Genomic DNA, 144,179 nt, shown 5'->3' with positions numbered 1-144,179 from the left:
CGTGTTCTGCACCTTGTGGTTGTAGAAGTGCCCGTTGATGGAGAACCTATGGCGTTTGATACGCCTCTGCTCTCCTGGGGTGCGCAGGTTCCCCCGCCGCCTTACGCCAACATCACTCCGGGTGCGCATCAGCTGAGGGGTATCATCCTGCGATGGCTTCACATCTTCTTCTTCTTCTTCTACAGGGAGACAATTGGATGAAGACGTCAGATAGGGGAGAGCATTGGAAGTGGTAAAAGTGGACTCTTGTGCGGCAGCTAATGCTCGCTTGCCAAGTTTATTATCACTTCCAAAATAAATAAATATTTGACTGGATGCCCAAAATCCCTTATTTCCCTTTAGTATGGCCCAAACCTTCAAACACCGTTCATCACCAAGCACTCTGTGCAGAAGGAAAATAAGTGAGAATTCCATCATTATCTTTCTTTCTAAGGCTTGCGTCAGCCCCCTGGCTGCATACAGCTCCCCGGGACATAATTCAGCCTCAATCACTATATTCTCAATGGCTGTTGACCTTGCTTGTCCTTGGGACGTTTGTTGTGTAACAGAAATTGGATGCATTTTGCAGCAAGAATTGCTTGTATGTTCTATAACGACACGTATGTTGGACAATATATCCTGGTCTGAGACATGAAGAAACCTGAGGGTCCTTAATTATTAAGGTGCTTGGGCTGTGACCAGCTGCTGTCATGTATAATTCATGGGAAAGGACCAGCAGTCATTATGCCGGTAGAAACAGCAGAAAATGGGTTAGCAAACTGTGTAAATAAAATACCTATTTAATGTAATTATTATTAATACTATTACTAATTATTATTATTATTCTAAATTCTTCTCTGTCAATAGCTAAAAGGACACAAAGTTGCAAAGCCCTTTCCCTTAGACATGATTCTAACCACATCCCCTAAAATATGTGTCACCTCTGGCTGTTGGGCAGTAAGTGACGGGAAAAAAATCCACCAGAGGAACTGAAATAACAACCATCAGAAAAGAAGCGCAAATTTGCAATTTGAAACCAAATTTGTTTAAAAGAAAAAATCTAGAATTTGGAAAAAAAGTAATTTTAGTATATTCCTAAAGTTGGTCCCATCACGGGTCTCATACATTTCCCTGCGTAGGGGAAAATCTATGGAATTACAAGAAAAACGCTGCTGAGTCTCTAATCATTTCTGTGCATAAAAGTGAAATCAGATGGGACGCAGTTATTCTGATCTCTATTAGTGTGTCAATTTTAGTTTTTTCAAACGCTTTGAATGTATGTACGGTAAAGAAGAGTCGGCCCTATCTAAATAAATGATAATGTATATATAAAACATAAAATGAGGGTAATGTGGTTTTTCCCACTAGCTGCATTCACTTCCAGCCGTGCACACAGGTCTTCTAGGACCACCGATCACAAGCAAACACGAACATTCACCAGGGGAGCAGCGGTGATCTTTATGGACATGGATTTGGATGTAAGGGGTAAAGATACAGAACAGGACTTCTTGGAGGAGGAAGCTCCATTAACAAAAACTGCCATCCTTCATGGAGACAAGTCGGACGAGTGAGAAGAGCATAGAGGAGCTTAGAGCATCTTGGCCCAGTGAAGACAGGTGTGCAGCCGCAGCAGCCACTCTTCTCTTATAAAGTCCTACATCTTATGAGCACTTCCATCGTCTTCACCCTCATCAGCCCAGCATTCTTGCTAGGACTTCTGTATGAAATCATTAAGTCTAGATTGTGAGCTCTTGCACAACATCCCCAACTCCTGTTGTATCTGTATGTGTCTCCTTCGCTACCTACTCGTTAACCTCCCCATATTTAAATTGTGCGCCCTTCAAATTGTACATTATTGTTAACATTGAACAAAAAAGTCAGACTGCAATGTTTTCAGGGCTTTTCTTTTTTCCGGAGAATTAATAGAAAACAAAATAATTATAATGATGTATAATCATTTTCAGTGGATTGATCGCCTTTGTGTTGTACGCTGCGCCGTGGTAGAGCACTCCTAAATGTACGTGTGGGCATTGGCAGCCTCTTACCTGCGCATGGAGGCTCCTCGGAATCAGTATCTGTTATCTGTATGTCAGGGACAGTGGCTGGCTTGGCAACTTGGCTATAAGTGGAAGACAGATACAAACATTTTTACTGAATGAATACCAATATAGAGAGAGAGAGAGAGAGAGAGAGATAGAAAGAGAGAGAGAAGAGAGAGGGGAGAAGAGGGAGAAGAGAGAATCTCAACCACTTCTCGCCATCTGAAGAAGAGACCTCTGAGATTCCAAAAGCTTATGGAACGTTACATCTTTTTCTGTTGGCCCAATAAAAGGTATACATGCAAATACTCTATTTTCGCTTGGGCTAATACTGATATACACATTTTTCTTATGACAGTGGGACACAAAATTAAAGGTGGTCCTGTATGTCAGCTTTTGGTGAGTTGGGACATGAAAAGGAAAAAAAGAGTCTAGAAAACAAGGAAAAGAAAAGCACAGGGAGAATGGAACAGGGATTACTGAGGGTTAAACAAAAAGAGTGATAATAGAGGTAATGTAAGAGGAGGAATTATGCATGGAGAGCTGTGAAACATATAATTGTTGGTAGTTAGGAAGTAGTTTGATGAATAGGAAAACTATATGGAAAACGGTATGTAGATTATAACCCGTCTTATTGTTTTGGAAAGAATAGCTGCACCTGGTTAATAAATGCTCTCTAGATATGGTTACTGTTCTCAAGTGGCAGATTAGTTTCAGGTTTCCAAAACAAAGTAAAAGGAATGAAAAATGAAAGATGATCCGCAATATATCCCTCATTCAATAACCTGCAGGTTGAACCGAAATCCTGAGGAGACGCAGCCCAGTGCATATCAGGTCTTCCTCGTTAAATACTACTTGATCCGATTACGCTGCAGCTTCACAACCAGACCTCTTCCCTAACTTTTTACAGCTAGCAAATCAGCTAAAATGACCCAGAATTAAATGAATATTCCAGCGATCATGTGTCATACCTGCCAACAGTCCCATTTTTTAGGTCCTGTCCCAAAAGATTGCATTGCACACTGTGCACAGGCAGTATTGCGTTTTAAATGTGTATGTCTACGACACAAACAGCCAAAACGCTTGTAGACGAGATACAAACTACCCAGTATCAGATACCGCAGCATTGAGCTCTAGGCTACCCAGTATCTGTACTGGGTAGCCTAGAGCTCAATGCTGCGGTATCTGTACTGGGTAGCCTAGAGCTCAATGCTGCGGTATCTGTACTGGGTAGCCTAGAGCTCAATGCTGCGGTATCTGTACTGGGTAGCCTAGAGCTCAATGCTGCGGTATCTCTAATGGATAGCCTAGAGCTCAATGCTGCGGTATCTGTACTGGGTAGCCTAGAGCTCAATGCTGCGGTATCTGTACTGGGTAGCCTAGAGCTCAATGCTGCGGTATCTGTACTGGGTAGCCTAGAGCTCAATGCTGTGGTAGGTGTACTGGGTAGCCTAGAGCTCAATGCTGCGGTATCTGTACTGGGTAGCCTAGAGCTCAATGCTGCGGTATCTGTACTGGGTAGCCTAGAGCTCAATGCTGCGGTATCTGTACTGGGTAGCCTAGAGCTCAATGCTGCGGTATCTGTACTGGGTAGCCTAGAGCTCAATGCTGCGGTATCTGTACTGGGTAGCCTAGAGCTCAATGCTGCGGTATCTGTACTGGGTAGCCTAGAGCTCAATGCTGCGGTATCTGTACTGGGTAGCCTAGAGCTCAATGCTGCGGTATCTCTAATGGATAGCCTAGAGCTCAATGCTGCGGTATCTGTACTGGGTAGCCTAGAGCTCAATGCTGCGGTATCTGTACTGGGTAGCCTAGAGCTCAATGCTGCGGTAGGTGTACTGGGTAGCCTAGAGCTCAATGCTGCGGTATCTGTACTGGGTAGCCTAGAGCTCAATGCTGCGGTATCTGTACTGGGTAGCCTAGAGCTCAATGCTGCGGTATCTGTACTGGGTAGCCTAGAGCTCAATGCTGCGGTATCTGTACTGGGTAGCCTAGAGCTCAATGCTGCGGTATCTGTACTGGGTAGCCTAGAGCTCAATGCTGCGGTAGCTGTACTGGGTAGCCTAGAGCTCAATGCTGCGGTAGCTGTACTGGGTAGCCTAGAGCTCAATGCTGCAGGGTCTGGAAGAGTGTGTGGCCCCTTTATCCCGGGATCTAGGAAGGAAAGGTTGGTGAGTATGATATGCACTTTAAAGCATATGCCAGCTGAGCAGTCCCTTTGAATTTTCATCCTTGCGAATGGGAAGAATAGATGGACTGAATTGTTCTTAATTGCCTTGAAATTCTGTTCCTATAGTATGACTGAAGAGCAGGTTACATCAGGTTTTGTGCTGTTTCTTCTTGTATTCTCTAGTAATTGAACAGTTAAATAATTCTCGCTGTCCAGATGACTTTCACATGCTCTGAAGCTGAGTATTTCCCTTTGTCAGGCTTGGAAGAGGCGCCTGGAATCCAAAAGTCATGGGACTCAGCCAACATTTCAGAAAGCTGCTCAGGGCTGGAGAGTCCAAACCTCTCGTTAGACAAGAAGCACAATATTCCACTAGAGGGCTCACTTTTTTCCTGTTTGGCACTGGTTTAAACAATGCAGCAGACATTGGGTTAAATGGGATCCTGTCAGGGGTATGAAGCATATGCAAGACCCCCAATTTCTTTGCCTAGAACACTAGTACTTACCACTGGGAAAGCAGATTGCATCCAGAGTGCCACGATGTGGACGAGGGAGGTGGTCGAATCCTCTCATTATCATCTTGCATCTGAAGGCGAATGGGGCGTCTGAGACCCCAGAAAATGTTAAGCAGCCCCTCCACAATCAGCTCCTCTTCTTCCTGAAAAGAAGTGACCCGCATCAGCCAGATTTCCAGCCATGATATAAACCGCAGCTCCAAAGGGGTAACATTAAAAGAAAAATGTATTCTGTTTAACATAATGATTGTGGGTGCATGGAACAGCCACCAAGCAGAGGTCACCTTGACAAATAATTCAACTAGTTCTCTATTTATTAAATACCAGAAACACGTCATCGGCAGTATTTATTATAAATGTCAAGTCCTTGCGTAGGGCTTTTTATTACCTCTCTGTGCCTCAGCTGTAGGTTCTGTCCTTCATAATACAAATTGTAAGTCTTCAAATGAGACAGCAAGTCGCTCCTGCATGAGATGAGATCAGACAGTTTTTTATTCACACATGAGTGGCTTTTGGTTTTTCTGCATTCAGAAGTTCTACACGTTGTCAGCCGCACTTCATATAACGCCAACCGCTATCATCAACATATCCACTCAACCAAGCGAGATGCGAGTACAAGCCTAAAAACTACACAAGACCCTTCATAACGTGAACTATTCTCTTTTTTCTGGGAGAAACATGCTATTTTCTGTTATTTTTCAGGTATGGACAAACTCATTCTTCTACAACTAATTCTAAATAATAGTTAAACTTTATGGTTTCAGATTATTTGGAGGTAGCCAGACTCATTTGCTCAAACAGATGTCTAAGAAGCAGAGGCACCTAGCGGCTGGCACAGCTGGGTCTGGGCTAGGAGCCAGAAGGATGCCCAGCGGCCCCGTATTCCGTACTCCTCAACTAGAGGGAGAAACCAAGAGACGCACAGGAGTTATCTCTCTTCCCTGTTCCCCTCTCGGACTACAGTCCCGGACAACACATTATGGCGTCATTATCTACCGATTAGGGGATCTCATATACAGAAGAGCCAAGAAGAACTTTATATACAATGTGCCCAGCGAGGTAGTAGCCGGCAATCTCTTCCACGCCAGATGGGCATTCAATCCCCTGTGGCACTTAAAGGATTAATAAGAATGGGCCTTGGTGGCCGTGGCTGGTCTGTGTAATAATATCGGTTCTTTTGTTCTTTGTCTGGTATGATGGATACATTTAGCAGCTGCAGCTCCCACATCCAAGGTTGCTTCCTCTCAACAATATGGTAACAGATTCAAAATGAACACAAAGAACAATGAAGAACAACAAGGATTTATTTATTTTGTTGTAATATGGAAACTCTAAATCAAAAGCATCTGGAATTTAGGAACAGGGTAGAGCAAGAGAAGGTTGGGAACGGGGAATGACTTCTTGGACAGGAGAAAAGCCAGAATAATAAGGGATGGGTGGGAACAAGTGGGAAAGCTCTACATGATGTTGGGAAAGGGTCCAATATAATAGCCAGGAGCACCATGCCAAATATGTTGGATATGGTGGTAGATGAGGAGGATATGTGATATAAGTAAGGACCAAGTACTTCTGGAATGAACACCAGGAATTTAACCGTTTGTTTTTATGGTCATATTGTTCTTCTCTGCTTTATGCTGGGAGGTCTAGTGGTCCACGTCCCACTCATCCCGGATATAAGGTCAGGAGGAGGGGAATGGATGTATAGAAGGAGCAGGATGTATATAAGTTACCTTAGGAAGCACGAAGACTCCAATAGGAAGTACTCACTTGGAAATATACTTGTCTTTTCCGCAGGGGACTAATGAGGTCTCCACTGAACGCTCCATGTCCTCATCCCTAAGTCTGTACTATGGACAACCTGAAATAAGAAACAGCATCAGATAAGAGCCTGTGAGCTAATTAAAAATGGATTCCGCTAAATTAGCAAGGCTGATTAGAACACAACTCTTCATTTAACACTGGTCAAAAAGCATAAAGATAGCAAGGCTGGCTTAAGGTGATATGAGTGATACTGGAAGGCCATCACTTGCCCAAACTATGCTGCGAATCAGTTTGAGGAGCACATTAGACGACTCCATAGTAACATTTTAGCAGACGTCCTATACGTCTAGTTTGTCAGGAGACACCAGAGCGGATCAGAACGTGCCCACAGGTATACATCCAGTCCATTTCTTTAATAAAACTCATAATTTATAAAATAGAGGAACCGATTATTAATCCGGCTCCGTATATTTGAGTTTGTTGTTGCTCCAAATAAAGCCCACCGCATACATTTCAGTGCCTTTATTGTCTACCATCTCTGCTGAAAGGCGGTTCCGGTAAATCAGTATATGCTTGTATGCTTTTGAAGCTGTTCCGCTTCCTGTTTGCTGTCATGCTGCCATACATCTGGCCTGTCACCAAGGCGTGTGACATGAGACTCACTTCCTTCCTAAAGTCAGAGTATTTCCTCTCCTGCTTAACAAAGTAAAGGCATGGAGGGGACATCTTGTAATCGCAGACTGATAGAGGCCAAAACCTACCAATCACACGTATCAAACAAGTGACCTAGGAATGCCGTAAAACTTGACTCAAAGTGGTCTTCAATACGTGACTGCTGCTTCTATTATTAACTCGCGGACAGAAAAACCTCCTTTCAGCCAGTCTGAGACTAGATGAGCATGATGGGAGTTGTAGTCTGCAAAGGCTACACTTCTAGTAGACTTATAGTCGTTTTAGGTTTGTTTGTTGCTGCTGGTAGAAAATGTCATTTCTTTCTTCTTTTACGGCTCTAGAAAATCATCTTGCATTATAAACATTCAAACTTTCTTCATCTGTGACTCCAAGTAGGTTATTCTCCCGGCAGACTACCAGGGATTATCCATCCCGAAATATGCCGCTATGTGCTAAGGAGTGGGCCTGAATTATTTAGTTTGTGTTATCTAACTCCACGTGTGCTAGAACAGCTCGGTCAACTCAAGAATTCCAGGTTTCATTCTCGAAACATCAAACACAGCTTTGAAGTTAGGAATGTGTTGGTCACGTGGACCCTCAACAGCTGTCCGCTGAGTCAATAGGGTGCTGATGGAACCTGCAACTCCATAACATCCAGGGACCTGAACAATGATTCTGGGCCCTATATTAAAACAATTTAAGATGAAATTGTACAATTAAGAGTGATGATGGTGAAATGTATTACAATTGTTTTCTCCGTGACATATGCCCGACTTGGAGGAGATAAGAGAGATGGGATGTGATAGAAACATTTAAATACATAAAGGGATTTAACAAAGTACAGGAGGGAAGTTTATTTCAAAAGAGGAGAAATGTTAGAAAAAGAGGTCATAGTCTAGAACTAGAGAGTCAGAGGTTTAGATGTATGGAAGTTTTACTTAATGAGAGGGTGGTAGATACGTGGAACAGCCTCCCGACAGAAGTGGTAGATGGTCATACAGTGAGGGGGTTTAAACAGAAATAGGATATACATATCTTGTATTAAAGTTGACACCAGAGTAGGTCGGCTGAATGGTTCCTCTCTGCCATCAAGTTGTGTTCCTATGACATGGGGCGAGGGCTAAGCTCACCAGGCTCCCGAGCATTGCACCTGCTACAAATTGACTCCCGTCCCAGCTGTCCTGCTTTTTATTGATCCCAACGCAACAGCACAGCAAGGTGCAACTTCATTTCTGGAACAGCAAGTGGTCTCTAGAGAGCCTCCTCGGACCACAGCCCATTGTGCCTTGTGACATTCGGATGCTAAGCATCTGTGCTTTAATGAACCATTTTTTTAAAAAAGGATAGTTTTTTTGGGGCACTAGTCTAAAAATGATAAAACGGATCATAGATCCTACAGCGTCACCTACCTTTACCTTTTAGATGTACAGAGTCAGACTTCTACAGGTACCTCGACATACCTTCAGGAACAACATTATTGGTGGGAAAAGAAAAAACGACCAACATGCTTTATAACCAATGTTATGCCTTAACTGAGTAGAACCTCATAGAAATTCCAAGCATTAAATTAAATTGCCAAATGCCTCCACTGGAAAGCCTTTCCATGTGCACACTGCCCTTTCTACAATTAAACATCTTATTTTAGTTTAACGTTCAAGTATGACTTCTTGTTTTAACCCTTTTTCTTCTCCTCCGGCTAATATTATCTAGCACTTTATTACTTTGTTTTCTCCCTTCATTCAAGTTCTAGATCTGGAGACGGAGAAGGTCTTCTAGATTCTCACAGGTGATCCGTAACACGGTATGAAGAACATATTTTTTCTAGAGGTTTTAAAGCCAAACAATTTGTTCTGCCAGGGGGAAAAAATTCTTAGAAGTTAGGATTTTTTCCGATGTGACAAAATATGCTAGTAACGGGGCCAAAGAATTTCATTTAACCCCATGGTATCCATGAAGACCAGACCAGGCAACACTATTAAGAACTATTAGACCATCCAACTTTCCCCATCTGCATGCTAATCATCGAGACCCCAGCCATGAAGCGGAGACGTACAAAGATGATAAACAAATAGAAATACAACAGGAAGCAATATGGTCCAAAAAAATGCAAGTGTGATCTTGTCTGAACGCAGAATATGCTCACCCTGTCCTCCTGCCAATGGCTTCGGTGGGGAATCTCTTTGTATCTCAATGGTTTCTAGTTGGATTCAGACTCTCCCTCTTCTTCTCATCAATAAAGGGGAAGTCTATGCACAGAGGAGATGTGGTTGCGCTCACACTGTGATAGATGGCTCAATATCCTTTCTTTCCGTCCAATAAACAGCTGTCAGGGCTGTCTGGCCCTGGACGGGATTGGATAAGAGAGGCCCGGCTGGGCGTACACCCCTTGCAGCCGATGCTGGGGCAGGGAGGGCTGTGCTGCCTAAAATACGCTTTCACATACTGGAGCATGGCAGGAGGAGGAGGGGGGAGAGCCTTTGTCACACTCGGAGGGATGTGGGAAAGTTGCTAAGTGACCTACACAACAGCTCTGATATGCTGCATGCTCCTGAAGAAGGCAATCTAGGAACCCGATAGATAGATAGATAGATGATAGATAGATAAATAGATAGATGATAGATAGATAGATAGATAGATAGACAGATAGATAGATTAAGGGTCGCTGTCGTAGGTGTTCAGGCGCCCTGTGCGGATTACTCCTCTAGCGCGCCACAAAAAAGAAAGGAAAAAAATATTGTAACTAACAACTAGAGATTAGAGATTATTTTGTGCAAGTGCAACAAAGCGATAATATATAACTGGAAACACTGGTAACAATAATGTACGCTAAATACATTAAATATAGGAAATAAACAGCTAACAATGTAATCTTTGTAATAAAAACATTTTTTTAATTTTGAAAAAATGGACCTTAGGCAAGAATTTCCTTGGGCCCTGCTCCATGCTCCCTAGCATGCAATCACCCCCTCCGCTCCCACACCAAAAAAATATTTTAGGGGAAGACTGTGAGAGTCAGTGCAGTCTTCCCGCCTTCTGACCCTACCGTGACATTGAGAGGTCCTCTCCCCCGTAATCAATTGGAAATCACATACAAACTCAGCATTAAAGCATAATGCCCCTGAATTACAGGCATAGATCACAGGTTGCACACCCCAAAGCCAGCCCTGGCGTCCACACTGCCCACATAGACCCTGACCAGCACGCAGATAACACACATAGGACCTGCCATCTTTGTCCCCAAACAGCCCAGCATAAGATATCTTTGTTCCCTAACAGCTGCCCCTTTTGCCCAGCGTTAAAGACGGCCTTGGTGATGGGATTGCCTCCTGGCGCCCCTGTTGCCATGGTGCCCTGTGGGGCCTCACAGCTCGCGCACCCCAAAGACCGGTCCGGGGTGTATATAGAGCACTTTCTGTACAGAGTTGTAAAGGGGAGCAATTAGCAGAAATATTTCTTTCATTGCTGTGGTGATCGCTCCGTGTCTTTTACCGTTTCAGTTTAAGCAATGTGTGCCTGACATATATCTATGGTGTGAGTCTTTAATCTACTAGATATGTGAAGCAGTCTCCCCGCATACGTGGTAGAGGGTAATACAGTGAGGGAATTTAAGCTTGTGTAGGATAGGTGTAAAGTTATCCTGAACCTAAGACCGATTAATGCTTGTGTGCATGATTGGCGGAGGCTGAGCGCTGGGGGAAGTGAGGTTTAATTTAATGACATCACTTCCCCAGCGCTCTGGAGTCTGGCAGCATCCGCAGACCGTCCGGCCTGTCCGAGCTCACTGTCTGTGGACTCGGAGGAAAAAGCCTTATGTCCCTACACCTGGCTGCACTGATAAAAGTAAACTAAGGTAGGTGACAGGAAATATTTTTTTTGGGGGGGGGTAGGTGCACATTATGTTTCTGTGACAGGAAATATTGGGGGGGGTAGGTGCACATTATTTTTCTGTGACAGGAAATATTGGGGGGGTAGGTGCACATTATGTTTCTGTGACAGGAAATATTGGGGGGAGGTAGGTGCACATTATGTTTCTGTGACAGGAAATATTGGGGGGAGGTAGGTGCACATTATGTTTCTGTGACAGGAAATATTGGGGAGGGTAGGTGCACATTATGTTTCTGTGACAGGAAATATTGGGGGAGGGAAGGTAGGTGCACGTTATGTTCCTGTGATGTCACGCTTATATAATTAATGATACAAATTAGCATGGCCGGTATTTTTTTGCAAGAAAGCCCTTACGAACAGTGGCGTCGCTACAGGGGGGCAATTCCTTGCCCCCCCTGTTGCCCCCCCGCCGAATTTGGAGTCACCCAGGACAGTCCCACAATGGGACTTTAACCCCTTGACTGCTAACGACGGCACGGTGCCGTCGCTAGCAGTCCCAGTCAGGTGCTAACGACGGCACCTTGCCGTCACTAGCACTATCCTACCTTGATGGAGGTCTGTGGACCTCCATCACCACCTACCCCGGCGATCCGCCCCTCAAACTGAAGGGCATCACCGGGGCCACCCGATCCGCCCGGTGACGTCTCGCGCAATGATGCGATGACGTCACCGCGCAACTTTATTAACAACTGACAATTGTCAGTTAAAGAGGTATGGGGGCATGCTGCTTAGATGCCTGTATCTCAGGCATCTAAGCAGCTACAGACCCCCAACATATACCGTTGGAAAGGTAATTACCGGTATATAGCTTGTAAAAAGAATGAAAAATGTTAAGTTAAAAAAATAAAATTTTAAAAAAAAGTTTAAAAAATTATTTAAACAAAGTAGTTTAACTTAAAAAAAAAAAAAAGTTTAAGTATTCTAGCTAAATGATCCACTGTGGTAGCCAATGTTACCACAGTGATCATATAGCTATAAAAAGTCACATTCCCTTTTTAAAAATGGCCGATACTAATTTTTAATCCCATGATCCCTTTGATCATGGGGTTAAATTTAGCCAACGGTAGAGGGAGGCAATTTTTTAAATCCTGATGAACTGCAAATATTAATAAAATCAGCCATTTAGCCTGTGTGGTACGTGAGTAACCATCTTATCCCTGGAGCACCTTGCATTTTTACTGCAAAACTTATTTTTGCTGTAAAAGTGTTTTTTTTTCTCCCTTTACCATCATTTCTTTGGGATTGTAAGGGGAAAGAATGGTGTGTGCTTCTGTGAGTGAATGTATGGAAAGTATGGTGTGTGCTTCTGCGAGTGAATGTATGGAAAGTATGGTGTGTGCTTCTGCGAGTGAATGGAGATATGAAAGGCGTGTGAATGATCAGTAATTAGGGTTGAAGCCTTGACGTGGGATTACTGCTCACGTAGGAAGTTAAATTATGGTACAAAAAGTACACATTTCCAAGAACTACACCCCTTGGCACATCAAATGAGGGGCTGTATGTGTTTCTAGTACAAACCTGGAGTGCGCAAAGCGACATATTCCATCATTATTTGTGCAGTCAACTTTTGTCCTAGAAATACATGTAGCCCCTCATTGTAAGCTCCAAGGGGCATAGTTTCTTAAAATGGATGAATTGTCCGAATGAGGGAGAGCATGAGTTAATATGTGGATGAATTGTCTGAATGAGGGAGAGCATGAGTTAATGTGTGGATGAATTGTCTGAATGAGGGAGAGCATGAGTTAATGTGTGGATTAGTTGTCTGAATGAGGGAGAGCATGAGTTAATATGTGGATGAACTGTCTGAATGAGGGAGAGCATGAGTTAATATGTGGATGAATTGTCCAAATGAGGGAGAGCATGAGTTAATGTCTTTGTGTGTATCATAGATGTATAATTGTGGAAGGGCAAAGATGGCACTAGCAGGATGTTTGAGCCTTGGGGACCAAGATGGCACAGGCAGGGTGTGTATGGGACAAAGATCGCAAATCTTATGTGTGTTATCTGGGTGCTGGCCAGGTTCTATGTGGGCAGTGTGGACGCCAGGGCTGACTTTGGGGTGTGCAACCTGTGATCTATGCAGTAGAGCAGCAGGTAATGCTAGCAGAATGCTTGTTTGTATTGCGAGAGGTATTAGCAGTAGAAAGAGGGAAGTGCTCATGCCGTTGTACAGATCACTGGTGAGACCTCACTTGGAGTATTGTGTACAGTACTGGAGACCATATCTCCAGAAGGATATAGAAATGTTGGAGAAAGTGCAGAGAAGGGCTACTAAAATGGTTTATGGATTACAAGATAAACCTTACCAGGACAGGTTAAAGGATCTTAACCTATATAGCCTGGAAAAAAGACGGGACAGGGGGGATATGATAGAAACATTTAAATACTTAAAGGAAATCAACAAGGTAAAGGAAGAGGACACAAGCATAAACTAGAGGGGCAAAGGTTTAATGGTAACATCAGAAAATATTACCGTATTTGCTCGATTATAAGACGACCCTGATTATAAGACGACCCCCCAAAATCTGAATATTAACTTAGGAAAAAAGAAAAAGCCTGAATATAAGACGACCCTAAAGGAAAAAAGTTTTACCAGTAAATGTTAATTCATGTAAACTATTTTTTTTAATAAAAGCTATGATTGAGAAAAATATTTTTTTTGTTTTTATTTCTTGTATTTTCCAGCCTGTCCCCCAGTTACGCACATCTGCCCCCAGGCTTGCCACACCAATATGGCACTGTGGCCCATGATATGCCTTTTAACCCTCTATATGCCACTGTGCCCCATGGTATGCCTTTTGACCCCCTATATGCCACTCTGCCTCCAGAAATGCCTTATACCCCTATATCCCATTCTGGCATTTAGGGGGTTAAAATGCATATTATGGGGCAGAGTGGCATATAGGGAGGTATAAGGCATTTCAGGAGGCAGAGTGCTCTATTAAATGCCCCCTTAATGCCACTCCAGAAATGCCCTATGCCCCCATTTAACTAACACACACACACACACTCTCTCCCCCCCCTCCCCTCTCTTACCGGTGCTTCCAGCCGGGGCAGCGGGTTGACGTCGCCTTCTGCTGCAGCCGGAAGGAGGTGTGGCTAGCAGCGGGGGTTTGTATGCGTCCGTCGCGTATACTTTCCCCGGCTGTCAGAGATGAGAGATCTCTGACAGTCGGGGAAGGTCTACGCGACGGACGCAGACAACCCCCGCTGCTAGCCACACCTCCTTCCGGCTGCAGCGGACGTTGTCTACGCGGATCGCGTAGACGTCAACCCGCTGCCCCGGCAATACAGCAGGAAGCACCGGTAAGTGTGTATGATATGGGGGGGGGGGGTGAGACAGGAGGATCCAGGTCCCCTGCAGCGGTGCGGGGGATCTGGATCTTAGTCTCCTAATCAGACTCTATTTGAGGTCTGATTAGAAGACGACCCCGATTAGAAGACGAGGGGTATTTTTCAGAGCATTTGCTCTGAAAAAAACCTCGTCTTATAATCGAGCAAATACGGTACTTTACGGAAAGGGTAGTGGACGCATGGAATAGCCTTCCAGCAGAAGTGGTAGATGTTAATACAATAAAGTCATTTAAGCAAGCATGGGATAGGCATAAGGCCAAGCTAGATATAGGATAAGGGCAGGTACAAAAGGAAAGTACTCAGAGGTTGGGCAGACTGGATGGGCCTACTGGTTCTTATCTGCCGTCACTTTCTATGTTTCTATGTAATTTAGGGGGTTTAAAATATACCTTTAATATTGTGTTTTTATGTGAATTCCAATTGACCTACACCTGCAAAGCTGGGTTTCTGTGTTATTCTGTAGATCCATATCTGCTATGCTATGTTTCCATACATTATTTATGTATACCTGCAAATACAGGGTTTGTATGTCTTGTTCAGTTGATTAATACCTGCAATGCTGTTTCCATGTATTTATTTGATCTATACCTGCAATGCTACATTTCCTATATTATTATTGTATACCTGCAAATACAGGATTTGTATGTCTGATTCTGTTTATTTGATATATACCTTCAGTGCTGAGATCACAAGTGAATTTCAATTGATCTATACATGCAAACCTGGGTTTGTGTGTTAATGTGTTGATCTATACCTCCTATCAGCAGCAGGATATAATATTTATATATATATATTTATATATATATCGGCAGCAGGGACTAATATTAATATATATGGGCAGCAGGGGGTAATATATATATGTCAGCAGCAGGATCTAATATTAGGCCCTGAAATCATTTAGTGCAAAAGTTAAGGTATTGTGTTGTTTAAAGGATTTCAAGGATTAGTCGTACTAAATTGTGGCTTCAGGCTTCCCATGTTGAATGATCAAGTATTGTATTGTCCAATAACAAAAGTATCATTCCATAGCACATTACTTTAGACAATATATATATATATATATATATATATATATATATATATATATATATATATATATATATACCGGTGTGTGTGTATGTGTATATATATATATATATATATGTTTTTTCAGTGTTATGATTTAATGGTGGAAATTATTAATGCCCCCCTAGTTTGACTGTGGCATCTTGTGTGCCGCCCCTATATATTGTTTCTAGAGTCGCCACTGCTTACGAAAAATTACTGCAGTTTTTTCTTAAGTAATACTGCAGTTTTTTGGACATGAAAAAACTGCAATACTGCACTTTTACTCCAGTATTACTGCACATTTACTGCAGTTTTACTGCATTTGTACTTCACTGTACTGCAGTTTTACTGCATTTTTTTTCTATATTGCAAACCTACAGTTGTGCTTCAATGAACCGCAGCTTTATTGCATTTGTACTTCCGTACAAAAATAACTGCAGTAAAACTGCAGTACAGTGAAGTACAAATGCAGTAAAACTGCAGTAAATGTGCAGTAATACTGCAGTAAAAGTGCAGTATTGCAGTTTTTTCATGTCCAAAAAACTGCAGTATTACTTCAGAAAAACTGCAGTAATTTTTTCATAAGGGAGGTGGCAACGCACGTGAACAGCACAGCATGAAAAAATCTCTCACACAACTATTTCCTGCCTAAGAAATCAGGTAGCAACTAAAATAAAATGTCTCCTTTTTACAGAGGAACAAAATTCTGACTTACCTTTTGGAGAAGCTTCAGCGCACTGCCCCTCAGTTGCCTGATTTTCACACCATTTTTGGCTGCTTAAAGGCAATCAATGGCAGGAAAGGGCTCCCATTGGAGTCAATGGATGCGGGGTATCATAAGATCCCCCGGAGCACTGACATGGCTGGCTGGCTGTCATTATAGCACTGGTTTGTGGGAGTAACTGTGGGGAGGTGAAAGAAAGCAAATGCATAGGATTGGATTCTGAGTGATAGGAGGGGGTGCTAATTGAAAGGGGCATGCAGACGTTATATACATTAAATGCGCATGATATCAGGCCTATTCCTTTTCAATGTTGTTAAGCTTAACCATCTGGCACAGCACCCAAATGCCAATAGCCTCTGCTCAACAGCGCTCCATACTCACCTGACCTGCCACTCCAGCGGCAGATCGGGGGCTGCCGGCCTTAAAGTGCCAGGGCTGCCTCATCGTCCCCATCTGGCTTTGCCAGGCGGATACATATAAGGGAAACTATCGCTATTTTTAGCATAACTTAGTTAATTTAGACTATCTTGTGACATTTGTTTGGCAGTCAGTGTAATTGCTGTAATTATAACCACAGGTATGTGACAGGAAAAGAAAAACAGTAGGGTTTGGAGCGAGCCAAGGCATCCTTGGCCTCTAGAGGGGGCTGTAGAGATCTGCCCAACTGGTGTAAAAGAAGCATATTTATTGGTGGAATATCATTCACTAAACCAGGGGTTCTCAAACTGCGGCCCTCCAGCTGCTGCAGGACTACATCTCCCATACTCCTCAGCCAGCCCCTTAGCTGAAGGAGCATTATGGGAGATGTAGTCCTGCAGCAGCTGGAGGGCCGCAGTTTGAGAACCCCTGCACTAAACCCATGATCGACCAGCTCTCAGAAGCAGAAACACAGCTCATGCTATAATGGCAGAGAAAAATCAATTTCACGCTCTAATGGGTGCACAGAGTTCTTCCATGGATGTATGTGTCATGGACATCAAAGTGGGGTGGTAGCTGGTAGCATGTCGGATAAGTACCAGCTACTAGACTGGGTTGGGGGGTCCAGTGACCTCTGATTCAGGGACAGGTTGTTTGTGGTTTACTGGGGCATCCATGGAGAATTTACAAGAAATTCATAAATGCATGAATTATTGGAGGGACGATAAAATGAAAATGAGTTATCGTGTCTGATATGTCTCCACAACACAAGGGGGAGGTCACTTATAGTTCCTATAGGTATACCTTCCCTCCGCTTATACCACCTCTGGGCCGGCTTGGAAACTCGAAATGAACTGGAAAGGGCATATCTTTAATGAGAGGTAATTGGTCAGTGTGCTTACTAGGGGCCAAGATCTAATTTTGAGTAAGTCGCCATCTTTCCTTGCCGGAGCCCTACGGACAGAAAAACTGTTACTTTACCGTTCAAGTGAGTAGTTAGGTTTTCTGTAATTTCTCCTTTTTATTCTTATCTGTTTGGTGTAAATAATCTGTTTATCACCTTTTTGTATGCACTTTGGCTATTTTTGTTCACAATAAATAATCCTTTATTAAGTTCTGCCTTTGTCTGGTAAAGACTCACGTTACCTGATTAGACCATTTTATTGGTAATTTGAAATCGCATAATTATTGTGTTAACGTATATTGTGTGGGTTTGTAGTCTAATTTGCTTGGGGGACCAAGGCACCCCCATTTATAAATTGTCTTGGTGGTGGCAGTGTTATATTAGTTATATAATTATAGTTAATTGTTGGTGGTATTAAGGGTAGATATTTTTTATCACTATTTCCAGTCTAGGGCAGACATATATAGTGAATTTTAACCCTTTTACCACCAGAACCAAGTCACGCGCACGCTTGGAGTAGTGTGCGTTCGTGACAATGTGGCAACACTGAAGCTAAAACAAAACAAAGGACTGATATTAAGGGTGGATTCCTGGGCTGAATGGTTCTTATTCTATGAGGTGTCGGTTAACTCTCTACTTATTTTTTATGTTATTCAGACTGGAACCTATCCTATGAAATTCTAATTCATATACCAAAACCTTCCTTTCTATGACATATTTTTAATTATTCTTAGAAATAAGAAACCAGGAAGACAAACTCTGCAGGTAAATTATTTTTATTATTTATATTTAACAGCTTTAAAAATACAGAATAAAATAGCTTTTGTTTTCTACTATTATTCACAACATCTGGTCCAATATTACATTATCTTAAATATAATTCAAGGATAAATGAAAGCCATGTTAGGAAAACACTAAATATGAAAAAGATCTTTAAAAAATTGTAACAAAATTACTCCCCCCCCCCCCATCCCAAAAACAGAAAAAAATAATTCCAGTCATTAACTCGTTAACTGCTGGAAGTAGTTTTTAATGTATCCAGCCGTCTAGGAGTTAAAGTTACCAATAACCTTCACTGAGCGAAGATACACTAGTTGTCAACATTAACATAAAAGGATATTTTTCTGTATGTCCTTTTGTTTAAAACTAGGTACATCAGCAGAATGCAAACATTAGTGAGTTTTCCCCAGAAATCGTAATGCTCTAATGAATGAAGCCAATAATAAATAAAAAAAAAAAGGGAATGCTCTGAAATGGTTATGAATGAGATTTGTTGGGACGCCTGCATTATGACCATTATTGCAATGGGGGGATAATAATGTATGGCAGATAACACTGAAAGGAGTATGGGTGAAGGCTTCTATTCTAGGTACCAGGGGAGCCCAGGACCTCTCAGCGATTTTTCATGACGTCACAAGGCTTGTGATCTAGAATCTGGACAGCTTGTCTGCTCAAAGTAGGAGAAAAATCTTCTAGTTACTAAACACAAATTCATTTTTTATATTTCTGGTTAATATGGCACTGAGTATTAATTTGGACCCTTAGGTACCATTATTATGGATGTTATTCATTAACAGAAGTCCTCGTGACGTAAAGGTCTGAGAACCACCAAGGTAGTCTTTTAGGAATCTGGAAAATGACGTCAAGCAATAAACCCTACGTGGACGTTGTGATACGATTAAGAAAACATTATAGCGTGTCATCTCTCGCTGCTGAATTTAAATGAAGGCAAGAGACAGATGTTGCGGAGATTTATATGCAGTGTTTCTTTTAACACTGTATTTGCTCTGTGGGTATAACACAGTAAGTAACAGCGGCCCTGGTGGGTGAGAGATTGTGAATACTAAGCCGTGCACTCTACACAGGAGACACCTCACTGACCCAATTGTGCGTATATTGCTGTAATGTAAGAGGTCAGGTGGCATCTTATTACAGAGCACAAAGAAGGACTTTAACTTTATTAAGTTTTATGCTGAAAGATATAAGCCAATTGCCCAAATGGAGAAAGTGATGAAGCAGTGCAAGTAAGACGGTGTGTAAGATATGAAATAGTTTGGGACTAGATCTAATACTGTACATTGACACGGATGAATAAAATTAAAAAAATTCGCTTATCACCATAGCAACCAATAGGTCCAGTCAACAAGGACATTGTCGTAGTTACCACTGTAATGACTACCGTTCAAACTTTGCATCAGAATCACTGACATACATAATCTACACTGAATGCAAACTAGGATTTGGCGAAAAGCAGCATATTAAAAATATTAACAGAAAGGTGAATATAAATTAAAGGGCCTGCGGGATAGATAGTGACAAAAGATGGGAATCAGAAAAATTTCAATTATTGATTTTAAAAATACATTTAGAAGAGTTTTGGCAAGTGGATGTGGACAGCAGACGTGTAGTAAAGTACTGGTGAATGAATGACTGGTGAATGAATGAGCGAACTCAAATATGGAATATGTACCCCATATGACATTACTGGGAATGACAAAATGATAAAAATGCATGTGCCCAACAGCTAGAATATACAATGTGTGGACCACCATAGTGCATGATATAATATTTCCTAGAAAATTAGTATTTGGCTCTATTATGGAGACAGGGATAACTAAAGGCAGCAGACTTCTGTGTAAACAAAATGATCTGCTGCTACTGCTCCGGGGGAAACATACCCTTAAATAAATTAAAATATCTACTAGGTACAAATAAGTGCCTTCATAACACAAAATGGACATCACTGGGAAGTTTGCCCAAAAGGGACAACAAAAAGGGAACATTCCAGGGTGGGTTAATGTACACATATGTATATTTTTATATTTATATACACGTACACAAGAGCATTACGGTCACACATGACACTGTCATGAAAATATCAGGTTTTTTTCCTGACCCCCCTGCTGTCTGGATTAGAGATCACAGGAGCCGAGAAATGCTACTTCAAATGTCTAAGAAAATACTGAGAAAAAGTGTAAACCCAAGTATCACGGTGACATATATATATATACATAAATATATATGTAAATAAAGCAGTTTTAAAACGTTCCCAGGTCGTTGGCAAGGCTCCAGCACCTTTATATCAGAGGGACCTGCACCCCTGAAGAGCATCCATCATGCAAATATACTGCCAATACTGTAATTCCACTCTCCATCCTGCTCACTAGTTAAGTCTATGTAAGAAACATTCAATGGAATGAAATTCACACGTCTAATTAAATATTTCTTAATGTAACATATTTAGCAGAAACCAAATCTTCAGTTTCCGGGGCTTTTTTTTTTTTTTTTTTTAATGATAATAATAATTAGCTCACTAAATAGGGAAATTACAGAATTAAACTGAAAATAGTAAATCATTTGTCTGTTTTTATATAGTTACTGATGAATGGGTGCAGAGGCAATCCGATAAGTTAACAATTCTATTGAAAACCGAACTTTCCGGAACTAGAACCTAGTGAGCAGCATACTAGAAACTGGTAGAAAATCATGTATCATATAATGTGCGAGGTTTTGCTTACTGGCCTTTAAACCTCTCAGATAGACAGAGTGCAGTTTCCATCTCTCCGAGAGAAGATGGAGAGATTCAGCAACAGGGGTAATGGATATTTTACACAATGATAGCCCCGCACTGCTGGAGCTCCATCTCTCAAAAGAATCAGAAGAAACGTGGGACCAAGAATAATTTAAACAATATTCCCAAGCTGAGACGTAGGGAAACAGCCAAAGGGCGCCCGTTATCAGCACCGATACCCGTTTAACCAACCAGTGTTGAGATAACTACTGAGATACCAGAGTAGGCTGCCATGCAATCTCAAAAGGCAGAGATAAGACAAACCTAAAAAAGCAGGAAATAAGGAGTGCGGATGGGTTCAGACAGCCAAAAAATGAGATCAGTTAGGCAGGGGAGACAAAAAAAACAAGTTGATTAAATTACTGCATTTGCGGCACATTATAAAAAAGGAGGTGAGAGGGTTCATGAAGGCCATAAACGCACCCCTTGGTCTCAGCCTTGGAATTGTGATATTCAAATATACAGAAACAAAAATAAACAAAAAAAACCCCACATCGGGTTCAAGGCTTGGTAAACTCTTCAAAAGACTGCAACAACCGGTTACTTTACGACGAGATATGAACGGCAGTGGCGGGGGGCCAGGGTTATACAGTGGGCTCTGGTTCCTCTTCTGTTCTCCGGCTCTTGCTATTCCTCCCGAGAGCTTTCCACTGGTACCCAGCAAACGTGGGACTGATGGGAAGGTAGCTGAAACATTTGTATTTCCGGAGAAAGTTCATGCCAAACGGTAGGTCGTAGGACTCCATCCCCTCGATGCCAGAGCCCCCTTTGCTTAACCCGCGTTTCCATTTACGGATACCTCTTTCCTCTGGTGTTCCTGAGAAGGCAGATCACGTTTGTTAGGATAAATCAGTATTCTTTCCCGTAAATCAAATATTTGTTGGGAAAAAAATAATTTAACTACTTTATATGTGCTTGATTATAAAAGACAACCCCCCAAACTTTGGATCCTAATATAAGTAAAAAAAAGGGAAGACCTGTATATAAAATAACCCCCACTGTTTATATTCTGCCACTCACTCATATGGATGTGTAGTGATTTTTGCTCGATTATAAGATGATCCCACAAAGTTTGAATATTAATTTAGGAAAAAAAGAAAAAGCCTGAATATAAGACGACCCTATAAGAAAAAAAACTTTTACTAGTAAATATTAATTCCCATGTAAACTATTTTTTCATATTTAATAAAAACTGATTGAAAAAAATGCATTTTTTGTTTTTATTTCCTTTTTTTGCCAATCTGCCCCCAGTTATGCACATCTGCCCCCAGATATGTCTTATACCCCCCTATATGGCACTCTGCCCCAGAAATGCCTTACACCCCCTATATGCCACTCTGCCTCCCAGATATGCCTCTTGACCCCCTATATGCCACTCTGCCTCCAGAAATCCCTTATACTCCCCCATATGCCACTCTTTCCCTCCACGACTTGCCAGTGCATCACTAGACCCCGTGCTTCAGATTCCTTGGTGTCTAGCGAGGCAGCCGGTGAAGGTCTGTGCGATGCGCGCAGACAACCTCTGCTGCTGCAACAACTTCCGCCGGGGCTTCTATGAATGAGCCCCAGAAGGTCACACCGGCACTCCGTCATAGAAGCCCTGGCAGAAGTGCCGGCAGCAGCGGAGGTTGTCTGTGTGCATCGCACAGACGCCCACCAGCTGCCAGAGAGGAGGATCCGGTCCCCTGCAGCGCTGTGGGGGATCTGGATCTTCGTCTTATATTCGAGGTTGTCTTCTAATCAGACCTCAAATAGAGGTCTGACTATAAGACTAAGGGTATTTTTCAGAGCATTTTCTGACAAACCTTGTCCTATAATAGAGCAAATACGGTATTTAAAATGCAATAAAGGATGTGAAAACAAAGAAAACAATTGTTTTATTGCTTTCTGACACAAGATCATAGAGTATCAGTAGGAGAGGGAAGATTTTAACAATTCAGTGTTCACGTAATTTATGTCATTTATTGCATGTGATCACTGTGATTGATTTACACAGTGATCATTCGATTTGTGCATTCGGATTTGTACGAATTTTAACTTAAACAAAAATTGCCAATTTTGTTAATTTGTGCGAATGCCCAAAAACCAGTCCCCCCCCCAAATGAAAATGAAGCAGAGAGCTCAGAATTTTCATTTGCATTTCATTGCTCAAACTTTTACTCACTCTTACATTCTCATTCACTCTCACTCATGCACTCTGTCAATATTTCTCCGCCGACCGGTTTTGTGTCGCCGTCTCATTTTCTGCAGCTCCGCTTTTTCTCTTGCCTCTTCTGTTTTTCTGTCCTTCTTCGTCCGCTTCTCCAAAATATCAGCTCTGTTATCCAGATACTTCCGTAAAAGTGCGGAGCCTCCACAATCGGAGGAACAGGGGAGAGGCTGTCCCTGTGGTGCCTGCTGTGTCTATTTGCAGAAGTACTCCAAGAGGCAGATTCATAGAGAAGGACAAGAAACGCTTCTTTCTCTGTGAATCTTGGAAGTACTTCTGCAAAAAGGCAGAGCCACGGCACGCACCACAGGGACAGCCTCTCCCCGTTCCTCCAAAAGAGGGAGAGGGTGTGCGTGGAGGCTCCTCTGTTTTGTGGAAGTACCTGGATAACGAAGCTGAGAAGAACAAGAAGAGGCAAGAGAAGAAGAGGAGCTACAGAAAAAGAGACAGGGACACAGTGGTCGGTGGAGAACGTAGCGAGACATTGAGTGTGAGTGACAAGCCCATAGACTTAGTCAGCTTTGATGCATATCTGAGGTCTGAAAAAAGGTTGTTTTTTCGGATGATTTTTTATGAAAAAAACCTTGTCTTTTCTAGTTGAAGCTTAAACTGGTCATGAATTACTCACCAGGTATAGTGTTGTCCAAAATAAAAGCAACGCAGCCCCCCACAAACATGGCTGTTGTCAAAAGTACATTTAGCACTTGATCAATCTCTGCAATGCCTACAAAAGAAAAATAAAAGATCACAGAGATGGGATTGTGGGATTTGAGATTATAATAATAGTTTATAGGCAGAGATACGCAATTATGGAGTAGCTGATTAGATTTCAATTAGGCCAATGCATACAATACATTAAATAGAAAAAGTACATGGTGTATGGTGGCTACCCAGAAATCCTGACCTCTTTCCAGCCCTCAAGACCAGAAGATTAGCAGATCTGATCTGAGATGCGAAGATTTTATAGAAACATTAATTGAGCGAACTAGATTCCGCACGTGTGTATTGTCATATCCGGGCTGACACAAATATTTACTGGCCTTTAGAAAAAAGCCCACCATTCAGTAAGGAAAATGTTTGCACGTCATGTATAACTGCTACTACTTCTCTATATTTCCATCTGCTGCATGTGGTGACATATCTGGCCTGAAGTCTTCACACGGAATTCAGATACTTGACATTTTTTCCTTGGCTCAGTCAAAACTGCAACATCGTAGCAAGGCATGGTACATACCCGTAACAAGCGGGTTCTCCTTTAAATAACTTGGAAGCACAAGGCCAAAGAAAATGGAGAATCCCAAGACAAAAAGGTTTCGAGAAGAGTTCAGATCTACAAACTGAAGATTGGACAAACCCACTGCAGTGATCATACCTGAAAGAAACAAAAAAAATGAAACTCGGCAATTGGACAAAGAAAATAAACAATCCCCACTAATGAAAGTCAATACTAAAGATTCAGCTGCTAATCACATGATTAATGGAATAGACAACGTTGACAGCCTACAGTTTTGGGCCGTAAGGCTGTGTGTAAGACATAACTTAACAACACATTATTATATTCTAGAGCCCTGCGCAGGACTGTTTTCCTAATCCTGCCTGCTCCTGCAACGTGTGTGTTCCACTACCGCTACATATGTGTCCAATCCCGCAAACATTCTGTCACAAGTTTTAGAGATAGTGACGAATTTAATTCCCTCATTCACTGATACTCATTCATTCCCTCAATCACGCGTACTTACTCACACAAACTCCCCCATCCCCTTACCTGAACTGCAGATTCAGCACACTCCCGCAAGGATACCTTCACGTTGTCTCGCCCAGGGGAAGCAGGAACGGAGCAGAGTCATGTGACGTGACGTAAATTCACGTGACTCAGCTGGGTTCATGGGCGGAACAAGAGAAGAGATGCTGTGTGCGAGCAATGCGAAGGCAACCTTGTGGTAGTGCGCGGGATTACTGGGACCCGCAGGTACAGGGTCTGACCGCCCACAACACCTGAAAAACCGCTCGCACTTGCAAGTTTTTGATGGGTCCCGCATCCCGATGCTTTTCTCACATAGTGTATGTGAGTGTATACTGTAGTGTCAGAGTGTATGCGTGTATATGTACAGTGCTGAGTCAATGTGTATATGTCTACTATAGTGTCAGCCTCAATGTGTATGTGTGTATATGTACGCACATGTAGTGCAAGAGTCAGTGTGTGTGTAAATGTATATAGTGCCAGTCACTGTGTATGTGCATACTGTTAGTGTGTTTTTTATGTATGGTGTATAGCCAGAATGTTGTTGTTGGATAGTGTGTGCATGTTTATAAGAATGTGGTGCTAGCATGAATGGTGTTGTATGTTACAGTATGGCGTTAGCATGAGTGTGTATGTCAGCAAATAGTGTGTGTATTAATGTATGGTGTTAGCATTTGTGTACATGAGTGTAGAATGTTAGCATGTGTGTTACTATAAGGTGTTAGTGTGTGTAAGTATAATGGTTAAACATACAGGTGTATACCTTAAGGTGCATGCACAGAAGAAAGTGTGTTCTATTGCCCCAATAAACATCCCTTAAATGCAGATGAGGGGGTAATATAAGAAAATAAAAACATTATTGAGGAAGAAAAAAGGTTGGCTCCTAGATCCAAACCAAATTTGTCAACCCCTGATCTTCCCCAGAGGGAAACCCACCAGGTGCTGTGTTTTGTTCTGTGCTGCTTGTTGCTTACCAAAAAGAGTACAAAACAAGGCCCCAAGGACAGGATCAGGCAGGGAGGCAAACAGGGCACTGAATTTTCCAATCATGCCCAGGAGGATCATAAATGCAGCACCATACTGGATAACTCTACGACTGGCAACCTGCAAAGAAAAGATGGAAGGGCGATCAGCTGTGGAGCAGAGCAAGTGCACATATCCTACGAAAAATGTCTACAATTAACAAGTTTACACAAAAATGTCTCACTTTATTTAATCACACCTGTTGAAACCCGAGTATTACTCGTTTATTTAACCATTACCATAGCAATAAATAAATCCAGCAAACTTCTTTATTGGTTGCTAAGGTGATAAGATCACTTTTTATACATGACAGCAGTATCTTATCCTCAGAAAAAAAGATATATTGTGGGGGATACTTCACACGTTGAGTATAAATAAATCAGTGTGTAAATTATCTACTATAAGGAATACTCAACTCACATGAGTACTTGTGTTGGAAGAGTTAGTAGTTTCGCTCTGACAGTTAATTTATCCCAAGTGGATGTGAAAAAAGATAATTGATACTTCTCAGTCTTTGCAGAAACCCAAATAACACTCTTCCTTGGAATGTAGCGACATGAATGTACAGACAGTTGGGGCGCAAAAAAACGTATTTGCGCCCCAACTGTCTGTACAGTTAATTTACCCCATCGGGTGTTGTTGGAAGCATGCATAGAGGGGGGCTGTGAGCAGAGTCCCTGTGTGTTCAGGTATGCCTAAGAGATTCTGGGTGCATATAATTACACGCTATCAATGAAGGACGTGATTTTTCCTAATTAACTTAAAATTGTTTCAGAAGCCTAGTTTTATTCTTGCAATTGCATTTGCAAGAATATTTGCAGAGCCAGCAGAGCGCGCTGTAAGGCATCACTAGAGAAGATTAAATGGATTCAGAGACATAAGAACCGACAGTCAGCCCCTGAAAAGCAGTGTACAAAGGGTTAAAAACGCACTACTGCTTATGCAGATACCACCGAAGCATAAATACGCGAGTCAGGGGAGATTCAAGGCAGGTATCAAGAAATTAGGCTATGGTGGATAGGATATAGCAAGGCCTGATTATATATATATATATATATATATAATCTATCTATCAGGCCTTGCTATATATATATGGGGGGTACAGACACCAGAAATTATATACCGTATTGGCTCGAATATAGGCCGCACTTTCCCCCCCCCCTTTAAGTCTTTAAAGTGGGGGTGCGGCCTATATTCGGGGTCTAGCGCCCGACGCCCGGGACATGCAGTTCCGGGCGCTGGGCAGGCAGCAGGGTTAGGATACAGATCCCCCGCAGCGGTGCAGGGGACCTGCATCCTACTCTCTGATACGCCCAGACAGCCTCCCCTGCCAGCACTTCCCACGGGGGGGGGGCTGTGCCAGCATGGGAGGTTGTCTAAGCGCATCATGCAGACGTTCATTGGCAGCAGTGATGCGCGCGTAAACAACCTCTGCTGCGAGCACGTCTTTAACAATCTCCCTTGCCGGGAATTCCCACGGGGGGAGGTGCCGGCAAGGTAGATTGTTAAAGCACATCGTGCCGGCAGCGGAGGTTGTTTACGCGAATCGCTACAGCCGGTGAACGTCCGCACGATGCGTTTTACCTCTGCCCCCAAGACTTACCAGAGCAGACTGCCGGGTGTCTTGCGGGGCCGGCGGGGGACACCTACGCAATACGCGTATACAACTTCCGGTGCCGGCACTCAGCGGATGTGCCGGCACCGGAAGTTGTATACGCGTATTGCGTAGATGTCCCCCGCTGGCCCCGCAAGACACCCGGCAGTCTGCTCTGGTAAGTCGGGGGGGGGGGGGGGCAGAGTGGCAGCATATCTCGGGGGGGGGGGGAGGACAGTGGCAGCATATCTTGGGGGGGGCAGAGTGGCAGCATATCTCGGGGGGGGGAGACAGAGTGGCAGCATATCTCGGGGGGGGGGAGACAGAGTGGCAGCATTAAAAAAACTTTTTCTTTAAAAAAGCACCAAACTTTTAGGGTGCGGCCTATATACGGGGGCGGCCTATATCCGAGCCAATACGGTATATATATATATATACACACATACACACACATTATATGCGTTCTGTACAAATTTGCACAAACTGTAGGCAATGGACATGTGAAAAATACTTGTGTCAGCACGGTGAAAAACTAGAATCAGTGGGATTAAAAAACAGAAAAAACTTATTTGAGGGTAATTAAGAACTAGTCTGTTGCGGGCACGGGCGGTCAGGCACTGTACCTGCGGGTCCCGGTAATCCCGCGCAGTCCCGCAAGGCTGCCTTCTCACTGCTCCCTCACAGCGTCTCTTGCTCTGCCCAGGAACAAAACTGAGTCACGTGATGTGACGTCACTTCCTGCGACTCCGCCTTGTTCCTGGGCAGAGCAAGAGACGCTGTGAGGGAGCAGCGAGAAGGCAGTCTTGCGGGACTGCGCGGGAACTCTGCAGTTCAGGTAAGGAGGTGGGCGTGATTGGCTACAAATGTGGCTGGAGCGGGCGGGAGTGGAACACCCACATTGCGGGAGCGGGCAAAAAATCAGCGGGAGCGGGATTACAAAAAGCCGTCCCACGCAGGGCTCTACATCCAAGCCTCTAGCTTTAGACTAAAATTGATGTCAAATATCAGTGGTTGTTTTACTCACCGGCTAATATTTTTTATATGTTCTATGACATTACCTTGGTTATGCCCAGCACACCAATGTTGGGACTAGATGACGTGGAGCCGTTCCCGGTACCAAAAACTCCATCCAGCACACAAGAGAGGCCTTCAATGAAAATTCCCCTGTTAAACAGATAACACAACATTACCACCTTTGATAGCCATGGGGCTTGCATTTACCACGGGCTACACAACAGCCTTGGAATAAGGAACGCGAGGACAGGTTTGATAATACAAAGTAACTGCTATGGGAGCCACTCCAAAGGCTTTGTTCACCCATTCATCCAAGCAGTAATGCATATTATTCTCTCTCTCCACAGCAGCCACTTTAATTAGACTACCTCTGTCCTGGGAATGGCTAAGAAGAGCATGAATATCACTACTAGTGTAAAACCACTGACACAGGTCAGGAATATTGAGAGAAACTACGGGTTAAATATCAAAACTCATCTTTCTGCTTCAATACCAAAATATGCATTCTGTTTTAAGCTGGACTCACCTTTTTCCAACAGTTCACAATCATAAATACTTAATAAGCCTAAATAGAATATACTCAAAACATCTATATGTATTAAAAGCCAAAGTAATGTCTATACTGAGGGCAAAGGTATCCAATTTCCCTTTGTCTGGATCTGCATGATTATTCCTCCCCACTGAGTTATCACCCCATTAACTTGTGGATTGTTGATTGGTCAGTTCAAGCTTCCTTTGTAAGAGTGAGGAGGACAAGGTAGATCAGATCGTGATGGCCTTTGCCCCAGGTTGTTGCCAAGCTCTGCCTCCATGTAGTTAATTTCTATACTGTCTCTACAACAATGGCACTGATTGCACAATAACACATGATAACAAGCTATAGGTAAATGTAATTAATCTAGCAAACAGTCCCTCTTTCACTGCAAGCATTTTCCGCCACACTGTTGGCATTCTACTCTTAAATACATAAGAGTAGCGCGATCTCCCCCAAATAACCAGAACACCGCCGCTGCAGGTTTGGCTCGGGTCTGATGAATTAACGTGGAACGGATGTGGTGTTCGGATGGTGTCTTGAGCCGGCTTACCTGTTGATAGCGTGGATGGGAGGAGGAGGTGCACAAGACAGGCGCGCGCAGGCATAGTAATCTCCGATAGACTCAATGATACTGGCCACCACGGCGCTCAGCATCCCGATAACACCGGCCGCAGACACCGTGGGGAGACCCCACTGAACTGTGAATAGACGGAAAGCACAGACGGTCAGGCTTTAGTGTCAAAGAATCACCGTTTGGAAACAAGGCCAAAGGGAACGAGAAGACAGAACACAGTGTGGTTTGTACACTAAAGGGCTGGGGTTTCAGCTCCCTACTTTTCATTACGAAGGTTCGACACTGGCAGGTTTCTCCAGCAAGAATGGCGGAGCTCGCCCTGCATAATGTATAATTTTCAGGAGTTGAAACTCTCCATTTAGTGAACAGACCCCAAAAGGTATTACAATTTTCCATGGAATAATAGTTTTTTTTAAAAGAATATGGCTGGGGATAATACTGGGAGAGATAGACATATGCAGTTATATATTTAACTTTTTTAGTTTATATACTTAACGTTTATGATTATAGAACATGGGAAGTGAAGGGAGATGGTACAGAAAGCTTAACGGCCATGTGATCATGATCCACTTCAGAAGCGGATGACACACACTCCTAAGAAATTGTCTTCATAAATTAACGGCAGAAAATTTGGTCCGAAGAACATTTCAAATAAGACACTAAAGAAAACAATATAAGAACGGGAAAAATAATTCCAACCCCCAAGCTTTCGTGGAATATTCCAGTGTAGTTTGCAGAGTAATGGTTTAACGGTTCATACAGAACATACTGACATTTTTGGAATTAGAACTAGTTATAGGAACTGTGAGGTACGATGATTTGGATCGGAACCATTCTGACTATCCTCCAAGCGCAAGTGGTGAAGGTCGCATGTCCTTTAGACGGGCAAAACGCTTCCACAAGGCCAAGTACCAGTTACAATTTTCCAGCAACTAGAAACATTGGCAGACAGCATCGGTGGGTAGACTGGGTCCTAACGGCTGCCAGTATCTTTCCCCGCTGTGTTAATATGGCAGGGTTTTTGAGTTTTTGCGAATTGTCCATCAACTTGCCCACATAGATATTCTCATCAGAGTCATAACGCTGCAGGGGTCTCTGTAATGAGGGCAACAGACCAAGAGGCTAAGGCCCCAAACTTATTTTTCATCCAATGGATGACCTACAAGGATGGATCTACAAATTTGCCTTTGCGCTGAGGAACGATGGACTACATAAAGCATCAGGATCGACAGCATGACACAGAACATACTTACATGGGTAGGGCACTTTAAACCAAGGAGCAACGGTTAAGACCCCATGTCTGGCATCTGTGCGCGCATAAAACCCATACTTGGTACTGTCTGGCGGGAAAACATCCGTTACCGTGAAGATGAAGCAGAGGAGCCAGGAAACAAGGATGGCCATAATAATCTGCAAAGTGAGCATGATACTCGTTACAGAGCTACAATTACAAGGACTCGTTGGAGAAGATCAAGACACAATTTAATGGCACAGAGCAGCCTAGCATTTCTCTATAACAGGACGAGCTAAACATCTGGATCAAAACAGACAGGAGGAAGATGGGTTCACCTTTTGAACGGTCGGAAACGTAACTCACCGGAAACATTTTAAAAAGCTGGAACTTGTAGGCCGTCCACCCCTTTTTGGATTTATAGATCGGAAGGGGCAGCTTGACGTTCCTGGCGTACTGGGAGAACAACAGGACCAGGAAAATGGTGCTTTTGGAAGAGAGAGAGATCAGAAGGTTAATCCATAGCAGCAAAATCACAGGGAGCGCAGAAACATTGGATCTTACGTCAAGGCAGGAGTAACGCCTTAAACAGAAATAAGACGACGGATAGAGCTTCTAGCTTGGCAACCCCAGCAATCTCAACCACACCCCGATATATAATATTACGCTCTGTGAAGCCTCGCTGACAGCCAGAAAACAAAACAATACACCCTAACACTGCCAAACCGTCTAGGAATAAACCACACAACAGAGGCATATACTAATTAAACAAAAATAGCACGTGAATCACATGGACGCTAAACGATTCCCGTAACACATCAGTGTCCTACGTTTATTATCGCTGAACCATTACTATTTGGCCTGGTGAAGTATTTATCCAGGCTCAGGGATTTGGCTGCTCATTGCATATTAAATACCATCACAACCTCCTGATGATGGAATATGGAATGATATTTACACGAATATCCGGTGGATTTAAATAACGTACATAGGCAAGGTGCGTGTCCCCCAACCAGACAGGGTGTCCCTAATGAGTGGTATGTTACCAGACAGGGTGTCCCTTATTACCAAATGAGTGGTATGTTACTTTACTGAGAGGAAGGTAAACAAATGGAAAGGCCTCCCAGCAGAAGTGGTAAAGGCTAATACACTGAGGGAATTGAAACATGCACAGGATAGGCATATGGCTCCTGAATCAAGACCAAGGACTGAATAGGGTCCGACGATAGTTACAGTACGAAAAAATGGGCAGAGCAGGTAGGCTGAATGGTTCTTATCTGCCTGCGACTCTATGACTTCTATAGGGAGCATTGGATGTTTTTATTGTTCTGTCATCACACGTGGGAAGCACTGAATCTGAGGCAATGTGAACATCCAGCAGCAGATAAGGGCGTTTTAGTTCCACCATAGCAGATCTCGCCCCAGTACTTACAGCATAGCAATGCCCCAGTGCTTGCCGGCTCTCTCCCCCGCCGCCTGGAATCCGGACAGCCCGATGAGAGACACAGTAGGAGTGATGGTAAGTGGTCCGATATACCTCAGTAAGGCTCCGGGGAGCCCAAGGAAGCCAATGACCACTTCAATCAATGATGACATGATGATGGCACCTTGTATCTGGAGAGAGAATGGCAGAAGGGAGGTTAATGATGGAAGACCGTAAAACCATTATGCAAATACCGGTAGTTGTAGTACGGTTATAAGAAGATACAAGAACGCATACAAGGGGCAAATGCACTGGCAATATGGACCACATACCTATCATACGCATTAAATGCATATGATGGCTGGTGAGTCCCTTTAAGCCTCTTTGTGCGCACATAGCAACTGTTTATCTTTTTCTCTGTACAGTTACTTGCAATATACACAGTCATGGCGTTAGGCATAGCGTTCTATTCAAAAAAGAAACAAACCAGTCAAAGTCTACATCAGACTACCAGTTTATGCCAAACTTGTGACCCGCTTTTCATTATTAAAGAGACGTCACCAGGATTTCCCACAATGCACTGCATGCCAAGGGGGCTTTAAATGACAGTACCTCTCGTATTCTCGGGTACCAGATGTCTTCTGTGTGTAGCAGCTCAGTTCCATTGGACATAGATACATCTAGAAGAAATAAAACTTATGATGAGTACATGACGAGCCCTTATCATATAAAAGGTATGCAGGCATGATCTCAACGAAGCATAACTCAGCTATAACAAACTGCAAGAATGCTTTCCCCATCCAGATGAAAAAAGTGAGAACGCTTTATGGCCGCTGCAAAACTGACACTGGTCACAAGGGAAGTCCCGACAGCTCAGATACAAACTACCGACAGAATAATGGGGTTATCACTCTAATAAGGGCAGAGGCTCCTTTGGCAACAATGGGGATTTTAAACGTGTTACGCAATTAGAATAAAATGACTTGGGAGTCGGATGAATGCATTCGATTACTTGAATATTTGAAATACATCTGTCAGGTTTTCACAGACTCTCAGATATTGTGAATTAGAGACACCTTCACAGAGTATAGACAGAAAGCGACAGTAGATAAGATCTTACCCTGAAAGCTGCTCCGTATGTACCTGCTGTAATGTTTTATTCATACACAATAGCACTTCTAACTCCCAGCAGAAGGCATGCAGGTTAACACAGTCAGGGAACTCAAACACGTATGGGGGGGGGATAGGCATAAAGCTATCCTGAATCTAAGATAAGGACAGAGTAAACCCTACAAGCACGAAAAAGGGGACAGAAAAGTAGAGTCATAGAGCTTGTCTGCCATCAAACTCCGTTTCTACGGCGGTTACAAATGCGAGTCCTCTTACGGACCCGCCGGCTGCAGTTCTGGAACTTTATCTGTGTGATGCAACTACCATCATCCTCATCGGGCCTAGGGGAGAGCTCCAGAAAATAATTGCCCCGTGTGCGGGTATCTATTAGCCTTTTTCTCACATTCTACGCTTTTAACCCCGTTTGTGCACTTATGATGCAACACCTGTTACACGACGGGTTAAAACGGAGCTCATGTTTGTATTGTATTGCTTCTGTCAGTAACGAAGATTACGCACATTCTTTATACCAGTGTCCCTAGCCGGGGGCAGAGGGGATTAGCAGCCTGCCAAAGAAAAATAATCTCACGCCGCTTACTTTCCAAACTTTTGCTTTCCCAGCAAGAAACACACCCAACAGAACAAAGGAAGACAGGAGGATTCTGACATTTCTATAGGTGTTATATGGGGTATTTACCTGTAGCGTTACATTTCCACTTCTCAAGGGATAGAATGGCACGGGCTGGCGCTAAGAATGCAAACGCACTCGCCTGGAACAAGGGTAACCTGCAACACAAGGACACGGTTTGAGGTATTATTCTCCCACCATATAAATAATAACAATAATAATAACATCTCAAAACCCACCTCTTCAGAGAAGCATACCATTGATACAACCACCACACCACCGCTCACCCTTTCTCTGTGCCTTATTTTTGTCACCCCATTCCCTCAAGATTGTAAGCTTGCGAGCCGGGCTCTCTCCACCTAATGTATCGGTTTGTCTTAGTCTGTCAATTCTAGTCTGGTCAGACCCCTTTAATGTATGGATTGTATTAAGCGCTGCATAAACTGTTGGCGCTATATAAATAAAAGATAATAATAATATTATTATTATTATTAATAATACACATTACTGGGATAGAAGCTCACTGAGAGGGTGGTAAATAAGTGGAACATTCTCCCTCCAGAAGCGGTACAGGTTAATACCGTGAGGGAATTGAAACATGCATCGGACAGACAAAGCTATCCTGAATCCAATACAGAGTCTCCCCCATTCTTGATCAGATGGGATTTTGAACATTGTAAAAGTGTCCCCCAATGGTAGAGCACAATGGGGTACAGTCGGTGGTGATGAAAGCAGGACAGGGAAGTATTAAAGTATCACTTGCTGGATCGGTTGTTGCGGGCGGGTAGCAGGCAGGGCAGACATTGTACCTGCCGGTCCCAGTAATCCTGCGCACTCCCGCAAGGCACACACAGCGTCTCCTTCAGACTTCAGACTGAATTTATGTCACGTCACATGACTCTGCTCCGTTCCGTTCCGGCTTCCCCTCGGAGGCACAAGGAGACGCTGTGTGCAAGCAATGCGAAGGCAGCCTTGCAGGAGTGTGCGGAAAATCTGCAGTTCAGGTAAGGGGGTGGGGGAGTTTGTATGAACGAGTACGCGTGATTGAGGGAATGAATGAATATCAGTGAATGATTAGTATGCGTGATTGAGGGAATGAATGAGTATCTATGAATGAGAGAATTTAATTTTTCTCTAAAAGCTGTGACAGAATGTTTGCAGGAGCGGGCGGGATAGGACACATATATTGTGGGAGCGGGCGGTAATGGTCAGAAATTTAGCGGGATTAAGAAAACAGTCCCGCACAGGGCTCTAGACAGAGGCATGATGTGCATTGTAATCATGGTAGGAAAGCCTGTCATCGGTAAGACTGGATGAGCCAGGATGTCAGCCGTGCAGTGGGTATGATCAGGTACTCTTCTCCATGAGCAAAGCCTGGAGTCTGGCTCAGCTTGTGCCCTCTGCCAGTCACCACTCGTTTAACATGCATGAGGTAGACAACGATCAGTTTTCTCGTTCCCATCAACTGCTAGAAGATGACTCTCCTTAGCCAGTAGTATAGTGTGAACCATCCACACACTCCCAATGCAAGCTTTCCCCTAATGATTCATCACTGAACTCTGTCACAACTTGCCATTGCCACTGCTAGGCATATCTACTATCACAATAAAAGGGGCAAAACTTGGAGGAGGGTAGCTCCCAAAAGACCGGAGCCTAAAAGATCCCAAATATTTATATGCACACATAACCTTATTACTCACCTGCACCCAAAAGTTGTCTGAAGCAAAGTAGTGATTCCAACGCAGAAGAAAATGGTCCCAATAAGTTGACTGGTGGCCCACTGGTCAAAACCAACGCACATGGCTTCTGCTAGTAGGAATGGGACGGCCACTGTCCCACTGAAACATGTCAGGTAATGCTGTGGGAAGCAAGACAGAGGGGGCACAAATTAACAACATGCGCCAGGAAGGACACTAACTGTGCCTCTGATCTAAATTTAGACAATATTAGCAGTCTCAATCCCAAGGTATCTTCTCATTTTTGCTTTTGGTTGTAGAGTATGCATGCAAATACTGAAAGGTCCGAGTAATTGGGCAAATTAAATGAGGTTACTTTCTTCTAAAAGAACTGACTTTGTTAAAGAGTGTGCTGGGCCATAGGGTGAATTTATGAGACCTTTTTCCACGAGGTCAGCTTTTGTTTCAGGCCCTTTTTTGTGCGTTTCATTTAAAGGGTAAGTTAACATCACTTCCACACTCGTGAGCTCCAGTTTTCTGTCTAGTCGGCGCTCTGCGTCAGACTATGTTTAGGATTCGGTCAGCAAAATAGGAAGACGTGAGGAAAATTAGGGGAAAGGGTCAATGTATGTAGGACAGCATTTAACAGAGAATCAACTAGAGAAGTAAAAACAAGGAAGCTGAAAATGAAAAGCCTAGTTACAGGAGAGCAAAGTTTCAGGGCTGCCCTCGGGGCTTCATGGGCCCAGGGAAGAAGGGTTTTTGCTGGGGCTTTGTGCCATTAGGATGGGCACACACTCAGTCACATTGGTGGTCTTTGCAGGTCTGGGGTATGACATATCTCAACGCTTCACCTCAGTCCTGCAGAGACCTCACGCATCGGGGTCAGCACAGGACACAGCGGCAGCGCGATATCCCGGGTGGGACCCTTGTTGCCACTGCGCGATTCAGGCTAATACCGTTTCTTTCAGAAAGCCATTCTATGAATACAGTGGTTATTACATACCATGGCACAGTTTATTTTTATAATTTTATACGGCTGTCTCCAGAATGCATTATAAAAGGGTCCAATCTTATGAAATCATTATCAAAACACACATCGAGTTTCACCATTTATTTAATCTTGCTGCACATTGGACTTCCCGATTAATAATTAGTAAGATCACATTCTTCTTTTTGGGTTCAACCAATGTCATTTATTGTATCTGATAGGCATTCAATATTTTAGTGAAGGAAATCATTAAAGCCGCAGGAGGTGGAAAGTCACTGCAATCCTCTCTCACACCATGTGACTTAAGCTGTCAATCAATAGACCTGGGGGGTCCCTACTTACCTGTAACCCCAAAAAGATGCACAGATACCACGGGGGCACATCCTCCACTGTATAGATCATATCCATCATCTGCCGGTCAAAGCTTCCAATGCTATCCAAAGTCTCCGCCAAAGAGCTCTGCAATTAATAAGTGAGAGGGTTGCTTATTCTTGGGTTTAACGCACAATATCATCGCACGACTGCTTTCTACACACCCATCTCCGTCCACCTATTTATCTTAAACACAACGGAAGGTTTGTTGGGCATCTTTATTCCTAAAATGTGACTTTATTGCCTCGGTTCATTTGTCTGCTGATGCAGATTGGCGAAACACCGACAGTCCTTAAGTAACCTCGCCTGACGTAATCAAGAAACGCTATTCTGCTAGAGCATTCACAATCCGTATGTAATAAGAGATAAGATTGCACCGGCCCTGGCACCACGGATACTTAGCGGCAAGCTACAGGTATTAAAGAATTGTGTTTCAACATGGGGAACAAAATACAATTTCATTTGTGTCACGCACAGCGTAAGATAGAACCTGTAATCAGGTAGAACAGCGTGTGCAAGTCCAAATAGACAGATACCAGAGTCCAGTACAGAATAGCCAATGAGCAAGCCAAGGTCAGGAAGCCAGAAGTCAGGATCGTTGCAGGGTAAGCCGAGGTCAGGAAGCCAGAGGTCAGAATCGTCGTGAGGAAAGCCAGAGTCAAACACCAGGGAATCGGTAACAGGAACAAGCCGGGTCGGTAACGGGAAATCAACAGGAACGCGTACTGAGAAGACACTATGCAAGATAGGTACAACCATCAGAAGGCAAAGCTGGAAGGTTTCTGAGGCTCTTAAATAGGAAGAGGAAGTCTGGACCTCAATTAGTGTTTTCCCGCCATAATTTCAAAATCCCGTTATGTCACTTCCGGTCCGCGGCCATCTTGGGATTGGCGAGGTCTCAAATTCTTAAAAAGACCTGTAGTACCGGCTGGCGCCACTAGGTGGCATGAGGAACGAGTACACGCGGCAGGTCCGGACCGGTTTCCAATAGACGGCGGCCGCCGTGTGGAGCTGCGGGGTCTTCCCCGTCCTCGCGGCGGCAGAAGCTGGCTTGCGGAGGAGGGAGGTCTTCCTCTCCTCCGCAGCGGCTGAAGCTGCTGTGGCAGGGCGGGGGGTCTCCCCCTTCTCCGTGGAGGTCGCTGCGGCAAGGTGGGGGGTCTCCCCCTCCTCCGTGGCGGCTGATGCCGTTGCGGTGAAGCCGGCGGTCTCCCTCCTCTCCGCAGCGGCTGAAGATCCGCGGACCCAGAGGAACCGGCAGCCAGGTACGTAACAGTACCCCCCCTCGAAGGGGCGACCACCGGGCGACCCCTGGCAAGACCCACACGTCTCCTAGCGAGGAAGGCACGTACCAGACGGGGGGCGTTGAGACGAGCGGCGGGAACCCAGGAACGACTCTCTGGACCAAGTCCTCTCCAGTGAATCAAGTACTGTACACTCCCTTGTTGTCTGCGAGTAGCCAAAATCATTTGAGGACAACGTCGAGGGGAATCTGCGACAGAGGTGCCCGCCGGTGGTGGTCTAACGGTGGTAAAACGATTGCACACCAGAGGTTTCAGGAGGGAGACGTGGAAAACTCGAGGAATCCGGAGTGTTCGGGGTAACAGGAGTTCATAGGCTACCGGATTGATCCGGCGAATTATAGGGAAGGGACCAATGAAACGCGGAGCCAACTTCATAGATGGGACCCTTAGCTTGAGGTATCTGGTGGATAACCAAACCCTGTCTCCAGGCAAATAAGCAGGAGGGCGGGAACGTTTCTTATTAGCTTGAAGTTCCTGTCGCCTGCCCGCGAGTCGTAGTGTCTCTTGTACAGACGACCAAGTAGCCCGGATGGCAACCAGCCTTTCTTGTAGGGCCGGAACCGTAGAGACGGGAAATGCCCCAGGGAAAGGCTGAGGGTGAAAACCGTATAGGCAGTAGAAGGAGGATACCCCTGTAGACTCCTGCACGGAGTTGTTACGGGCAAATTCAGCAAAGGGTAGTAGATCAACCCAGTTGTCTTGGTGGTTGTTAATGAACAGGCGTAGATATTGCTCCAGATGCTGGTTAGCCCTTTCAGCTGCCCCATTAGATTGGGGATGGTATGCAGACGAGAAGGCCAGAGTAATGCCCAAGGCTTTGGTGAATTCACGCCAGAAGCGTGCTATGAACTGTGAGCCTCGGTCTGAAACAATCTCGGTAGGTAGTCCATGGAGCCGGACGATCTCGCGTATGAAGACATCAGCCAATGTAGCAGCAGAAGGTAATTTCTTCAATGGAATCATGTGAGCCATTTTGGAAAAACGATCCACCACCATGAGTATGACTGTATGCCCTCTGGAGTTAGGCAAGTCGACAATGAAATCCATAGCAATGTGTGTCCATGGTGCTGAGGGAAGTGGCAGAGGGCGGAGCAACCCGGCAGGCGCTCTCCTGGAGGACTTGTTAGCTGCACACTTAGTACAGGATCGGACAAACAACACCACGTCCTTGGCCCAACCTGGCCACCAAAAAGTTCTGGAAACGAGATCCCTCGTGCGTGTAACCCCCGGGTGTCCTGCCGTTCTGGAGCCATGGGACAAACGGAGAACACGAGACCTAAAACGAACCGGAACGAACAGCTTGCCCGTAGGTAGAGATCCCGGAGCTTGAGACTGTAACCTGGCAATACGATCCACGAGAGGAGTGAGACAGGTGAGGTGGGTAGCAGCCAAGACCTTTGTTGTGGGTACAATACTCTCGGGTTCGTGATTCTCCTCATCAGGAAAGGTATGCATCCGCGAGAGAGCGTCGGCCTTGGCATTCTTGGACCCCGGGCGGTAGGTCAATACGAAGGGAAACCGGGACAGGAACAGGGACCACCTGGCTTGTCGAGGGTTCAGACATTTCGCGGACTCTATATATTGTAAGTTCTTATGGTCTGTCAGGATCAAGGTAGGAACTTGTACACCCTCCAGAAGATGTCGCCACTCCTCTAAGGCCAAAATGACAGCCAAGAGTTCCTTGTTGCCGATATCGTAATTTCTCTCTGCCGGAGAAAATCTCCTAGAAAAGTAACCGCATGGGTGTAGTGGCCCACTGTAGGAGGCTCGTTGAGAGAGGATAGCCCCCACCCCAGTCTCCGATGCATCTACCTCCAGGACAAAAGGTAGTAGGGGATCCGGATGTCGGAGTACAGGAGCTGTGGTGAACCTCTCCCTTAACTGATTGAATGCAGAAACCGCGGCCGGCGGCCATACCATCGTGTCAGCCCCTCTCTTAGTGAGAGCCGTTAGGGGCGCCGCGATCTTAGAATAGTCTCTGATAAAACGCCTGTAGTAGTTGGCAAACCCCAAAAAGCGTTGTAGTGGTTTCAGACCCACAGGTTGCGGCCAGTCTCTGATAGCACGTACTTTAGCAGGGTCCATTTCAAACCCCTCCGGGGTAATGACGTACCCTAAGAATAGCACCTTGCAAACCTCGAACTCGCACTTCTCCAGCTTGGCGTAGAGCCCGTGTTGCCGTAACCGGTCTAGTACTTGAGCGACTTGCGTGCGATGGGTGGAAAGGTCTGAGGAGTAAATCAAGATGTCATCCAGATATACTACGACGAACTGTTGCAGAAAATCCCTGAGGCAATCGTTAATGAACTCCTGGAAGACAGCTGGGGCATTGCATAGCCCGAACGGCATAACCGTGTATTCATAATGTCCTGATCGTGTGTTAAATGCCGTCTTCCATTCATCGTCCTCGCGAATTCGAACAAGGTTGTAAGCACCCCGCAGATCCAGCTTAGTATAGATAGTAGCTCCACGCAGTCTGTCGAAGAGCTCGGAAATTAAAGGAATGGGGTACGTGTTGCGTCTGGTGATTCTGTTCAATCCTCTGTAATCGATGCAAGGGCGAAGTCCCCCATCCTTCTTTTTGACAAAAAAAAAACCCCGCTCCAGCGGGTGACGTGGAGCGGCGAATAAATCCCCGACGAAGATTCTCCTCAATATACTCTTCCATTGCTTTAGTCTCTGGGACCGAAAGTGGATAGGTCCGACCCCTGGGTGGCATGGTACCAGGGAGTAGATCAATGGGACAGTCATACGGTCGGTGTGGAGGTAATTTCTCCGCCTCCTTCTTGTTGAACACATCCGCGAAACAACGATACTGATCTGGCAGCACTGAGGTTCCAATGGAGCTTAGTGTCACAGGAACAGTCTTTACAGGTGAGAGGCAGTGGTCCATACAAGTGCTGCTCCAAGCCGTAATCTGGTTCGTAAACCAATCAATCGTAGGGTTGTGATTGCGCAACCATGGGAACCCCAAAATAATCGGAACAGAAGGAGAGCTGATGACCAATAACTGTACTGACTCGCTGTGAACCACTCCTACCAAGAGGGTAAGAGGCGATGTGTGAAGAGTGATGTGCTCCTGAAGGAGCGGTCTCCCGTCGATAGCCTCCACAGACAACGGGTTGGGTAAGGGAAGGGTGGGAACCAGGAACCGTTTACAAAAATCAGAGTCAATAAAGTTGCCGGCGGCGCCGGAATCCAGGAAGGCCACGGTGTCCACGGAGCCCCTAGCCCAGACTATACGAACCGGAACTGTCATACGGGTGATTTTGGTTTCAGGGGATGGTCGAATCACACCTATAGTAGGTCCCCTCAGCCTACCTAGGTGCGAGCGTTTCCCGGCCTCTTAGAACAGCTCCTCAGGAAATGCCCCGAAAGGCCGCAATACAGGCATAACCCCTCCCTTCTTCTCCTGCTCCTCTCCTGTTCCGTGAGTCTAGCCGCCCCTAGCTGCATGGGTTCCTCCACGGAGTCAGGCATAGTGGACGGGGACGGAGCTTGAGAAAACTGACGTACGGTGTCCCTCGTTCCTCTCTCCTGTCGTCTCAGTCTCTCCCGTTGAGTTTGTCTTTCACGAAGACGCAAATCCACCTGGGAGACGTACTGAATTACCGCATCCAGATCCGAAGGAAGATCTCTAGCCGCAATCTCATCCTTGAGGGATTCGGATAGTCCATTAAGAAATGCGGCGACTAGTGCCTCGTTGGTCCAGTTGACCTCAGCCATCAGGGTACGGCATTCAATAGAATACTCCTGGAGAGAACGGGAACCTTGGCGGATGGAGAACAGTGATGCGGATGCCGTACTCCTCCTTCCAGGAACGTCAAACACCGAGCGCAGGGTTGAGACAAACTCAGAGTAGGACCGAACCGGAGGAGCATTTCTTTCCCAAAGTGGAGAGGCCCAAGCCAGTGCCTTGTCAGTGAGCAAAGAAATTACATAGCCCACCTTGGCCCGTTCAGTAGGGAAGGCATAAGGCGAAAGTTCAAAATGGATCTCACACTGATTCAGGAACCCTCTGCATGCTGCAGGCTCGCCACCATAACGTTGAGGAGGAGGTAGATGAGCAGGTACAGAGTGGACCGGTGCCGGTGGGGGTGGATGAACCGCAATTGCCTGAGGACCTTGTAGTGCTGGGTCGGTGCGTTGCAATAACGTCTGGAGAGCTTGGGCAAACTGATCCAGACGGTGGTCCATCCCATCCAAACGATCCTCCGTGGAGCTCTGCTGTCCCACCGATGCAGGTCTCATGTTGGCCTTCTGATTCTGTCACGCACAGCGTAAGATAGAACCTGTAATCAGGTAGAACAGCGTGTGCAAGTCCAAATAGACAGATACCAGAGTCCAGTACAGAATAGCCAATGAGCAAGCCAAGGTCAGGAAGCCAGAAGTCAGGATCGTTGCAGGGTAAGCCGAGGTCAGGAAGCCAGAGGTCAGAATCGTCGTGAGGAAAGCCAGAGTCAAACACCAGGGAATCGGTAACAGGAACAAGCCGGGTCGGTAACGGGAAATCAACAGGAACGCGTACTGAGAAGACACTATGCAAGATAGGTACAACCATCAGAAGGCAAAGCTGGAAGGTTTCTGAGGCTCTTAAATAGGAAGAGGAAGTCTGGACCTCAATTAGTGTTTTCCCGCCATAATTTCAAAATCCCGTTATGTCACTTCCGGTCCGCGGCCATCTTGGGATTGGCGAGGTCTCAAATTCTTAAAAAGACCTGTAGTACCGGCTGGCGCCACTAGGTGGCATGAGGAACGAGTACACGCGGCAGGTCCGGACCGGTTTCCAATAGACGGCGGCCGCCGTGTGGAGCTGCGGGGTCTTCCCCGTCCTCGCGGCGGCAGAAGCTGGCTTGCGGAGGAGGGAGGTCTTCCTCTCCTCCGCAGCGGCTGAAGCTGCTGTGGCAGGGCGGGGGGTCTCCCCCTTCTCCGTGGAGGTCGCTGCGGCAAGGTGGGGGGTCTCCCCCTCCTCCGTGGCGGCTGATGCCGTTGCGGTGAAGCCGGCGGTCTCCCTCCTCTCCGCAGCGGCTGAAGATCCGCGGACCCAGAGGAACCGGCAGCCAGGTACGTAACAATTTGGATCTCTTCCATATATATTATTTCACACCCTGCCATAAAAATGTGATTTATTAATCACACCTGCTCGTGTTTCCAGACAAGAGGGAATTAAGGACTAAAATAATAATTTTACAGAACAAAAGAACCACAACTGGGGGGTCTGGAAGTGAAGTTTATCATTGCGTTTTGGTCGGGATTTAACACAGGAAATGATTTCGGGCAGCAAAGAGTTCTGGACCTGGACGTGTGCCCAGCGTAGACATTGACCTTAAACTTTTGCAATCTGGGCAAAGATTGAATACCTTGAAAAAAAAAATATATTTACTTTTGCCACATCAGAAAAGCACATAGTATGCCGAGCTATACAATACAGCTAGCTGCAGAGGGATTAATAATAAAAACAATAATAATAATAGTAAATACCAGACAAACGAACCTGAGCTGGTATTAGCAATAAAAAAATAAAATAAAAATAATACGGCGTGGATGTTACTAAATGCTGTTATCCAACCATACCCAGCCTTGTTTTAATCCAACTCGTTCTAAGAACAGAAACAGTCAACGTATTGTTCCATGAAAACCACAATTATAAAAAATAAAATGGAAAAAAATTAAAAACAAATAAAAAAAAAAAAAAAAACTTTTGAAATTAGTAGTTGTTAGCGAAGGGAAATGAATCGCTGCAGAGGGGTTAAGGCATTTTTCTTCATTGAAGGGGGGACCGGTTTTGCCTTATAAAAGGCTTATACTTTGTATATACCGTATAACAACTTAAACAAGTCATATATACAGAGTTTAAGGCAAACCGCGCATCACAACACATGATGCAGTGAAAATAAATACATTTAACCCCTTCGTGACAAAGGCTGATTTTACTTTTTGTACCCTTCGTGACAATGGCCTTTTTAACATTTCTGCGCTGCTCGTGTTTAGCTATAATTTTCTTCTTTCCCGTTTACTGAACCCACACACATTAGATATTGTTTTTTTCAGGGCAAGAAGGGCTTTCTTTAGACTTTTTGATTGTATCATATCATTTACTATTAAAAAAAGTATAAAATATGGTGAAAAATTTAGAAAAAAATTACTGTTTCTAACTTTTAGTTTAAAAATCTTTTACTCATCTATAAAAGGTAATGAAAAAACCTGCTAAACAGAGTCTACTATTTGTCCTGAGTTTAGAAATACCCAATGTTTTTATGTTTTTTTGCTTTTTTCTACACATTATGGGGCAATAAGTACAGGTAGCGTTTTGCTATTTCAAAGCCATTTTTTCCAAATCTGGTAATTCTTCCCCCCATGTGCCATTTCGGGTATATTTGAAGCCAGCCAATGCAATTTACCCCATCAAGTCATATATTTTTGAAAACTAGACAGCCCAGGGTATTCCAAATGCTAGTATTTTAACCCTTTCAAAGCACTAATTCTACCATCAGCCTTTGTCAAACTTTATGGTAGTAATTTTTTTTGCATTTGTTTTTTCACACACATTTTACTTCAGGTATGAATTAAAAGGTTCTGGTATATGTCACTATCACAAAACACCCCAATATGTGTTCAGCAACATCTCCTGAGTACAGCGATACCTCACATGAATGATTTTGCCTGGCTGTTTGGGGGCAAAAGGGCCACATTTGGGGCATGCGCATTTTTCAATGTTGAACTTTGGCATTTGGGGATCCACTGCCCATGCCCTATTTGGTACATCTTGGAGCCGGGCCATTTCAGTGTGCCCAATAAAGCCATATATTTTTGAAAACTAGACACCCCAGGGTATTTTAAATGCTGTTATTTTAACTCTTTGCATGCACACATTTTACCACCAGAATTTTTTCAAAGTTTGCAGTAGTATTTTTTTGTGTGTATTTTTCCCCCCACACACCTACTTTATGTATGAATTTACAGCTCCTGGTTTATGCCGCTGTCACACGACACCCCAATATGTGTTCAGCAACATCTCCTGAGCGCAGTGATACCCCATATGCATGGGTTTGTCATTTTTTGGGGGGAACTAAAAGGCCACATTTGGTACGTGTGCATTTTTCTAATTGGAAATTAGATGTGTGGCCATCCTTCCCCCCGTGTTATTTGGGACATTGTTGAACCCGGCCAATTCAATTTACCCCATCAAATCATACATTTTTTTTTAAAGTAGACACCCCATGGGCATTTAATATGCCAGTATTTTAACTCTTTCCATGCGAGAATTGCTTTAAGCTAATATGCCAATTTTAGGACTTGCTCACAAAAATATATTTTTTATATATATATTTTATTTTATTTTTGCCTTTTTAAAAAAAATTATTTTTACTAATCACACTGTGATTAGAAAGCTGGGCTCCATTGACTTGCATGGTGAATGCAGTACCTGTATTCAACCTGCAAGTGGAGCCAGAGTTCTCTAGATGGTCTGGAGACCATCTAGTGAACTTTTTCACCTTTATTGTTTTTTTTCCCGGGACGGCAGATGGCGAAGATCACCGGCAGCTGCGGCTTTGACCGCTCTCCGGAGCGGTCACAGTCCATCCCCAGGTAAGTGTTTGGTGTCGCTGGATGCCTCCTGATCGTTGATCGCCTCCTAAACGCTTTTAAAACGGGCGTCCGCCGCCATACAAAGTATGTCGGATGTTGACGCCCCGGGGAGGGGCCAGAGATGGCCCCTTTGTGCCGATCATGGCGTTGCTGAATGCCTTGAGGAATAGATCGCTTTCTGCACCCGTTTAAAGACGTGCCGGTCCTGGCACGTCATTTGTTGTTAAGGCCTTGATTTTCCGCGAGGTGCCTCGACCGGCAATTGTCATCAAGGGGTTAAAAAAAAGGAATTTTCACCGTCATTTTCCCATAAATGTCAAATCAAATAGCTTTTACCCCAAACATATCTCCCTCCAGCGCTGGCCCAATGAACACTGTGGATGGGGGTCTGAGATCCCCCACGCACATGCGCAGTGAGTGTTCCTATTGATTTTAATGGAAATACTTTCCTAGCTTCGAGCAACAAGTCAGTGGCAACAAATGTCAGACCACGGAGGCGGAAAAAACAAGCTGCTGCAGCTTCTAGACCTGATGAGTATGTGAACTCACATAGTACGTTACTTTGCATTTGTCATCACAGGATGCTCTAGTATAAAGGCACCCAAGTGGGTGACGCTCATTGCAATGGAAAATTTATTTGAGGTTCATATGAATCCCTTGCAAGGAAAATGTTCCCCAATAGACAGAGAAGAACACGAGAAGACTTGTCACTATTTGAGGAGCCGCAGTTCCAGCAGAAACAATTTTACTCAAAAATTCACTGTTCACTCTCTTGCTTTTTAAAGTGCGAGGAGAGCTAAATGATCCTTGGGTTGACACAGATCATCTGAGTGTAACGAGACAGAAAAGGGAGATTTATAAAATCAAACCGCATTTACGCTGCAGAGCGTTGTATGATCCTACTGCATTGCCTATACGAGGTGAGCAGCTTCTCCTGCTGAGCTGGACCTGAACACTGTAACGCTAATATTAATATCATTTATTTATTATTATATTATTATTTTCTTTAAATAAATGGACTAAAGATGGTGCTTTTTTTCTTATCATTCTAGAGACAGCTAGGTTAAAAAGCGACAGATGAAGCCAAAATCTATATAAAAATTTCTTAAAAGTACAGAACTTCCCTCCTTCCATCTCCTTAAACTGCCAGAGCTAGACTCAACAAAAGACGAGAAATAACGGTCATGTAAAAGAAAAAGAAAAGGTTTTTAAGAGACTTTCCATGAATCGTTTGGTTGAGCGCAGAAACCTTTTCACCCCACAGAATCCAGTGGAAGCTCAGAAGAACAAGACGCTTCGCTGAACCAAAATAAATAGAATTCCGGCGTTATCACTAACCTTTTCCGCAATGCCACTTTCCGTGGTATAGATGGCCATGAGTTCAGTGTCTTCATTATCTTGATCCGCGCTTGACGCAGCTCCTCCGTTTATCACCACCTACAATACACAAACAACGTTAGGACACGTCCGTGACCCGCAGCCCCCAAATCCTTACCACCAATGTGTAACCACCGGCCCCCAAATAGCTGCCAAAAGATCCCCCCCCCCCACTCCAGCCAGCCCTATACCGGGACGTGGCATATACTGGCATCCAAAATGTACTTTGTGTAAAAAAGGTTGTAATTAATGCATTATTGGTGGGGAGGGGGTTAATTATATGGACAGGAGACCATATAACACGTTATTGTTTTGTTTTATTACATTGTATATAGGATGGTGGTATAGAAGAAAAAAGAAAAAGAAAAAAAAAAAAGATACTTTTATGGTTACCTTGAGAACATAAGCATATATACACACAATACAGCCTTCACTGTAACGACCCAAACCCTCCAAAGTATTTCCATTGCTACAAATACCAGTCGCATTATATTCTTTCAGATATCAGTGATACAAATATACATAAACATGCGCAACAATCACACCCAACGTAGCAGGTATATCGTAGGTATTTCATATAATAAACAGCTTGTCTGCTACACCTGATGTCTGTAAAATATCCTTTAATCCTATATTTGAACAAATTCCTGATCAGGTCAGAAAAAAAAAAAAAGTGATAAGAACCGTGACTTGGAGCACGCGCGTAATCGCCACGGCCTTGGCACAGCGCCAACACTACACAGCGTTACAACTAAAACGTTAATGACATCATTGGAAACGCAGTTCTCAGTAAATGGCATTTTTTTCTAAATGCAGCTCGGCTTCAAAGAAAGTGGCCGATCTGGAAGCTTCCGGATACCGAAACCCATCAGCCTTTACATCCCACGGAAAGCGAGAACCCAAACCCAAGGCTCCTTCTGTGTAATTATTCATGAATCTCAGGATAGGTATTATATATATATATATATATCATTACATAAGTTATGGTGGGTAAAAGGTGATGGAAACCCTTCCACTTAAATTTAAGGGGTAGTAGAAGTATTATTAAGCACTCATCTACAGACACCAGACAAGCCAGAAGGCTTGCTTTTCCCTCATGTATGTAGGGATCCATGTATAAAGTGGATATAGAGGCAAAGGTGATAATTGTTAACCTTATTTGCATGCGCCTACCCAGAATCCCTTGTGGTTGTGAAAGCATCATGAGATTTCTGAGGGAAAAGCAAGCCTTCTGTAGATGAGTGCTTAATAATACTTCTACTACCCCTATCTATCTATCTATCTATCTATCTATATACACACATACACACACACACACACACACAGGGCTTTGCGATGGATGGGAATTCCATGCGATTACACAAACTATTTGATTCCCGAAGGATGATGAGATTATTACTCTCCTTAAATACTCTATACGGCTCATCAGGATAAAGAGCGATGCGAACGGCCGCACGGGATGTATTTTATTGCTACTACGCATGTTCTGGGAATAACAGATTGTCTCTACTAACAAAGGGCAGCAACGCCGGCCGAACCGCACAGGCTGAGCGTTCCCCGGGCAGGAGATTTATGCTCACACACCACACTCTCACCGCACAACAGCGGAACATACACGGCATGAACGCCTCTTATAACCTCCAACGGCTACCAACACACATTGTTCTAAAGCCACTGATTGGCAAAACCCTTTTTTTTTTTTTTTATTGCCTATGAATAAACATGACCTACCTCCCAAGGAAATTAATAATAATAGTAATAATCTGAGCAGTCCTTAAAAGGAGGACGCAGCTCTCAGCGGGCATTCTGTACGTTTGTTTCATACTTTACATTTTTCGGTATTTTTGGTTTGCATCCGGACAACAACAAAAAAAACAAAACAAACAAAAAAAGGGCTAGTCTCGTTCTGCATGTTTGCTTTTTCTCTGGGGGAAAGTTTTAAAGGGAAAAGATAAGCGACGTTTGCTTAATAATGGCTGTCACAAGACTTGAGTGTCACCAGCCTGGATTTATGATGACAAACGTGACTCAGCACCGCAGCCTCAGGATTTTTTTGTCTTCCTTAAAGAGATTGCAGCCGGCGCTCAGGAGGGAGAAGCGTTATCTAAGACGGCTGGCTCAGCCTTAATTTATTAAATCGCCATCGTATCCAGGTTTGAAGCCCTTTATACTACATATGATGCTCTGGGTTAATAATTAGCAATTGGATTTCCCAGATCTGACATTCACCTTAGGCTTCGGGGCACATCATTCAGTGGGCTCTGGACCAAGAGCCAGACTGTCCCAGGAAAAAACAGGACGGTTGGGAGGTATCCATACAGTACAACAGTATAACAGACGTAATATTTAATCTGTAACTTAAATGAAATACGGTAAACTGCTCATAGAAGTGAGATGAGGGATAATCTGGAATGTGACGGCTCCCTTTACGAGGTGAAATTGTATAATTGACATTGCGTGGCGGGGGAGGGGAGCAGCAAGGCCGATAAACACAAAAGTTTATAAATATGACGAATGCGATTAGCAGAAGATACAGCGAACATAACGTGGCTTCAGAACATTCTATTTAACAGAGTACAGGAGAGACGTTTCCCCAATTACACATGATAAAAAATGTAGAAGCCAGGCTGATATTTTTTTGGCCGTTCTATGACCAGGACAATACACTAACCCAAAAAGTTAAGCACAGACGAAAAATCACAGCTACCAAGCCCCGGAGCATGTAATAAACCTACAGACTGAGAACAGGGATGATTTTAACGCCGGCCCCAGCAGCTCCCTAAAATGTACGCTGAATTTGTTGAATGTTTATTAAGCGCGAGCAATACGTCATTTCCCGAACAAGATCGTTATTCCAATCCTCGGAACGTCACATAGCTAGAATTTAATATCAGGGAGGCACCGGGGGCGTAAGAGTCTCCCCAAACCAAGATTAAAGCAACAAAGCCGTTTCCATAGAAACCAGACACTTAAAGAAAAGAAATACACGGAGATAATTAAGAATACCACTAAAGAAACGCTGTGATTGCTTTGTGCTGCGGCACCACGCTGCGAACAGCCTGCAATAACCTTTTATCAGATGGATACAAGAGAGAGAAAGAAGCCCAGACTAATAATAGCTTCTGGAAAGAATGCATTTTTACATCCGAGATGAAACACTTTTTGTAAAAAACATAAGCAAGCTGCTCACGGGCAGCGATAACGCAGCGATCGGGAGGCCGGGCTCAGTCACGTGCGTCACCACGGACAGTCCCCGGACTATCATTAGACAGGTAGAAGGCAATGTATTTTTTTTTTTTTTATATAGTTAATGAATATAAATTATAAATGGATTTTTTTTCTTAAAATATGGGAAGGCACAATGTATAACATCTACCATTTTTTATTCTGTCCAGCAGTGTTGAGCCAGACCAAAAACACCAAAATCATAACCATCCACAAGCACTTCCATGGGTTTTAAAGAAGCTAATTTAAAAAGTACCCGATAGCCCTTACCCTAGCATTGCAATCGGCCTATAGTTCTTCGTTTATTTAATTATGCCTTTAATTCTATATACTATGGACCATTGGGTTACATTGCTATCAGGGGAAATAAACTAATCCAAGAGTCATATGCACTATAAAGCTGAGCGGACGCTTTAATGACTTCAATCGCCCGTTTCCTAAAATTGGGAGCGCGTAGGGGCAGGCGCGCCGCAGCTTCTCCTAAAGGTAAGCAAGTTGAATTACCTTAATATACATTCTTCATTGGGAGGGGGGCTGCAGAGAGTCCCTTTAAAGTTCAGCCCCAATGATCCTTGAGCAGAGTTGGATAGCTAAACACACAGAGGATCACAGGAGCTGCGGGAACAGCTATTTCTATTACTACGTTTTTATTCATAAAGTGCCAGCAAATTCCGTAGCACAATTCCAAGAGAATGCAGATCTAGCAAGAACATTAACAGATAACAGACATGAAGCTAAAGAGCTTCCCGACGGCTACAGCTTACTTTATCCATTAAATGGATAAATGATGCCCTTCTCTAAACTCCTAACTGGTGGCATGAATATCACAAGAGGTTTGTCACAAAATTAAGCAGCCGTTGTGCTGTTCCCAAACCGCTGATTCAGCTAAAAAGTCTTTTCCGCCACCGCAAGCTACCAAAGACAAGTCCTTGGTTCAGCAAAAAAAAAAAAAAGACGTCAAGCTGTGTGTTTATGCAGAGATCAGTTTATAGTATTTTAATTCAAAGATACATTTCCCAAAGCATGAATGACTTAACAGGACATGAATGACTTCTCTGCTATCTCAACCAAAAGATAAAGAAGAGCCGCAACACTATGCAATAACCAAGAGATAACGCGACTTCCTGCGCGGTGAGGGCTTTGTTCTGAGAAGGACACCTGCCTCGCATGGACTGGACTCGTATCAATAAGTGACATGAGCTGAAGAGAGTCCTTCATTTCATTGCACGTACCGTGTGTCGGGCAGGTGTCTTGCCTTGGAGGAGATTCATTCCATCAAACCATCATCTCCTCAACAACGCGCATCCACAGAATACTCCCAGCCAGCATCAGCACTAATCCGTGCAAGAGCTCCAGCAGGGTCCAACGAGACCCCTTCCTCATAGAAGAAAGTGATCGCGTGGATTTTAATAAGCGCTTACTTGCTGGTGAGTGGCCGCCTTAAACAGCCATAACTGGTGTGAAACATGGGACACCGGTGGGGCGGCAGCATTTGTTTTAATCTTCTTTTGAGTAAAATAATGCATATTGAAATAGAGATCTAAGTTGTCCGTTTAATTTATGTCCTTGTGACCTCATGGCTTACAGAGTAAATCTCATCATCTACTAGCCCAGAGAAAAAACTGAGCGACTCGATCAGGCCTTCTACTGGGCCATGTGTCTCCAGACCAGAAGCTGCGGACACTCCAGCTGCTGGAGCAGGCGAGGCTTATTTGCCATTAAAAAGAATAAAGTCACCTGAAATGGTTTGGGACAGGTGCGCAGGACATTAAAAATGGCCCGTCCCACGTAGGAATTCTCAGTTCTGTATGATAGGGAATTCCTAGCAATCTGCGAGCTACCAAACACTAGTTGGAGAGGACCACAGACACCCCAGATAGTTTAACAAACATCACCGACAAAACTGCCATTATGTTCCGTGTTTATTAGAAATATCCTAGACCTCTAGACTGATTTTATTCCTCAAGGACATCATTTGACATCCATGCTTTCCCCAGCACACTCGGGAAGGTCTTATCGACACCGACTCGGTGATAATAGAAGCCACCAGGAGTCAAGGGTCGGCCCTGAAAAATAAAACACCACCGTTCTTATCTCAAGAGTAACTTGCTTTCTCCCTCTTATCAGCTCTTTCCTCTAACAAACTTCATACTCGGATCTGATCCATGGGGGCCAAGCATTTAACTAGCAGTATCTTGGATTAGATCTCTCTACTCTGCACAAAGAGAGTGTTTGATAAAGAGACAGACAATCTAATATCCTATACAGCCCCACCGATAAAAAAAGAAAATATCTTAAAACGCATTCGGTGTATTTTTTTTTTTTTTAGGGGAAAGGTAAATCTGTAAAAGATATAAGAAGCATGTTTAATCGGCACCTACCTTCATTACCGGATATATAAAAGGCAAACCCGATGACTTGTTCATTTGTATGTGTTAAGGCTGCTATAAAAGTATAATCTAGGACCCTTTGATGTGAGCCAACTTGTAGTGGGAATGGTTTTATGACAGCTGTATAAAAGAGGTATTACGGCATGATAATCTTACACTCCTTTTACACAGTGAAATGACTGCAGTGACTCAGCCGTGGGTTTAAAGGGCCAGGCACACCCCGCTCGCTCGCTTCACTTTGTTCCTTTGTCCTGGATTCTCTGCAATGTGAAAAGTTGCTTGCCAGCTCTTACCAATTGGCAGCCTCATGATGTCATAACGCAGCCGGTACATTCATCAGAAGAAAGAAAAACCTGAATGATTGTTTCTTTAACATCTTTATACACAATGAAAATCCTGGGTGTGTGTGTGAATACCATATATATATAATATCAAGTAAAGGGCATTTCAGCCAATTGAATCCACTCATGGTTCCTAGCAGCTGTAAAAACCTTAACATTACTTGACCCTTATCCTCATCTTGTGCCTTTCCCATGCATGTTTCCACTCCTACGCTACATTTACTTGTGCTGCTGCTGATGGAAGCATATCTGCTTATCTACCAGCCTCGTTATTTACTATTTTAATCTTATTTATAAAAAATTATAAGTACATTTTTTGTAAATTTCCATAGACCCTGCCAATTGCTATCCATTGAAGCAATTAAGCACTTAGCATTTTAAACTTGCTCACAATGCAATATTTAAATGATGGGACCTTGGTGAATGGAGTTACTCTCATTGGGTGCCTACAGTGTTATGATTCTAAAGTCCTCCTTCCAGCGAGCAATGGGTTATTCTTGGTAGACAGTAATGTAGCCGAAGTAACCCATTACACGGAACAGATCGTAATTTAAATACTAATATAATGTGTTCATCCCCCAACATTGATCCACAAAAGCCAGAAGAAAAATAGGGATGATCAAGATTAACCTGAGAAGCTAGAAACACTCTAGAGGTATTGTCGTGCTAGTCTGCTAGTTTCAGAGTTACCACTGTATTTATATTTTGAATTGTCCATCACCATGCTTGATAAGGTGAATTAAAATAAAAGATTGAGGAGTGATCTCTGCATTGTATTGGCTTCCACATCCAAAACCTTGTTTGTAAATAGGTGCTTCCTTACCGGCAGGGCGAAGAAGGCCGGGTGTTTGGATTCCTCCTCATACTTCCCATCTGTAGAGTTTGTGGATTCCATTGCTTTAGATGACGGGTTCCTACCAATGCCCATCTCTAGAACGGTGCCCACTTCTAGCACGCCTCGGCTATGCCTGGCAATGGGGACACGAGTATGCCGGCTTCCCGTACTACAGCGACGCGCCCTCAAGGGTCAGAAAAGGAGGCTGCCTCCCTCCGCATCCGGACCGAGCAGTTGTGTATGGACGGTCTTCAATGAAACCTGTAGGCCAAGCAAGGGAACACGGGTGAGTTGATATCCAAATCCCTGCGTATGTACTACATTGAGAGAGAAAAATAAAATCTACTTGCAAACATTTAAATCATTTCCGTAAAATAACCTTTTCTCTTTGTTCAATAAAAGTTAACCTTTTGTAACAAATAATAAGCAACTGTTATTTTGAAGTGACAAGCGGAAAAGCAGAACATTCCAGCACCGCATCAAGAGGAGAAAAACGGAGATGTTGCTCCTTGGTGGGGAAATCAGAAACCAATAATAAAAAAGTATTTCTATGACTTGCAGTATACATCCAAATTATTTAGTTTGGATCTCACAGAACCTATTTTTCTATATATATACACACATACATACATACATACACACACACGTCACATAAGTGTCGAGGACCTCAGAGGTCTCCTCTTCCATACTTTCTATGCTGGCCCAATGTATCTGCTTTGACCAAACACTCCATGTTATCTTGGACCATACTATTTTCCTTATGCTACATAAACCAGAGAGGCTACACATGCTGGTGGTTCGGTTCACATGTTCTACAGAACCTCAAGTCTTGGTGTTCGATACATGGTTGGTATCAAAGTCCTGGTGGCAACAGAATACCCGGACATTTATCCAAGGGCAAACGGAGCAAATGAAGGGTAATAACAATAGCGCTGTATGCCCTAGCAGCAGTCTGATAAATAAATCTGATGCTAATTTACCCTCCCATTAAATAGGATGCTATATGGTCAAGCTCTTTTAACATTATAATATGGGGCTTTACTTGAGTTTATTACAAAATAGAAAGAGTTTATTATAGAATAGAAATAAACAAGTTAGTCACTTGACTTGTATTTGGAGAGAGACAACGATAGCAGAAGTGCCTGAATAGCGATGTTTTTACCAGCTGCAGCACAGAAGCTGAATAAAGTCTGCAGTGTGACCTCAGATCGCATTATCTTGTAGCACCTCTGACCTAAATTAATGTATTTTTATGTCGATATGCTACTATTGCAACAGATGCTGGACCCCCAGCTACAATCTTTCTATCACATCTCCTCTTTCTCTTCTAAGCTATACATATTGAGATCTCTTAGATAGAAACAGATATGGCAGATATATACAAAAAAAATCAATCATCACACTGTCTCTTTACAAAGCCCCAGCAACACTGATGCGTTTCGGGGATAACACTCTTTTGAGAAGGATAGTCCAAAACACGCCTCGTCTTCATCCAGACGCATCACGTGCATTCTGTTACTCCAAGACTTTGCGTAACGGATACTGGGCAGCTTTGATACATGAATAACAAAACTGTTAACATGAATTGATTACATTTATTGTGGCATTTTATGCTCTGATATCGAAGATCACCACACACATACACTCCCGAGCCGAACAGGCTGTTGAAGGGGGTGGTATAAGGATACGGGGAAAAAATGTTTGGATTGAATTGCTGTCGCCACTCAAGGTTGGTAGATAGGAATACGTATCAAGGATTCGCCAAGATAAGAGCCCCGGGTGGCAGCGCGGATGTGGAGGCTGAGCATGGATACTTCCCCCTTCCACACACTTTGCACAAAGTAACATCTTACAGACACTCAAAAACAGAATTACTGGAAGGCGGCGATTCATATAGATGTTCCAGCTACATAAACTGGGAAAAAAACAGCTAAGAAAAAATGACTGCACACGTGTAGAAAATATTCAGAAATATGATAAAACAAAGAATAAATCTGGGTAATCACTCCATAAGGTAAGTATTTGGGGGGGGTTGGGAGGAGGGGGCATTAGCCGCCCCACACAAAGTATTGGTATCACCTAAGGTGACCCGGGATAGACCCACATTGGGACTTTAAGTCCCAGAATGAGGAGTCTGCGTAAAGGAGGTCTCAGCCAATCAGAAGAGACTTCTAAACTCTCCTGATTGCCTGAGAGTTCAGAAGCCTCTCCTGATTTGCTGAGACCTCCTTCACACCAACTCAGTGTAAGCTGCAACCAGCCACCAGGTATGTGTGTGTGTGTGTGACTGTGTGTGTCATGTCTGGTAATAAAAGAGTTAATTCTCTGAATGTACTCATGCCTGGTATCAGAGGGATTAACATTCTATATCTACTCATGTCTGTCATTATAATATGTATAAAATATTATTAAATCTGAAATCAAGGCTTCTTAATAAATTAATATATAATAGTATATGTGAATCAGTGTGTATGTGTGAGATAGAGATTATATATATATATATATATATATATATATACATACACACACACACACACACCTATATATATATATACATACACACCTGTGTGTGTGATCTCATCTGCTTCATAGAGTGTCCCTGAATGGCAGAAATAAAATGTGGTCGCCCTAATCACATCCCGACAGGTTTGTATTAAGGTTGCTAGTTCTGTTTTATACTTGCTGCTGCCTGCAGACGCCCTTTTACATATTTCACAAAGCCGGGACCCGAGATGCCAAATCCGCACGGAATAAACCAGCTCCTATAGGGTTTTGTTGGAACACACAAAGCAGGGACCGTACAGTGGTTGCTATGGTGATAAGACCACTTCTCAAACTTTCCACTAGAATCACTATTCATACATAAATGTCTCTTTTTCTCAATCGGCGGATGATTCATCGGCTGTGAATCACTTCCCTCTCCATACACCGGCGCGTCCCTCTAACAGGCTCGAGCCAGCGGTCCACACTAACCACATCGGAGTGAAGAGTACATCGGAGGTGCCAGCGCAGATCCCTAGTTTGGACCCATGTCAGAAGCCCCAAGTATTTTTTCACGCATAACCGACGACAAACTGCAGAGATTGACGACATTGGTCGCCCGACAGCAGCCTCCCAAACAGGTGATCATAGTAGATGCCGCAATTCCATCCCGAGTTGGACAATGAATAATTTCGCACGTGGTTTTACTCAACCATGGCAAGCACCGGGTGAACCAGCTGTGTTTAAAAACAGAGATACCCTGAAAACCAGATCAAAACATCGGTTCCGATTCGGAAACGGACTAGCAGCAATGGGTTAACGCGAAGACAAAAGCCCCATGAGAAGAAGGGAGGTGCGTTCTGGATGCAGGAGAATGTCTGAACCTTGACTGATCCGCGGATTAGTGCCGAGATCCTAATAAGCTCCTTGTGAAGGATAATGGACTTAAATCTCACGTGCGTGATTGTGTAGATCAAAAAAAAAAAAAAAAAAAAAAAAAAAAAAAAAAAAAAGGAAAAGGGCCATGAAATAACCCACTCCAATAAACCTAGAAATGGTTAGACATAAATGGAGATCATCTAAACATCAGATTCCTCAACCCCATGACATAGGCATTATTTCTCCCCAGAGGACAAAGGCCTGCTTTTAAAAGACATTACGGGAAGACCACTTGTATACCAGATACACAGGTTCAGCCGTGACGCCCCATCTGTTGAGATAGGGTGGGCTATAACTAAACACTATACTAGCGTTCTTCCACAGATATAAGATACTGAACAGAGAGGTGATCGTGTACTTACACAGTAACCACTGCAACCCCCAGACATGCAGTGTACATTATATTAAAGCGTACCCACCATATTAACCAGACACGTCCCAGTGCTAACAGACCAATGTAATGCTTTTTACATACCAACATACTAATGTAATGCTGTTTACATACTAACATACTGATGTGATGCTGTTTACATACTAACATAAGCAGTGTCATTGTCTTCTTACCATGTGAATGATTATTCCTCCCCATTAAGTTATCTTTACCCTATTGTTGAGTTGCATCCCCGAGGACGGGGTGAGAGGACGTATGACTTCAGTATAGGAAATTGATTCAGTGCGTGCTCTCCTGCCAATCTCAGCCTCAATGACCTTGCAAACTAAATATACAACTTCCCACAAAATTACACTGATTGACAAATCCCGTATTGGCCCGATTAAAGGCCGCACTTTCCCCGCACTGGCCTATAATCGGGGTTTAGCACGGGGATTTTTTTTTCTTTATTATTTAGCCCTGCAAGCAGCAGGGTTAGGATCCAGGTCCCCCGCAGCGCTGCAGGGGGATCTGGATCCTCCTCTCTGGCAACCGGTGGACATCTGCGCGATGCAGACAACCCCCCAGTGCTGCCAGCACTTCCGCTGGGTCTTCTATGAAGGAGAGCCGGGGTGACATGACGTTCCGGTGCTCCACCATAGAAGCCCCAGCAGAAGTGCCGGCAGCGGAGGTTGTCTACGCGCGTTGGACGTCCACCGGCTGCCCCGCTAGGCACCAGGGAGTCTGGGGATGCATTGGAAGGTCGGCATATCAGCGGAGCAGAGTGGCATATCTGGGGGGCATAAAGCATGTCAAGGGAGCAGAGTGGCGTATCCAGGGGGCAGAGGGGCATATCTATAATTAAGGTGCATTATGAATTAAGGGGGGACATGGCTATTGTTTGTATTTAACAAAATGCTTACTAACTGCATAATAGATACCGAAAATGTTAAAATACGTGTAATTCCTGTTCATTAGATAAAAAAACTCTTTAAGCATTCCACTAATGTGTATTTTTTCTCAAAACATTTTTTTTTTTTCTTTAAAATAGCACCAAACTTTAAGGGTGCGGTCTATAATTGAGCCAATACGGTATAAAGTACACGCCGTAGGCAGTCTCCAGAAATGTACTTATGCTAAACAATAGTTTCTCTTTCAATAAAAAGAAAAACTAACAAGTGACGATTTTAAATGCAGGATAAAATTATGATATCATCTCAGATGGCGTAAGTTCCACTGTTGTGAAGTTTTCACGGAACCAATGCATTTTACAGCCGCATTCTTCAGTTCTTGGGTGGAATTCTCGTGCCTCGTTTAAACTCCTTCCCCAGCTACTTTTACCGACAGCGGGGAAGCATACTGCAGTATGAGTCCTGCACACGGAAACGGGGGGGCAGCAACAGCCAATCGCATGCGTGCTCTCTGAACATGGACGTTTGCTAGCCAGCTATTGGCCGCAAATAACGCATGCCCTGGTTTGTCCATGCAAAATGCCAAAAATTTGAATTATATAGAAGAGGCCAAGCTATGAGTTCGGCCTAAGTCAAGAAAAAGGTAAAGGACTAAATAAAAATAAATAAAATATTTAAATATTATATATAACACACATAATGTAATTATATATATATATATAGATATATATATATATATATAATGTGTAATGGGTGAAAAATATAAGAAAAACTCTGAGTTTTAGGTACCTTTGTATTTGTATCATGTGCCTAGAAGATAATATTTACAGAAAGCCACATGATTTCTTCCTTAATGGTTGTTGGAGCATAAAGCCCCCCCCCTTTACAGGATAAGATCTTTAAAGAAAAGATATGGAGATATATTACCCCTCATTAGTGACTCCTACCCCATGTATTTTATATATCAGGAATAGGATTTGCTACAGTTTTACTTGTATGTGGGTATGGGAGCAATTTCTGTGCATGCGCACAGGTGTGCGAACAGAGCCGGCGCCGGAGCTGACTGGTGGTACGTATATCACACGCAAGGAGTTTTCGGCTGAACACCTCTCCGGCATGGGAAATAGTGTGCAGACGGCCGACCCCCGACTTATTTAAAAGGGACCACACAGCTCCTATATACTTTTAAGTGATGCCCATAGGCAAATCACACTGACCGCTCTTAAATTTAAAAAATATTTCACCTTTTCTTTAGGAACGTTCCTAGGCTGAACTCCGCACGGTTATTAGAAAATCTGCTCAACGTGACATTTATCCCCAAAAAAAACTAAAAACGTGGGAGCTGTGGCCTTGGTCCAATCGCTCAGATTATATTTCTGGTAGGAAAACAAAACAAAAAAATACTAGATTAGGATTTACCGAACAGACATAATTTTGAAAAAGTCACACTTGCGACATCGTACATAAATTATTAATCATTTATACAAAACAAAAGCCAGCACATCAAACTTTTAGGTTTGTTTTGTAAATTATTTGTTAGATGTAGAGTTTACCTCCACACATTGCAAACGGCTGAAAGAGGGACGCTTCTGTTTTAGTGAATCTTTACCAAGATTTTTTTTATGAGACTTTTTATATAACGGAGAAAGGTATTTGGAAGGAAAAGAACGTCATTTTTGTTTACAGCGTTTTAATTGTAAACACATTTCCCTGTATATACACATCGTCGTGACAGTAGAGCGCAGCGCCACGCTCACACCCGGCAAACAGAACCTCTAGAAAAGATGCACATCAGGGGAGGAAAAAGGGGCAGTGGGGTCAAAAAGAGGGACCGTGCCTCTTAAAAGAGGAGCAATCAGGAGCTGAGTGTTTAGATGGAGGTATTATCTCGCCTGCCGAATATCATACACACGCGCAATAAGCTATGAACGAAGGGCAATTACGGTGCATACATTGATGTGACTCCTGGAAAAAAAAACCACAGCAATTACTGTCAAATCTCACATCTAATACTCACATTCCGGAGCGCTCTGGAACTCAAAGGGTTAAGAGATTGAGCCTGAGACTAGCTTAGCGCACCGAAATTTTTTCTTTTCCCTATTTTTTCTTTTCCCTGTTAAGAGATTACAGCCCTAATAAAAAACATACTGTTTCTAGTAAATGCAAGGAGGACACCGTGGCTGCGGGGCGCAAATAACTTTTTACAAGGACTCTTTTAATGACACTTTTTACGAGACGGCACACGGATTCACCAAAAGCTTACACGCCTCTACATCTATTGCCGTGCTGCCCCCCAAAAAACAGTATTCACTTAGACCAATTCTCTTGGACCAATACAGCTATATCCATACACCTCGTATCCTATCGCCTATACTGACCGTTCCATAGGCTCCTAATAACGTCACACGCGTACATTTCATTGAATCAAACATAGATCGTACTCGTTGCTTATAGAAGCGGCTAACATTACCGACACAGAAAAGAAAAAGGAAAATCCCTACATAAAGACCAAAAAGAATGGAGGAAACTTCCAAGCGCTAACCTCGAGGGAGCGATGGATGGGTTTTTTACACCCAATACTGAAGGTTGGTTTGCATAACTCATACAGAACAAAAACAAGCAATATATAACAATCTTGGAAGTATATATAGGTGCGAGAGGAACCAATAATATTTATATTCTACGACCTCAGATCTAATAGATGAAGCCAGAACTCTAGGAACAGCTTCCAGGTGCTAAAGTTCATGACATAGAAGGCATTCTCTCACCTTGTAGGAAGCGTGCTACTCTGCGACGACAACCAATGTGTCTCCTCTGGCAATCGCCGGCTGACTGCTCTCCCTTCCAGCAGTGTCATTACACAACCGCGCGCCGGAAGAAGCTGCAGCATTGCATAAGACCAGACCAGTCTTGTTCTATAAGTTCCTGCAGTCTGGGTGTTTAAAATAACGACACCTAGTGGCCGGTTTGGGTATTGAAGGACATCATAGTGCTAAAACAAAGCCTAGATCAATGGAGCCGTTTGGGCTTTAGATCATAAAAACCTACCATAAAAAGGCTTCCTTACCGACAAATAAAAATACGGAGGACTGCTTATCAAGTCTGGACCTCCTGCGTAGGTAAAGCTCATGAATTCTGCATTTAATCACTGACCAGGCTGCAGGCTGGATTTATTTGCAAGGAATTAAACTTCTAACCAGTAATATCACATTCTGAAAACATCTGACCACAAAGCTCGGGAGCAGACTACTTAAAACCAGTATGTTCCGTCACACAGCCAAATTCATTACATTACAACATCCCAGCTGCATAAGAGCGACGACAGCTCAACATAAATATTTTAACGCTAATAATCACAGTAAAAGGCGTTCACGGTATAATGCGCATGCCCTGCAATTCTGCATGCAGCTCACTGTAATAAACGTCAATACAAAAGAAGCCGGACACGAATATACAAAAAGACAATTAAGTTCTCGATTTCTCCGCTTGGTGGAGAACGTCTCGAGATAGGAGTCAGCGAGGAGACGGGAGAGCATCTCGGGACAGGGAATTCATTCATTTGCTGCGATTTCTCCCCCCCTGCGATCAGCTTCACCGATGTAAGGGAAGGAGAGAGCACTAACGCCTTGCGAGGTAGGGATCAGAGACAAAAAGGTTGTCTTGAAAAGACAATTAACACATTAACTAATCCTTGGCCTTACCGACATGGTGATGCTACGGTCAGGACGGCAGGAGGAACCTCCACCACTGTGAAAATGCAGGAGATTCTCATGAATTAAGCCGTTTCCCTGCTCTCTCGTGTCCACAAACCTAGAGATAAGGATTCTTTTTGGCCCCGGGACATCTTTATAAGACTGATTAGAGTCCCAGCACTCTATTGCTTACAGCAATGTATATAAATAAGAGTAGATTGTATTTTCTTAGTCTAAAGGGACAAAGAGCTCAAAAGCATTTCATATTCATGGAAAACATTTAAAACTTACGGTTTGACAAAATCTAATGTCACTATTTTATGACGGCTTTGGAGGTGCAGAGACTGCAATTTTGACCTCTGCGCATGGTCCGGGGCTGCCAGAGAGCTGTCAATTAATGTTAGTATTACGTGGTTATGATTCAGGGCTACCCGAGCAGACATAAAACTTATTGGGGACTGGGAGGCCAGTCTGATTAGATTTCAAATGGGGGTTTTAAGGGATGTCAGGAGTTTTCTCCATGATATTGACATATCCAGAGAAAGAACACAGAAGATCACAGAAGACGCTGGCATGAGTCCAATCCTCAGGCCCACCCGTCTCTTGTCCATGCACATACCTCGGTTTCTTGGACCCCACGGTATTTAACACATTTAAATTAACTTTGTAACCCGTAAGTGACCACATGGTGTAACTCATTATCGGAATCAGGACTCCCCATTGTGTCTTGGAATGCACAACATTTAAGGAGGACAAAAAACATCTACAGCAAAATACTCGCCGCTGTTCCCGGTTTTAGGATACACTTTAAAACACATTTACAGAGAGAGATTTATATCCACAAATTCAGGAATTTGGAAAATTGATCTGTTTCCCCTCATTTTATTGGCAACAGTAACATTACTGCAAACGCAATAGTAATTTACATAGAGTGGGACAGACAAAGCTCATTCATCGTGTTCAACATATGTAAACACTGTTTCAAAAGACATCACATGGCGCTCTAAACCCTCCAATAATTCATGCTTGTGATGCGCGGCTTCATGATCACACGTGATGTCTCAAAACAGGATCTACACAGAAGCAAAAATGAACTCATGTTCCTAATAACATTCCACGCCGAATGCCCTCAACACACGAACCTGGGATAACTGAACGCAGCCGGAGACCTGCTGGACCATACCACTGCACGGGCTGCTAGGACTCGCAACGTTCTTCTCGCGCTGTGGAGCAGAATTTGTTTTATGTATACCTCTTAAGGTTGTCCATGGAATCAACCTAAATATTGTGATACTTTCCGATAGTGTCTTCCTAAGTGGCCACACTTGTAGCAAATGCCCAGATTAAGGATTTAAGAGAGCGCAGGAGCCACCAAGGCTGGTTACATCTGAATAAGGATTAAGCGATGAATGAATTGCAGGCATTATGTAGTTGTAGCTTTTCTCATTAATATGTTTGTAGGGGCTGCAGCATGTATGGTCACTGAAGCCCGACTCTCCGGAGGAACATACAATCTGTCCTCGCAATACCCATAACCTGCATTCTGCAAGAACCCATCTGTCCTCCCCGCTGCCTTCCGCACAGATTAGACCTAGTTCTTGTGGTATTCTTTACAAAGTATACAGATCGAGTTAAATTTGTATGTGGATATAGCTGCTATCCATAACATGCGCATTAAAATAAGGATTTCATCTTTTCCTATAAAGGATTACAAGATCACCGGGTATCGTTTATTTAGCATTTCCAATATTTTCTTTTAAAACCAAACCGCAACCTTACGCCAAATCAGCAGCTTAATTCCCACCATTTCTTCGCTGAAAATTATCAAAGAAAGAAGGGACTGCACCGGCTCAACTAGAAATACATGTTCAAGCGACGTTTCCTTTTTTTTCATTGTCTGTTAGGCCAGCGCTGGTCATGGAACGTATGAAACCGACGGACGGCCTGAACTCCGACGATAAACCCAGTAAAATGTTTACTGTAAAATTCAACAGCCCCTACAATACTACAATGAGAATTCTCCGTGGGTCGGCGGTTTCACAGCAGGGGGGCGAGAGACGGGAGTCGACCAGAAGGTTATCAGCGGCCATGAAACGCATTCCAGAATTCTTCAAAGTGAAATCTCCATCCCCACCTAGCTGCCTATTAGGATGGATCGTACGCGCAGAAACATGGGACAGACGGGATTAACTAACCCCACCACACCTCCAGGCTAGTTGCTCCTGCATAGGCAAGTCAGCCAAGTAGCGCGAACGTACAAAAGCAAAGTCATAAAAACGTACACCGTATGGCAAGATTTGACTTGGCAGGCATTTCAGCATACAAGCCAGCCCAGTAAATGCACTATGGCTCTGTCTGAACATAAAAAACATTATAAACAGACACACCTTGCGCTTGTAATGGTTTTGGAGATATTAACCAAAGAGGCCGAGATGTGTGTCTCACGATAACAGGGACAGCATTATCTGATGAGCCGTGTGCCCTCCCGTCATCCATCCCTACAAAGACTGCCTGAAGCAATCAGCAACTATCAGCAACTTAATAGAGAAGAGATAAGATAACGGGGGGGGGGATAATAATGCACATTCTGGGAAAAGGTAGTGAACAGATCACTAAGAACCTCAAAAAGTAAAGCTGTCATTGTATCGATAAGTCTATTCTTTTCTAATTATTCTCCTGCAAAGCAGATGAAACTACATTATATTTAAAGTAATGCAACCCATCAGTTTTCGGAGACTGGATTGACAAAAAAAGAACATCTTTATCTTTCGAGAACTCAAGGTCTTCTAAATGCAGCGCCGAGCAGCCAGGGAAACCGCCTGTGAAAAGGGACCGATGGTGGGGCGAGGAAGTAATTAGCATTACGGATCCCCCTGTAGTCTGCATGAAAGGGTAGGCTGTGGACGTCATCTAGCTTTAAATAAATATAAAATTATTGCAATTTCTAAAAATAAGGCCACCCTAATTAGAAGCCAAACCACCACACTTTCGGTTCTTAATTGGGGAAAAAAATGGCTGCATATACAGTGATACCTGGTGTGATACCGAAGACCCTTCTACAACCTGAACGATTGCCCGTAGCCCCTTTGATACATTTGTTTAATGTATGTACCTATTTTCAATAAGAAAACGTATTATTTATTGTTTTATATAGCACCATCAAATTCCGTAGCGCTGTACAATGGGTAGACAGGACATAACAAGTAGTATATAACATAACAAACTGACTTACAGAGACAATTTCTTAAGTAAAACCCAGAAACGCCATGTCAGGTGGTCCTACTGAATAAAAGATTTAACCCTGTGCCGGACTTACCATCTGTTATTCTGCTACCTGGACGACATTCACCCCTTCAGAAAAAGACCCTAAAATATCAAAGGGGGGAAAAAAAAAATGATCAGCAAAATGACGTAATCAATGTTTAACAAAATCGTAATCTATAAAGGCCAGCCACGCCATAACCATTACACGTATTTATAAAACGGTCTACACCTTGTGTATTTCTTTTATTTACTCAGCTTAAATACCTTAATGATTGCTGGTTTAAATATCAGGAACCGTGTAATCCCCACCACGGCCTGAAAGCCGGGTTCCCTGTCCCCAATTCACCTTCCTACTCCTTCTTTCTCCCAGCGAGGAACAAAAACCCAAACTCTATGAAATGAACTGTAAAAAACATGAACATTTTTAATATCTGCAATGAAAGATTTGCATTTAGTTTGGAAGTGTGTTGAGAAGACGCTAAATCCCAAGAGCGGACCCTCCTTTCTTTATAAAACTTTAATATATGGGACGTTCTTCAAACGCAATAGAGAAATATAGGAGGTGGCTACAGAAATACACAAAACCATGCATTTAACAATAGGAAGGGTGACATTTTTATCATAGATATCTATCAATACGTCACAACATGTGTTAAAATGTGTATTTATAGCAGGACTCTAATCATTAAAATCAACTTCATTGTGGTGGAGAATGGAACACATTGTTGTGTTGTGGGGTGTACCTAAAGTGTTTCACCAGGAGAGACTCCAATTACATGCATCAGGTCTCTCATTTTATATGTGAAATGATGCAAAAATGTAGCTTTTTGTTTTTGGCACTTAACGTACAATACGTGTTGTCCGCAAGAAACCTTTTGGGAGCCAAGTAGAAATCGTTGAGGTATAAAAGAGCAATTATGGTGGAATTGGTAAGATGGGGAAGATGCCATAGCCATCAATGAAATTATTCTGCAGATTGTCTAAAAGTTTAACCAAGAAATCTCTATAAAAAAAACCTGTTTTAGAGGTTAAACTGACATGACCCTACTAATAGAGGGGCTGATCAAGGACAAGGAGCTTGTCACCTGTGTCCTGCTTGAGAACAGAGATCTTTTCCTTGTTTGTGAATTTGCCAAGTTTTTCACTCAAGATAGGCGAATATTGTAACCAGGAGAAGCCCATATTCTCAACCCCAAGGAACGCACTTCCCATTCACACACAGTCTAGAACTCCCTGGTAAGACACCTGCTCTCAAGTTCAATTATTGGCGCCACTTCTCATTGGCGAGAAGCTGATTTTTAAGGGAGCTCTTTAAAGCGAGTGCCCAGGTCTTGTTATTTCAAAGGTCACGTAACCAGTTTTTCTCACCTCTCCAGAACGGAGAGAAATGCCAGTTTACTGGTCCAGAGGAGATGCCCACCTTCCTGTTGTGGGTCGTCCAACAAGCTTTGCTGGTTTGGCTCGCAGAAAGTACCCAGATGTTCTCCTCTACAAATGAGCCCAGACACTCTTCATTGGGCGAGGCCACCAAAAGTGCATTGTGGGTTATCTTAAGCTTTTGGTCGCCCAAGAACAAGAAATTCATGTGGTTGATTCTTTTCTAAAGGATTCAATCCTTCTGCATGTCCCCTGCCAGGACTGTAGGGCGCTTACTGTGGCCTCTTTTGTTCTAAAATGGACTGTATCTCGAGTGGGACCCCTTCCTCACTATTAATCTAGATGGATGATACCCCCCCCCCCATTATCTTTCCGTCTGGCCCTGTAATTAAATTTGTTTTTCTGGTTTTTTGGTGGTATAGACACGTGGTCAGTATGGTACCTAGCGAGTGTGATTTCTCAGTGTTAAGCGAAGCCGTGTTCTTGCTTCCTGGCTCACTTCATGACCACAAGCTGCTGTTTCTTCATCGTCACCACTATCCTTCTCTCCCTGCCAGGCCATATACTAAATGAAGGGCGACATCATCTGATGACATCAGACACCCCTCGCGTGAAGCTTTTTGACAGACATAAGCCCACCAATTTGAGGCCTTTTCCGCTTTAGCATGGTACATTGGACACACCTGCAGCCCTTGTAATTACGCAAACATGTTGCAAGCTACATCGCATGCAACATTATAGCGACAACATCCCAAGCTCGAGGAGGCGTCCAGGTTGGGAGGATCATGGAGATGTAACCGTTCATGTTAAACATTCTGCTAAAATGAAAGAAATTACTAAATGCTTTATTAAAAATCATTAAAAACAACTGTTCCAATGAGTAACGCTAGCAAACTAGAGTCACTCTGTCTCTCCCTCCTCTACATAGCATTCCATCGCTTCTGGCAGGAGGTCGTTCCCCTCATGTACCCTCTCAGCGAGCTAAAACTTCCGATTACCGATTTCTCCACCTATGAAGTACATTTCCTCCTTATAAATTCCTCTACGTACTTACATCTCCCCTCTCTCTTTTCTTTGCCCAAGTTATACATATTGAGCTCCCTTAGTCTTTCCTGATACTTTTGTCCTGTACACAATATTCTAGGTGAGACCAGAAATCCACCTCCCTGCTACTTATTCCTCTCGCTATACAACCCAGCACCCTGCTTGCCTTTTATGCACTTAATTGCATTTCATGCTTACTTTTAATTCCTCAGAAACAAGTCCCTCTTCCTTTATTGTCGTAGATAGCACAGTTCATCCAACATTATATTTCGCCTTTGGATTTTTGTGTCCCAAGTGCATTAATTTACATTTATCAACATGAAACTGCAGCCTATAGTGTCTACTCTGTTGCAGACCTTTGTCTTGCTGCAAAAAGATATACTTTACTCTTGGTAATATAGTTAATAAAACATTAAAAAGTTTGGGCCCCGAGTAATGATCTCTAAGGTAGCCCATTAGTAACTGAACTATTTTAACATTTAAACCCAAACAGTGCAGTTTATTCATGAGTCTACGACAGACCGTGTCAAATGCCTTTCTGAAATCCAGGTATGATATCTTCTGCTTCTTCCTGGTCTATTACTTCAGGTAAAATTCGGGTTAGTTTGAAAAGACCACCCTGCATTACATTATAATTATTATATAGCGCCAGCAGATACCGTAATGCTGTTAAAATAGGGGACTGTGAGAATTAAGACAAGTTAGATGACAGCATTAACAGAAACACATTCGCCTTTTCTACTCCCTTCTAATCACACGACCTTTCTAAAACATTTTACGGCTCGGCTTACTAAAAGACATTTCCACAGAGGTTAATTAATGCGATAAGATTCTTACAGACCACAATCTTCCTTACCAAGCAGCGATCCTACTCCCCAATCTATTATTTAAATTAAAAGTACACAGATAACATCTGAATGTCTATTCTTAGGAAATCAAATGATGGCTGAGCAACAGCGGCGCGTAAAATACATAAATACTGTCTATGCCGTCTGACGGCACTCATTCCAATCCAACGGCACGCTAGCCAGACAGACAGGCTCACATGCCAACAAGCCGCAGGGCAATGCAAGAGTTTTAAAAGGTTTGGTGTTAAAGTGGAACTGCTGCTACCATAGACATTGTATTTGTCTATGGGAATAATTAATACAACCTTCTCTCCACCCACCTTATAGTCTAATTGAAAAAAACATTTTTGTACTACGTTCCTATGATAATTTTCCCCAAGCTAGTTCAGTTCACCAAAATGCCACAAAGTATATTAGTGTAACGAATGGCGCATCACATCCATTGAAAATGTGAGGCGACAATTCATAAAGGAAGCCTCTCGTGATCAGGTCATCGCGCAAGACTTCTGGGGAGGGTGAATGACAGCCCCCGGCACCAGCAACTGCCACTTAATTCATGAAGTTTTAAGCCAGTAATATTAGTTTTTGGCACAAATACGTGCCACGTCATAGAACATCGTGATGGTTTTAACGGGTTAAGATGGCTGCTGCCATGGTATACATATGGTGGGGTTCTCAACACTTCTATACTGCCTTAACTCTGAGTGTCCATGACTTTGAGGAGGAACACGTCCACCCAGCCAACAGCAATACCACCGCCTGGTGACTTCAGGAGCCGCTGAGCTGACGCTACCGACAATTCTGTGACATGATGAAAAGAAAAAAGAAAAAAGGAGAACTTATTAAGATCCCAGAGAAACATAATATCACCAAATCGCTGCTTGTGTAACCGAGACCCTCTTTATATGAAGCAGCTGATTGCTGCCCAGCCATAGATATACCGTAATGGCTCGGATATAGGCCGCACCCTAAAAGTTTGGTGCTTTTTTAAAGAAAAAGTTTTTTTCTTTAAAAAAGCACCAAAAAACATACTGCCACTCTGTCTCTCCCCCCCGAGATATGCTGCCACTGCCCCCCCCGAGATATGCTGCCACTGCCCCCCCCCGAGATATGCTGCCACTGTCCTCCCCCCCCCCCCCCGAGATATGCTGCCACTGTCCTCCTCCCTGCCCAAGATATGCTGCCACTGTCCTCCTCACTTACCGGAGCAGACTCCCGGGTGTCTTGCGGGGCCGGAGGGGGGACATCTACGCAATACGCGTATATAACTTCCGGTCCGCACAATGCACTTAGACAACCTCCCGTGCCGGCACCCCCCCCCGTGGGAAGTGCTGGCAGGGGAGGCTGTCTGAGCGTATCGGGGATTAGGATGCAGGTCCCCTGCATCGCTGCGGGGGATCTGTATCCAAACCCCGCTGCCTGCCCGGCGCCCGGGACTGCATGTCCCGGGCGTCGGGCGCTAGACCCCGAATATAGGCCGCACCCCCACTTTAAAAACTTAAAGTGGGGGGAAAAAAGTGCGGCCTATATTCGAGCCAATACGGTATATAATTAGGTAATAGGGTGATACATCTGCACTTTACCATAAGGTAACCAGATATTCCTTTGTGGTTGAAGAGGCTATACGAAACATAATACATGGGGTGGGGTAATTACGCCCTGCAGTATACATATGTTGCAATCATCTCTATATAACAGGAGGCACCTGGTGACCCTACTTTACAGAGGAACGGTCACATCTCCGATCACAACCATTCCTTTAGTATTATTTTTATTTATGGTACCGTTTAAGTTAAGCTTCCCTTTACTTCCTATGAACCCCACAGTGAACTTTCAAGCAGGGTCCTTTTCACCTTTGCATCGAAGGGTCTATGAACCGTTATTCTTCTTCTCGTTATTATTAAACGCCGCAGCCCGAGAAGGAAGCAACGCGCTCCATGTGCTACACGCGTTGTTTTATCACAAGTACCCCAAGCACTGGACACTAATGGAAGGCCAAATCAGGGAGACGCAGCATGCAGAGAAGCGGAATATTCGGGCAGAGGCGGTCCGTACAATTTATCGACCTAAAGACACGAGGCAGGCGTTACGTTTTCTACTCCTAAACCGGCCCTCCGTACAAAGTATCTTACTAGACAAGTTCAGCAAAATCCGAGATAATCGTAGGACGACTCTACAAACCACCATACATTCAACCGCTTTTCTATACACTCTGCACGTAACATCATATAATCCCTATAGCAGGCAAGCGATTGGAATTACACTCCGTTTCCTGCTCGGTGAGTCACTAGTGAAAACTCTCTGTGATGCCGAAGGGAGATATAACGACATATTTATTACGCAAAGACTATTTCCTGATATTATCCCAGGATCACTGCCAACTGCTCAAATCACAGCAAAGCATCAAATGATGATGTAAAAAGGTAAGAAGTGACATCACAGATGGATTCCTTTATTATCTTAGAAGACGAGCCGAGTTTTAGCGGGGTCTGCAAGAATTGCATGACATTTAGTTCAAACCCTGTAACCCATGTCACCAAACACATATAGCGCGATATGCGTGCGCAGGACCGATAGACCCGATTCCTGAAGCTTTACCACGGACGCCTAAACTCTTGGCTGAACCCGCGGATTCTCTGAGCAGCAGCCCCCAACGCTTTTCTTTCTATAAACCCAAAATGGTATTTATTGACATGCATGGCACCCTCATACACCACAGTGCTGTACAACGGTATGCGGTGTCCTCGTTATTCTGTTATTTTGTACAGTGCTGTAGAATTCTATGATGCCATATAACCCTATGGATAATAATCAAAATGCATTTACCCTAGCGTGTTATATATATATATATATATATATATATATATATATATATATTATATGTCTAATCTCATTTGTAAAATATAGAATTTTTTTTAAGTGTACTTTGTGTAAAAAATCATTTTACACAAAACAAATTAATATATATTCGCATATATACACATACTTCAACTTCAGCTGTGTTTCCTATACTCCCACATTTTAAATGAAGCCGCTTGTGCGACTCATAACTCCAGGGAGCCTCCGTCATACACCCACAAGCTACCCGAAAAGGAAAAAACACTCCTCATTCCATCGATGACATCAGAACGTCACTAGCAAACCAACGCCTGCACTTAGAAATCAGAAAAAGTTAGAATGCAATGAAGAAGAAACCTGTCAGGAAATCCGAGAGCAGCTCAGCCCTCGCTGCTGAAATACCGAGGGCTCTCCAAATACATAAACAATGGCGTGGTACACAAAGGCACGCAAACGCCATGATGTCATACATGTAATGGTGAGCTGTCCGGTAACATTTACAACAGGAAAAAAAAACAACAATATTTGCATTTATGCAGAGGGGTCTGAACAAAGCCACATCCGCCGAGCATGCGCAGGAGCTGACAGGTGGTAAGTGTATAGGGTGTATAGGATGCCATCACACACACCACTGTAATGCAGCGAGCACTCGTTGGGAAGACTTATTTCCTGAATAAAAAAAGTTTGAGGAAGACTGTTCAATAAGCCAGCGCGGGGTTAATTATATATAGTGCACACGTATAGATGTGTCAAATTACCAAACGGGGTAAATAATGCTCTCTATGGATCACGGCTCTCCCCGTAACGCAGCTGTATTTTTGTTGCAAAAAAAGTAGGTCGAGTTGGTATAAAAGCACCGGAAGATACAAAGCCCGGCGGACGTGAATTACCGTTCACACAACGCAAGCAACTCGTACAATCGCCCGGTACTATACTGATTAACGGGCACCTGATTCCCACTTACGGCCCCTGAGCAGAGGTGGGCGAGATAATGTATACGGGGCGTAAGCGCTTGCTTGCTCGGAACGGAAGGACTCGCGTGTAATTATCACGCTGCGGGTTTTGGTGAATGATGGAGACAGCGAGGAAGAAAGATGCAGCGATGGGATTGGTGCCAACGCATATAAACTGGTGCAACATTCATTCATCGGAAGCGAATGGCGGAGAGCGCGGCCGGGGAGGACTTACTGACGCGTGAGCTCTATCGAGTGAAGTTTTGGACTCTCGCTCCCATGGGATTTTTCCCGGAACCACTAGAAAAGGGTTTTTCCACCCCGAATATTATGCAACGTATTCCCTCAATGGGCATTCGTGGTTAAAAAATGAAACATTCTACCGCAGCCCATTAACTATAAGTTATAGAGGAACAGGTCGGAAACGGCTTTAAGGTGAAACATCTCGTGACCTCTGAAGGACCATCGCTGGTGACTGTCTCCCGTCCTAAGGGCCAGCCTGAGCCGGTGAGACGACGCATCTTACCTCAGCTATGTGCACACAGGCGGACTGCTCGCTCTCACAGCAAATCACCTACAGCTCCCTCTTTAGTGAATAGCCAGCAGTGCTCCAGCTGCAGTGACAAAGCAGTGTGCTTCCCAGTGAGAGCATGTGTCACACTGAATGAATGCCAGCCTGCCCCTCTAGTGCCATCACCTCAATGCCCTCCTCTATGCTGCCCGGATCACCACATGTTAGAGATGCCCTCACCCTGTCTCAGGGACCCCAATCCCCAGTGGATGCCACCCCCTGCCCTGGCAGCCCCAAATGCCCATTCATCAATGGCTGACAGTGAGCCAGACACCACCTTCCGTTACCTGACATAGCCGGTTCTCAATGGCGAATTGGTGAAGCGGCCCGTGGCACTGGGCTTTGTCTGCCAGCCCCTGTGAGGCGGAGAGGCACCAGGCGGTGAGTAGAGGAGGATCCCGCGTTATTTCCCACCCATAGAGACCAGAAGCAGCGACATTGACAGTTCGGAACCAGTAAGCCCCTCCCACCGCTGCGATGTCGTCATCGCGCAAGGCGCCAACTCCTGGCAAAGAAGCAAAAGACCCTTCGCCCAGAGACGTCACAGAAAGGCGTGGCTTCCCGACCATGTGCTTCTGCGTCTGTAATTTTAAAGGTAAATTGGCATCACATTATCCCAACAGCGGCGGACGGTGACCACGTTTCCTTTTAAAAGGGGAGCTGTGTGTGACGTGCGGGCTGCCGGAATATTCTAGAAGAAATGGCGAACTGCATTGTATGTTGGAGAGGGGTGGGGGGAGTTGCCCATATTTTAACCTCTTCCTATCAAAGGGTTTTGGGAACCTTCATTTACAGAAAATGGGCCGTGTTCAGCGATGAATCTCTTCTTTGTTATATACAGAACAGTGTCTCGCAGGAAGGAAGGAAGGGGCTTTCTTTTGGACTGACCCGTAATTTTCTATGAGAAATGCGCCAATAAAAGAAAAAAATACACTTTTTTTCTTTTAAAATAATTTTTTTCTCCCTAAAACCCACTCCCAGTTTTACAAATGTCAGGGACCAGACCCAATTACTCAGGACTCAACTCATAGTAAGATAAGATAAAGCAATAATCATACCCAGAAGGAAAGACAACCATTTATTTGCCAGCTGAGGATATTTAGAGTTCTAGAGTTCAGCCACACGCAGAAGGCAGCTTACGAGGCTTCCTGGTAGATGAGTTTGGCCCTTATTGCAGTTCCACTTCATTGGCTTCCCAATGTGTTATGAAGGGCCAATCCTGGTGAACGTCTCCTGCAACATGACCAGAGCAGGCCCTGCATAATGCATAGTAAACTCTTGTAGGTCTTATAAATTCATACATTTCAGGTGCCCAAAGCAGGACACCGGGGGACATTCCTGGGAACCTTCTGGCTCCGGCTACCCGGGGGACCCCCTGCAGGATGCTGAAAGGAGGTCTCGCTGGTGCTGGTGGGAAGTCACGCATTTTTTAATAGGGGAGTGGGCGTGTCACAAAACCCTACCCACAACCCAGCGTTTCCCCTTAGTGACCCGGGAAAGCAGTGCTTTAGCCGGAGACTACGGGTGAACCCTTACGAAAAAATGACTGCAGTTTTTCTGAAGTAATACTGCAGTTTTTTGGACATGAAAAAACTGCAATACTGCACTTTTACTGCAGTATTACTGCACATTTACTGCATTTGTGCTTCACTGTACTGCAGTTTTACTGCAGTTATTTTTGTACGGAAGTACAAATGCAATAAAGCTGCAGTACTTTGAAGTACAACTGTAGGTTTGCAATATAAAAAAAAAGTGCAGTAAAAGTGCAGTATTGCAGTTTTTTCATGTCCAAAAAACTGCAGTATTACCTCAGAAAAACTGCAGTCATTTTTTTGTAAGGGAAACGTGGAGAGTTCCCAGGTATGCTGGGGGAGCATGGCTCCAGGTGGCGCAGGACCAGGTACCTCACAACTCATTAAAGCAGAATGCCAGGACGTGACATCATACCCCAGCCCACAACTTCAGTGCTTGGCGAAAACACCATTCGGGAGCTGTGACCGAGGCCTGCGATGGCAGCCTCCAGATCCGCAGATAAAGGGACTTTACTGGAACGAAGTGAGATAAAACCTACTTTCCATCAATGCCAAACTACATTACTGCGTACCGCACTGTGTTCAAAGCAAAGAAACCCAAGTCTTCACTGGACTCTCCCTTTGGAAGTTGCTTTTGCAGAAAATGACTACTGGGATTAATTCTTTGTTTCTCATAACATGCCCCAGCGGGAGGGTTTAATCCTTAAAAACACTGAGTGGATAGTTTTACAAATAAATTCTATCAATCACCACAAAACGGGTTTATTTAACCTTTGCGTGGCTATAACCCTGCCGAAAGGAGGAAGTGCGTTGGGAGTGACAGCTTGCATGTCGCCAGTGCCCATACATGCGCAGGAGGCAGCTGCTACCAATCACAGTATGGCAAACACACATTAGCAATGGGGAGGACTGGTCCTTTAATTAAGAACTTTAAAGGTTAAGATATTTCTTTTTCAAATATAATCTTCATTATGATTCCCAAATGATGTATAGATAGATAAGGTAAAGTCATAGGGCATTGTGAGTCATCATCCCTGCAACTCGAGCCATATGGTGCATTATCAAACATAAGTGTTTGAAGAATATAAATGAGTTCCAGTCCACTGCTTGTAAATATCTAGCACTTCTGATTCAAAGCAAAAGATAGATATATTGTGTCACTGTCTACTATTTTAGGTACAGTATGGAAAAAAATTCTGGTCTCCTGCAGGGTGACTGTTGACCTAAAAATGACCTCTTACAGATTGGGTCGAGTATAATATTTAAAAGGATTAAGAGATTTAGGCTAAAATCTGAGTTTAATTGAACCGCTAGGAGAATGATGTCGATCATAGCTGAGTGTGGAAATTAACAAGAATTATTGAGCATTCACCCTGTCAACGTGTCACACACACAGTTTACATTATATATACGGTATACACACACGCACATATATATGTATAAATAAAGTGCTGATACGGTGCTCTTAATGTTCACTCTGAAAAAGATTTCTTACAACCTGAGAATTTCTTGAAGAATATTGGTCTTCTAATGCATATAACAAAAGAAAAACATACCTAGTATAATATTGTTGGTGAATAATATATATATATATATATATATATATATATATATATATATAAAATAAATCCCTTCTGACCCCTATGGGTGGTATGTGTCTTCCTCAACCTCTGTTTGTCTACCAGAGGGGTCTGCGGAGTATCTTAGCCGTTCCAAGCACAGCACTCATCTGGACAGAGTATTCTGATGTTGTTCCTGGAATCTGTTGGAGCCGCTCTCCCAGTTTAGGAGTCCCAGCCCCGGGTGCTTCTATGACCACTGGGACCACTTTGGTCCCCACTTACCACATCTTCTCTAGTTCTTCTTTCAGGCCCTGGTACTTCTCCGGCTTCTCATACTCATCCTTCCTGATGTTGCTGTCACTTGGCATCGCTACATCTATCACGAGCGCTGTCTTCCGGTCCTTGTCTACCACCAAAATGTCAGGTTGATTGGCCAGTACCTGCTTGTCTGTGTTGATCTGGAAGTCCCGCAGGATCTTAGCCCTGCGCTTCTCCCCAGCGTTCTGTGGATTCTCCCATTTGGACTGGGGGGGTAGCCCATACTCTGTGCAGACGTTCCTGTACACAATGCCAGATACTTGGTTGTGCCTGTGGTGTTGTGGTGTACATCTTACACCCCGCCACTATGTGATGGACTGTCTCAGTCTGCAACTTGGGTCCTGTCTGGTGCGGTCAAAAGTGGTCACAACAAATATTGGTTTGATTCAGATTTTTCTTCTGTTCACTTTGGCCCTTGGTTTTGTCTTATATTCAGGATAGCCATATGCCTATCCCATGCATATTTACATTTCCTTACTCTATTAACCTCAGCCACGGCCACTGGAACGCCATTCAACTTACCTACCACCATCTCAGTAAAGTGAAACTTCCTTACATTACATCTAAGCCTCTGATCTCTAGTTTTGGGTGATGACTTATTGTCCTAACAGTTCTTTTAAATATACTTGCTTCCTATACTATGTGCATATGTTTTACTGTGTTTATCCTATATTCCTATCCCTCTCCCCTACTCCAAGTTATACATATTGAGATACCTTTCCTGATAATTTGATCTGTAAAGTGGCCGAGCCACCTATCTGCTACTAATGCCTCCGGCTATACAACCCACCACCCTGCTTTTCTGTCACTTTATCGGATTGCCTGTTCACATCAGAAATAATTAACTATTCATATGCCCCTACATAATGGACATATGCAAGCCTCATTAACTCTTACAGTACCATCCCTTTGATGACTTCTAGCTCTCGATGCTGGAGGAAAAGGAAGAAGAGAATTAAAACTGTATATTAAAGCAATAACTCAATTGTTAAGTATACATACTATAGTATTGCTATCTATTAAAGATGAAATTAGAGGATCCGATATCTCCTACACAAATTCAGAAAGCTTGGTTCTTGTCGAAATGTTTTCAAATTTTCTTCCCTTTTCTTTAAAATCTATGTTGCAACATTTAAGCTCTGTAGATTCAGTCTAATTAAAGACGTCTATCATAGAGCAAACAAGTAAAAAAAAAAAATCATAAAGATTAGAACTGGTTACGATGATAAAAAAAATACCAATAAGAATTTCATAGCCAGGGAGAACTTTATTCCGAGAGCCAGGAAACATGTCATTTCTGTAAACTGCCCCTATACAAAATGAAATGTCATCCTAGACAGCTTATGTTTAAAGTTTAAGAGATTCCCAAATATAAAACATCCATGACAAACATATATTCATTAAAAAATGAGAAGAATGCTTGCTTCAGTATAACTTTAGGTAGATATTATTTTTGGCATCCTTTTGTTGTCAGTTCAGCTTCATAATCTAAATGCAGAACATTTTTTTTTCTTTCTTTAGCCAAATTATTGTGAATTTGACATAATCAGAAGAAGCAAATTAAATTATTTATACAGCACAAATCCATGCTTTTTTGTTCAATTCGTTATCTGAGAGGTTTACTCGGATCGGTAACATTTCAGAATTACAGACGAATTACATTTTCTGTAAATTAACAAAAAAATACCCACAGATAGGGCTGCACAAAAACATAGGAAGCATTATTTTGCAGGGTGTACCTAGAACGGAGAAGCGGCAATAACATTCTTTAGTCCGCTTGACTCTACCAATGCCTAAATAAACATACTCTGTGTGTGTCTTCTTCACTAGGTCTGTTCCAATCCGACGTCCTTAAGCACAGTAAATGGCTTTAGTATTTCTCCGAAGATTCTGGAAAATAATCTCAGTCATCAAAATCCGGTATGTCATCGTACGAATATCCTCTGTACCCCTTGGAGGCATAGTACGCAATGCGGAGATGGTAAAAACCAGGCAGGAAGACCAGTATCCCGATAATCAGAATTGGAATCGCTCTCTCGTTTCCCTGAAGCAATAGAAAATACACAATACTATGTCATCACTATCCCAGACCCATCAAACGTGAACCAGTCACTATCCCAGACCCATCAAACGTGAACCAGTCACTCTCCCAGACCCATCAAACGTGAACCAGTCACTATCCCAGACCCATCAAACGTTAGCCAGTCACTATCCCAGACCCACCATACGTGAACCAGTCGCTATCCCAGACCCATCAAACGTGAACCAGTCGCTCTCCCAGACCCATCAAACGTGAACCAGTCACTCTCCTAGACCCATCAAACGTGAACCAGTCGCTCTCCCACACCCATCAAACGTGAACGAGTCACTCTCCCAGACCCATCAAACGTGAACCAGTCGCTCTCCCAGACCCATCAAACGTGAACCAGTCACTCTCCCGGACCCATCAAACGTGAACCAGTCGCTCTCCCAGACCCATCAAACGTGAACCAGTCACTATCCCAGACCCATCAAACGTGAACCAGTCACTCTCCCGGACCCATCAAACGTGAACCAGTCACTCTCCCAGACCCATCAAACGTGAACCAGTCACTATCCCAGACCCATCAAACGTTAGCCAGTCACTATCCCAGACCCACCATACGTGAACCAGTCGCTATCCCAGACCCATCAAACGTGAACCAGTCGCTCTCCCAGACCCATCAAACGTGAACCAGTCACTCTCCTAGACCCATCAAACGTGAACCAGTCGCTCTCCCACACCCATCAAACGTGAACGAGTCACTCTCCCAGACCCATCAAACGTGAACCAGTCGCTCTCCCAGACCCATCAAACGTGAACCAGTCACTCTCCCGGACCCATCAAACGTGAACCAGTCGCTCTCCCAGACCCATCAAACGTGAACCAGTCAGTCACTCTCCCAGACCCATCAAACGTGAACCAGTCGCTCTCTCCGGACCCATCAAACATGAACCAGTCGCTCTCCCAGACCCATCAAACGTGAACCAGTCACTCTCCCAGACCCATCAAACGTGAACCAGTCGCTCTCCCAGACCCATCAAACGTGGACCAGTTACTCTCCCAGACCCATCAAACGTGAACCAGTCGCTCTCCCAGACCCATCAAACGTGAACCAGTCGCTCTCCCGGACCCATCAAACATGAACCAGTCGCTCTCCCAGACCCATCAAACGTGAACCAGTCACTCTCCCGGACCCATCAAACGTGAACCAGTCGCTCTCCCAGACCCATCAAACATGAACCAGTCGCTCTCCCAGACCCATCAAACGTGAACCAGTCGCTCTCCCAGACCCATCAAACTTGAACCAGTCAGTCACTCTCCCAGACCCATCAAACGTGAACCAGTCGCTCTCCCAGACCCATCAAACGTGAACCAGTCGCTCTCCCAGACCCATCAAACGTGAACCAGTCTCTCTCCCAGACCCATCAAACGTGAACCAGTCGCTCTCCCAGACCCATCAAACGTGAACCAGTCGCTCTCCCAGACCCATCAAACGTGAACCAGTCGCTCTCCCAGACCCATCAAACGTGAACCTGTCACTATCCCAGACCCATCAAACGTGAACCAGTCACTATCCCAAACCCATCAAACGTTAGCCAGTCACTATCCCAGACCCATCAAACGTGAACCAGTCACTCTCCCAGACCCATCAAACGTGAACCAGTCACTATCCCAGACCCATCAAACGTTAGCCAGTCACTATCCCAGACCCACCATACGTGAACCAGTCGCTATCCCAGACCCATCAAACGTGAACCAGTCGCTCTCCCAGACCCATCAAACGTGAACCAGTCACTCTCCTAGACCCATCAAACGTGAACCAGTCGCTCTCCCACACCCATCAAACGTGAACGAGTCACTCTCCCAGACCCATCAAACGTGAACCAGTCGCTCTCCCAGACCCATCATACGTGACCCAGTCACTATCCCAGACCCATCATACGTGACCCAGTCACTATCCCAGACCCATCAAACGTTAGCCAGTCACTATCCCAGACCCATCAAACGTGAACCAGTCGCTCTCCCAGACCCATCAAACGTTAGCCAGTCGCTCTCCCAGACCCATCAAACGTGCACCAGTCACTCTCCCAGACCCATCAAACGTGAACCAGTCGCTCTCCCAGACCCATCAAACGTGAACCAGTCGCTCTCCCGGACCCATCAAACATGAACCAGTCGCTCTCCCAGACCCATCAAACGTTAGCCAGTCGCTGTCCCAGACCCATCAAACGTTAGCCAGTCGCTCTCCCAGACCCATCAAACGTGCACCAGTTACTCTCCCAGACCCATCAAACGTTAGCCAGTCGCTGTCCCAGACCCATCAAACGTTAGCCAGTCGCTCTCCCAGACCCATCAAACGTGGACCAGTTACTCTCCCAGACCCATCAAACGTGAACCAGTCGCTCTCCCAGACCCATCAAACGTGAACCAGTCGCTCTCCCAGACCCATCAAACGTGAACCAGTCGCTCTCCCAGACCCATCAAACGTGAACCAGTCGCTCTCCCAGACCCATCAAACGTGAACCAGTCGCTCTCCCAGACCCATCAAACGTGAACCAGTCAGTCACTCTCCCAGACCCTTCAAACGTGAACAGTCGCTCTCCCGGACCCATCAAACGTGAACCAGTCGCTCTCCCAGACCCATCAAACGTGAACCAGTCAGTATACTAGTGATAAAAACAATGAACAATGCAAACTGGATATGCAGAAGGAAGTCAGTGTACATTACACAAGTATTACGGCATATAAAGTAATCTCAATAACTGCCCTAAAGATTCCCAAGGGGAATCTGCTTTTAGAGGAGGTAAATTGTAACGTGTAGAGCAAGATTTACTTTATTTTTCTTGCAAAACTCCATAATTCGAAGTATGCATTATTATATAATTTTAAAAGTACCCTGGGGCGACAAAAGTAGCAAAAGTCTATTTGTTCATAATGTGTGTTTATTTTTATTTCATTTAGCACTTTACAGTAAAAGTGAAGTACAATAAGTGCTGTCAAGTAACAGTCTACAGAACTGATTGGGGTACAATAGGTATGAAAAAATCGGTTCCTGGCCCACAGAGCTTACTGTCCAAGTAATACTGTGAGTAAGACTTGGAATAACGGAAAAATAAGAATGGATGCCCCAAACCATGTTGGTGAAGACAAATGGTTACAACTTACCCCTTTGCTGATATATCCAGCCAGGAGGAGAGCCCCAATCACGATAAGAAGCGTTCCGATCATAAACAGGACAGTCGCTAGAGCGATGGCTTTGTATGGGATTTTTGGAGGACTTCTCTTAAACTGCACGAAAACAAGCAATAAAACCGGGTTTTTTGGCCGGTAAAAAAAATAAAATATTGTAATATAGTTGTACATATTTTACAAAACAGCTGTTTGCCAATGATATTTACAGCTTTACTAATACCACGAATTTTATTGAAATAAAAGTTCCATCTGAAATCACACAATATGAACATTACACAAACTCTCAATCCATTTAATTTTACAATTGGAAACAAAACTGAGCTTTGACATGTTGTTAAATTGCTTTTGTGAATATGTGACTTGTTGCCGTTACCAGATTTACAGTCGTGTCAAAACAATAAAACACTGAAACAAAGAAATTTATGGTATATTAAAAAAAACAACACTGTATTCCGTCTTTAGTCCCGTGTATGTACGGAATGAACTAATGCCTTTCTGATGCATGCTTAAATTCTTGTACTGTATTAGCATCTACCACATCTGCAGGGAGGCTGTTCCACTCATCCTCCACCGCCCCAGTAAAGAAAGTCTTCCTTACGTATCTCAGCCTCTGATTCTCTAGTTTTAGACTATGACCTCATGTGCCAACATCTCTCCCTCTTTTCAAATATTAAGATATTAAAGGGATGCCTCAGTGAATAAACAATGCATTCGTTTCATACTTCTATCATTTATTTATATTAACACACACACATAACCTGACAATAAAGAAGTATTCGCCCCCCCCTGCTCCACAGAACCGCCTTAAAAGCTTGTAGGGCGCAAATTGCAGGTTCTACCAAAAATTCTCAATGGGGTTTAGGTCTGGACTTCGCCATTCTTCAACCATTCCAATGTAGACTTGCTTGTCCGTATGAAATAGTTAATGAAGACCGCAGTAATTTCTTTCATCTCTAGAGGACCACGGAGGTGCTTTATGGCAAACCGCAGGAGAGTATTTGTCATCTTCTTGGTTGAGCGGTGGTTTCCACCTTGCTGCTCCATCATAAATCTCATGTTCGCGCCATGTCTTTCTAGTGGAGGAGGAATATAATCTTTGCTAGGGCCAGATAGATCTGGTTGTAGTTTCAGGGTCCTTTGTGACTCTTCCTGAATGCTTTTACATCTTGGTCCTTGAGGGATTTTGGCAGGAAGACCATTGGTAGGAAGATTAACTAGAGTCCAAACCCAAACATTCTCCGTTAGGTCAGCAGGAATCTTACAGAGCTTCTCAGAAATGGCTGTGTAACCCTACGATACACATCAGAAGACGGTAGGATTGTCTTTTGACCAACCAATATGGTTTTGGAACCTTCTGTTTCGACTACTTTAATAAGATCGCTCGGGCCAAGGTTAGTCAGAATACAACAAGACCAAGGTTTGAGACAAAATAAGGTTTGAGGTTTTTACAGAAGAACGACAGGCCAGAACAAATGGGGTGAATGGAAATCTGCTGTGGAACTCGGTTTCTACATTGGGAAGAGCTTGCCTAACCTAGGACTGATCGGTTACACCTGAGTATCTGACCCTAACGTATATAACTATAAACTGATATAGTTAACAAAAAATACGCAACCAAGCAGAAAATCATACAAATGATCAAATATTTTCCTTTACAACTTGAGTGAGTCAGATGTTTGTATCGTGTACTGCGGACATCTAACAAGACTGAATGCTGAGTCTGAGCACGGAGTGCTATGTTTAAAACTATGTACAAAGGCATAGGCCAATGAAGGAAGCCAGTGAGTAAACACTGAAAAATGTAACATTCTTAACGTTCTATTGAAACTTTGCATTTCGTGGAATTAAGGACAGGACTGTTTTAGACGTGCCCATATCAGCATAATTGGATTTTATTATTTCTGGTTAAGCGAGTCTGAAACACCAAAAGCAGAACTTCCACAATTTTTTTCTGCGGTGTCATGTTGATATTGTCATCAGGGTACCTAGCAACATGTGCTAAGTAGACTTTTGTTTATTGAAGCAGATTAGCAGGAAAACATACAAAGTTTTGCATGGGTGTCCCTTAGTTCGTTTCCCCGGTGATATTTACTTACACTAAATCCGGTGTTTGACAAAGCTAAGCGGCATCTTTTCTAGCCGGCCGTCAGACACTAAAGGGTGGCATTGGCCCATGCCAACGTCAGAAGCGCCGTACATGACGCCAGAGTATTGATGCAGATAACGCTTCTCTGTTTGGAAGTCTGATGGGCGAGTCCGGGTTTGGCGGATGCCAGGAGAACGTTACCTGCCTGACTGCGTTGTGCCATGGGGCTGTTTTGCAGGGGTTGGACCCCTTACTTCTAGCGAAGTGAAACGTTCATGGTTCAGCATACCAAAATGGACAGTGCTATGCTTCCAACTTTGTGGGAACAGTTTGGGGAAGGCTCTTTTCTATCCCAGCATGACTGTGCCCCAGCGCACAAAACAAGGTCCATAACGACATGGTTGGATGAGTTTGGTGTGGAAGGACTTGACCGCTCCTCACAGAGCCCTGACCTTAACCCCATCAAACACATTTGGGATTGTGAGCCAGGCCTTCTCGTCCAACATCAGTGCCTGACCTCACAAATACTCTAATGAATGGGCAAAAATTCACACAGAAACCCTGCAAAGGAGGGACCAACTACATATTAATGTCTATGTATTTAGAATGCGATCTCATCAAAGTCCCTGTTGGTGTAACGTTTAGGTGTCCCAATACTTTTGTCCATATAGTGAGCCTGTGTGTATATTGCCATCTAGTGGCACTGGTTGTATACTGCATGCTGTGCAACTTTTCTCTCACTAATGTTGGAGTAATAGTCTCCAGTCTTCTTTGCAAAATAAGAGGATGTGCTGGGCCTTTATGTATTTTCCCCAGCTGTAATGACCAACTTGATCTAATCATTAAATGCACAGTATGGCTCAGACTTTTTGATCTATGAAAAACAAACCATAATAACTCCAGGGCTTGATCCGTGGGATCTGCACTATGGAATCCGCTGGCACTATATAAATGCAATGTAATCCACCTATTCATGGAGTGAACAATATTCATTATTACTGACTGTCACTGATTTGGAAATGCATTGTCTCGCTCTGTGGGATATCTTTGTGTTTGCTCCCCTCTTCTGCACCATTTATTATTTATTTATAGAGTATTTTACATTGAGAATTCTCTTGTTTTCACGTATGTCCTGGGTTCACAAACACTGCATTTGTTGCAAGAAAACAGGTGACATATAATCAGCCACGATTACAGGTGCATTCTGTATTGAGGTATGTTGGCAGAGATCTCTTAAAGGATTTTAGACTGCGGGAGGTCATTCAACAGTTGTGGAGCTCTGTAGGAAAGCGAGGATCGAGCCGCCCCTTTTTGTATTGTGGAATAGTAAATAAAGTTCCTGTACTGAATCTGAGGTTATAGGAGGAGAGAGCAGCTGGGGAGAGCATTCTACTCCGTTCAGTAGCGTAGCTAAAGGGGGGCGAGGGGGGTGGTCCGCACCGGGTGCCACTCACCAGGGGGTGCCACCATGGCCACCTAACGCGGGCCTGCAGCTCACTGCTGTGGCGCCTGCAAACTGTGTAAGGAAACTCTTTCCCCGCCCAGAGGGAGCAGGAACCTGGAACCTCACACAGTGCGCGGGCAACAGAAACCTTGCCACACAATATTAAAGGTGCTGTTCCACTCTTTGAATGCATTTGTAACTATAAGTTATTTAGAAACATAATTCCTTTTACCGTTTGACCCCTTCCCAGAAATATTTAATTACACAGAAGTTTGTATTATTCATATTTTTGCGTCAAACTCTTGCCATGTGACCCAAAAGCAGGTGCTGCTAGGTTGTCGCCACGGAAACATAAGTGTACTTTTAATGTCATTAAAGCTGCAGAGAAAATTATTACATGAAACACTTGCTTCACGTCAATACTTGCTCTAAATGGAACGGCATGCTTGAACATGGGAGTTATCCATAGACTAACGTTTTGTTTTCATGCTTTACCTGTAGGTCAATATAACCTTCATCTGTGTCAGAAAGCTTGGAGTACTTCACTTTGCTGTTTGGGATGGAAGCGGATACACTGCTCCGTGCCGGCATCATAGCAAGGAACGACTGTTTACAGCGAGGTGAGAGATCTAGAACCTGGAATAAAAGTAGACTTTGCAGGTCAACGTACCGCTGAGTGAACGGTGGCAGCCAGGCTAATATAACACGCAACCTCAACGGAAGCGGGTTCCTAGATACTTATGTTCTAGATCGGGTGCCTGTACTTATTATCTTCCATGTAATACACACGTTATGGAAGCAGATCAATGTGGCAAAATGTGGCAGGTTTTCCAGGCTGAGAGAAGATTTCCACTGTTGCGAATCTGAAATGGGAATTAACGAGCGCTCTTCATGCTAAGCTAGTTTATTTTATCCGGAGGAACGTTAAAGCTCCCGCTGCGAAGCGATCCATACTTCGTTATTCATCACAACCAGGGAGCTGGTTTACTTATTATACTTCAGGGCTTTAGATTTATTTGTATTTTCAGACAAAAAGTTCTAGTTTATTATTTATTTCCTCCTGCCTTAAATATAGAGTGAGTTTATTTGGGTTACCTCCGAAGGGAAGAAAAGGGATATAAATCAGGATAATTCGATCAATTTTAAATACGGATCTTACGTGTGGCGCGCTTGTCCCAGCGGCAATGTGTGGCACGCAGCAAAGAACCCGGCTTTACAGACAATGTAAAGAAGGAGTTAATAATCACGTGCATGCAAAAAACATTTGGATCAGGGTGGCCAAATCATTTCTCGAGGGTCATTTCGTATGAAAGCATAAGTTTGACTTGCGGAGTGTACGCATTTATTAAGTAACATACAGTGTGATATAATTATAGCATCCGGGCCTATTCTCCGTTTATTATGAACTACAGGATGCAGAGTTATTCCCACAGGTATAACGTATTATTAATCCTCTCGCTTTATATAGTGCCATCAGATTGCACAGCGCTGTACAAAGGGACAGGACATAAGAATTGGCATTTAACATAACAAGGTGACAGACAGAAACCTATACACAATATAATATATATATATATATATATATATATATATATATATATATAGCTAGCCTTAGGGCTGTTCAGCTGCTGAGAATCCCTTAAGATGAACGAACGCGGAGCAGATGTGTAATGTGGGTTTGTGTACATGCAGAGGTGTGTGTGTGCATGCAGATGTGTAATGTGGGTTTCTGTACATGCAGAGGTGTGTGTGCATACGGATGTGTAATGTGTGTGTGTGTGTGCATGCGGATGTGTAATGTGGGTTTGTGTACATGCAGAGGTGTGTGTGTGCATACGGATGTGTAATGTGTGTGTGTGTGCATACGGATGTGTAATGTGTGTGTGTGTGTGCATGCGGATGTGTAATGTGGGTTTGTGTACATGCAGAGGTGTGTGTGTGCATACGGATGTGTAATGTGTGTGTGTGTGCATGCGGATGTGTAATGTGGGTTTGTGTACATGCAGAGGTGTGTGTGTGTGTGCATACGGATGTGTAATGTGGGTTTGTGTACATGCAGAAGTGTGTGTGTGTGCATGCAGATGACTGCGTGTCTGTAGGCCCTGGACCTATAAGATCAGTGATATATCTAAAGCACCCGGAAATGTTGTTAGATGACTATTCTCATTGCTTTGGGAGCTTATAGTCACCCCCGGGTCCCTTATGCAATGCCTTCCCACATACACTGAGCAGCAGTCTATACCTCAATAAAGGCCGAGTATCTATAGTGTGCCTCCGAGAACTCGGGTAAATCAGGGGTTTGTGGAAATAAATTGTGTATGTCTCTACTAAAAGTTTCATATTTTCCATAGCGCCGCCATGCTCCGCAGCGGAAACCATCGCGCTTTAGACCGGCGCGCAAACAAACCGCCGTACGGCACTGTAGTAAACGTATTTAAGTAACTGGTGACGCATTAAGCATTCAGTACCTGCTGATCGCAGCCATGTCGCTCCAAAAACCCGAAGATTCGCCGCAATTAGGAAGTGCTTCCCTTTCTGAACACAAACTTCCGGCTTGGGCACAGCGGCTCGCCCCTTTTTTAATTTTGTTGACCAATTAGGTAGCTGATGTCAGACATGCTTAGAGCTATACAAAAGAGACAACACTCGTAGAAGTGGAGTCCCGCTGATCACCGCGATGCGGTCTCTGGAGCTTAGAACGACGAGTTCGTGCGCATGTACCGGAGCTGTCAGGATGCGGGAGGAGATGGTGCGGCGCTGTACCCTACCCTATAACCTGACGGCTAAATGCAGAAAAATACCGCAACGCGTAATACCGTATTGGCTCGGATATAGGCCGCACTCTAAAAGTTTGGTGCTTTTTTTAAAGAAATTTTTTTTTTAATAGACATGCTGCCACTCTGTCTCTACCCCCCCCCCCGAAATATGCTGCCACTCTGCCCCCCCCCGACTTACCAGAGCAGACTTCTGGGTGTCTTGCAGGGCCGGCGGGGGACATCTACACAATACGCATATACAACTATCGGTGCCAGGACTCAGCGGATGTGCCAGCACCGGAAGTTGTATTGCGTAGGTGTCCCCCGCCGGCCCCGCAAGACACCCTGGAGTCTGCTCTGGTAAGTCTTGGGGGCAGAGGTAAAACGCATCGTGCGCGATGCGCTTAGACAATCTCCCATGCTGGCCCCCGTGGGAAGTGCTGGCAGGGGAGGCTGTCTGAGCGTATCAGAGTAGGATATGGGTCCCCTGTACCGCTGCGGGGGATCTGTATCCTAACCCTGCTGCCTGCCCGGCGCCCAGAACTGCATGTCCCGGGCGTCGGGCGCTAGACCCCTATATTCGAGCCAATACGGTATATCTGGATAGTTATGGATTGACAACTGATGGGTAAAGTACTAGCAAATGCAACCCCACAAGCAGCTTCTCAGACAGAATGAGGGGGGAAAAAAAAGGGGCAGCCCACCCCACGGGATTAATAACTAAACCCCTAAATAACTGCCCTTAACATTACTCCCACCCCTCGACTACAAGCTCCCAAACCAAGCTCTACCTAATGTATGTTTGTCAATTCTAGTCTTGTCATACCCCCTGAATAGAAGTACTGTAAGCGCCGTGTTCATTGTTGGCACTATACAAATTATACATTAAATGGCCTCTCTACTAGTTCATAAATAAGTGAAACACGTGGGGCCATGTATGACACAAACGAGTTACAGAGGGGCTTGTACAAAACTGATAGTTTATGTAACCCTAACGCAGCTGCAGACAAACCCGCAAGACAATATTTATTCACTACGCCATTCGCTGCTCTGTACCGCGTAAGATGCCGGTTACACCAACCCGCGGGGCTGCAGGCATCACGGAGATCGTTACTGCAAATGAGCTGAATCTCAAAAGGCTACTGCAGCACGCTCTTTGTAGAGGTATTGAGACAAAGGCATTTTAAATACAAGCTAATGAGCCAGTATGTGTATAGAGATACAGAAAGGTCACAAATCTATTCCAAGGCAGCAATGCGACATGCATGTAGATTGTGTGTATATGAACAAGTCCCATTCCGCTTGTAAATACACTGGAAGCACCATACAACTGCTTGGCTCCTTAACAGAAATAATCTACATTGATCTTATTTGTTAGAAACAAGCCAACAACACATTTTTACAAAGATTTATTGACTCCATAGGGCAGGTTTTACAAAGATTGTAAAGTATTTACATAAATATCTACAGACATGCCTAGAAAACAGCCAGCTAGCAGTTAGTGGTGCAGTTGCTGCCGGCAACAAGATGCTGCTGTATCCAGGAGGCAGTCACCAAGAAGAGCTGTTGCGTTTTTTGGGTAACATTCTCACATAAAAACAGATTAAGAAGCTTCCTCGTCCTCTATCTTGGGAGCCAGGTAGTATTTCACATGACCCATATCTGCGATTTTGTACTCCACGACTGTAAATGGGATACAATAAAAACAATTATTTCATTAGCCTGTGCACTCCAGAACCTTGCATTTCCATAGTAAATACATGCTTGTCCAAGGTACTCACCTAGCGGGATATCTGCTGACATACTGAGCGTTACTGTAGGGGACAGGGGAGTCGCTTTGGTGAAGAAATTCAGGTACCTCAAAGCAAATGTAAGCTGGACGGGCTCATTCATCTCTATGGTGACCTAACAGGGAAAGCCAGAAAACACAAAAAGTATTCATTATTAATTATTGGGCTGCACAGCTCCAACACACCGGGATTAATTGGCACCTGTATTGGTGAAATGTATTACGTTAAAAGCTTACACTAATTCATCAAACTACACTTCAAAGCAAATATATTTACACGTTAAGGGTGCAATACACAATTTCATAAAGACTTGCCAGTTGCACGCTTCTGTATCAGAGCTGTCTGGCGCTAGACACAATACTCCAATACTTTCATTCATTCATTATATTGACTGACAAACTCCATACTTACAGCTTCCTCCTCTTTATCCACATTTGAGGTCTGCGACAGCTTAACATTTCCAGTCCCCAGCTCTCCGCTGGCAGAGAACTTGACTCCATCTTTAGCACAGGAGATGACAACAGCATCACCGATCTGACTGAGATCTCGGCAGATGCGGGCAAATTCCCCAGATGGCATCTTTATAACACAACTGTACTCTTGCTCCTGGAACAGCAAAAACAAGAGTCAGGATCTCGACACAGAAAGGTTACCGCTAGTAATGTGGTTGGTGTACATAGCAACCGGTTTCAATCGGACACCAAAGCAGTTTCACGACTACTGTATTAGTTGCTAGGCTTAAAACTTAAGTTTAGTCCGTGAGCATTCACTGTCATTTAATTTTAAAAGCACATTTCTGAAACAACTTTTAAAAACACCCAGAGGCTGCACTAATGTATTGGATTAAGTTCATGGCCTGCTGAATGACTGATAATGGCAGATATTGTGCTAATGGATTAACAGATCTAAGACAGCAGGGAGACTTACAGGGATTCCCAGCTGCTCAACATCCAGATCCATTAGCTTCATCTCATAGTCAGAAACTTTTTCTTGATCTAAAATTTAGAGGAAAGCAAAAAAAAAATAAATTAACAGATCTGCAAACACAACTAAATCTGCTGCCATGAACATAACGCTAAAGCTCACTTACTTGGAGACTCAAAAACCATCGTGACTGTGTCTGCATTGTCTTCTGCCCTAAGGGTAATTATGTCCTCACTTGCAGCACACTTCAAGATTTTTGACATACTGTAAAGAAAACACATTGTTGCAATTAAGCAAAAGATTTCGTATTACTGTTACCTTTATTAAGACTACGCAAATGTGCAGTTTTAAATATTTGTTCATTGGCTCTTAGGGAGTTAAAAAATACGGTAAGTTAAAACTTTCACAAAAACATCTGTGCGCCAAATGAGCTCTCCCATTCAAACATCAGTTCCCGCCAAAATAGTTGTCTTTGTTGAAAATGGCGCTCAATTTACGTCATTAGCGCGCGCACAAACTTCGCGCGCGAAAGCTGTCCGCAGACTAGTCCTGACAGATCCATGCGTGATTAACCCTTCACAGACGGGAAAAGCCTGAGAACCGACGTACCTCACAAAAACTGGGAAACGAAGTAGTGTAACTACATGAAATTTAAAGCGGCCCGTTATACACACACAATATACTGCAGCTGCACGAGTACTAGGCACTATATGTGAAGGGCCTTATATCACCGGGTTATATTAGCACTACCTGCTCCTTATGCATCGTCATCTATTACCGTGATATGGGCTCAGTAGTGGCGGGTACCGTTTCTAAGGTAATTCCAACAGATAAATAACTTGCAAAATATGCCTTCTGTAATGCAGCCATTGGCAACCAGGTATAAATCTCGTACTGGTCTGAAGAAATACCAACATAGTTCTATCAGAAGGCTCACCTGCTCATCTTGACTCCGATGGACTGGTTGCGGTCGCAGCGGTAAGTGTCAAATCCGTCCGAGCGGAGTGTGAGCTGGACCAGGGAGACGTGGGATGAGTCCATGCTCTGCAGGCTGATCCCGCTAGACGTGATGTCCCAGCAGGCCTCATCGATCAGATCTTTCAGTGCCTCCAGCACCTTCTTCAGGATCGATCCCTGCACCAGGCGAGCCTCGAACATGGCTGCGGGAAAATGTGACTGCGCAAGCTTTATAAACAACGGCTGTGTGCAAGGTGCGACAGACAAGCGTCTGTTAGTGAGATTCCCGCCACCCGCTCGTCTCCCTGTTCTCCGTGCGGAAAGCCTGCCTGCTCTTACGGCGCCAAATAAGCCCGGCAGCGCCGCCTCGCGCAGCTTTTATATGCGGCCCGTGGCGCGCTGGTGACGTCACGATTTTGAAATGGAATGGCGCCAAATTAGTCTCCCGCCTCGTTCGCTCTCTGTGGAGAAGGAGGTCGCCTCTGTTATTTTTGTCCGTATGGAAATTATGCTTTTGTTAATAGTCGAGTTTTTGTGAAGTTTTGGCGTCTCGGTCTAGTCAGTAGCAATCTGACAGACTCTCCCTCATATCAATTCCTTATGTAACATGCAGGGTAAAAGCAACCGTTATTGTAAGGGTTTGATGGCCACTGAACTGAGGATCCTATTAGGCAGAAAGAATACAAAGCTGCACAACTGTGGTGGCATCGTTTTGTTTTTCATGGGGCAGTAATTAATACCATACCCGGGAACTCTCGAGGTGAAGGGGCAGATTTTCAGGGTGGCGCAGTGTGGATCAGATGCCTTCCTATTGCAGTCGGGGTATGAGGTGATATTGTAGTACAATTAATATTTTTTTTAAAAGCTGGCAAGAATCTTACACTTTGTGTATAAAATCAGGTTTGTGCTACAAAACACTACAACACGTACAATAAACACAAAATGCACGAATGCTGTATACAAGAATGCTACTTATTACGGGCTTTCCCTGATAATCGAGACTTCCCGTTCCAGTGACCAACATATTCACGTAACCGGCGAGCGATACTATTGTTTTAAAGATGATTTATTAAACAGTCTTTTAAATGATTTGTTCTCTTCTTCAGACACCTGTCCCTACAGGTGTCCATGTATGGAATCCCCACGTGGGAGTTTCAGGGTATAAAACTAGGAGGCTGGAGGTCCAGAGTAAATTCTAAGCTATGATGAAAAGGCACATGTGTTGCAGAGCCCTCTGAAATCTGGACCTGGTAGTCCTTAAATATTGAGTCTTTGGGGACATTGGGACTTATGTTTTGGCTAAATGGATGTGCTTTCGCAAAGCTCTGGGGGTTTGGCACCCTTTCTACCAACCCAGTGAAACATTCTAGGGCAGCAGATGGCTCTCATGGATGAGAAAGCTCCATGCCGCATGAACTGGTTACAAGAGAGATGTCCAATCTCGCCAACACAACGGTGGACAGTTCCATGTTGGCACAGCCTCCACAGCACGCTGTTCAAAGGCGCACAGCTCACTCAAGAGGCAGAGCGCAGCGGTACGGACAGTGTCTGGGGAGGGGGCAGTTGGAGGTGCTAGGATCAGGCCTATGGCAGCACAGAAGATAAATACATGGCTGACTACACACTCAAAAACATAAGTGAAAGAAGGGGTCCTTCGTAGAATCCAAAGCCTTATGCACCAAAAATAAAACACGACGATAGGGGGCCTTGGAAGGAGCGGCAGATTGAGCACCCCTTCTCTTTTTATCGTCGCGGCACCGATGGGGTCTTTTGGAAGACCCCACAGACCCGTTTCTTTTTACTGACCGGAGTCTTTGGAAGGACGCAGGACTAACTGCCCAAGCAACAAAGAAAAAACAGGTGCATTTATAAAGGATCTGCACTCTTGTTCTGAGTGGCCCCTGCCAAAAATAAAAATACAGTGAATAAGCAGTGCCTTCTACCCTACCACCTTCCCATTAAAATGCCAATTATTATATTTCTCTACAGCCAGCAGGTGCCATGGAGATGTACGCAGTGCTGTACACACACCTGTATGCATAATCATTTGTTTAACCCCTTGATGACAATTGCCGGTCCGGGCACGTCACGGAAATTCAAGTCGATAACGACAAATGACGTGCCAGGACCGGCACGTCTTTAAACGGGTGCAGAAAGCGATCTATTTTCGCTTTCTGCACCGAAACGGCATTGCTGTAATGCCTCGACCTTGAGGCATTCAGCAACGCCATTATCGGCACAAAGGGGCCATCTCTGGCCCCTCCCCGGGTCATCAACATCCGCCATACTTTGTATGGCGGCGGACGCCCGTTTCAAAAGCGTTTAGAAGGCGATAAACGATCGCCTCCTAAACTTAAATGGTGTCGCTGGAATGCCTCGATCAGGAGGCATCCAGCGACACCAAACATTTACCTGGGGATGGACTGTGACCGCTCCGGAGAGCGGTCACAGCTGCAGCTGCCGGTGATCTTCGCCATCAGCAAGATGGCGGCGGCCCGGGAAAAATAAATAAAGTCTAAAAAGTTCGCTAGACGGTCTCCTGACCCTCTAGAGAACTCTGGCTCCACTTGCAGGTTGAATACAGGTACTGCATTCAACCATGCAAGTCAATGGAGCTCAGCTTTCTAATCACAGTGTGATTAGAAAAAATAAATTAAAAATAAAATTAATAATTAGAAAAAAAATAGTAAAAAACCAGTAAAATGTAAAAATAATTTCCCACTCATGTCACTATCAGGGGAACCTTCAAGTTGAAAAAAAATGTTAAAAAAATTTAAAAAAGGCAAAAAAAATATATATACCGTATTTGCTCGATTATAAGACGAGGTTTTTTTCAGAGCAAATGCTCTGAAAAATACCCCTCGTCTTCTAATCGGGGTCGTCTTCTAATCAGACCTCAAATAGAGTCTGATTAGGAGACTAAGATCCAGATCCCCCGCACCGCTGCAGGGGACCTGGATCCTCCTGTCTCACCCCCCCCCCCCATCATACACACTTACCGGTGCTTCCTGCTGTATTGCCGGGGCAGCGGGTTGACGTCTACGCGATCCGCGTAGACAACGTCCGCTGCAGCCGGAAGGAGGTGTGGCTAGCAGCGGGGGTTGTCTGCGTCCGTCGCGTAGACCTTCCCCGACTGTCAGAGATCTCTGATCTCTGACAGCCGGGGAAAGTATACGCGACGGACGCATACAAACCCCCGCTGCCAACTCCACCTCCTTCCGGCTGCAGCAGAAGGCGACGTCAACCCGCTGCCCCGGCTGGAAGCACCGGTAAGAGAGGGCTGAGAGGGGAGAGAGGAGAGAGGAGAGGGGAGGGGGGGGAGAGAGTGTGTGTGTGTGTGTTAGTTAAATGGGGGCATAGGGCATTTCTGGAGTGGCGTTAAGGGGGCATTTAATAGAGCACTCTGCCTCCTGAAATGCCTTATACCTCCCTATATGCCACTCTGCCCCATAATATGCCTTTTAACCCCCTAAATGCCAGAGTGGCATATAGGGGTATAAGGCATTTCTGGAGGCAGAGTGCTCTATACAATGCCTTTTAACTCCCTTAATGCCACTCTGCCTCCTGAAATGCCTTATACCTCCCTATATGCCACTCTGCCCCATAATATGCATTTTAACCCCCTAAATGCCAGAATGGGATATAGGGGTATAAGGCATTTCTGGAGGCAGAGTGGCATATAGGGGGTCAAAAGGCATACCATGGGGCACAGTGGCATATAGAGGGTTAAAAGGCATATCATGGGCCACAGTGCCATATTGGTGTGGCAAGCCTGGGGGCAGATGTGCGTAACTGGGGGACAGGCTGGAAAATACAAGAAATAAAAACAAAAAAAATATTTTTCTCAATCATAGCTTTTATTAAAAAAAATAGTTTACATGAATTAACATTTACTGGTAAAACTTTTTTCCTTTAGGGTCGTCTTATATTCAGGCTTTTTCTTTTTTCCTAAGTTAATATTCAGATTTTGGGGGGTCGTCTTATAATCAGGGTCGTCTTATAATCGAGCAAATACGGTATATATAAAAAATATATTTTTGTGAGCAAGTCCTAAAATTATCATATTAGCTTAAAACAATTCTCGCATGGAAAGAGTTAAAATACTGGCATATTAAATGCCCATGGGGTGTCTACTTTTAAAAAATGTATGATTTGATGGGGTAAATTGAATTGGCCGGGTTCAACAAGGTCCCAACTAACACGGGGGGAAGGATGGCCACACATCTAATTTCCAATTAGAAAAATGCACACGTACCAAATGTGGCCTTTTAGTTCCCCCCCAAAATGACAAACCCATGCATGTGGGGTATCACTGTACTCAGGAGATGTTGCTGAACACATATTGGGGTGTCGTGTGACAGCGGCATATACCAGGAGCTGTAAATTCATACATAAAGTAGGTGTGTGTGGGAAAAATACACACAAAAATACTACTGCAAACTTTGAAAAAATGCTGGTGGTAAAATGTGTGCATGCAAAGAGTTAAAATACCAGCATTTAAAATACCCTGGGGTGTCTAGTTTTCAAAAATATATGGTTTTGTTGGGCACACTGAAATGGCCCGGCTCAAAGATGTACCAAATAGGGCATGGGCAGTGGATCCCCAAATGCCAAAGTGCAACAATGTGCATGCCCCAAATGTGGCCCTTTTGCCCCCAAACAGCCAGGCAAAATCATTCATGTGAGGTATCGCTGTACTCAGGAGATGTTACTGAACACATATTGGGGTGTTTTATGATAGTGACATATACCAGAACCTGTTTATTCATACCTAAAGTAAAATGTGTGTGAAAAAACAAATGCAAAAAAATTACTACCATAAAGTTTGACAAAGATGGTAGAATAAGTGCTTAGAAAGGGTTAAAATACCAGCATTTGGAATACCCTAGTTTTCAAAAATATATGATTTGATGGGGTAAATTGCATTGGCCGGCTTCAAAGATACCCGAAATGGCACATGGGGGGGAAGAATTACCAGATTTGAAAAAAATGGCTTTGAAATAGCAAAACGCTACCTGTACTTATTGCTCCATAACGTGCAGAAAAAAGCATAAAAACATTGGGTATTTCTAAACTGAGGACAAATAGTAGAATCTATTTAGCAGGTTTTTTTATTACCTTTTATAGATGAGTAAAAGATTTTTCAACTAAAAGTTAGAAAGTTTTTCACCATATTTTATACCTTTTTTAATAGTAAATAATATGATACAATCAAAACAATGTCATCTAAAGAAAGCCCTTCTTGTCCTGAAAAAAACAATATCTAATGTGTGTGGGTTCAGTAAACGGGAAAGAAGAAAATTACAGCTAAATCAATCAGCCTTTGTCACGAAGGGGTTAAACAAAAAGGGCTGGAGCCGTAACCCCTGCTGTTGGATGCCCTCCTATAAAGATATTAGATGATAAATGAGAAGGTCCTTTGGAAAGAGCAGAAAGCCTGCGGGAGATCCGGATTGTCTTATTCCTTCATCACAAGGGGGAGGACCACTAAAAACATCATTGGGGCTAAGGGCTACCATGTCTCCCTCTGCAGAAGGAAACATTTCTCGGGGATCCCTTTCCACCATGGCCTTTTTTGGCGATTCAAAAATCATTCATGCTGAGTCTTGAAATAAATTCTCCAATTAAAAAAAACATCAACAGCGCAAAAAAAAACAAACCAGTGCAAACATGAAGACATACAAGCATTACTAAATGCCACAAATAAAATATGCTTGGAGGGGTCTGAGGTCGGTCTGCTGCAGCGGTCATCACGGTGAGAACTCATGATAGTTGAAAGAAGCAGAGAATGTAATATTACGTCCTCCGTCCATAAGGGGTTCATCACGTTGCTCCACACATCAAGCGGCTGAAGACTGGCATTTGTTTGGGGGGGGTTGGTAAGATGCGTCTGGGGGGGCAGCGAAAACATCTCCTGCATGGAAAATGGTTGGGGTGGGGGAAGGGTAAATGCAAGGGGAACACCACAGCTACCAGATGCACTAAAGTACATATATTGGCCAGATTGGCAGCTTAATGACTTATTTTGAGCTATTTCTTCGAGACAAAGGCTGATTTTACTTTTTGTACCCTTTGTGACAATGGCCTTTTTAACATTTCTGCGCTGCTTGTGTTTAGCTGTAATTTTCTTCTTTCCCGTTTACTGAACCCACACACATTAGATATTGTTTTTTTCAGGACAAGAAGGGCTTTCTTTAGATGACATTGTTTTGATTGTATCATATTATTTACTATTAAAAAAATTATAAAATATGGTGAAAAATTTAGAAAAAAATGACTGTTTCTAACTTTTAGTTGAAAAATCTTTTACTCATCTATAAAAGGTAATGAAAAAACCTGCTAAATAGATTCTATTTGTCCTGAGTTTAGAAATACCCAATGTTTTTATGTTTTTTTTGCTTTTTTCTACCCATTATGGGGCAATAAGTACAGGTAGCGTTTTGCTATTTCAAAGCCATTTTTTCCAAATCTGGTAATTCTTCCCCCCATGTGCCATTTCGGGTATCTTTGAACCCGGCCAATGCAATTTACCCCATCAAGTCATATATTTTTGAAAACTAGACAGCCCAGGGTATTCCAAATGCTAGTATTTTAACTCTTTCCATGCACCATATCTACCACCAGTCTTTGTCAAACTTTATGGTAGTCATTTTTTTGCATTTGTTTTGTCATACACATTTTACTTCAGGTATGAATTAAAATGTTCTAGTTTATGTCACTATCACAAAACACCCCAATATGTGTTCAGCAACATCCCCTGAGCGCAGCGATACCCCACATGAATGATTTTGCCTGGCTGTTTGGGGGCAAAAGGGCCACATTTGGGGCATGCGCATTTTTCAATGTTGAACTTTGGCATTTGGGGATCCACTGCCCATGCCCTATTTGGTACATCTTTGAGCCGGGCCATTTCAGTGTGCCCAATAAACCCATATATTTTTGAAAACTAGACACCCCAGGGTATTTCAAATGCTAGTATTTTAACTCTTTCCATGCACCATATCTACCACCAGTCTTTGTCAAACTTTGTGGTAGTCATTTTTTTGCATTTGGTTTTCCACACACATTTTAATTCAGGTATGAATTAAAATGTTCTCGTATATGTCACTATCACAAAACACCCCAATATGTGTTCAGCAACATCTCCTGAGTACAGCGATACCTCACATGAATGATTTTGCCTGGCTGTTTTGGGGCAAAAGGGCCACATTTGGGGCATGCGCTTTTTTCAATGTTGAACTTTGGCATTTGGGATCCACTGCCCATGCCCTATTTGGTACATCTTTGAGCCGGGCCATTTCAGTGTGCCCAACAAAACCATATATTTTTCAAAACTAGACACCACAGGGTATTTTAAATGCTGGTATTTTAACTCTTTGCATGCACATATTTTACCACCAGCATTTTTTCAAAGTTTGCAGTAATATTTTTGTGTGTGTATTTTTCCCACACACACCTACTTTATGTATGAATTTACAGCTCCTGGTATATGCCGCTGTCACACGACACCCCATAATGTGTTCAGCAACATCTCCTGAGTGCAGTGATACCCCACATGCATGGGTGTGTCATTTTTTGGGGGAACTAAAAGGCCACATTTGGTACGTGTGCATTTTTCTAATTGGAAATTAGATGTGTGGCCATCCTTCCCCCCGTGTTAATTGGGACGTTGTTGAACCCGGCCAATTCAATTTACCCCATCAAATCATACATTTTTTAAAAGTAGACACCCCACGGGCATTTAATATGCCAGTATTTTAACTCTTTCCATGCGAGAATTGTTTTAAGCTAATATGCTAATTTTAGGACTTGCTCACAAAAATATATTTTTTATATATATATTTTTTTTTTTATTATTTTTTTTTAAAAAAAATTTAACATTTTTTTTCAACTTGGAGGTTCCCCTGATAGTGACATCAGTGGGAAATGATTTTTACATTTTACTGTTTTTTTACTATTTTTTTCTAATTATTATTAATTTTATTTTTTAATTTATTTTTACTAATCACTCTGTGATTAGAAAGCTGGGCTCCATTGACTTGCATGGTGAATGCAGTACCTGTATTCAACCTGCAAGTGGAGCCAAAGTTCTCTAGATGGTCTGGACCATCTAGCGAACTTTTAAAATTTGTGGTTCCTGTTACAGGACGGCGGCCATCTTCCTTGATGGCGAAGATTGCCGGCAGCTGCGGCTGTGACCGCTCTCCGGAGCGGTCACAGCCCATCAAAAGGTTAGTGTTTTGTGTCTCTGGATGCCTCCTGATCGAGGCATTCCAGCGACACCATTTAAGTTTAGGAGGCGATCGTCGATCGCCTCCTAAACGCTTTTAAAACGGGCGTCCGCCGCCATACAAAGTATGGCGGATGTTGACGCCCCGTGGAGGGGCCAGAGATGGCCCCTTCGTGCCGATCGCGGCGTTGCTGAATGCCTCGAGGTCGAGGCATTCAGCAACGCTTTTTGGGTGCAGAAAGCGATAGTAGATCGCTTTCTGCACCCGTTTAAAGACGTGCCGGTCCTGGCACGTCAATTGTCGTAAAGCACATGCTTTTCCGTGCCGTGCCAGGACCGGCAATTGTCATTAAGGGGTTAAATAGACTGGACTCTTTTCACCCGTTGTTCTGTAAGTGAAATTGTTATGTTATATACTACTTGAAATAATCTGTCTACCCATTGTACAGCGCTACGGAATAGGATGGCGCTATATAAAAAAAAAAATAATAATTTAAATGGATAATTTCACTAAACCTGTTTGCTGTATTTATTTACAAATTATTGTACCTTTAAGGGCTATAGAACACAGAACACTCGTACTCAGCAAGTATTCTGCGCTCCAGGGAAAAGGAAGACATCAGGGGAGGAAAGCGGGATTTGGGTCCGAAACAGGGACAGCCGTGCTCTTTCTGCATCCTCCTCACGTCATCAGCAATGCTGGGCGGAGCCAGGGAGCTCTAACGCTCGCTCCCGCTGAACTCGTTGGCAATTTATCAGCCAATAGGGTTGCAGTAAGCCAAGCGAGTCTCCGACAGCTTCGCTCGGGTACGAGCATTCGCGCGCTTGCTCCTGAAGAGGTGAGGGAAGGAGCTGCACGTCAGAGGGTTCCTAAAATATCGTTTATTCGACTCTATTAATTGCCCGCCGTGTCGGTGTAGCAGGAAGATGACGGAGCTGAGGCAGAGGCTGATCAAGGAAGATGACGCCGATGACAAGGATAAGGTAAATATGAGGGGGCTGCGGGTGTGCGGGATGCGAGCGGAGGATGTGACTTAACCAATTCAGTAAATGAGCAGCATGCAAGTTGTGACAGGATACTTGGACCCGTATTTTGGGCAGGGGGGGTAATGGCTGGCCCCTCACATCCAGTTGTGTGATGGAAAGCATTTGCTGTTGCGGGTTATTAATCATGATCAGCCCTGACCGGGAGGGTGGTATTTACAGGGGCATGACGTCATGCTTTTTTTTGAGGGATTTAACACTGATGCTGTAAAATATACCGGGTAGCTGACATCTCCATCTGAGAGGGAGGCAATTGTGGGCTGCAGTTTGCTGATCACCCAGGCTTTGGCTGGATAATTATGATGGGAGTTGGGTAAGGTCTTTTTACACCAGTATGTGTTACTGTGCGTGATTTTAAATGCATTTTACTGCCTCTGATTGCAACAGTGCTACTGAGTCTGCTGGCGCTATATGAGTAAATGTAGTGTAATATGGGTGTTGTGTACATCTGGCGGGGATTGACATGTTGCTCCCCGAAGCACACGTTATTATTCTGCTTTATAATAAGATCCCTATGATTACACCGCAGGGTGCTCCTCTGTACCCTGTTATAAACAGAGTGGCGTTTACTGCCGCCCGTCAAGTAATTATAAACAGAGTGGCGCTAACTACCCCCTGTGCCCGTCAGGTTATAAACAGAGTGGCGCTAACTACCCCCTGTGCCCGTCAGGTTATTGCGTGCGGTTGCTTCGTGGCAGGGAATATGTTCATAAGTCGTACCGAAGGCCGCTTATCTATATGCCAGAGTTTATCATAGAAGCGTCAGCTGGAGTTGGGAATTGTTTGTCGTTTGACATCATACTTACTGAAATGTTACACCAATGACATGTATTTGTCTCATGTGGTCTTTGAATATAGCCCCATGATGACTTAAAGGTGCCACGGCAGCGTTCTACGTGTGAAACAGTACAGCGGTGACATATTGCCTGTTTACATTCCCTGTTAGCAGTGGGCATTATTGATATTTCTATATAGTAGCAGCCTCCTTGTAGAAAAGGATTAGAAAATGATGTCTTTATAACCAGTTAGGAGTGTTTGGGTACTGTTAAAGGCAAGTGTACACCCAAGGATGGTTAAATATGTGGCAGGTTAATGCTCCAAGCAGTTGGTTTCTTTTATAGACGACTAAACGCAGTGTTTCTAGGAGCGATCACAAGGATTGTCTAGAATGCCGTCATGTTATAATAAACCAGTCCTTGTTTTTATCATCATTTTGGTGGTCTTATGCATGGGTTTCTCATTCACTATAATATGCGCTGCGTTTATAGAAATAATAATTTCTTTCTAGTGAGGAAGTCCAATGATATTTGGGTTGGACACGAGGAACCTTTATGTAGCGGACACATGAACGGCATTGAATAATGGTAATGAGAAAGTAGTTTCTTTTTTATGGACAGGCTGTCTCTATTGGCTTAGCTTATCCAGGCTTTTTAAAACATTATTGGCTTATATATTCCCATATAGTACGTATTCTGTCCAATGGGGTAAGGGTAGGGCTCGTGGTTGTGTGGTTTGCAAGTTCTACAAAAGTTTGCTTTCTTTTGAGGGTTGAAAAAATAGTAATAGTTTATACAGTAGTTGGGGTCTAGAGAGACATTGTCTGTCAGAGGCTTTTATAATGTCCGTTTATTACTGAGCTGAAAATGTGGTATTTAGGACCAGTGACGGATTCGATTTAAAGGGGGAGCAGTGTGTTGGAAAACCCTACGTGAAGATTTCCATGCAAGGTGTCCTTACGTCCCGGTTCCCTCCATATGCACGAGCCGCCGTCTCTTCCGTCTTCACAGCGCCCCAACGTCTCCTCTCCCCCAGACAATGACATCTTCTGATGACATCATAGGCTACTTGCAAGAAGCCATTTATTGCTGAAAATAAGGCTGGCTTGTTGCCAATTTTGGCTTGTGTATGGGGTATCAGACGCCATTGGGTCCTCTGCAGTTATATGATGACTTCATGCTACGTTGCACGCATCATCATCTTCTCTGCAATATTCCAAGTTCCGGGAGGCTTTCCGGTCGTGAGGGAAGAGTGTCGGATGGGAGGTAGGTAAGTATTTGTGGAAAACATCCAGGTTAAGTACTTCAAATGCAGCATTAAGTATGTATTACCCACACACTTAATGGTTTATTAAACAAAAACATACTTTGGGGAGAGTTGTGGCAGTCATGGTCACAAGGGGTTAAAGTTTTTTGCTTTAGGTTAAGCCGGTTGTCTGTCTGTCTGTCTATCTATCTATCACTAAATGCTGGGAAGTAGGTTAAAGTGTAATGTGGGAGCACGTGTGCCCAAGAGGGAAAAATCTAACGTTCACTTTAACTGTGAATGTTCTTGGATCACCGGGCTGAGACTCATTTTTTTGTTTTGCATTTTGGATTTGCGTCTGGTTTGGATATATTATTAACTCCACAAGAACGTTTCATTCGGTAAAGTCTCTTTGCTTCTCCTTGAGCATAAGATCCAGCGTTGCATATGGTAATACCCCCCCCCCCAGCACGGCATACGGTACCCATTGTACAGCGCTACGGAATTTGATGGCGCTATATAAAATAATAAATAATAATACCCCAAGCTCTGTATACTGTAATACCCCACCCCAGCGCTGTAAACTGTAATGTAGAGCAGCACTGACAAAATCCTGGTTTCATCTCTGGTTTTGGTTCCACTAATGTTCATTTATCTGACGGCTGCCATTGTTGTCGGTCACGTGATATTTTGGATGACTTTACCTGCTCATACACCACACTGATCTGATTCTTTGTGACAATGCTACTGTACTTCGATCCTCCCCAGATTTGCATTAGTCACAGTGTCCAACGGGGTGATTAAGACTGAGCCATTCTGTTGTTTACCACACAGTATGATAAGGAGTTAGGATGTTAGTCTGATAGGCCCTGTCTATTATACACACATTATATTATACAAAAACTACAACTGCTTCTAAAAATAAATCAGCAAAATATTTTTGAAAAACACATTTTTAATCTGATGCTAGTAATAAAAAAATAAACAAAAAATAATTATTGGCATTTAAGTTTATCTGTGTGCATGTCAGGGTTTCATTGCAATAAGGTGTGTGCCAAAAACTCAACATGTAGTTCTAGTATTTATCATCTTTTTGCTTTACTATATGGTGTTAAAATAACTGGAAGTTAACCTGATTCAAGAGCCGAGTCCATAGTGTTCCTTTTAACTTTTTGGGTCCTGTCTCCTGGATAATACATGCATCGGTTACTCTTGCGATACTGAGGGTGGGCTTTAATGACATTTCGGATGTGAAGCGAATGGTAGAAGGGTCAGGATGACTGCAGGCAGCTCCTGCGTACCAGAAGACAATCCTCAGGAAGTGGTTGTCACGGTAACCTGGTAGGACTGAATTACTTCCACCGGAAACCTATAATTCCAAGCCAAAAATAAAGCCGCTAAGGCTTAATTAATAGGCTATTAACGCGCATTCACTCTTCATATAAAACCTTCTTCATTTGAACCTGATCTATAGCTCTTTTACTATGAAAGGAATGCAAATACTTTTTTGGAAATTATAATATAAAAAAAAAAATCTAGCAAAATAGAAAATGTTTTTTTTTTAAGAATTCTGAACCTAACATGTAGAATGGAATTGCATTTTTTTTTTCTTAACATGTCCATCCAGTTTAGTCTTTGAAATAGTTGGAAATTGTGTTTTTTTTTGTTTTTAAGAGAGATGACGTACAAAAGAGAATTCATCAAGAAAATAAATGAATAAATAAATGGAAAAGTGTTTGTGATAACGAGGCGAGAGAGGAGAATCTGGTTTTAGATAAACAGTCAAGGTCTGTGTAGTTCGCTAGATGTGTTTAGTATCACATATATGCTTTAGTTTGTTCCAAGTCTACCCCATCCCCCACGGTGCGTGTCTTGTAAATGCAGGCTAATGTGATTGATCACATAGGAGATCCTAAAAAACTGCTGGAGGCCTGGGCTCTGATTTTCTCATTTTATGTCGGGGTTAATCATTGTACTGATGACTGCATAAGTGAACGGCTGCGTTTATAGTGTATCTGTACATTGTATTAACATTTTACATTTTTTTAGATGTTTGTAATGAAATGATTAAAAACATGCTTAATGTGAAAATATTTTTACTTTAAAACATTTATGAATTCTTATATTTTGTACTCCTTAAAGGACACTCCTACCGTCATATGCACTCTAAATTTCCTTGGTGTCCACCATATACATGTGCCCCTCCCCCTACCCCCAGCTATTCTTCTGCACGTGGTACACTTCAATACCCTCTGTAAAAGCTGTGGACGAGATCTGACCCCCTGTGCACACGCATGACAAGCACTCCTGTCCCTTTCAAAGGGACTGTTTTCCTGCCACTGATTGGTTTCTTCAAACAGCCAATCAGTGACAAGAAATGTCTGACCTTGAAGGATGAAGGTAGCCCATCTTTTTATTTTGTTTCCCTTCTCAAGAATGTTTATTATTAATTTTAAGTCTTAAAACCTCCTTTAATTTTCAAAATTAATAAGGCTATGGAACAAGCAGTTGTTCTTACAGAGGAGCCATCTGTATACCGGGATACAGTTATCATTTTAGTTCTAAAAATAGCAAGTTCAAAGGTTTTATGACAGATTGTTTAAAGGAGCAGTGACTTTTTTTAATTTGCTTGCAGGGATCATTGAAGCAAACTGCTTTACTGACATCCCTTTTCTCCCGTAGTATTTAGTGCTCCTTTACCACTAGCACGACACTCATGCTTTTTTTATCTCCCTGTAGCTGGATGATTTGCAGTTGAACCCTGCTGGTATCCATCCATGCCAATGGCTCCGGAAAGGCAAATGTGCCATCAAATAAGTAGAAATAAAAGCAGGTTGTACCGCAGACTGAGGGGGTGGAAGTTTAAGGAACATTTAGGTCAGAAATAGATCTTAAAGACCAAGGTTTGGAAGAACTGGATTGGCTCTCACAGAGCCCTAACTTCAACCCTATTGAACTCCTTTGGGATGAACTGCAATGGAGATTGTGAGCTGGGCCTTCTCATCCAACATCAATGCCAACCTCACAAATACTCTACTGGATGAATGGGCAAAAAATACCACAGAAACTCCAAAGTCTTGTGGGTAGCTGTTATAGTTGCAAAGGTGGACCACTTTCATATTAATGTCTATGTATTTAGAAAGCAATGTCAAAAAAATCCCTCTTGGTGTAATGATCAGGAGTCCCGATGCTTTTGTCCATATAGTGTATCTTGTAGCATCTCTTCTTTCCTCCAAGCTATACAAACTGAGTTTGGTGATAATTTCCTGAAAACCATTTACCATTTTGGTAGCCCTCCTCTGACCTTTCCAAAATGTCACTGTCCTTTTAGAGATGGAGTCTCCAGACCTTCTAATATTCTAGGTGAGACCTGACCAGAGATCTGTAAAGCAGCCGAAGCACCTCCTTGTTTCTGCTACTAATTCCTCTACCCATACAACCCGGAACCCTGCTTGCTTTTTGTGAAGCTTCGCTGCAATTCCTGCTTACGTTTTTTAATTGACTTTACTGGGGTTTAAAGCTATATGAGAGCCCTCTGGCAGGCAGTGTGATAATCCACTATTATTATTCTTTATTTCTAAACGCCGACAGATTCCGCAGCGCTGTACAAGGTGAAAAGGTTACAGATAATGACAAGTACAATACAACAATTGACATACAGATATAAGAGGAATGAGGGGCCCTGTTCCCGCAGGAACTTACAATCTAAAATCTTACAATCTTTCGATTTAAAATCCATATTTTAAACTTTGTAGGACCGTATCTATTCTAGAACAAAGTGCACCAAAGAAAGCTGAAAATAGGCAACCTGCTTGTAACTGATAATATGCAGGCTTTTGGAAACTGTTGCAATAAATACTGATGCGGGGGGGGGGAATAGTGTCTCATTGTGCATTCATTTCTTGTTTTGCACATTTCAGGAAATTGAATCTGAACCCAAGACTGATGGAGAGACGGCATCAGACAGCGAAAGTAAGACAGAAACTGGGGGGGCGCAGAAAGGAACTCCTACAGATGACACTCCAGAAGTCCTTAACCGGGCCTTGTCCAACCTGTCATCCAGGTAACAGTTTGTCTAGATTACATATTTCAGAAGGTTCTTGAGCCCAGAATTGGTGTATGTAGTTAATAATATTTCATTCATATCGGACATTCATATTCCTTTGCACTGTAAAGTGAGCACACAGGACATAAGGAGTAACGCATCACACAACAATTTGGACAGAGATAAAAGGTGAAGAGACCCATGATCAAATGATCTTGACGGGACGAGTGCGTTGCATAGGTCACAGCAATACTTGCCTATTAGCCCTCATACCGTACAAGTTCCTCGTTTTCCATTTAGAAAAAAATAAAAATATATATATGTGTGTGTGTGTGTGTGTGTGCACACAGTGACAGAGCACTATTGTATGCTACCTAGGATTGATAGATGAGCAGGCAGGTGGAGTTGTTGGTAGGACAGATACATTGTCCTACTGTCCTCTTGTACGTTGCTCTGTAAAATAATAGGAAAAGTAAATGACTGTGCTGTGAACAATAATATTAACGTAATGTCTCTGTAGTTGGATGCAAGCTTTACATAAACGATGATTCAAATAGAGAGCCGCAGAGGCTTTTCTGACTGCACAGTAAGCAGATTAGTGAAAGTCGCTGCCATCGTCGGGCCCCAGCTGGCGAGGATCCCTGATGTATTAGTACGCGGGGGAAATCAAGCTTTACCTCCCTTGCAGCTTTTGTTACTCAAACATTTACAATTATTATTAAAACATGAGAATTGTTTATTCAACATACAATCATTAATGTTTACTGAAATGTTATTCTGACTGCGTCTGCCTCTGTATGAAGCGATCTATCCAAGGATGGTTAGAGAGACCATCGATTGTACACTAGCTTTATTTTTTAGATATTCAGAATTGTGGGGAATGCGTAGCAGAAAAGGCTTGACAACTGCGGCAGGCCAGCTCGTTCTGTGGAACTGTCACCAAAGTTAACTTTATATCAAGTGTCAAAAATGCGTATAAACATACCATAGTTTTTGTATATTTTAGTCTGTTGTGTAAACTACCTCCTGTTTCTGAATCTATGCACCAGTTGAAAAAAGGTTTGGGAAGCTGAAAAAAAATGTTAAACAAGCAGCCAGTCGTAAAGGAGCCTTCTGCCGTGGAGACAGATTGTCGTAGGAGAAAAGACAGGACACGTACTTTTTTTTTTTTTTAATATGACTGAAGTCTTACAAAGTGCCATACGATGTGCATAAAATGTTGACACAACACTTACAGGCCTTTATCGGTTACTGTCAAGCTTTTCCGCTTTTTAAAGGTTCTGTCAAACCATTGTTACACAAACACCTCACATATATTATCATTGGATGTTTTCTAAACTGCTAGTGTATGTCTCTAAATGCATCATTATGCTTGATGGTATTATCTTATTTTCTTTCTATATGGTTATCTGTTGATGTGCGAGACTCTTTACTATACGTGGAACTTGTATCATTGGACTTTCCTGCGCTGATCTGTTTATTTTTCCTTAGCTGCCTTCTGTTACGAGCTCAGGAGAGTATTTACTGTTTCCCGGCCATAGCACATAGCCTTCAAATGTAGAATCCGCGGCGTACGCGGTAATCATGTGAAGACATCTGCTCAGCTGTGGGGAAGAGGGAAGGAGGTATCTTAGGATCATAAAATTGAATGAGTGAGAGCGTCCGTCTATCTTGTTAAATATCTGGAACATTTTATATAGTTGCCTACAAAATAATTGAACCCTGTATCAATCTCATGTTACTTTAATGAGACCTTTTCTCCTTTGACATGATGAAAGGTAACCAAGACCATCCTAAGTTATCTCCAGTTAGTTCCAGAAATGTTGGAAGTTCCCCAAAGGGTCAACACAGAAGAGTTACAAACCTTACAACGCTTAGTTCAAACCAACAGACGTGTATTGAGTAAAATATTAAGTATATAAAGAATGTAAGGCAATAAGAAATTTTTAGGAGGAGCGAGCGCATGAGAGGTGAATTCAGGGCAGGGAAGCGATCTGTTATATCAGTGCAGCTGAACTTGACTTTGCCAACGTAAAATAGCCTGAACCTTTTAACTAAATGGCTTCAAATACATGTGTGATTTTGACAAATATATTAAGTAATTAGACAAGGTCTTGTAATTGTTTTCTGCCTTCAGGTGGAAGAACTGGTGGGTTCGAGGCATCCTCACTCTGGCAATGATCTCCTTTTTCTTTATCATCATCTACTTGGGACCAATCGTGCTCATGATGATTGTGAGTTTGGGCTCCGGGGATTGTGTTTAATCTGCTGTGGTATTTTTTATTTAAATATATATATATATATTTTCTCCGTGTCTTCTGCAGGTGATGTGTGTGCAGATCAAGTGTTTCCAGGAGATCATCATGATCGGTTATAATGTCTACCATTCCTACGACCTCCCTTGGTTTCGCACCCTCAGCTGGTGTGTATTGAGCGACACATTTCAATCCTACATGCAAATAATTGTTAAAATGACTGCAAACCCGTTAAAACACCTCACTGCATGAAATCGTATAGATTCTTTTTTCATCAGTTTTTCAAAGAATGATGTTTATCTCTTCGCCCGTTATTGCAGCACTTTGCTGTTCAGGGTGTGTGCAGGAAGCTGCACATAAGATTGCGTGCTTTTTCTCATGTGGAAATCAATCTATTTGGTTTGAAATGTTTCATGATCAGGAGTTAAACTGCTTACTTTTCACCTGAAATCCAGCATTTAGGAAACAGAGCTTTCGTGGACTAATTCTCTGTTAATCCCCTTCCTTTATTTTAATACAGATAAGCCAGAATGATTTGAAAGTAATCAAAGTGCCAGCATTCTCTCCAGCAATATGTGTATTGGTGAGAAGCATCCCAGAAATCTCCATTAACTCTTTACTGCCTAAGCTAGCGCTCCGAGTGAAGTATAACCCCCCCTATAGCTCTAAGGAGGGGTGTCTGGCACGGTGGTATTTCTGGGATTGTCTGTAGAATAAGTGTCCAGCTTAGTGGTTTTCATGCAGTTTGATGTATTTTTAGATGATCCATGATATGTAATCTCTCCCTCAGGTATTTCCTGCTGTGTGTGAACTACTTCTTCTACGGCGAGACTGTCACAGACTACTTCTTCACCCTGGTCCAGAGAGAAGAGCCCTTAAGAATTCTTAGCAAATACCATCGCTTCATCTCCTTTGCTCTGTATCTGATTGGTAAATATCATTCATGGTCCTGTCATGGCATATAGTAACATAGTTTGTAAGGTTGAAAAAAGACCTAAGTCCATCAAGTTCAACCCTTCTACCTAACCTTCCTATTCTTGATCCAAAAGAAGGCAAAAAAACCCTAATTAAGCTAATTCCAATTCTGCCATCAGGGGGAAAAAATTCCTTCTTGACTCCAAGAGGCAATCGGATTTCTCCTTGGATCAAGAAGCTCTAAAATATTAATGTTATTCTATTTATATCCCTGTGTCATGACTTTCGAGGCCCCTTTTGAAGGTATCTAATGTATTGGATAACACCACCTCCCTTGGAAGTGAATTCCATACCTTAATTGTCCTCACTGTAAAGAATCCCTTCCTTTGTCGTCTATGAAACCTGCGCTCTTCCAGTCTCAGAGGGTGACCTCTTGTTCTTTGTACATTTCTGTTAATGAACAGGTCACTGAAGAGCTCTTTATATTGGCCCTGCATATATTTATATAATGTTATCATATCCCCTCTGAGTCGCCGTTTTTCTAGCGTATATAATTTTAACTTTTTTAGTCTCTCTTCATAACTAGTATCTCCCAATCCCCTTATTAATTTCGTAGCCCTCCTTTGCACTCTTTCTAATTCCATAATGTCCTTTTTGAGGACCGGTGCCCAGAATTGTACCGCATATTCAAGGTGAGGTCTTACCAATGATCTGTAAAGAGGCAAGATGATATCCTCCTCCCTTGAATCAATACCTCTTTTTATGCATGCCAAAACCTTATTGGCCCTCGCAGCTGCTTGCTGGCATTGCGCACTGTTGTCAAGTCTGTTGTCAACCGTTATTCCTAAATCCTTCTCATTGGTAGTTTCCCCCAAGGATATTCCATTTAAAGAATAGGTTGCATTTTTATTATTTTTACCATAATGCATAACTTTGCATTTCTCTATATTGAACCTCATCTGCCACTTGCACGCCCAGTCCCCAACTCTGTCTAGATCTTCCTGCAAAGAAGAAACATCAAGATTAGTCTGAATTACCCGGCCTAATTTTGTGTCATCAGCAAAAACTGTAACATGGCTCTCAATGCAGCTTGGGAGATCATTTATAAATAAATTAAAAAGAAGAGGACCGAGGACAGACCCCTGAGGCACTCCACTTAATACCTGCGTACAGGCTGAGAAACACCCATTCACAACAACCCTCTGCATTATATCACTAGTTTGTGTGTGAGGTTACATTATTTTAGTTATCTTAAAAACAGATGTTTCTTTGTTGTTAATCATCTCAAATTTAGAAAAAAATGACAACTTTTTTTATGACTTAAATATTAAAAGGAAAGTTCCAGGTTTATTGTCAGCTGCCATCTTGTAGGTTGTTTGCAATGACGCCACATAACTTATATATACATATATAAGTGATGGTGGGTAAAAGGTGATGGAAACCCTTCCATTTAATTTTAAGGGGTAGTAGAAGTATTATTAAACACTCATCTACAGACACCAGACAAGCCAGAAGGCTTGTTTTTCCCTCAGAAATCTCATGGTGCTGCCACCACAATTACTTTCAAGGGATCCATATATAAAGTGGATATAGAGGCAAAGGTGATCATTTTTTACCTTATTTGCATGCGCCTACCCAGAATCCCTTGTGGTTGTGGCAGCACCATGAGATATCTGAGAGAAAAACAAGCCAAATAAACTAACAGCGACTAATAGTATTTTTATTGCCATGGTTAAATAGATCTTATAAAACAGGGTGCATTTGCCCTGATCTTCAATTGAATCCCTCCCTAAGCTAAGTGGGAGAAACTGATCTAATTTGTAGTTCTAAAGCTTTTAGTCTTCTATGTCAAACGGGAGCAGGGAGAAATGTGTGAAAAACCCACATTTGCACGTTGTACTGGAAAAGTCCGTGATAGGCCACATTATGGGATACCAGGCCATTCTCTTTTGCAAGGAAATGGCAAAGTGATTAATATTTTATTGGCTCTTTTCCATGAATGTGCTTTGAGCAAAGTTCTCACTAATTATGATAATGTAAGTATTTCGTAGAGGGCTTCCAGTGCTTGAAGCGTGCCCCTAATATTTTCTTTGAAAGGTTTCATGATAATTCTGTTTGGCGCTATGATCTATAGAGATTTATCACACATCAAACCATCCCTTCGAACCACACCTGGAATAAATTTGCAGGCTTTGGCCGACTGCACACATCATTTTTTTCATTTTTAGTATTATCGAGTGAGAATTATTCCAGCATTGCGATATATTCAGTATTAATAGCTTAAAAGGGAGGGACAGATGGGGGAGTGAGTGGTGGGTGAGCAAGAGATCAAAGTCAAGGGTGACATCGAGACAAGGAAAGGAGAACACCGTTCCCATTAATGGAAGCTGATGAGGGAAGGTTTTATTACACTGTATCTATTTCTATATGAACATTGGTTTTCTTTGTAAAGGTTTCTGCATGTTTGTGCTGAGCCTGGTGAAGAAGCATTATCGTCTGCAGTTCTACATGGTACGTATATGCGCTCCATCTGATTCAGCAGAGGACTAGAAAATCCATATAGAATATAGGAACCGACAACAAGAAATAGAGCCAGCTTGATTTATAGGTGCCATTTGTATATGTGTTTATAGAGTTTAGTAGACTGACACAAATGTATAGGTCCCAGTTGTAAAAGTTTGGGTGCGGCGCCTACCTTACTGAGCAATATCCAGCCATGTAGAAGTGTTTTGTTCAGGCCAATGAAATAATTCCAAATAAAATATTGTTGATTGATGATCATATGGGACAGATATGTGTTACAGTGGATTTTAGGAGTGTTACTCCCAAAGGGTTAGTAGTACTCATAACCACAGATTTCTTATGCAAAAAGAACTCCTTGTGTTTGTTTTCTTTCTGTAGTTTGGATGGACGCATGTCACCCTGCTGATTGTTGTCACCCAGTCGCACCTTATCATACACAACCTGTTTGAGGGTATGATCTGGTGAGTTCTCAAGTCCTTATTGATTTTGTATACGCATGTTCTTGATGAGGCTTTAGTAATTCATAGGTTCTTTACTTTTAAGGAACACTGAGTTATGTTAGAAAAGTGGTTTTATCCTCTCAGCAATAACGATAACGTTCCTTAACACCCGCTGCTTAAAGGAGACAAGCCATGATATGTGCCATTGAGGTTAGTGGGTACTGACTGAAATGTCTTCGCTTTTCACACACAGAAAGAAACGTCATGTAGGAATAGGCAGGTAGTTATTTATAATGGCTGCTGTATATTAGCCCAGTGCACACAGCCATTATGTTTCTTCTTAGAGCCCAGAAGCCTCCAAACCTGGATTTTTGTTGTAAACAAACCTTTTATGTGAATTAATACGTTTAACGAGATCCAAAAGCCTGTTTTGTCTTGGGATTTTCTCTCAGTAGGTTTCTCCGTGCGGTTTGGTTTCTCCCTGTGTTCATCGACAATATACTTAGATGAAACACTTCGCTTTATAGTTACGTACTGTAACAAGGTGCGGGGTGTTGTCGTGGAAGGGGTATACATTCCCCCTCGATTTTGCAGGGTTTTATACGACATATAGGGCAGGCTGGTTCTCCACCCCGCAGTTTACATGCACCTGGACTGACGCGGGTTCCAGGCCGGGAGTTTAAGCTGACTCCAATGCACTGGTCAGCTGCAAGTAATTAGCTGCACTGACTGCAATATAACCTGACCTGTTGGACAGAGGGGGAGAGAGAGTTTGTTTGGAAGCAGCAGAGCTTGCTATGCACAAAAGAGACCATCAAAGAGGTTGGTGGGATTATGTTTTGTTTTAGTTTAGACCCTTAGTAGTGAGGGAGTTATATGTGAGTAAGCGCTCAGACGAGCTAGGCTTTTGTTTGTAGGGAATTTATGTTCTGTGTAATCCTGTAAATAACTTCATACGTGGACTACAAATAAATCGTGGGTGATTACCTAACTGAGATGTGGCGTTAATACCCTAGAGGACCGTGCTGTTTGGTACCCTGTGTGGGTGCAGGATCACAATACTTAGAGGAACGACCTAAAGCCCTTGTGTTCAAACTCTCCCTGTCTTTAGCGAGGGGCAGCTGGGCTGTCAGAGTGGTCTTATTACCGCAGTCTGATGGCCCGGTCAACTGGATCACTCCATTAGCTGCTCTTTATAATTTTTTCTTGCCTATGAATGAATAGCCATTTTTGGGTTTTTTTGTTATTTTTTTTTTTCTGAATATTTTCTTCCCCTCTCTTCTTCAAGGTTTATCGTGCCCATTTCATGTGTGATCTGTAATGACATAATGGCATACATGTTTGGCTTTTTCTTCGGCCGTACTCCACTTATCAAGGTCAGTGCAACAACATCAAGGGTTTGTGTTACAGGAACCATAGTGGGTCACCAAACACAGATGGGTGAATGCATCAAATGGTGCTTGAAATATTAGCAAAGTCAATATTTTTACACTGAATATAGTCGTAGAAGTGACATTTTACTGGTGCAGCACCTCACGCTATTAATTTACTAATTCCTGCATTTTTTGGTCTTAGTTATCACCGAAGAAGACGTGGGAAGGCTTTATTGGAGGTTTCTTTTCCACTGTACTCTTTGGGTTGTTGGTAAGTCTGAGTCTTTGTGAATAGCAGGAAGGTCACTGGATAAACCCCTCTGTATTTCACGCTCTGCCATATTTGTTATTCAAATGTTTGTTCTTTCCGGACCAGCATACGCAAATAATCATTTGAGCGTAATCTTTAAGACCAGCCTAGAAGGCGACAGTCGAGTACAACAAAGTACCCTTTTTATAACTCTAAATAGATTTTCCATTTATGCCCATAAAAATCCTCAAAATGTGATGACTGCTTTTAAATTATTCACTGCCTTTTATCCTGGCTTTCTCTTTTACCTGAAGTTGCTTTCAAATACTCTTTTCACTTAACCCTTTAAGTATTTTTCCTTACAGTCTCACAGGTGCGTTTTGTAGCCAAATGTATACTCGTAATCGCTTTTTTGTTCTTCACCCTTTTCTTTTCATATAACCAAAACCTCTCATTTATATTATGTTTATATATTTGTTGCCAACTTTATTAGGGTGAGAAGCGCAGACAGTATTTTGTTTTTTGTATACATTGTACAGCCAACACACTGTATTTGCAGCATGCTCACACTGTTTGGTAGGCCTCGTATTATACATTTGTATTATTTGAGCCTGAGACTAGCTTAGCGCACCGACATTTTTTCTCTTTACCCTTTTCTCTCCAGCTGTCCTACGTCATGTCCGGGTACAGTCACTTTGTGTGCCCGGTGGAGTTTAACAATGACACAAATCGTTTTACCGTGGACTGCGAGCCCAGCGAGCTCTTCCAGCTACAAGAATATCACATTCCTGCCGTCTTACAGTCTGCCATCAGCTGGGTGAGCACTGAAGAAATGATATTATTCTTACCTGTGCCAAAGATCCTGGTTCATTGTTGAACCATGAAATTATCAACCGCATGAGATTATGGCACACGTTCAAGTGGGATCTTGGAAATAGAGGGGAAATATACCACATTGTCTTACAGCAGATCTGTCATTTACCGGGCCTTGAAGGGTGGATGCAGCCTTGTCATTGTGTGCTGGTTCTGTCCCTTTTTGCCAGAAATTACCTTCTTTGAAGTAGAACAGTCCTCTACCTTGAAAATAAATACATTTAATTACACTGATTACAAACCAAAATGAATTCATGTCCACGTACACAAAATTGATTGTGGGCGACTGTTGAACACTACAGATCACTTAAGAAACCTGCATAGCCGTATGGGGTGAAAGGATCTGTACGAGGGTGATCTATAGATCCGTTGTATAATATAGCACATTAATAATCCTGGCAGCTAATGTAACATTAATATTTATCAGGAGAAATATGGTGTTCCATCCAGTGTTCTTTCTTAACATGGAAAATTCTGCCCCCTCCCCCACTCACAGCGTAAAATCGATTTGCTATTTGTTGTCCTCATTTGCGAGGAGGCAGGGAAGGGCATTAATCAGATTGGACACTAAAGTATTGTGACCTCGGGTCATAAAAAAAAGTATAACCCATTTTACATCTATTCTATAATTCTGAAGCAGAACACTTTCTCGGTGCTGTCTGTCACTAATCTTAAAAGTGTATCACAGGATCTCTTTTCTCTTGCAGAAGACCATCTGGATGTATCCTTTCCAAATCCACAGCATTGCCCTTTCCACTTTTGCCTCCCTCATCGGGCCGTTTGGAGGATTCTTCGCCAGTGGTTTCAAGAGAGCTTTCAAGATTAAAGTAATTCCTGCTGCAGGGGAGGCTGCGAGCGCGGACACATTCTAGACTTTCTGTTAAATTATGTATAATCAGATCACTCCGCTGTCATTTGTGCTGAGGATACTTAACTTTCCAACAAACGTTTAGGTTACATATATATACACATAAAAAAAGAAATTTGTGATTGACTGAAATATTCATGAGCCATCTTACACTGGTGTTTAAAAGCCAAAGAAACGTTGTTTTTACTCTGACGGTAATGGGAATTATATGACAGAGGGATATATATTGTTGCCCTTTCTTGATGGTCTCATTACTGATCCCCATAAGTTTGTGTCCTCCTCACTAGTAAGAACATTAAGCGTTGTCCACATGCAGAGTTTCCCTGGATGGTGTAAGAAGTGTAAAAGATACGTTATTTGTCAGAGTCCATCTCTTGCATGTATCATTCAGGATAAAGTGTTTATTACACTTGGATCTGCCTAGTCGTAACACAGCTGTTTATTTCCTCTCTCAGATAGGCCTCTACCCTGTATGATCGATCATTGTTTTGCTGGTGTCTGCAGAATTGCTGTCTTAACTTGCTGTCTTCACTATGAGTTATGAAGAGCCAAACCTGGCTTCTAGTAAATCTGAGCCTTGTATAATGCATATTTGATTCAATAGATTTCTTGAAAGATGTCTCATCTATTGATTTGTACATTATGCAGGGCCACCTCAGCCCCTCATGCAGGAAAGTTTTGCATTGTTGGCCATTTATGATCATAGTGAATCTATGTAGACTCCAGCTCTCCTGCTTTAGTGAGTAAACCCAGATGACTTCACGCATAGCACGCTGGTGTCTTGTCAAAGTAAGCACCCTGTGCTACTAAAATGTTCTTCAAAACCATCCTAAAATAATTGTACGTTCATATCTGAGAGCACCTTTACGCATTCACAGACAATAATACTTGTCACTTTTTTTGGTTGCAGGATTTTGCAAACACGATCCCAGGTCACGGAGGCATAATGGACAGATTTGACTGCCAGTATTTAATGGCCACATTTGTGAATGTGTACATCGCAAGCTTCATTAGGTAAGCACTGGATCTTACTGGGTAAGTTGCTTTTGTCATGGGTGTTAAATTCCTGGCCATTAAACTTTTTTACTTCTTTATTTCAATGGGCAATCCCACAGGTCAGCATAATTAATAACATGCGATCACCCATCCCTATTTATATGTCTAGAATTAAGAGACTAGAAAACGTGCTGCAATGAGGCTTTAAATAGCATGAGAAAGTAGCTGAGATGGATGTATATTCTCCTTACCGGCTGTGTTTCTGTTGCAGGGGTCCCAACCCAAGCAAATTAATCCAGCAGTTTTTAACCCTGCGCCCCGACCAACAAATCCACATTTTCAACACGCTGAAGTCGCATTTAACTGAGAGGGGGATGCTGGGAAATGGTGAAGGAGCATAAAGCCGCTCCAGCTCCTTGTGAGAGAAGACTCGTTGACCTCTTGTGCTGCTGGAGAGGGCAGAAAAAGTCCCTTTTTTCCATTATTCTTTTTGCAAATGTCTTGTGACCTTTTTGTTACTTGGGTTTTTTTCTTGTTTCTTTTTGTCTGTTTCCGTTATGCTCTGTTTAGAAAGTCTCATCCATTAGAAGACATCCCGTTAGATGATTACCTGTGGACTACCAAGCATCCTAGGCCTGACCCCAGCCTCATGCACAGACTAAGTCCATTCATATTTTAATGCACAAAGGGGTGGTTTAAAGGCCTTTTTAATAGCTTTGCACTGCTGGAGCACATAAGAGGCTAAAAGACGGGAATCAAATCCAATTTTTTAATCTACGTGTCTTTCTCGTTTTTAAATTTCCCTTTTTAAAATACCTTTACAGGTATGAAGTATTATCTTGTAAACATAATTTCTTTTAAAGATCAGTGCCGATGCATTGGATACTAGAGAGTAATCTGTAACCCTATTTTAAAGTGTTGCTGCTTGTCCATTGTTTGTGTTGAGTTGAGTCCAACCAAATCAGTTTGCTGAACGCCTCCAATAATGTCACTTGAACGGAGTTACATTATTAATCCATTGTCTCGTTGTTTACGGTTGAATCCAATAGCGTATGCGTTGACCTCAGCGTAGTGGTCGGGGATTTAAAAAAGAAAAAAAAAAAAATTCAATTTTTGTGTGAAATCTACTAGAATGGAATGGGCTGTTTTCTCATGAGAAGGCCTGCGCAGCGGAAGAAGTTTATTGATACTTTGTACGATTCCTGTTTTATGAATTGTCTAATTTATGATTTGCAGGTCATCTGTTCACATAACTTTAATGATATGTACACTTTTACCGTATGGTAAAATAGGATAGGCAATAGATGAAAACCTTGTGTAATATGAGGATTTGCTGTATGTTTTACAAACGATGCTGAAAGAGACAGTAACACCTTAAAATGAACAATAAGTGAAACCTAATGTACACTGTTTGATTTGGGGGATAACATACAATATTGCCCCCCATAATTGTATAAATAGTACGTGGAGGTCTATGTAAGCTGCGGCTGCACGGCGACTCGTAATGATAAAGCTATTCCAGGCTGCTGCTGTAGAGACGCATCTTACTTATGTTGGCTGTGAACGTTATTATGAAGGCCTTCTATTAGGCGCCGACTGTATCCAAACAGTAGATGCTTCCAAGCATGGGGTAATTTAAAAGCCCCCCACCTTTGTTACCATCCTGAAGGTCTTGGCTCGAACAGTCCAGTTGGCTGGTATATGTACCTCCAAGAGTCTTCTTTCCCCTCTGCTCCCTACTGATTAGGTTTGGGAGGTATATTCATGCACATTGCAATCACATTTCTCTAAGGACTTTTGTAGAGAATACATGTCACAGGGCTGTATTAAATAGAGTACTTTTTTGACATGTCCCCAATTAAAGGGACAATGATGGTCTCTATCAACCATCAACATAGGAGGTCTCTGGGAAATAGTTTAACAAGAGAGATGTTTAAGGATTAGATGATCAGGGGAGAATTTCTGAAAAAAGGGGGTGGGTAAATAGTGGAATGAAGCATTTTATTTAATTTTGAATTAACCAAAGTCAAGATGGTCTTTATTGCCTTTTAGACATTATATATTTCACACTAGGGTGCCTCCCCTGTAACTGGTCGTGAGGCCGGCCATCTAATTATATGTGCCCCTTAAACAGTTTGGTTACAAAGGTGGCACTGTGGGACATGTTGTTGGTAAAATTAGTGGGGGGGGGGGGATGAATTTTTGCACAGGGGCCCTGTGGCTTCTGGATACACCTCTGTATTAAATTGTGTGAACTAATGAAAATGACTGTTGAATATTGAATGCATATGAAGGGGAGCTATTAAGATGATGGGGAAATAAATGATGATGAGAAAGTTATGTTAGGGAGCATGAAAATTGAGGGGGATAATTGTAGTGCAAAATGGGGTGATTAGGAGTAATATGATGGGGGTGTGAATATTGTGGCTAGGAGGTAATGATTGTGGTTGGGTATTGGAATGAATTGGGATGTTTTGAGTAAGATGATGGTCAGGGGCAGCTCTACACTTGAACATACATACATACATACATACATACAACCACTCTAATACCATAAATATACATACGTGCATATACACGTAATACGTACCATGAACGCTTTACACACTCTTACAATTACACGTGCATACACACACACACACAGCCACTCTAACACCATGCACTTACATAAACATGCACACACAATTCACTTATGCATACTTACTCCCAGCCCCTCCAATATACAAAAATATACATGCGCACACGCACCATACACTCAAACACATACAGTTTAAAACCATTAACTTCCACACACGGCCATTCTAACGATATACACCTACACATATATACAGACACAGATTCACTCTCTGATAACCCATGCAGTTTACAAACCTCAGCCTCCCTCTTACATGTTTAGCTCAAAATAATTTTTTAAGGAAAGCTGCAAGTTTATTTGCCATGTTTATTTACTACTGTGAAAGTAATTTCTCGTTTTTAAATAACTTTTAATAACTGTTTTCAGTAATTTTAAATTTGAAAAAGGTTGCTTTTATGTTTTCGCAATACCGGTGTTCTCTATTGGTCCCAGCCAATTACATGATCTATGTTTTCATATGTATTTTGTTTAAGAGTAATATGGTTTTAAAAAAAAAATACTTTCAAGTGTAAATTCTAAACAAGTGCCCAAAAATGAACCATGAACTATGGGACTGGTATTCAATTATTTCCGTGGCTGGTTTTAATTCCCAGTCCGGCCCTGTTGCAGTTCTTGCCTTTTACTCATCAGTGCTGCTTATAGCAACACTAGACATTCTATTCGATTTTTAATCCTTTATTTTTGTATCATCTAAACATAAACGGTAGTATGAAGATCTAAAGAATTAAGGTTTCTAGTGATTATACAGAGATTTTTTATGACGGTAGATTACTCAGGAGAAATACATACACGAGAAGGTTGTAGGAGCCGAGGGGCTGGAGTAAAGTCGCACAGTTGGGGCCAATGAGTGATGGATTATGGGGTTGGGGAGCCAAGTGGTTCACAGTTTGTAGACAATGTGTGGGCTTTGTGCATGTTGACTGTGAGTTCATCCATGGAATCAGTTATAAGATAGGACTTGTGGGTCGGTTCCCATGTGTTCCAGTCGGAATAGCCTGGAGCCTAAGGTATCGCATAGGGGCACCTTGTAACATTCTGTGTGACACAAACATCAGATCATGCATAAGTGGTCCTTATTACTCTCGAATCAGGAATCTTATACTGTGCAGAGTTCAGTAGAAGTGTCAAATAGCTGTAATGTTGCTTGTATGTGTTTATTGCATATATTCAAGCATGAACCATAAACTGATGGACATCAGCCGCAACATTTCTTGGTTAGACCTAAGAAAAGTAGGAGGAATTGGAGAAAGTGATAACCAAAGACCCATTCCCACTTTTCTTGAGATTGTGTATCCAGGCACAGTATCGTGTGACATAGTGCAGAATGCACCGGTCTGGTGTTGCGTCATGGTGAGTGTGTGTGAGCTGGTGTGATTTTGGAGCATATTATATTATATATTATATGTAGCAGCGTGCATGTATATCTATTTATGATGTTCCTTGGTAATGCAGGAGTGGGTGTGTATGTTGATGCGTATGGATGTCTTTTACAATGTCTCTGTTAGGATGGTGTGCACTGTACAATTGTTGGCTATTTGCTTACTAACTAAGTATTACAGTAGCTAGAGAGCTGAAGATTGATCCAGGTGCTTGTGCTCATACTTTGGGATTATTTAAAGTATTCTGGTTTACGTGAGGGCTGAAGCTGAGTTAATGACCTTTCTAATAATAATTTATTGTACTAACCTGCAAACTTATAAGATGTCACATAAAACTCACAAGCTATCCGTAAATAAATATATACGCAAACCTTTCTCCAAACAAATTAGATTTAAAAGGAGTTGGAGTTGTTCTAGTTGGCTGTCTTGACATTCCTCCATTTTTAAGCAGCAGCCATTGGGCTCTCTCGCTGACTGATTTTAAAAAGGACCCTTTTATTTTATTTTGATTTGATGGTTTTTATTTTTTTCTTTAACCTTGAAACATGGAAATGGTTTCCTGCAAGTAAAATACATTTCTAAATATGATTTCTTTTACTCTTTATTTCCCTTTACTGTGCCAGGTTGTCATTATTTATTGTTTTATATAGCGCCATTGAATTCCGTAGCGCTGTACAATGTCATGAGGATACACATTCATGGAAAGTTACTTAACACTGTCTGTCTGACTACTATTCATTATACTATATTAAGCCAGGCTCATGTAATGCTTATGTAATTATTCTTATTAGCAGACATGATAAATTAACCAATATCTGCTTATTCATATTGTGAAAAATATTTTTTTTGTGCCGCTGTAACTTCTGCTATCAAGCACAGTAAAGGATACTCATCGTATTTCATTGTAACAATATATGTGGGGTTTAAAAAAACAATCTTAATACACTGTCGGCTTACTATAAGGAAAAATATACTCATTTTAGGATAGATTCGTAATTCTTGAAGTAGCAGCGCTGGAACAATCATCGCCTTGACTTAAAGCACGGCCTGACCCCTTGAGCGTGACATTTCTTTTTCTTTTTTTATCCAGGCTCAATCTTTTAAGAATATGTAAATATAAAATGCCGTAGTTTTATAAACTATATTATGTTTTGCTGTTTTATTGTCCATCATTCCCACAAGGTAGATCTTGCCAACCTGCGGCTCCTCTATCTTTTGCTCGTTATCCACATAATACCTGGGCCCTGAACGCTGCCCATTTCCACCTTAAGGTCTCCGAGTCATGATAACGCTATTCTTCTTGTGCACAAATATCACACTTATATGTCACTGTTTCTATATTGGATTGGGACACGGTTTGATATTTTGCAGTTATCCGCAGATACCTAGAGTTAACACTTATAAGCTGTCTGTACATCTTGGCCAAAGCATTTCCTTCCTATAACGGCTTCAGTCTGTGTATTGCTAGGAGCGCTAGATGTGTTGGCTGCTTAAAGCACATTCAGCTGCTGTTTGGACTCGTTCTGGCCCCCCAGCGTTGCAGGAATCGGGCAGCTAATGTTTCCCGGGGCCAGGTCAAGCCGTGGGCCGTGTACAAGGAGTGGACTGTAGATGTCAGTGCTATGTAGGAACTCCTTTATGAAGCCCGTGCCACATTACACTCCTTAGCTGTGCTGTTTCCATGCTGTCTCTGTAATTAGAAATACCTGTAAATGGGCTGATTCTGCATATTTTTTCTAATCTTTTTGTTTTATTTTTGGTTTCACTCTGAAATTGAATGTTCAAATGTGATATATGTTTACCTATTTATATACTTATGCAACAAAAATAAATAATTGTCACCAACATTCTGGTTTCTTGTTTTTATTTGATAAATCTTGCAAAATCCAAGAATTCAACAAGGCTTTTATTTGTTTGCTTTTTTTTCCCCCCTTTTAAATCGGTGCTTCAGATATATACATATATAATTTAATGATAAGCAGACCTTTAACCCAAAAGGAAAACCACAAAAGATCTTAACATGTCTATTCTTCAATAGTGAAACACTTAATTTCTTAGTTACAGTTAAATTGGAATAACTTCAAGTGCCTAAATTATGTATTTGGGTACAAATAGTGCCTATTCCACTAATATGGTATATATAAAGTATTCTGTGACAGCTACTTATTTTATTTGTGACAAATTCTTTAGCTTTTTTTTTTTCTTTTGTTCATACAAATATAAACAATCACACTTTGTGGCCAAACCTCCACACGCTACTCAGACAGCAAAATAGACTTGGTCCATGTAACTCCAAAGTTTGTGCACACTCGCCATCCGGACAGAACATTGTTCTGACTGATTATAAGACGACCCCCCCAAAATTTGAATATCAATTTTGATTAAAAAAAAAAAGGCCAGAATATAAGACTACCGTTTAAGAAAAAAATTGTATTATTAAATATTCACATGTAAACTATTTTTTCATATTTAATAAAAACTGAGAACGCATTTTTTTGTTTTTATTTGCCAACCTGCCCCCCAGTTATGCACATCTGCCCCAGATATGCCTTTTACCCCCCTATATGCCACTCCCCCCCTCCAGATATGCCTAATTCCACCCTATCTGCCGTCTTGTCCCACATGCCCCAGACTCCCTGGTGTCACGTTGGGGCAGCCGGTGGACGTCTGCGTGCAACATCCGCTGCTACTCAACACTTCAGCCGGGGCTTCTATGACTGAGCACCGGAAGGTCACTCCACCTTAGAAGCCCCTGCGGAAGTGCCAGCAGCAGCGGAGGTTGTCTGCGCACATCTTGTAGATGTTCACTGCCTGCCGGAGAGGAGGATCCAGGTCCCCTGCAGCACTGCGGGGGATCTGGATCTTAGTCTTATAGTCAGACCTCTATTTTAGGTTTGATTATAAGACAAGGGGTATTTTTAAAATCATTTGCTCTTGGGGGAAAAAAACTTGTCTTATAATCGAGCAAATACGGTAAGTAGGATACAAGCAATAGGAGATCAGGACACAAGTCCAAGCTGCTCACTGCATCTGTCCATGCTGGTGTGTAGACATCATGGTTATGCTGCATATTACAGAGAATGAGGGCACAAAATTCAACATAATCAAGAAACAACCGCAAAGAAACTAAGATCAGATGAACATGTATTCCTACATGTAGAGGCAATGTGCGCCAGTAGTTTCATAATTTTTCCCCACAAAATGTATAACATCCGGGCCACTGATAGATCCACATGTGTCCACAAGAAAAGATCCTGACCTGTATAGAATAAGGGCTCATTACAATTACACTTATTTTAATAAACTTTTTTCCAAGCCAGTTTTAAAAGAAACAAGACCTATTTTTGTTTGTTCGATTTGTTTATAAGACAGAAGACCTACTTTTCTTCTTTTTATTAAATACATTTTAGTAAAGACCATCTGTGTTTAGCTATGCTATATGTGATATATGTAATCTCCTGCACGTACGCTGTCTGTGTTTATTGCTATATTCATATATGCTCATAAAGTAAATGCAAATAACAAGATCCATCTATATTTATTCTTGGTGTTTATTCAACTGGAACAATGTGCAATTCTATAGAAAAAGAACAACATTTTTTTAAATGGGGAAACAGTATGGGGAAAGCTAGCGAATGGGTAACCTCAACAGGCACTGGCCCAGACAACCATGTATGCCGCAAGTAAATGTGTTATCAATAGCCGCAATATCTTACTCATTCGCATGTCATGCCAGTGTTTAGACCCAGTGGCCTTCATCAGGATTACAAATCAACATACAGATAATGGGATCCAGGGGCCGGATTGGCATTGATGGGCCTTATGGACCATCTTTCATTTATACTTGCCAAATACTGGTATGCTCTATCCAAATATCCATCCATTCATCTATACCTGTATTTACATATATCAATACAACTGTTTTAATGCCCTTGATCATTTTCTCATGATGCAAGCATAAAGATTGCTCTTTAAGAAGTTGTACATAAAACCCTAAATGTAGAATTTAAATTCTAAAATGAAAGAGAACCACCAGGGGGCGCTCTTTGCGGTTTGTTTTTAATTGATTTGATTTGAATGATTTGAATCTTAATCATTACTTTACTTTGGGAAGGTGAATGTTCTTAAACTGCTAAATTTATTTTAAACCCACAATTATTTTTTGTTTGCCAACAAACTGTACCTTCAGATCTCAGGGACAGATATGGGTACTTGTTGTAGCCCCTCGCTCACTAACCTGTATTTCATGTGCTGGGAAGAGTTTGGTGCAATCTGATACATTGTCTGAATACACGTCTCATATTGTGACCTTGTTATGATATAGTGATGGTGTATTCTTGATTTGGGACGGGACTGAAAACATTTTTTTGGAGTTTGCTCCAGCTGAGTCCCCAATCTTTGTCTTCTGGGGAGTGCAGCCCCTTCGTGCCCAGGCAGAAGCCTTGGGTGGGCCCGATGTTCTAGGCTCTCCCACAGGGGATACCCACTGAAGTCCTCGAGTCCACTACGTAATGAAAAAGTCTTCAAAGGGGGAGTGGAGGCCTGAAGGCACACACCACTCCCCCCACCAATACAGGACAGGGTCTTTGTGGACCCAGTTCCACTGTGACTTCAGGTGACCCAATGGTGCTTAACCATTGTGTCAAGTCTGATACCTAAAATCATTTGTGCACTGCAAACCGAAAAAACTGAAAAGTGTCCGTGCCAAATAAGTGCCAGTGAGTATATCGGAGGCCCCAGCCAATAGCTGGTAAGATTTAAAAAATTCACCCTTCACCACCAGCCAGAGGCCGGGGCAATTTAAGAGTGAGTTTATAAAATGTACATCAAGAGGAGATCCAAGGTGAATACAACATGCTTACCAACCCGTACAAAGTGGTAAAACAAAAGCCCCCGCACACCCGTCAGAGTACTGAGTGCCCCAGCGGATCCTTGCTAGGGGATGCCATAACACCATGGACTCTCAAATGCAATTCCCAGTCTTGAGGCCAGAGGACCAAGCTTTTCCTCTCCCACAGGTACTCACTTGATCTTAGCCAAAAGGCCAAGAAGCTCAACCTCTACGTATGCTTGATATGAAGTTTACTTATTAGCTTTCACAGCATAAGATCGTCTTTCTTGACCTTGATATCACTACTATGGTTTTCCATAAACCTATGGCAGCCAATAGTTTCCTATCATGGGACAGTCACCATCCAGTGAGCCTAAAAGGGATCCCTATAGGTCAATACATAAGAAGCAGACTTTTCAAAGAATCCTAAAGATGTACTGGTGTATTCTACATCACCATCCTCTTTTCCTTGTCTCCTCATTGTATCCTGCCACTCAATATAAGCATGAAGGGCAATGAGGTCCATGCGGCACAAGAGGCAGACTTCTCTGTGGTTCCCGCTGGCATTTAGTTTTGCTTGTTTTGGGTTTTTATAGTTATCTTCCAATTAGACAGAATTCACCTTGCAAAATGAAACTGGTTTTACAGCTCCCTCTAACCATTCTAAATGTAATTTTTGAAATACATACTTATGAAATACCTGCAACTTCCTCAAATTCACGCAGCATAGCTGTCGGGGCTGGAGCGTCGAGGAAGTTTGCTAAAAATGTCCAAAGGAGGGGGAAAGAAAGGTGGACTACGTATGGTTACTTTTACAGCATGAACTGTAAAAAAGACAAATTAGAAGCTCAATACAGAGAAAACGCTGAATTCTGGATCTGTAAAAAAGGCTTTTCGGCGTAAAGAGGAAGCGTGGCGTTTGATCTGCACACCGGTTACTTTGCAGACAGAGAGGGTACAGAGAAGAAGACTGCTTAGAGATCCATCCTCGGCAGAGACTCCACTCCATCACAATGTCACTGAAGTTGACACGGAGCTGGGAATTCAACCTGAAGACTGACATTGGGAAAATAGGTGCAGACTATATTTTTCTTCCATTCACAAGGCGCTTGTTATGTGTATGTGTGAGTCTGAGTATCTTTCCATACAGGGGAGAGCTGGCAATGAGGGCATGGGCCAATTACCCCCTGGGCTGCATTGATTTGAAGACGTTAGGTCTCTGCTAGAAGCTTTTTTTGGTGTGTTTTCTTAGCTCCACATATAGCCGCTAGCATGTTCAGAGTAACAAGGAGCATTTTGCATCCTGTGTCCTATTTTTAAGCAATATTGGGTAGGACCAGATTGTAGTGAGAATAATTGCCATTGCAATGCTTTGGGACATTATATTATGGCCTTTGTTTGCCCCTGGATCCAGGGTAACAGAAGTTGCGTGCAAATACAATTAATAACATAATATGTAAACATTTGTTATGAATAATTAATACAATTATTTTTAAGGATCAGACTGTTGAGTGTAAGCTGGCGTTAGTATGTGTAAAGTAAATAATCAGTCCTAATTCTAACATCCTCGAAAAAACAATATTCTGTTATTTTTATATGGGGCGGCATGAAGACTGCCATGACATAAATTCCATTAGGATGTCCGTGCACACAGAGAGTATAATATGTTCCATAGAGCCCCACCAATGTAGAACGCATATGAAAGTACCATCTAAAAAATTAAAAAAGGACTTAAAATGTTGCAGCTATAGAGCTACAGAGCATCTCAGCATTTACTGTGCTCATTTCCACCCATTTTCTGTGGGTCAATGGCAGAAAATGTGGCTGGCAGCCACCCCTCAATGCACTTGAAAAACACCAATTTAAGAGACACTAAGCTGTGATAAAAGCTCATGTGACAAATGGTGTGTCCCTTTAATATTGTCGTTAATTTGTAACAAGTCTCCTTAATAGCAGTTATTTCCCCCAATAATAAGGTTCCATATACTGTAAATGAATATAACAGCAGTTTTGGTAACGGAGGAACGCTACGTGCACTCAGAAACTTTGGGTGTAGGGGACAGATCCTAGATGGTCCAAAGGTCAGATGCTCCTGCAGTATATCGAATCCCACAAATAACTTCTGCATTTGACCAGTTATTACCCATCAATTAGCTTTGGGTTATCCATTATATTTAGTTATTCTTACATTACTTTATTACATTTAATAAACCCATAATTCAAAAGATTTAAAACAGATGTCCTAGAACCACTTGAAAAGCTAAAAAATGTCAAAACACTCCAACTGACCAGCCCTTTAGAATTAAAGGACTATATTCTTAATATGCAGCTATGAATGACGTTTGATGCTCAAGGTTAACTAACAGTCTTACTAACTGCTGCAGTGACAAGTTAAAATTGGAACCCTGGTGGGTCTGTGACGGAAGTTACTTTCGCAGTAGAAAAGTGTGACTTTAGATGATATAAGTTTTCCACACCTCCTCCCACTATAAACCTCTTTTGATTTTAAGATTGAAACCTCAGAAGGTGCAGGAAGTTACTTTTTATTGCATAAGAAGTGATGCCACAAACTGTGATAATCTCACGCCGGTGGCTTGTTGTCTTCTAATGCTGGAAATGAATAACCTTCTTATTATGAGTTCAGAGCTGATCAAGTAAATGAATGTGAGAAACATACAACTATTAAAGGAATATCAGGGTGAGCTGGTGTGGTGAAGGTCTTCACTTGGCAGTGCATTCCATGTCTTTATTGTCGTGACTTTATATGAAATCTATGGTTCTCTTTAAAGGATGCTCTGAGCATTTGCTAAATGTCTTGGGATTAAAGGATCCCTAAATGTGCTTTTGTATGGTCCTTGAATATGCTTGGATATGGTAATCATAACGCAACATCCTTTCTTCTAATCAAACAATCCCAACTTGGAAAGTTTGTCTTTAGAGAGGAGATCTGTGATTTATGTCATTATTTAATTTCCCATCTCTTAATGCTTTCAAATTCAGCGATGATGGCTTTTAATGAACTGTTGTCCAGAACTATACTGAATAGTCCAGGTGTTGTAATGATTTGTAAAGAGACAATATTGTGTTCTCATCCTGTACACCTTTTTTATAGAAGATTGTTTGCTTCTTTTTGCAGCATTTATTTGAGGCTCCATACTTCTAGAATGTGTATTATCTGCAATTATTCCCAAATCGTTTTCCATAGATGATTTCCCCAGCAGCCATTTGATATATATATAGTCGGCATACTTGTTTTCCCCTTTAGATGAATACTTTTACATTTTCCTATCTGCCATTTAACTGCCCAGTCTCCAATTTTGTCTAAATCCCTCTACTGGGAAATCACATTCAGTTATGTTTTAATTACTATTAATACAGGACCAAAGGGGCAGTCATTCATGGGGCCCAAAGCACCTGCCCCTTCAGCACAAGGGTCGGCAAGCAGGGCCAGACTGGCCTGGGAGGCAGGGGGCAATTGTGCTTTGTAAACAATTTTGAAGTTGCATGGGGAAACAGGAACATAGCAGGGTCATGTAATGAGAGGTTAGGTGACCTGCTGCGTTCCTTATCTCCCCGGACAGCCAGTCCATTTCAAAATTGTTTACAAAAAGCCAGTCCAAGTTGGACCGGCCCTTTGTAAACAATTTTTGATGGAGGGGGGGAGACAGGGACACAATTGTGTCATGTAACACAAGGTTACGTGATTCCGCGGTTAAAGCGAGGCTGCACGCACAGAGTGCGAACACCACAAAGAAAACTGCAAGTGAGTTAAGGGATAACAGTGTCAGCATGTATGTGTGTGTTAGCATTAATGTGTATGTGTGTTCGTGTGTGAGCATTTAGGTGTGTGTGAATATGAATGTGTGAAAGTGTGTGTGAGGGTGTGTGTGTTAGCATGCGTGTGTAAGTGTGTATTAACATACATTAATGTATGTTAATGTAAATTTGTGTTAGCGTGAGTGTGTAAGTTTGTATAAGAGTGTATACATCTGTGTGTCGCTGGATATGTAGGGGGGGCAAAGGGTCAATGAGCAATATGCGATGAGATAAAGAGAAAGAGGAAAGGTAGGGAGAGAGAAAGACAGATAAAGAGAAAGGGTGGGGAGATAAAGAGAACAGTGAAAGGTAAAAGGATGGGGAAAAAGAGAAATGGGAGATATAGAAGGGAGAGATAAAGAGAAAGAGGAGAGATAACAAGAAAACGGGATGAAAGAAAAGGGGGAAAATATAAAGAGAAAAGGGAGAGGTGGAAAGAAAATACAGAGATAATGAGAAAGAAGGAAGTTAAAGAAAATTTGAGTCCTGTGGATGCAAACTTGTGCTGGGGCAAGTCCTATCTGTTGAATCTGGATGCTGGGCAAATCCTGTGAATGCAATCTGGGTGCTGGGCAAATCGTATATGTCCAATATGGGTGCTTGGCAAATACTGTGTGCAGTCTGGGTGCCAGGGTTGGCCTTTGGGGTAGGCAACCTGTAATTTCAACCTGCAATTTAGGGTTTTCATGCAGTATTTATTTGATCTATACATTCAATGGTGAATTTGGATGTGCTTTTCAGTTGATCTACACCTGAAAGGCTGGGTTTGTGTGTTATTCAGTTGCTCTATACCTGCAAGTTTCCATGTGTTCTAAATTTACTAAATTTGTACATATTTACAGTCATGGCTTTTATTAGAGATAAACCCTATATTTATACCGATCAGCCATAACATTATGACCGCTGACAGGTGAAGAGAATAACACTGATAATCTTCGTATAATCTTAGTATTATGGCACCTGTCACTGGGTGGGATATATTAGGCAGCAAGTGAACATTTCGTCCTCAAAGTTAGAAGCAGGAAAAATGTGCAGCAAAAGTGGGACCTACAAAATAATAGGCAAGTGGCCATAATGTTACGGCTGATGGGTATAGTAACTCCGTATTTATATAGCAACAATTACATTTATATATTCTACAAACCTTCCTGTTTTTACCTAGGATGCTCCAGGTATTACAACTGATTGCATCTAATAATTTGGACACCAAATGGGTAGAGTGGTGTAAAGTTCTACCCATGTCCATTAAGTTAAGTTCGTATGTGCAGACATGGGAACTTCCAGACCAGAGCACTCCTTTTTTGGGGAGCAGGGCTATTCACATATATGTATGGGGGTGAGAGGGGACATGCCTAAACGCCGAATCGGAGAATAAGTGCTTTGCATGGAGTCTCCAGGTGAAATCCGGAGAGATTCCCGGTATGACTATGTACGTTACCATTCTTTGAATTCCAAGCGCTATTTGAAATTGCAATTTGTAATTTTTTGATTCACTCTTTATTACATCTGCCAAAGTAAAATATTTTATTTAAGGATAAAATGAACCGCTGTGTTTACTGGTTATCGTAAATCCAGAAGTCCGGCTGTAAAATGTCAAATATACGTTCTCCCCCTAATTTCTTCCTCTTTAAATTCTTTTTATGGACTTCCTTATTTAACATACTGGCAGAGTTATCTAAAAAAAAGTTGGTACATGTTGAAACTCATGATTGATTCTTACAAAAAAATCAGGAAGTCTTAATATATTGCAAGATTAGCAACTATTTCCATATACAATACCTGGAAAACTATCCCTTGGACTTACTAGTCAGCAGGGAAAAACTCCCTTGCCCAGTACTTGGAGGCATACAAATTCATAAGCAAAAAGCATTTCTTTTTTACAGACCCCATCAAACCACTGTACAAACATACAGAGTACTTTCAGCCGAACAGAAATATATACATCAAACTGATGCGCGTACACTCCATTCTCATCAAAACAGACGCACACTCACACACTACCAACTCACGCAGAACAGGCAGACCACTTTCACTCCAAATGATGCGCACAAACTTAACCGAGGCACACTTTTAGCCACACATTCAGCCTTAGAAGCCTTTGTTTCCATGGCTTGGTGATAAAGGGGTGAGCCGTGCTTCTGCCACTAGCAGCCTCCCTGTACCATCTCCTTTGTGCCACTCAGCTTCACGCTGCTTATCTCAAGGTTGTGGTGGACTCAGCAGTCTATAGCCGAAAATGGCGCAAAGGAGATGCTATACAGGGGTGGACTGACAGTTGTGGATACCAGACTCCTACCAATTCTCACTATAAGCATACCTCCAACTATTTTTACCTAACCATCCACCCCACATAAACCGCTTCCAGGGTTCCCTGAAGAGCAAACATTCTATCTCTCAGGCAATGGTCCCAATTCATTGTACAAGCATCCCCCAATGTAACATCCTAATGTCCCTTTCAAGTGGCCCTCATATTTAATTTAGAAATGTCCCCCAATGTCTGTTTCTCCAAACTATATTTAATGAACCAGCCCTCTCCATGCCCCTTATGTCACTTTAATAAAAAGCCCAACCTTTGTTTCCTTTGGCCCGCATAAAAACCCACCCCATGTTCATGGCACTTGCTCTGAATACCCTATTAGATTTTGCCAGGTCAATGCAGAAAGTAGCACATGCTGACCCCAAATCGGCGCGGCATTCTGCCTGCTAATGATTTCCCGGACTGCACACAGGGGCGATGGCTACGTAATGGGTACCTGCTAGCAAACCCAGCATGCACTCATTGCTTTTGCTGTGTCAGGAAAGGAATAAGTGATCCCCCTCCACTGGCCTGCCTGTCAACTCATTTTTGTCACAACCCTGTTCATGTATACATATTTTTCATTGAATATATATATGTGTGTTTAAGCTTAATGTCTCCCTCTGCTGTTTGCAAATAAATTACTTTTTTCACCAGCCGTTTTTAACAATATTCATACATACAAAAGAATAAATACAAAACAATATTTATTAGGATTAACCCTTTTTTATTTTTGCTATAGTTAGGTGCCAACAAAGTCACTATTTTACACTTGGCCTAAAGGAAAACTATATATATATATATATATATATATATATTATAACAGATTAAGCTATTCATAGATACCTAATTTAAGGTAAACCACGCATCCAATCACATGATATAATGGCAGAAATAAAAACAAACATAAAAGCAAAAACATTTATTATTTATTTCCCCATATACGGTATGTCAAACGTAATTTTGGTCTGTGCTGGTATGCAGGAAATGTGTAGCTGGCCTCGTGAGCTCAATTTGCACGCTTCATATCTTCTACATATCTGGCACTGGAAAAGTTCAAATACGAAAAGTGGAATAAAGTGAAAAAGTGTGCAATCTACCTATATAACCACGTATATTGGATACGTTTACAGAGGGAAGGTCGGGGCTTTTCTATTTAGTTTTCAATATTCTTATTATTTGGTTTGGCAAATACAGAGAAGTAATATGCAAAATACTTTCGAAGTGCAAGGAGTTTATGCGTTATAACTAGAGCAAAACTACAAAAAATTGGCCTGGTCTTCCAGGGGATATAATGCATCCAGCCCCCAACCATTATTAAAAACTAAATAAAACAAGCAAATCAAATTGGAGCACACATTAAATTATAATAAAAAGAATCCCCCTGTCAATAACATGCTGGTTTGGCAACTCTTTACTCTTTAAAAAAAATTGTGTTAAAAAGTGAAATAAATGTATCCATTTACCATATGTTACGGTGTCTTTTCTATGACTTATGGGCCCCTTACTGGAAACCTTGACAGATCAGTCATTTAGTTGTAGCCACTGTAGTCAGGGTGTTTGTCTGATATATTGGGCTAAGATTTTCTTGACCACTTCTCATGACTTCCCCCACGTTCCTCTGATATCCTCATTTTCATCATTGGAGACCTCAACATCCCAACAGACATACCTTTGAGCCCAGTGGATTTGAAACTCCCCTACTCCCCATTATGGTTATACCATGGACCTTATATTTTTCTAGCACTAACTTCTCTAATTCCTCTTTCCCACTCTCTGACCACCACCTCCTATCCTGCTTTCTCACCTTGTGTCAGAAACGACACTTACCCCTGTGACGTTCTCACGTCCTCCACCGCGCTGCAGTCTCTCCTGTTTGCTGGAGGAGGACCCCCAAGAACCCTGGAACACTATTTAAGACACTGACACCCTTAGCTAGCTGTTCAATAAAATACTTTTTTCATCTGCCGTTTTTAACAATATTCATACATACAAGCATACATTTAGAGCCAGCCTCTGCAGCTAAGCATGTTGTTCCTGCTACTTTTTCTCTATCCTGCAGTAGTCCTATTTCCCCGTTTCCCTACCTGACTGATTTCTTGGTTCCGGGTATCATTTTTGGATTTTGAGGTTGTGTTTTGTCTTGGCTTTATCCTCTAACTCGTTAACCTCTTGCTAACCCCGGGTTGTTCTACGACAACGCTTCTGTTACCTGTACCTGTTAAACCATTTCTGACCCCGGTTTGTTCTGGGACCATGCATCTGATACCTGATAACCTGTTGCTGACCCTGCCTGTAGAGGGTCCAACTCTTCTGCCTCAGTTAGGCCCCAGTGTGCCCCTAGGCTGGCCGACATCTTGCCTCTCACTCATTCCCTTTCCTCCTAACTAACTTGCCTAAAAAGCTCTCTCAATCTTCAGAAATTCTCAGCCGACTTACTCCTCCTTTGCTTTTGAGGCTGTAGCATCAACTATTACTCGCTCTTCACAACGCTTACGTTTGTTAGGCACACAACATTAACCCAATACCTTGAACGTCGTTCACGCACTGCTGAATGTGGTCCTATACTACATCTGATTTCCTGCAATGCAAATTCAAGCTACGTTCCTACTTCTCTGCTTTTACCTTGTATGGAAACCTATTTTACCTCCTTTATCTCTTCCCTCTATCATAACCCCATACACCTCTTCAATACTTTCTACTCCCTTCTTTGCCCTTTCACAACCACTGCTTCCACTAACCTTACTGCCCCTGACTTTGCTTCATACTACAATAACAAAATTGAACATATTAGATGTGAATCATCTTCACAATTTTCCGGTTGCCCTTGCCCTTCTTTTGACTCGGCACCCTCCCATACACTGAACTCTCCTTCATCCTCTACATTAAGTCGATTCTCTCTTGTCACTGAAGATGAGCTTCATGTTCTTCTTTGAGCCTCTTGTCCACATGTCCCTCGATCCTATTCCTTCCTACCCAATCTGTCTCATCTACTTTTGTCCCTACATTAGCTCAAATCTTCAACCTCTCTCTCTCTATACTGAAATTGCCCGTCCTATCTTCCTTCAAGCATGCTACCATAACTCCAATTTTGGAAAAGGCCTCACGGAACCAGACTGATCTGTCCAACTACTGTCCCGTCTTTCTACTTTCTCTTGCCCCCAAGCTTCTTGAATGCATTGCATACAATCAAACTACTTTATTAGATTATTAGTTAGAACTACTTCTGGACACTCTTTAATCTGGATTCTGCTCTTGACATTCTACTGAGATTGCTCTTATTAAAGTTACTTTAGCGCTGGGATAGGCTATCCTGAATCTACGACAAGACCAAGGGCTAGATAAGAGTCTTTCCATCTGGATAAATTGACAGACTAGATGGGCCAAATGGTTCTTCTCTGCTGTCATATTCTATGTTTCTATGTTAGTTGGTTGGAATCTTTTATGTATCAATCCTGTTATACAAGGAAGAAATCCGCAATCAAAGGCAGCATGACTTCCACCTCACCGTTTGTGAACAATTTTGGACAAGCTCTGGGAAGCTGAACTGCAGCAAGGTCACATAACATGAGGTAACGTGCACCCACAGTGAAAGCGAGGTAGTTTGCACAGCGTATAGAGCTAGTAGAGAAAATATTCCCATATGAAAAATCATTATGGTTAAGAGGAATTGCTTACATGAGGAGGTAGAGGACAATAGCCTTATGATCCATTTGGTTGAGAATCTTAGTCATTATTATTTTATTTAAACATATTATACATGTGATGCACAGGATGTAAAACATATTAACATAGTGGCAAAACCTAGAACCAATACTTTACTTTCTGAAGTGTGTTAGTTCATGACTATGGAGGAGGACCACACCATTAAATGTTTTGGTCTATGTGGATCACACATAAGCCTACCACTGAACCACACAACTTATATGGCTTTTCATATAGCAAGTTAGCATCCTATATGTTTTTCACAGGCATAGGTACCAGGAAATAGGCGGTTTAAAAGAGTATCCATCGTGCCCATATTATAATGACTTTGAAAACAAAAGGGCTGAAATCTTCTTAATATAGTGCGTTACAAATGCTAACACAACTTGTACTATTTTTCTGCTAGTAATTAAGGATAGATTTTAAAGTGGAAATAAACCATTACCCCGAACAGTGCCTAACTGTTATTGACTAAGTCAATGGTAGAATAAAAAAGCTGTGACCACCAACAACTCACCAAAAGTGGGATGTTGGTGGATGTATGATGTATATTTAAGTCAAGGGGATCTCCTTAAAATTATGTCACCATTGAAAGACAGTCCTATAAATACCCCACTTTTTGTGAAGTAGTAATAATGTTTGGAAATTAAAATGTATTACCGATTAAAAACTACACCCCATATCTGAAAGCGATCTAAAAGATTGTTGCTTGAGCATTGTAAAGTTGGTACAGAATGTAGAAGCTTACAGCATTTCCTGTGAAAAAAGAGGCTACGTAGAAATTAATACCCAAATAACCACAGACATGTAGGCTGTGTCACACGACTTCGCTATCGTGGTTGACTGACACACATGAAAAATATATACTTTGGCATGTATATAAATTGTTGCAGACTATGTTAGACTTTTAAAGAATCATAGTAAACTATTTATTGTACATAAATGGAATTCCTTCCTCAGTATTCTGTACAAGATCCCCCTTCAGGAAACACAGCTCCACTTTCCTCCCTCACTGTCCCCCTTTTCTAAGAGCTTATAATGCTTACTACCATCCCAAGCCAAGCTCTTCCTAGATAGAAAAGGTATTCAAACTCATCTCGACCACTATGCCAGATCTGCAAGCAGGTTTCACAGATCACAGTTTAATCTATATTTTGTATTATTATGCATATTTTCCTGTATATGTACTAAATATGTATTTTGGGGAGATTGTTTCTCTTTTGGCCAAATGTTGGTATTCACCTTTTCAGCTGTGCATTTTTTTTTGTCCTGATCCCCTTTTTTCCTATTGATCTCCCTGTTCATTTTCTGTTCCCATAAATCCTCTTCTACATCCTGAAACTACTTACCCCTTACAAACGAGCTACTATGCCCTCCTTTTGTTTCAATTAACCATAATATTCCCGGTGCTCGCAAAAGTCCACCATTCATGACTGGAACTTTCTATATAAGTACCATAAGGCTACATGGCAGCTCATGGGTAGGCTTCTCATATCCTGATGAGTCTGTATGTAGCAGGGGCGGGCTGGGCCGGGGGGCAATTGCCCCCCAGGCCGCCCGAAATCTAATCTAAACGGCCGCTGGGTGCTGGTGCTACTTTAATACTTTTTTTTTTAATTTAATATGGCAAGCCGGATCGGCTATTAAATGGAAAAAAAATAGTATTAAAGCAGCGCCGGCCGGCGGCATCAGCACCCAGCGGCCGTATGCGATGGCCGCCAAGTGATGGGAGCAGTGTGAGGGGTGAAAGCTCCGCCCCCTCGCACTCACCTTTCACCCCTCACGCTTCTCCCATCACAATGCGGCCATCAGATTGTTGGAAATCGAATCTAAACGGCCGCTGGGTGCTGATGCTGCCGGCCGGCGCTACTTTAATACTTTATTTATTTATTTTTAATATGGCAAGCCGATCCGGCATATTAAATAAATAAAAAAAAGGATTAAAGTAGCTCCGGCCGGTGGCATCAGCACCCAGTGGCCGTTTAGATCAGTTTTCCAGCAGTCTGATGGCCGCATAGTGATGGGAGCAGCGTGAGGGGTGAAAGGTGAGTGCGAGGGGGCGGAGCCACTTCACTTGACTTGCCCCCCAGGCCTTAGGCTGCCAGCCCTCCCCTGGTATGTAGTATGGTATATTTGTTTTGTGTGTTAACTGCCCCATTAAAATTGTACAGCGCTGCGTAATTTGTTGGCGCTTAATTAATAAAAGATAATAATAATGATTTTTGGGCGGTATGAGCACATCACAGTGCAAACCGTGCACACTCCCCTAGTGGGGATTCACGACAAAATGCTACCTATGGCAGTGCATAGTGCCTACTGTAATGTTTGGTGGAGGAGGGATAATAGTCTGGTGTTGTTTTCAGGGTTTTGCTAGGCCCCTTAAATACAATGAAGGGTAAACATTTAGCAAACAGAGACATTTTAGACAACTTCCAACTTTGTGGGGACAGTTCAGGGAAGGCCTTCCCACACATATTCCTCTCCCAGGTACTAAAACACCTTGACTCATCCCTGACTCTAATACGCTGACACACACAGCCAAGGTAACAATATACACTGACACCAAACACTAACACACACACTGACTCTAACACTACACATACACAAACACTATTATTATAATGTGGTCCATACCTTTATTCCCATTTTTAACGTCTTATTTCTCAGGATTTAGCAGAGCTTATCATACAGGTACCAAAAAAATAATTTTAAATGGTAAGGTCCCTCTATTCGTAATGAATAATTGAGGGTATAATAAAATAAAGGGACTTGAGAATTGTAAACCAAACTCTGTTTATTGAGTATATAGATAATACAAACAATAATTAACTTGAATCCAAAAGTGTATCTATAAAGCAGAGTTCATAAGTATAATGCTTGCCAATAAAGATAATAATTTGCAACATACCCGTGGGATACAGTCTCTCAGTAAGCGCCGTACTCCGCCCCCCCAAACTTGCGATCTCGCTATCTTATATACTTTTGTCTTAGCCAAAAGTTGGCATTACCCCATGGGATGACCTTGACTATGCCACTCAAAGTTGTTTACCACGAACGGACACCTGCAAACTTGGATATGTCACTCAAAGTTGTTTACTACGAAACCCACCAATAAGATCGTGACACATAATTTGTAAGTTTTACAAAAACAAAGCACAAAGCTCAAACGGAGACAGTTGACCATCGTACATTATGACTGTCTGATATCTTTTTTAATAAATCAAAGTTTATTATTGTTTTTCAACAAGTATACAAAACAGGAGGAAGACATGTAGGAAGAGGGGGGGGCACATCGATGATAAGAACAGTGATACATCTCAAAGTCCTGACACAGCAGGAGAGGCCACAGAATAATGACGGTAAGTACAAGAGCAGCATAGTCAAGGTGAGTACAGCCAACCAAACAATAATGAAAAATCAGCGCAATAGAAGCTGAGAGGTGGGGTCCGCCAGGAACTGGGACCAGTAAAACCAGGTACGACGATGTCTTTCACCAAGACTATCGGACCTGGCCACCAGCTACTCCAGTTCCCTAACATTCTCAACCCGCAGCACCCATTCCCGTATAGAAGGCGGAGACGTCTCCCCCCAGTGTAGGGGAATCAGGGCTTTAGCTTCAGTGAGCAGATGCCTGACTACGGAGCGCCTGTACACGGAGACCGGAAGGGAGGTAAGATGCAGCAGACAGTTAGACTGTCTGATATCTACTAGTATACTTACAATATTATAAATGAAAGTGTGAGTACATTAAATCTTAATAGATAATTATATATTGCATTAATCTTATCATAAGACATTACATTAATCATGAAGAAATTAAAAAAGCAAATATTTTATCATAAGCCTATAACACTATACACTATATATATATATAGTCAGTGTGTTTGTGTGTATATGCATAGTGTTAGAGTCAGTGTGTATAAATATCAATACACACATTGACTCTTACATTATATATACACTGCACTCTAACACAATAGTTCTCATACAGTCATACACATACTCTACTCCCCTGTTACCTCGCTGAGTCCTGTCTTAGTAGCAGCAGCAGTGGCAATAAAAAATACCGGGGCCCCCCGCGAGATGTATGGTTGGCACACCAGGCTCGTCCTACATATACACACACACAGTAGCATACTTACACAAACACAGCAACATACTTATGTATATTAATAGATGTACTTACGCACACAGTAATATACTAACGTACTTACACACATCGAGTAATATATTTTCCCACACACTAACATAGTTCCACACATATACATTAAACTAACCTTCAAACATACTGTATATAATAACGTATATTTTCGCACACATAAACATACATACTCATAACACACACACTGTAACATACTAACCTACACACAATAACATACTTACACATATATCTTAAAACACACACCTACACTAACATCCTTACACAGACTAACATCCTTACACACACACTCAGTAGCGTACCTAGCGGGGGGCGGTCCGCACCGGGTGCCGCTCATCAGGGGGGTGCCAACTTGCCGGCACCCGGCACCCCTCCAGAGACGGACAGTAATGTCCGCCGCTGGAGGAGAAGGCTCGCAAGGGAGCGGTATCGGAGGTCTTTAACAGACCTCCAGCTCCCTTGAATGATTTTAAGCCGGTTCCCTTGAACCGGCTTAAAATCACTCAAGGGAGCCGGAGGTCTGTTAAAGACCTCCGATACTGCTCCCTCGCGATCCACGCGGCAACTGCTGCTGTGCACCAGGGTTTGTTGTCAGATCCTGGCGCACAACACTGAAGCCGCGCCCACCGCCGTCCGTGCCCTCTAAACCGGAAGAAGACAGAAGAAGAGGAGCGAAGAAGACAGAAGAAGAGGAGCGAAGAGGAAGAAAAGGAGCTTACTGCTGTAAGAAGAAAAGAGGAAAGGTAGGAAATCATTCAGTGAGAGTGACAGTGAGAGTGGATTGGTATGTGTGGACTCTGTGGATTGGTATGTGTGGAATCTGTGGATTGGTATGTGTGGAATCTGTGGATTGGTATGTGTGGAATCTGTGGATTGGTTTGTGTGGATTGGTATGTGTGGAATCTGTGGATTGGTAAATGTGGATTGGTATGTGTGGAATCTGTGGATTGGTATGTGTGGAATCTGTTGATTGGTATGTGTGGATTGGTATGTGTGGAATCTGTGGATTGGTATGTGTGGAATCTGTGGATTGGTATGTGTGGATTGGTATGTGTGGATTGGTATGTGTGGATTGGTATGTGTGGAATCTGTGGATTGGTAAGTGTGGATTGGTAAATGTGGATTGCTAATGTGTGAGAGTGATGGGTGTTATGCTGTACCATTTCCAATGTCTTTTTCATTATATAATTATGCTCTAAAGTACATCATAACTCCCATCACTCTATACTGTTCCATACAGTGGCAGAGCTGGGAGACAGAGGCCTTGCACCCCCACCGCAGGACTCCTGAAAGGTAAGTGAACTTCAAAGGGGGGAGAGGGTAGATAGGGAGAAGGGAGTGAGACGGGGATAGGGGGTAGATAGGGAGAAGGGAGTGAGAAGGGGTAGATAGGGCAGAAGAGGGTGAGAATGGGTAGATAGGGAGAAAGGAGGGTAGCAAGAATATTGAAATAAAGAGTCAGAATGAGAGAGCGAAAATGAATGGATTAATGTGTGGATGAATTGTTTGAATGAGTGAGAGAATTAATGAATTTGTGAGAATGCATCAATGAATATGTGTAAATAATTTGTGTGAAAGAATAAATGATTGTGTGAATGAATTGTGTGAATGAAAGTGAATTAGTGAGTGACTGTAAAAGTGTTTGTGTTAATCATAGGTGTATAGTTGATTTGTCAAAAAGGCAAAGATGGTATAAGCAGGGTGTTTATGGGACAAAAATGGCACAGGCAGGGTGTTTATGGGACAAAGATGGCACAGGTAGCGTGTTCATGGGACAAAGATGGCGTACACTCGGCTGTTTGGGAACAATGCTGACTCATGCTGGGCTGTTTGGGGGCAAAGATGGCACGTCCTATGTGTGTGTAATTTGGGTGCTGGTCAGGTTCTATGTGGGCAATGTGGACGCTGGTTTTTTTGGAGGGTTATTAAAAAAAGCACTATTATATGTTCAGTAAATGTTATTTAAACGTATTTATTTTACTTATAAGTTATTAATTTATTTTTTCAGATTTCTTGTTGTTTACAGTTGACATACAGTTTACAAATTGGTGCAATAAATATTCTTAACATAATTTTGTAGATGTCTTTACATTTGGGGGGTGCCACTTACAGGATCCACCCCGGGTGCCAAATACTCTAGGTACGCCCCTGCACACACTAATATACGGTACACACATATAGTAACGTACTTACACCCATAGGTACATACTTACACACATACACCAACGTAAATGTACACATATACTAACATACACACATCAGCCATAAAATGATAATCAGTGGGATATATTAGGCAGCAAGTGTCCTCAAAGTTGATGTGTTAGAAGCAGTAAAAATGGGCAAGTGTAAGGATCTGAGCGATCTTGACAAGGGCCAAATTGTGATGGCTAGACGGGTCTAAGCATCTCCAAAACTGCAGCTCTCCTGGTGTGCTCCCGGCCTGCAGTGCTCAGTACCTATCAAAAGTGGTTCAAGGAAGGAAAAGCAATGAGCCGGTGTCAGGGTCATGGGCAGCCAAAGCTCATTGATGCAGATGGAGGGTGAAGGCTGACTCAAATCCAACAGACCAGTTACTGCAGCTCAAATTGCTTTAAAAGGTTAATGCTGGTTCTGATAGAAAGGTGTCAGAGCAATAATTTGTGAATATTAGGATATTGGTGAAGAATATATGGATTGACCTATTTTATGTGAAAATTTGTAAGCAATGAAACAGTTACATCATTCAGGCTGCCAGGGCCGGCCCAAGACTTAATGCCGCCTGGGGCGAAGTTTAAAATGGCGCCCCCCCTGCCGACGCCGGGGGGGGGAGCGGCATTTTAAACTTTGCCGACGCCATTATCTCCCCCCCCCCTTTGTACTTACCTTTAAACAGTCCTGTGGCGAGTCTCCCTGTTCTGCCACGGTGCCGGCTTGTAATGCTGAGCGCCGGAAATTGACGTCACTTCCGGCGCTCAGCATTACAAGCTGGCACCGAGACCAAGCTAGAGGGGCGCCGAGCGGGTAAGCGAAAACCAATCGGCGCCCCTCTCTCTCCTCGGCTCTATTGTAGGGCCGGCCCTGCAGGCTGTGACTTAGTGATTTTAATAGGCTTATAAAAGGTTTCCCATAGATGTTACCATCTGAAGATGAAGATCAATAGTTACCAAGAGAAATTCTGCGTCAAAGTCTCACGATTGGAACAATGAGCAAAAGCATTTCACTGGTTGTCATGGTGATGAAACCATTATGGCAGTTCATCTATCTAGTTTTACTCAGTTCATATTTAAGATAATAAACAGATGACTGGATAAAAACTAAACCTTCAAAGTCCAACCTCGTCTACTACTTGTAAAATATGTTTTGTAAACACTTGGGCCATCAACCTTTTTAAAAGTGCCTTTGAAAACAAAAGACCAGATAACGGGTAAAAAAGCAGATGCTATTTTATTTAAAAC

At 42.8% G+C, this 144,179-nt stretch overlaps 5 protein-coding genes across 8 annotated transcripts in view; 1 reads left to right on the top strand and 4 right to left on the bottom strand.

Annotated features, from left to right (window-relative positions):
- LOC149300175 (ras association domain-containing protein 2-like) overlaps positions 1 to 6,532 on the bottom strand; it is a 10,323-nt gene extending 3,791 nt beyond the window's left edge. Inside the window, exons 1-7 of one of the 4 annotated variants that reach the window (XM_089485720.1) lie at positions 6,471 to 6,529; positions 5,092 to 5,167; positions 4,695 to 4,846; positions 2,025 to 2,098; positions 1,740 to 1,747; positions 1,651 to 1,666; positions 13 to 176 (exon numbers count right to left, since the gene is read on the bottom strand). In XM_089485720.1, coding sequence (XP_089341846.1) covers positions 13 to 176; positions 1,651 to 1,666; positions 1,740 to 1,747; positions 2,025 to 2,098; positions 4,695 to 4,846; positions 5,092 to 5,167; positions 6,471 to 6,529 — 549 coding nt within the window. Of the gene's footprint in view, positions 1 to 12; positions 177 to 1,650; positions 1,667 to 1,739; positions 1,748 to 2,000; positions 2,099 to 4,694; positions 4,847 to 5,091; positions 5,168 to 6,470 lie in introns of all 4 variants that reach the window. The other 3 variants (XM_089485723.1, XM_089485721.1, XM_089485722.1) reach the window with 3 other exon arrangements.
- Positions 6,533 to 21,622: 15,090 nt separating this feature from the next.
- On the bottom strand, positions 21,623 to 54,311 carry LOC149300174 (solute carrier family 23 member 2). Its single transcript, XM_089485641.1, has 15 exons — positions 54,207 to 54,311; positions 47,389 to 47,487; positions 37,130 to 37,246; positions 35,821 to 35,978; positions 34,190 to 34,278; positions 32,995 to 33,062; positions 32,392 to 32,573; positions 31,326 to 31,446; positions 30,982 to 31,138; positions 29,705 to 29,852; positions 28,664 to 28,769; positions 25,963 to 26,092; positions 24,482 to 24,619; positions 23,876 to 23,971; positions 21,623 to 21,855 (listed from the first exon to the last, which is right to left on the bottom strand). The coding sequence occupies exons 1-15, from the start codon at positions 54,309 to 54,311 to the stop codon at positions 21,623 to 21,625; spliced, it is 1,947 nt and encodes a 648-aa protein (XP_089341767.1).
- A 24,510-nt stretch (positions 54,312 to 78,821) lies between these two features.
- Positions 78,822 to 86,257, bottom strand: LOC149300173 (transmembrane protein 230-like). The gene is made up of 3 exons (XM_089485760.1): positions 86,159 to 86,257; positions 82,107 to 82,229; positions 78,822 to 78,962 (listed from the first exon to the last, which is right to left on the bottom strand). Exons 1-3 carry the CDS (start codon positions 86,255 to 86,257, stop codon positions 78,822 to 78,824), a joined length of 363 nt encoding a protein of 120 aa, XP_089341886.1.
- Positions 86,258 to 90,022: 3,765 nt separating this feature from the next.
- On the bottom strand, positions 90,023 to 92,291 carry LOC149300172 (DNA sliding clamp PCNA). Its single transcript, XM_089485727.1, has 6 exons — positions 92,071 to 92,291; positions 91,300 to 91,397; positions 91,137 to 91,204; positions 90,621 to 90,815; positions 90,201 to 90,324; positions 90,023 to 90,102 (listed from the first exon to the last, which is right to left on the bottom strand). Exons 1-6 carry the CDS (start codon positions 92,289 to 92,291, stop codon positions 90,023 to 90,025), a joined length of 786 nt encoding a protein of 261 aa, XP_089341853.1.
- An 8,956-nt stretch (positions 92,292 to 101,247) lies between these two features.
- On the top strand, positions 101,248 to 118,325 carry LOC149300171 (phosphatidate cytidylyltransferase 2-like). The gene is made up of 13 exons (XM_089485583.1): positions 101,248 to 101,304; positions 107,307 to 107,449; positions 109,569 to 109,665; positions 109,756 to 109,853; positions 110,477 to 110,616; positions 113,054 to 113,112; positions 113,503 to 113,585; positions 114,853 to 114,940; positions 115,140 to 115,208; positions 115,852 to 116,004; positions 116,768 to 116,887; positions 117,839 to 117,942; positions 118,196 to 118,325. The coding sequence occupies exons 1-13, from the start codon at positions 101,248 to 101,250 to the stop codon at positions 118,323 to 118,325; spliced, it is 1,341 nt and encodes a 446-aa protein (XP_089341709.1).
- Positions 118,326 to 144,179: the final 25,854 nt, after the last annotated feature.

This window comes from Sceloporus occidentalis, unplaced genomic scaffold, assembly GCF_023333645.1.
Source record: "Sceloporus occidentalis isolate IW3139 unplaced genomic scaffold, rSceOcc1.0.p SCAF_26, whole genome shotgun sequence".
NCBI classification, from domain to species: Eukaryota; Metazoa; Chordata; class Lepidosauria; order Squamata; family Phrynosomatidae; genus Sceloporus; species Sceloporus occidentalis.
The sequence above is the reverse complement of the archived record's forward strand: the minus strand, read 5'-3'. Positions and strand labels throughout refer to the sequence as shown.

Bases quoted from the DNA above. Each gene is read 5' to 3' on its own strand.
- LOC149300174 (XM_089485641.1), bottom strand. From the start codon at position 54,311: ATGGGCATTGGTAGGAACCCGTCATCTAAAGCAATGGAATCCACAAAC. The intron at 32,574-32,994 runs GTACTGTCATTT...TTCTCTCTCCAG, and splicing joins GGTACCCGAGAATACGAGAG to ATACAAGGTGCCATCATCAT. The intron at 24,620-25,962 runs GTAAGCAACAAG...TGTTTCTTTCAG, and splicing joins CTTGTTTTGTACTCTTTTTG to GTATGATCACTGCAGTGGGT.
- LOC149300171 (XM_089485583.1), top strand. From the start codon at position 101,248: ATGACGGAGCTGAGGCAGAGGCTGATCAAGGAAGATGACGCCGATGAC. The intron at 109,854-110,476 runs GTGTGTATTGAG...TCTCTCCCTCAG, and splicing joins TGGTTTCGCACCCTCAGCTG to GTATTTCCTGCTGTGTGTGA. The intron at 115,209-115,851 runs GTAAGTCTGAGT...TTTTCTCTCCAG, and splicing joins CTGTACTCTTTGGGTTGTTG to CTGTCCTACGTCATGTCCGG.
- LOC149300173 (XM_089485760.1), bottom strand. From the start codon at position 86,257: ATGATGCCGGCACGGAGCAGTGTATCCGCTTCCATCCCAAACAGCAAA. The intron at 82,230-86,158 runs GTAAAGCATGAA...GTTTTCGTGCAG, and splicing joins AAGGTTATATTGACCTACAG to TTTAAGAGAAGTCCTCCAAA. The intron at 78,963-82,106 runs GTAAGTTGTAAC...CTATTGCTTCAG, and splicing joins CTGGATATATCAGCAAAGGG to GGAAACGAGAGAGCGATTCC.
- LOC149300172 (XM_089485727.1), bottom strand. From the start codon at position 92,291: ATGTTCGAGGCTCGCCTGGTGCAGGGATCGATCCTGAAGAAGGTGCTG. The intron at 90,816-91,136 runs GTAAGTCTCCCT...TTGCTGTTCCAG, and splicing joins TTGAGCAGCTGGGAATCCCT to GAGCAAGAGTACAGTTGTGT. The intron at 90,325-90,620 runs GTAAGTATGGAG...TTTCCCTGTTAG, and splicing joins TGGATAAAGAGGAGGAAGCT to GTCACCATAGAGATGAATGA.